Raw genomic sequence first — 144179 nt, forward strand, 5'->3', positions numbered from 1 at the left:
GCCCATTTGGGAAAAAGAGGCAGCGGCCGTTCACCATGCCCTAACTCTGTGGAGGCAATTCTTAGAGGGGTCCAATATCCCCTTCGAGGTTTGGACCGATCACAAGAATCTAGCTGCCCTCACAGGGTCCCATAAACTATCAGCGAAACAACAACGTTGGGCTGAATTCTTTGCTCAGTTTCGTTTCGTCCTGAAGCATGTTCCTGGGAAGCAAAACGTTCTCGCAGATGCCCTCTCCCGGTTGCCACAATACCCAGTAAAACTCGAGAGACCGACTGACTCTCTGTTCACCCCTACGCAAAGGGGAGCCCTTCCTGTACTGGCCGTGCAAACTCGATCTCAGCGACAGCATCCCAGCTCCAGTTCTCCAGCGCCTCCAACCCGAGCGGCTACCCAACCGCCCTCGCATCAGCAACAAACCGACGATCCCGATCCTCCATCCCCACCGGCTGCCCTACCGCCTACGACCTGCGCACCACCGCACGTAAGCTCCACCCCCATCACTACTCCTAAAACTGCTATAGCCGGGGGGGGGGGGTCCCGCCAAGATTCCCATCTCCGAATCCTTTTTAAATACCCTTCGGGACCACTGCCTTTCTGAACGCTCCACTCACACCCTACCCCCTGGGGTAATGGAACAAGGGGGCTCATGGTACAAAGACTCTACATTGTACGTACCCAAGGCACTTCGCAAAGACGTTTTACACTTAGCTCATGGAGTCAAAACAGCTGGACACTTTGGATTCCTAAAAACTCTCCACTTATTGCGCCGACAATTTTGGTGGGGGGGAATGCGTTCCGATGTTGACTCTTTTATTCGTAGCTGCCCTGTTTGCGCTACAATGAAACGCTCACAAGGCAAACCCCCGGGGCTACTGCAACCTCTAGAAACACCCAACAGACCGTGGGAAGTGATTGCTATGGACTTTATGACTGATCTCCCTCTCAGCGGGGGAAAAACTGTATTATGGGTTGTTACCGACTTGTTTTCCAAACAAATCCATTTGGTTCCATGCGCAGGAATCCCCTCTGCTCAAAAACTGGCCCGCCTCTTCGTGACACATATCTTCAAATTACATTCGTTTCCGCGCAAAATAATCTGTGACCGCGGCAGTGGCTTTGTTTCCAAGTTTTGGAAAGCATTTCTCAAGTTGGTGGGGGTAGAACAAGGATTGTCTACTGCATACCATCCCCAAACCGATGGTCAAACCGAACGTGTAAATGCTGTCCTTGAATGTTATTTACGCTGTTATGTTAACTACCACCAAGATAACTGGGTAGAAATGTTGCCTTTTGCAGAATATGCCTACAATAATGCTGTACATCAATCTACAGGTTTTAGCCCATTTTATGCAGTGTATGGGCAAGATTTCGGTCCTGTCACTCCCACAAGCACTGTGGAGGGGGAGGGAGATCCTGACATTGCTTCCTGGGCACACACCCTCCGTACCACTTGGCCTTGGCTCATTAACAATCTCGACCGAGCCAAGCGCAAATACAAAACACAGGCTGATAAACACCGTTCCCCCGGGGGGGAACTGCGAGTAGGTAAACTAGTCTATCTTTCCACCAAAAACCTACGTTCCACCCGTCCGTGCCTTAAACTCAATGCTAAATTCATTGGCCCATTCCCGATCACACGGATCATAAATCCTGTCACGGTGGAATTAGCTCTCCCGAAAACCCTGAGGCGTGTGCATCCCGTTTTCCACATTAGCCTCCTGAAGCACCATACGGCCTCTCCGCGATGGCATCCCGATCCGCCCCCCGAACAGCCCATTATGGTGGGGGGGGGAAGAGCACTTCGAAGTCTCCAAAATTCTTGACTCCCGTATTCACCATGGAAACCTACAGTATTTGGTCCGGTGGAAGCACTTCCCCCCTGCCTATGACGAATGGGTTCGTGCACGAGATGTCTCCGCCCCCAAACTAATTGATGCCTTTCACACTGCCTACCCGGACAGGCCATCCCCCTTACCGACTGGGAGGGGGCCTTAAGGGGAGCAGGATGTCAGGCTGCTATCTCGGTTTCAGTATTGTTTCTGTGTTAGTACTGTACTGTCTAGCCTCAAGGCCGACCACACATACCAAGGCCTGGGAACACTGCTCCTGGGAAAGTGGACTCTATTTGTGTATGCTGATGGTGTATAATCTCCCGCCATTTACTGCCTTATATTATCGTTCGCTTAGTGAAACTCCCATAGCTGCCATAGTTCCCTGTATGCACTGTATTGCCTTTTTGACCAGTAAAAGCCATCTGATTGGATTCTGTACGACTCTGTGGTGATTTCTGGTTCGAAGGGTCAGGAGCTTACAGTTTAGCCCGCTCCAGATTACGTACCAGCCAAGGCCAGGTTGTCTGAATCGTGTTGTCTGAACCCAGTCAGCAATACTTTCTCCCCCCTCCACCCTGGAGACATCGTTATGGCTTATGGGACCAAAGTCCTGCCCATAAACGGCCCGAAAGGGGCTAAATCCAGCTGACTGATGCACAGCATTATTGTACGCATATTCAGCAAAGGGTAACAATTCAACCCAATCATCCTGATGATAGTTAACAGCGCAAGTAGCATTCCAGTACAGCATTCACTCATTCGGTTTGGCCATCGGTTTGGGGTGGAAAGCAATTGAGAGACCTTGTTCCACCCCCACTAATTTTAAGAAACTTTCTAGAATTTAGCCACATAGTTGCTTCCGTGGTCGCTAATCACCTTGCGCGGAAAGGAATGTCGACGGAAGACATGTGACACAAAGAGGCGGGCCAGTTTTGGGGCGGATGGGATACCTGCACAAGGGACGAGATGCACCTGTTTAGAGAACAGGTCCGTGATTACCCAAAGTACAGTTTTTCCCTCGCTGAGGGGGAGCTCAGTCATAAAATCCATAGCAATAACCTCCCAAGGTCGAGTGGGGGTCTCTAACGGCTGCAACAATCCGGGAGGCTTCCCTTGGGCCCTTTTTACCATAGCACAGACTGGGCAACTGCGAATGAAGGAATCTACGTCAGTCCGCATGCCCGCCCACCAAAACTGCCTCCGTAACAAGTGCAAAGTTTTTAGGAATCCAAAGTGTCCCACAGTCTTGGCTCCATGGACCAGCTGTAGGACTTGTTTCCGGAGCTCTTTAGGCACATACAGCTTAGAATCTTTGTACCATAAGCCTCTATGTTCAGTTAGAGCGGAGGGGAGGGTCTGCTTAGAGAGTTCAGCTTGGCATGCGGAACGAAGTGAGGCTAAAAAAGAGTCTGTGAGATCCAACCCATCTGGCGGTGTGGGCTCAGTGGTGGAGGGAGGGGACGTCCCTGAGGGGGGTTGGACGGTTGGATTGTCCACTAATAAGATCAAATATTTGGGAATCTGGATCTCTGCAAAGAATAAAGACTTGATAACCAATAACTATCTTAAACTATGGGACAAAATAAAAATTGATATGATCATTTGGTCAAATAAAAAACTGTCACTTTTGGGACGTATATCAACAGTCCAAATGAACATTTTACCAAGGATCCTTTTCTTATTCCAAAATTTGCCTATAATATCACATATTAAATACTTTGATACCTGGAGGAAAGACGTATTAAATTTCATCTGGCAAGGGAAAAAACCGAGGATTGCTTATAAAACATCTGGTGGACTCTAAAGTTAGAGGAGGTTTAGCACTACCTAACTTTCAACTTTATGCTGAAGCGGCCGCTTTAGTATGGCTAAAGGACTGGATGAACTTATCCAATTCGCGTTTGTTAGATCTTGAAGGATTTAACAATATAAGTGGATGGCATGGCTATTTATGGTATGGTAAAATTAAGATACAAGCATCATTTCGTAACCATATAATCAGGTCCTCCTTATTTCATATATGGATGAGGTATAAACATATTCTTGAACCAGTAACACCGATGTGGATATCACCTCAAGAAATGTTGACATTACGCCCACTTAGATTGGACAAATCTATTACCTACCAAGAGTTAATTAACTGGGAAGGAAAGAAAAGCTCACTAAAAGACTTTCAGTTACTTAAAGAAGATTTACAATGGCTTCAATATCATTAAATTAAATCAGTATTTACACAAGATATGAAGAATGGATTCTCTAAAGAAAAATCGCCTTTTCACAGGATGCTATTAGATAACAATACTCAACTGATTTCTAAAATGTATAATCTTCTTTTAACAATTTATTGTGAGCAGGAAATAATCAAACCAAGAATGATTAATTGGGCTCAAACTGTGGGACATGATATTGCCCTAAACAAATGGGAAAGACTATGGGTGAAAGATCTGAAAGGAATAAATGCGCAGTCAATTCGAGAAAATATCTATAAAATGATGTATAGATGGCATTTAACGCCCAAGAAGATTGCAAAGATCTATAAAGTGACATCCCCTAAATGTTGGAAATGTAATAAAGAAGTTGGTTCTTTTTATCAAATGTGGTGGACTTGTGACAAAGCTAAGGATTTTTGGGATATGATATATAATGAATTAAGACTAACAGTACAAAAAAATATACCCAAAACACCAGAAATGATGCTATTAAGTATGATACCTGATGATTTGTTAAAACAAAGGACTTTTTTGATTTACGCGACTACAGCTGCAAGACTGCTTTATGCAGCAAAATGGAAAGGGGCAGACACTCCTGGGGAAAAAGACTGGACTATGAAAATGTTTGAACTGGTGGAAATGGCAAAACTTACAGCTATTTTAAATCAAAAAGACAATGTTCAATTTATGGGGGAATGGGAGGCTTGGATGAAATATTGTGAATATGAACTAGGACTGGGGAAAATGGAAGAGTACCTTTTAATCTGATCTAGAAGACATTGTTAACATAAAGAAACGCAATCAATAATATTGATAGTATAAAGTGATTGAAACTTAAATGAGATATAATAATAATTAAGATCAGACCATATCACGATGGGATAGAATACTTTATTAAGAGGCGGACGGAGGTGATGGGGAAGTTAATAAATTTTCCTTTATTTTTTATTTTTATTTAGTACTTAAACAATTATAACAACATTACCTATGATTGAGTTTTTAATATTACGTATATTGTTGTTTGTTAACATGGAAAATTTATATTATAAAAACCAATAAAATTTTCAAAAAAAAAAGGACGGTTGGATTGTCCGAGTTACTGGGCGCTGACGGAGCTGCTGAAGGAGGCGAGGGGGGTGGCGCTGTCAGGCTGACCGGTGTGGTTGGACTTGAAGTGCCCCCCCTTGTGGGGGATGCGGTGGGAGCCGGGCTTGCGCTCGGGTTTGGACTGCTAGAGTAGGCAGCAAACCCCTTTGCAGGAGTGAACAGGGACTCCGTGGGGCGTTCAACCTTGGTTGGATATTGGGGAAGTCTGGATAGAGCATCAGCCAGGACATTTTTTGTTTCCCCGGTACATGTTTCAATACGAACTTGTTTCGCGGACAGTTTCCGGGCTCCCGTGAGCGCCTCCAGGTTCTTGTGATTGTTCCACACCTCAAAAGGGACTTTAGACCCCTCCAAAAATTGTCTCCATACCGTAAGGGCATGGTGGACGGCAGCCGCTTCCTTTTCCCAGATTGGCCAGTTGAGCTGAGATTGTGCGAACGTCTTAGAGAAGTAAGCGCATGGATGCAATAGACCATCCCTGCCCCGCTGTAAAAGTGCCCCCCATAGCAACGTCTGAGGTGTCAACCTGAACTATAAACATTTGATCAGGGTCGGGATGCTTCAACACTGGTTCAGAGGTAAATAGACGTTTGAGTGAGAAATTAATGTGATGGTCTGATAGCTGCTGCAATTTGAACTATGAAATCTGGACAAATTCCTGCTTAAGGGGGGTCACTAAATCTGCCTACATCACAACTTTTCTACCTGGAAACTTGCCCTTTTGTTCCATGACTTTGGAACTTCCTCTTTCTCACCTCTGGCCACTTAGTGAACAAACTTTTAGCTCACCTGGTCTCGCCTCACCATTCTCCAAACCTCGGGGCACCTCTTTCAAGTTTCTATGACCTGTGACTGAGGACAGAACTGGTCCTCAAATAGTATTTCTGATTGGATTGTGAGGTACTCTGATCTGCTTTTGTGGTGCCTTGCCATGCTCATTCCTGCCTTGTAAGTTCCTGTGTGCTTTCTCAGTTTCTGCTATGTGTGATATAATAATGAGAGAGAGAGAAAGAGGGGGGGGAGAAGCTGGAGCTATTCGGCATGCTGCATAGTGTGTGGCTGTATTTCCAGACATCTTGCATGGTTGCATATTGTCTCTCTGGCCAAATTCCTATCCATGCAGGGAGACACACATTTGCATCTAGTTTGAGCTAGTGGTTAATGAGGATCTGGGAGACCTAGGGAGGAGGAGGAGGAAGAAGAGTTGGTTTTTATATGCCAACTTTCTCTACCACTTAAGGAAGAATCAAACCAGGTTACAATTACCTACCCTTCCTCTCCCTACAACAGACACCCTGTGAGGTAGGTGGGGCTCAGAGAGCTCTAAGAGAACTGTGACTAGCCCAAGGTCACCCAGCTGGCTTCACGTGGAGGAGTGGGGAAACGAACCCGGTTCACTAGATTATCATCCACTGCTCACATGGAGGAGTGGGGAATCAAACCTGGTTCTCCAGATTAGAGTTCACTACTCCTAACCACTGCCCCATGCTGGCTTGATTCCCCACTCTGCCATGGAAGCTTGCTGGGTGACCTTGAGCCAGCCATACATTCTCACTCTAACCTATCTCACAGGGTTGTTGAGAGGATAAAATGGAGAAAAGGAGAATTTGTAAGCCACTTTGGGTCTCCATTCAGGAGAAAAGTGGAGTATAAATGCAGTAAAATAAATAAATAAATAAACAAGCCCTTGTTGCATCTGTGAATTGTTGCATCTGGGTTCCATAATTTACTGGGTTGTTTTCAACTATTCTATGAAACTAACAGTTGCCACTTCCGTTTTGTAAGAACCCTTCCTGATACTCCTTTTTGCTATGCTTCTAATGTATATGCAGGGGAATTTGGAAGATCAGGCCTCTAGGTTACAGTTCACAACCAATTAAGTGAGAGTAATTGCCCCATTGGAAGTAGTAAAATACTTCCAGTACTTTGGCTTAACTGGGTCCTAGACTAGCCTGGTCTCCAGTCAATGTAATCATTCTGATGAATATTCACTTCATGTACATTTACCATACTAATTGCAGTGGGTAATGGGATTTCTCAAAGGAGTAGCTACAACCTTTACTGAGGCCTTTTTGTACACACTTATTTAGTCCTTTGTGTACTGTCCCAGTTTTTTAATCTTGCAATGAAAGGCTAAACCAGTGACTGGAAGAATTACAGATGTACACAGAAAGGGCTTCTAGCTAAACTAATCAGCTTATTCTCCTTGAACCAACAGAATTATTTTAGTTTATATCTCCCTTTATGGTACCTGTTAATTGATTTTCATTTGGGAGATAATGCTACTCCAGTGTGAAATTGGTTCACTTGCTTCAAGGAACTGCCTTAAAATGATGTCAAAAGCTAAAAAGTGCAGCCCAAGTCCTAAGTTGTTTTTTCAATAAAAGTGTCATATTTCTTGTTGATAAATGCTTAGCAGGAAAAAAAAGTGCTAATGGACTAGAATGGTGTACTATGTCATCAAAGGGTTGTGAAAAAGCACCAGGCTCACCTTCCCCATGAATGGAAAAAAGAGCACTTAACTCCCCCCCCTATGTTATCAGTTAAGTTTTTTGTATGATATTTACCACTAGCAAAGCAATTGTTCAAAGTTTTACATGGACACCAGTAAGAACTGTAGAGTTAAATAGATAGATTTTTCAGATGAACACTGAAAAATAGGTAATGCAATTGAGAATAGGTAATGCAATCAAATCATGGCATGTTATAGATCCAACATCTCATTGTAGGCTTAGGTTTTACCAGTATATTTCCTGGATTTGATGAAGGTTTGATCAGTTGGATGGAGCAAACACACCCACACACACAAACAGCAACAACAACAGAAAATGAAGTTCTAAGTAGAAAGCCGCTAGGAAGAGCCCAGGAAACATTGCCTCACTCCCAAAGTAGCTATCAATGGTGATCAGTCCATTAAACAAGGAGTCTCATTCTCATCAGTGAACTTTAGTCATTAATATATCTACTTGCTTATCAATTTGGCCAGACACACCTGTTGTGAGAAAGACCACCCCACAGGGACTCCCATATTTGCACACTCCAAAAAAATCATGTGACTGAACTGTTAGAGACATGGCTAAAATGATCCAATTTGATAACCCCTGAACATGCAGGAATTTCCTGTGGATTCTGTCATATAGAAGTAGTCCATCTGCTAGAATGCTCTGAAGAGCACACTGATTAAAGATCTTTTGTCCTCAGCTTCCAGAAACTTCCTCACACTTGAGACTGATTTCAAAACTTTGCCAATTTTATAGTGAGATTTTTGAGTTTGGCTCATTGTCATTATTGTTATATGATGCCTGTATCACTGTGATCCCAAAACCTAGCAAAGACCACACTCAGTGTGCAAAGTAGACCAGGGTAGGATTTTTACAAGGTAGGCAAGGTTCTGATAATCTTAGGCTGGTCACTGATCACATTGCTTTAAATAGCAACAGATCTGATCAAGTTGTCATTCTCTCACTTGATGCTGAAAAATATACAAAATATACTAGAAATCTATCCTTACTACATTGACTAAATTTGGTTGTCCTCATTAATTTTTAAAGTGGATTGGAATTTTTTTATATATCTCCCAGATCCAGAATGTTGACTATTGAATGTTGACAGTTTTCCATGTTATTCACTCTTGTGAGGAGTACTAAACAGGATTGTCCTCTTTCTCCTCTTATTTTTGGTCTATGTCTGAAACAACAACAAAAGTAATATGCATGGCTTTTCATGTAACTTTCAAATTTAAAATTATTTTTAATGCAGATGTTTTATTTATTTATTTATTTATTTTAAAACCTCAGTCTTCACATGAACATATGAAGCTGCCTTATACTGAATCAGAACTTGGCCCATCAGTCAGTATTGTCTACTCAGACCAGCAGCAGCTCTCCAGAGTCTCAGGCAGAGGTCTTTCACATCACCTACTTGCCTAGTCCCTTTAACTGGAGATGATGGGGATTGAAACCTGGGACCTTCTGCATGCCAAGCAGATGCTCTACCACTGAGCCATGCCCCCTCCCCTCCTTCCTTCCCTGCATTAATTAATAAGATCAATATCTTTGGAGACTTGTCTGGATATAAAGTTAATTGGACAAAATCTGAGTTGATGCCACTGGGAGACATATCACTGAGTTGATGCCACTGGGAGACATATCACTGAGTGTGTTTGTCTATGGAAATTTTCATTGGTGCCCAGATGTCATTACTTATCTTGGAATACTGATTCCTAGAGATATTATATAGATGGTTATGCTAAATTTTAAGAAGCTAATTGCTGATATATCTTTGGTTTTGATAGATGGGCAACTTTAAACTTGTCTTTATGGGGCAAAGTAAATACACTCAAAATGAATATTATACCTAGATTATTTATATTTTATGTACAATTCCTTTCCATATACCTTGCAGATATATTCATAAAATTAATACTTTATTTCAGAGATTTATGTGGGGTTCCTTACCACCTTGGATTTCTTTAAAGAGAATGCAAATCCCATTCAATGAAGGAGGATTTGGTTTTCTTGATTTTAGTTTATATCTCAGGCATACTTATTGACTTGTACTAATTACTGGGATCTCTCCTTGCAGTTGGACTGTCCATCTTGGGCTATTTTGGAGGCTTCTGGTGCCCTTCTCTAAGTGGAATGCATTAGGGTCTACTTATGCAAGAGTAAATCTCATTCCTCCTACAATTTCTGCAACTAGAGAACAATGGTATATAATGGCATGACAATATCAATTTGATTCATTTTCACATTCTTAATTAACATAAGATCTGGCTAATCCAGATCTAAAAACTGGGAAGAAATCTTTTTTATGGAAGGCTTGGACTGTTAAGGGGATTTTTATATTGGACCAGTTCATAGATTATGATGATGAGTTTTTGTCATTTTCTCAACTGAGGTCTAGATATGACATGTCCCCTTCTGTAGAATGGCAATATTTACAGTTGCAACATTTGTTGGTATCTAAATAAGGCCCTGCAGCATTAAGTGTGTCAGTGTCCCCTTTGCTTCTGTAAACTTTAACTGAATCAAGGGGGGGGGGAAATGAAACCTACAATATTTGTTTATAAATATTTGATGTCAATTATTAAACACAATATGCATAGTCTCAGGGATGAATGGAATGAGAAGCTAGATCAGGCTATTTTGCAAAGCAATGGGATATGGCCTTAAAGTTTATACCTGCTCACTCCATGGATCTTAAATTGGGACTCATATAGCAAAAAATATATTTGGGATACACTGGACAGCAGCTCTTTAGTAAAGGATTTAGAAAAATATCACAGGATGCATCCCTTAAACATATGCTCTGAGGCCTTTTGAGAGAGTTTGATCTTGGCTTTAGCTCCTGCTGCCTGATTCTCCCTCTGCGGTCCTGGATCCTGGTGCCTCATCCTGACCTGCTAAATTACAACCTGCTGCTCAGGTTGGATTCCTTCCTGCCTGCTGCCTGAAGGAGAAGACATCAAAAGGTTTGAGATATCATTGTTTTCCTTTTAAACAAGTTGGCCTTTTGGTTGGTGGTGTTTTTGTTGTTGTTGTTGTTGTTTTGCTAGTTTGAGGGACCTTTTTTAACAACAACAAAAAACATTGGTTTTCTTGGGGGAGGGTTCATTAAAAAATTCAGGGCAGGGACTGATCATACCATAAGAAATGTACCTAGGCCCTTAATTTCCCTGAATTACAGATAGCCAGAGTTTGGCCCAGGGGAACAATGAGTGGCAGGTTTGCAGCTCAGAAGGGCCCTGGGGACAAAGCGAAGAAGACAAGATGGGTGGAAGGGAAGGGAGAGGGAGGGCTGTGGCTCTCCCCTGACCTGTGTGGAGACCAGCTCCAGAGCCACCATCAACTGCCCTAGCCTCAGGCTGGAGTGGTGTGATGAAGAATCCAAGCAGGAGTCTCTTTGTCAAGGGGGCCTCTGGAGCTGCCTCACCCGCACAGGTGATTGCAGGTGTAATTTTTGTTGAAAATTCTTTTTTAAAGCAACAGGAGCAAAATCAGAAAGTCAAGATTTTCCTGTGCAGCAGCATCAAACTTTTGATGAAGCTAATGCAGTCAGCAAAACAAGGATAAGATTTGCAAAGCCTTGTAAACTTGCACTGTTTTGTTGCAACTTGTATAGATTATGTTGTTGTTTTGTTGTAAGGAGAGTTGGTACTTGGATGAGAGACCACCAAGAAAGACTTAACAGATGAAGGCAATGACAAACCACCTCTTCTTCTCACTTGCTTTGAGCTCCTTGATGGAATCCCGATACGTTGGCTGTGACTTGACAGCACTTTACACTCACACGCACAACTAGGGCTGTTGAAAAAAAAATTCGGTAAAATTCAGATTCGGCAAAATTTGGCCCGTTTTTATTCGGGAAATGCCGAAGTCCGAACTCCCCCGCTTCGGGTCCAATTTGGCATGAGGTCCGGAGTTCAGGGGAAAATTCAGCCGAATAAAGCCATTAAAATCACAACCGCACCTTTCTGTGGCTCCGGGGGGGGGCATTTTTGGGGGTAGAGGTCCCAAACTTTCAGCATAGCTTCAAAGGACCCTTCTTGCAATAACCCCCAAGTTTTGTAAAGATCAGCGGGGGCTGAGATATGAGCCCCGAAAGAGGTCCCCCCTCCTTAATGTGCATTTGCAATTAGCAGAGCTTGCCGCCCACTCAAAGCTCCCAGCCCTGACAAACAGCTGAGCTGCGGGGAGCAAGGGCGGGGCAGGTGCAAAGAAGTTTGCAAACCATGAAAAGCAACACAACCATGCAAACCATCACCTTTGCAACCATGCAAAGCAACACCTGACGCCTGGGAGTTTGCAAACCATGAAAAGGGACAGAAGAAGTTTGCAAGCCATGCAAAGCAACACAACCTTGCAAAGCAACACCTTTGCAACCATGCAAAGCAACACCTGACGCCTGGGAGTTTGCAAACCATGGAAAGGGACAGAAGAAGTTTGCAAGCCATGCAAAGCAACACAACCTTGCAAAGCAACACCTTTGCAACCATGCAAAGCAACACCTGACGCCTGGGAGTTTGCAAACCATGGAAAGGGACAGAGGCATGCTAGCTAAGCATCAGGAGCAGGAGGGGTGGAATTTCCCCTTTTGCATCGGACTCGGGACCAGGCAAATGCATTCTTTAAGTCACAATTTGAAAACAATTTTTTTTAATTTTTTATTGAATTTTTAACAAAACATACAGTATTAAAAAAAGAAATAAAAAGAAAAAAATGTATATATATATATATAGATTAAAAAGAAAAAAGAAAAAAAGTGTAAAAGGGTATTCATACAACATATTCAGTACCATTCAGTTTTCAATACAATCATCAATCTAAATATTCAGAGATACCCTTTTTTCCCCCAACCACCAGTAAAAAAAACAAGTGACCCATCACCAAGACTTCCGTAGAGGTGTCTGGTAGTTTTAATCATTAGTTATCCAAAATTTAATTTTACTTAAAATCTATTTTTACTATAACTAAGTATAGTAAAATCCATTTTTGCCAGTTTAACCCAATATGAGATGGCCTTAGACCATGTTTGTTTGAATTCTTCCATGTCATTTCCATGCAGAACTTCCGTTAGTCTGGCCATTCTCATATATAGCCATAATTTTTCTCTCCAGTTTATTGAGGGTTTATTTATTTGTTTCCAAACCTTAGCTATCACAATTCTCGCAGCAGCAAAACTATATTGGCAGATAATCCTATCCCGATCATGAATATTATTTGTAGGTATTCCCAGCAAACAAAATAATGTTTTCCTTTTCACTTAACCATTAATCAAATTGTTTGTTTCTTTCACTATTTTTTTCCAAATTTTTTTAATTTTCTTACAAGTCCACCAGGCATGCATATATGTTCCTCTTTCTTTTCCACATTTCCAGCACAATCCCTTGTCCTGTCTATTCATCTTAGATATCATAACTGGGGTTATATGCCATCTGTAAAACATTTTTTACAAGTTTTCTCTAATTTCATTAGTTATTGTAAATTTAAACTCCCTCTTCCATAGATTTCCCCATTTATCCAAATCTATATTAAATCCTAAATCCTGCATCCATTTAATCATGACTGGTTTAATTCTTTCTTGTTCTAGGTTAGTTGTAATGAATAGTTTATACATCCTCCCAATCAATCCCTTATTCCCTTTATCTAATACCTTTTCTAACTCGGATTTATTTTTGTTAAATCCAAGTTGACTATCTTTATTAAAAATATCTTGTAATTTATAATATGAAAACCAGTCTTTTATATTTAATTCTTCCCTGCTTTTTAGAACCCATTTATTCTCCTTCCACTCAGTAATACCCCTATACATCTCTATATCCAAATTTAACTGTGTTCCCCTCTTCATATAGGCTTCTATTGGGTTAATCCATCCCGGTGTCTTACTTTCTAAAATCCTCTTATATTTTATCCAAATTTGGAATAACCCAGCTCTGATAATATGAGTTTTAAAATCCCTATTTACCTTTTCCTTTTCATACCATAAATATGCATGACAACCAAAACGAAGATTATACCCTTCTAACTCTAATAATCGATAATTTTCTAATTTAATCCAAGTTCTTAACCAGAGAAAACAGGAAGCCTCATAATAATGTTGCAAATCAGGTAAGCCTAATCCTCCTGTTTCTCTTAAGTGAATCAAGTTTTTATACGCTATTCTATGTTTTCCTTTTCCCCATAGAAATTTTAAAATGTCCTTTTTCCAAATTTTAAAAACTTTAAACCCCTTGATAATCGGTAAGTTCTGAAATAAAAAGAGCATCCTGGGTAGTACCATCATTTTGATTACCGATACTCTACCCCATAACGATAAAGGTATTTTTTCCCAATTTATCGAATCCATGTTTATTTGATGCCATGTTTTTTCATAATTATTTTTAAATACATTAAAATTATTAGAAGTTAACCATATTCCCAAATATTTTAATTTATGTTCTATATCAAAACCTGTTATTCTCACTAGTTCTTGCTGCTGCGTGAGTGTGACATTTTTAACCAATATTTTATTTTTATTTTTATTTATTTTAAAACCCGCAAGTTTTCCATAAACCTCAATCATTTTGCTCCATTCAACAATCTGGGTAATAGGATCAGTTAAGAAACATACTAAATCATCTGCATATGCTTTAACTTTATAGTGATTTCTCCCTATTTTATAGCCTACAATCTCTACATTCTTTCTAATTTTACTCATTAACACTTCTAGTATAATAATAAACAACAATGGTGAAAGAGGGCACCCTTGTCTGGTGCCCTTTTGTATTACAATTTGAAAACAATTTTTGAGCAAGCATCAAAATAGACCTAACCGATCTTATGGATGAGGGAAAACCTGAGGACACACAACTGAAGCCCCCCCTCAAACCAGGGAGAGAGAGACTCAAGGGGGCACACACCCCCAGGCAGAACAGACGAAAGCCCCCTTTGGCTCCACCTCACAGAAACTGCTCCCTCCCCACACATACACACAGACTCTGCTTCCCCCCACCCACACACACAGGAGAAAAATTATAGATTAAAGCCCCAAAAGGGGTCTTACTGTGGATGTCTTCTGTTCCATCAGGAGGGACTGGGAGGACTGGATAATCCAATACGATTCCATTTAAGCATGGGAGGTTTTGCCTTGGATTTGCCGCTCTCGAGATGCACACAGGATTGGCTGATCCCATTCATCCCAGTAGGGAAAAGGGGGGACCCCATATCTCGGGACCCCCTGACCCAACGTTTACAAAACTTGGGGGGTCTCGCAAGAAGGGTCCTTTGAAGCTCCGCTGAAAGTTTGGGGTCTCTACCCCCAAAAATGCGCCCCCTGCAGCCACGGAAAGGAGCGAATGTGTGCTTTAAATGGAATTAAAATGCACATTACGGGGAGGACCCCTTTCGGGCCCCATATCTCGGGACCCCCTGACCCAATGTTTACAAAACTTGGGGGGTCTCGCAAGAAGGGTCCTTTGAAGCTACGCTGAAAGTTTGGAGTCTCTACCCCCAAAAATGTGCCCCCTGCAGCCACAAAAAGGAGCAAATGTGCACAAGCACCCCCCATGGGGATTTCTCTCTCTCACACAAACAGATACTCTCTTTCTTTTCCCGGGCCGCGCAGCAGCTGGGCTCATGGACGCAATCGCTCAAACGGATTGGCCAGAAGAAGACCCAGCTTGGCGACCGATTGTCTGCAGGAGAATGCTGCTTACTAAGTGATGGTTATGCTGCTGCGCTGAACCCCGAATTTGCCGAATGTATTCACTGAACATCCCAAATTCACTGAATTTGGCTCCCTGTTTTCCCGCCTTTTTTGAGTTCGGTTCCATCCAAACTAAAACCGCAGAATCAGGGGAAATTCGGCTGTTTTTCGGTTCGGGATGAACCGAATCGACAGCCCTACGCACAACCTCCTTTTTAAATCCCACTTTTCTTCAAACAGGAGTATTCCTAAAATTTGTAGAAACATATCTGCTGGGGATGTAATTTAACTCCATGTCATTAAAAACATCAACTGCCTATTTCATTTATTAAAGGGACAAGACATTTTTCTCCAGACCTGTTGGTAGTAGCTTTTATGAGGAGGATCGCCTTAAGTTGATTTTCCCCCTCCTTAGTAAAACTGTAGGCAGATCCAAAGAAGAAAGAATTAAGAATCTTTCATGGAAGTAAACTCTTAGAGGTTAAAGCAGGTAGCCAAATTTTGCTCAATAGCGAATAAAGTCCGCTCTGAAAGGTTGAATATAATTAAGAATTCCAAATTTTAAAGTGTCACAATTAATGTTTTATTTTAAGATTTTAAATTAAGATTTTAATGTTATATTTTATGATGTTAAGATAGACTCTTTTAATTTTGATATAGTTAAGTGTTTATTGCTTTTATCTTAAATCTATGTACTGTTGTTTTGTTGGAGTATTCATGAACTACTATATCTGTGGCAAAGGTTCTGCGTTCTGCAATGAGATAACATCAAATGTATAATTTACTGAGATTCTAACCTTGAACCTTTTAGACATATTAGGAAAAGTAATGTATACAAAGATTTTATTTAGATAATTATTTTATATTTGTGTTTTTATTGATCTGTTTTACTATGCTTTTGAACGGCTCGTGGGCTGTAATAAAGACTGACTGACTGACCTGTTGGTAACCCTAGTTCCAGGCCACTTTATCAGATACATTAAGTGAACTTCTAGACAGCAGAATCATATACATAGCATGTTTAAAGAATAGTTACCTGAGTAATCCTTTGCCTTTCAAATACATTTGCATGCTACCAAAAATCCACATATGTGGCATAGAAAGAAGTATGAACGAACAGTACAATTTAACACACAAACATTACTCTTCATTCTTAGAAAGAAAAGCTTATTTTTAATATTTTGCATTACGATTTCATAGCAAAATCAAAAGAGTTAACAAAAATCCAAGCACCACTAATTAAAATTTAAAGTCAGTAATAAAAACTAACCTTCACTGAGAACTCAGTTGAAGTGACAGCTAAGTGATCTAGTAGTTAAACCAATTGGTGCAGGTAGCCCTAATTTTTGCCTGAATGTAGTGCTAATGCAAGCAAGGTACAATCTTGTGAAACACCATAGCAGAAAGGCCAAGAGAGTGAAAAACAGACACCAGCACCAATTCTGAAACCTACACGCACGTAGGAATGCAACCACTAAAGTGTGGTGCCCCACCAGTCCAATTCTGCCCAACTGATCCAGAAACATTATGTGACCAATGGTATTGAAAGCCACTGAGAAGTTCAGAAGAACTGGTTTCCAAAATATTGTTCTGGAGTGTCTGTAAGGCATGCCACTGTTTTTTGCAAAACTATTATTTGTTTAATGCCTGTTCCAGGGTGTTCTGGAAGCATTTTGGCCTGGAAAGGGTTAATAAATGCATGCTGTCTCCATGTTTTGATTTCTGAAATATTGTTCTGGAGTGTCTGTAAGGCATGCCACTGTTTTTTTGTGGGACTATATTTTGTTTAATGCCTTTAGCAAAGGATCAATCATTTTACTCCTAGTAAAAAGTACACCTTAAAATCATATGTTTGACTGTTCCCACCTCTTGAAGCAAGCATGGGCACTTTCTTTCTATGAAAGGGATCTTTCTATGAAAGGGGTCTTTCATCCTGATATCACTAGTTCTGTTGCAAGATTTTTGGCGGAGGTGATGTCGCTCAAACGTCAAAACAAAACAAGCACGTAAACTACGAGTTGAATGTTGAAACAGATTTTGTGATTTCAATGAGACTGGTTCAGGGGGAATATATTGTTATGGTATTAGTGATGCTATGTTTAGTAATTGTTTCTACTGTGTTTTAACCTTAAGTATACGTTGGGTGTTGTAAATTGATTATGTGTTGTTGTATTATGTATTATTGTTATGGTTAAGCTCAAGACCTTTGGTCAAAGGAGCTAGTAAATAAATGGAATGGAATGAAAGGGGTCTTCTTAAATTTGCCTTCGTGTACCGCAGAGGGGAGTGCCGCACACCTGTAAAAGTTTAACTTGTTCTTTGATTTAAATATTTTATTGACATCAATGCAAGCTTTCTTGTATATTTGCTGAAAAGTTTACAGGATTTTTTAGTTCTGCAAACGTTGTAATGACTCACATGGAAGGAACTCAACCAGAACATCTTGTAATTAAGATTAATGCAAGGTTGTAAGATCTTCATTGCTTACAGTATTTTTAAAATCTATTAAGTTCTTATTAGTTTCAGTATAATGATTAAACCTTTTAAATGGAAGGCAAAATAAATTGCTGAACCAAACTTTGCAAGAGACCTAGCATGTGCTGTTCATTTAAGCACTTTCAGTGATTTAATTATATTTGATCCTCTAATTCTTTCACTGAGTTGGAAATTCAGAAGTTTCCTTTAGAGTCAAGTAATGGTTAACAAGGGCAGTGAAAGATCTTTTATAATGCACAACTTGTGAATAATGCATACTATAACTCATATCTCTTCAGCAAATCTGCGGGGGATCCCTTCCAGACCCCATAACTCCGGATCCCCTGACCCAATCCTTACCAAACTTGGGGGTTCTTGCCAGGAGGGTCCCCTCAAGCCACCCTGAAGGTTTGGGACCTCTACCTGCAAAATGCCCCCCGAAGCTGTTAAAAAAACCTCCAACATGAAAAAAAAACACCCTCCATGCAACCCAATCTTGGGAAAAAAAGAAGGGAAGTTAATTAGAGTGACCTAGTTCTCAGGCTAGGTGTGAAAAAGGTGTGAAAAGAAAAGGAAGTCAATGTTAGTTTTTTTCCCACTGCGCTGGGGGGGCATTTTGGGGGATAGAGGTCCCAAACTTCCAGGGTAGCTTGGAGGGACCCCCCTTGCAAGAACCCCAAGTTTGGTAAGGATTGGGTCAGGGCCTTGGGTCTGGAAAGGGGCAACCCCCTTCTCCATTAAAATCAATGCAAACTTTTTGCCTTGGTTTTAATGGAGAAGGGGGGTTGCCCCCTTCCAGACCCCATAACTCCAGACCCCCTGACCTAATCCTCACCCAACATGGGGGCTCTTGCAAGGAGGGTCCCTCCAAGCTACCCTGGAAGTTTGGGACCTCTACCCCCAAAAATGCGCCCCCCAGAGCCACAGAAAGCCCAAATTGGCAAAATTTGGCTGAATTTATTCGAGAATGCCAAATTTCAAGCCGAATTCCCCCTATACCAAATAGGGTAAATTTGGAATTCGGTATTTACCAAATAAAAAATGGCTGAATTTTGCCGAATCCGAATTTTACCGATTTTTTTTTAACAGCCCTAGTCCAGACGCTGTTCTACCAACTCATTTTTTAAACTCTTGTCTGAGTTGTCTCTGAGATTCTTTAATAGTCTGGATTTGCTTTGTCTTCTAACTTTTGCTCCATTTTAGTTAGTCCAGTTTGAATTTCCTCTTTAGTTGACTGTATTTGCTTTTTAATACTGTCTTCAGATGGTTGCATTTTTATATTAATTTATTTAATAGAAAATTGTATTGCTTTCAGTTCATCTATAAATGGCTGAAATTAATTGTCATTACCTTTGTCATTCCTATCCATCTTTGAACGTCTTGGTTGTGTTTTTTATTCCATCTCTTACTGCTGGTTGACTTCATATTCCTCTTCTTAAGAGTCAAATTCTTCTCCTGCTTCAGCTGCTGCTACAGCTAATTTTTGCGTCTCATCAACATTTTTGTGTCTCATCAACTCTGGTCTTGATTGTTGTCCCTCTTTTTTTCTGCTTTAATATGCGTTTCCATAAGCCATGGCTTTAGTATTATGCAGAAGATCCAAAGTTACAGCCCATTTGTGAGCCGCGCCGGCGACTGGTACCAAAGTCATGCAGGGCTGGAAGCTGGTCTCTGGCTGCTGGGGCGGCAGCACTGGGCCCAAACGCTGGCGGAGCCTGCTGCCGGCACCCTGTTGCCAGCAAAGGCAGTGACCCGGGAGGCATTCCCAGGCATAACGGTGTTCCTGGGAGGCGTTCCTGGGGCGTAACGGCATCCCAGGAGGCATTCCCGGGGTTTTATGGTGCTGGCTGGGGGGGTTGCCAGTAGGTGGCCTCCTGAGCCGTTTCGGGTTATGAGGGTTGCATGGTTTTTGTGTGCTGGGCAGAGGTTTTGGCTGGGACATTGCCTCCTAAGCCCGGCACAGGCATTCCAGTCAGGAATGCGCTGTAAGTAAGTTATAGTTATTAAGTTAGTTTAAATTAATAGGTTAAAAATATATTAGTCTGTTAATTCAAATTAATATGGTCACTTAAAAAAATAGTTCCAAATAGTTTAGTAATTTAGTTATAAAACTAATTATTAATTTATTTATCAAGGGGTGAAGAGAGGCAAAATAGAAATTGCAAACCGTGATTATTTTAAAAAGGTGGGAATGTTATGTTATCGGATGGCTACAAGACTTTTCCAAGGGGGAAAGGATATAAAAAATATTTTTTAAAAAGCAGTCTTCTTCTTGTCTTCAGCTCTGCAGTATAAAATTCCCCTAGAATATTGTTTTCCCCCTTTCCTTCTTGCCAAGTCAAAGAGAAAAAAGATGGTAAAAATACACAATATCCAATGACCAGTAGATGGCAATAGCAAACCAGGCAAGATCAGATTCAGTACTGTTCGTCTTTATAATCCACTCATTGTCCCCCAAATGGTGAATCTCCATTTTTCCAGAACAAAAAAAAGGAGAGGTGAAAAATACATAAAACGATAAGGAAAACTGCAGAGCTCAATCTCCCTCTTTCTCCGTCTTCTGCTTGATACTAGTGTTATTAAACCTTGTTATTTAACAGTCCTTATTCTTTTCTTCTCCCCTTCGCTTTACTGCCAGATGTCAAGAACCTCTTTTATATATTTCCTTTTGAGCTGACCTTTGCTATTGAGATCTCATTCCTGTTCTCACGGTATCTCAAATCCGATCTCTGGGGTTTTCAAAACAATCCTCACCTCCCCAGTAATAAATGGCAATGAGCCTGCCGGGCTCTTTATTATTTTTTCTCATAAAAGATTGAGCAGCCACACACACACAGCTGGGGACCACCTCAGAATGAACTCACCCCACTCTTCTCCATCAACAAACACCTCTGTGTTCTTCACTGAGGTATATTTCCTTGATCCTACGTTCGATTCGCAGAGTAGTTATGTTTATCCAAGCTCCAGGTAGTTGGTAAAGTCCAAAGAAAGGAAGGGAAAGAAGGGGGAGGGAAGAATGGTGATAGCGGCCGAGCCTAGACGAAACTAGTCCGCTTGTCTTCCTCAGATGTGTCAGATGCCCCAGAGAGGGGGGCTAGCTGGCAAATGGGACCCTCAACAAACAGGGGAGCCCCTCTGCTCGCTTGCGCCAGGCAACCACCTGTAGTCCCTTGGATGGCATGCAATTCCTTGGACCTCTTGGAGGTGATGGCAGCTCGGTTAGTGCCAAAACCGGAAGTCAGCATTTCCCAAATATCCTGCAACTATCCATGTATTGGAATATTGAAACAATGAAGGGTGGTGGGGGTGGATTTACAAAGCCAGCACAAAGAAATTCTGGGTTACCATAACACAAGATAATATACAAGATTACCTTCAGTAATAACATTACACTAAATTATACTATGGAAGTTTCTTAAGAAGATGCAATCCTTGAATACTCGTTTTGTTAATGTGAAATAAAGAGGATCACAGATTTTCTGTCCTGATTTTGGACACCACCTTTCTGATTAAATCTATTGGCAAGTACTCTGTAATTTCTAAGAAGCATATGCTCTTAACAAGAATGAAGGGTACAGTAGGCACAGGATATAAACGAAAATTTCCAAATAGTGCCTATTTCTCAATGTACACTATTTTTCATGAGAAAATATCTCAGTGCATATTAGAAACAATTAGTATTTCTGTGAAGAGGAGAATGCTCCAGTCTCTGCTCAGAATTCTTTCAAATTAAAGTTCATTCAGCTAAAAGGGTTACTTCCTCATGGGCAGAATTAGAAGAAATTTCCCATTAACAAGATATGATAAGCTGCCTTTTGGGCAGCTAGCCAACTTGTAAAAAGACATTACTAGCTTATTTCACAAAATGTGAATTTCCCAGTAATAACTCAGGGAGCTTTTAACATTCCTCATAGATTTAGTTAGCATCCCCACTTCACATTTTCATTGTGTTGATAGAGCTATCCAATTGCCCTGAATGAGCAAGACAAAAGAAATATAGTTTCACATGATAGTTTGCCTCATGAGCATAATTCCCTTTGCACAAATCACTTTTTCTGAAGCTTGAGCCTTGCTGTTTCTTAAGTTGAAAATGCATGGCTATTTTGTCTTGTGATTCTCCTGCAAATGTAGTGAATCTCAGTTGTCATAACGCATGGTCATCTCCCAGTTGTGGGTCCAACCCACTTCCATTGCAAGACTTCCCCTGGTTTTCCAATCCCAGTTTTGCCCCAAAAGTAAATAAAGAATTGTGGCAAGTGTTTTCTAGTGCATGTAGCTCGTGGGTCGACTCTCCTTCCTTCCAATATCTCCCCATTCCCCTTTCTCCTCCCACTACTCCCATTTCCTTCTCAGGAAAATTCTGGACCATGTCTGCCATTGCCTGGAGTGCCCGTACATCTCCTGATTGCTCCTTCGTTCTTAATTTTTTTTAAAGAAATTTTTTATTGACGGTATGTCAGTATACTAACAGATTGGATTGGCAGGTGAGTGCTGCTTCAGTTTTTGAGAAAACACAGCAGTAACAAGAAACACGGAAGTGGAGTGGTGTGGCTGGGAGCTTTGCCATTGCTCCCCTATACACTCTCTCTCTCTCTCTCTCTCTCTCTCTCTCTCTCTCTCATACACACACCTCTGCTGCAGCAGCAGCTGCTGAAAAGGGGCACACAATGCAGGTAGAAATGAGAGTTGGGTTCTCCCCCCCTCCCCACCAAGAATGAAGAGGCAGCCCTCCTCCAAGGTCTGCGGGAAGCCTCCCCCACACCATCAGAGCTCTTTCACTGCCCAGGGGAACCAGCGCCCATCAGCCTCGCTATATTTATTTTGCACAGGCAGAGTGTAAAGACAGATCTGATAGGAGGGGGAGGTCTAAAACCAAGGAAGTTCAATGCTGATACGATGGTATACTGGCATGCCAGTATTAAAAACACACACAAAACCCCTCGCCATTAGCTCATTCCTTAACCAGTATCACCCAATCACAAAGCGCTGACGAAAATAATGACCTCTCCCCTATCCCGCGGAGCTGCTCATGGAAACATTCCTCCCTGATCTTTTGTGGGATTGATGCAGGGCAGAGCTCACCATGCAGTCAATTTTTTTATCTCGGGATAGAAAAGTGTGAGACATGAGAGGGTCAAACCAATGACATCCTAGCCATGCGTTAATGGCCTTAATGGTTTATTGTTATATTACAAGTGGCTTGAATTCATGTTAGCTAAGGCCCTGAACAAAAAAAAACTCCCTTGGAAGAAAAAGGTAAGTAGATTTATCATACAAGTAAGGGACCTGCAAGGACTTGTGGTGGGCATTTCATTTCGCCCTCCTCCAATATTTCCTCCTTCCTTCCCTTACAGCTTCCATAGCCTCTCTTCTTTTCCTGATTCCTTCTCTTCTTCCCACCCATCATCCAACCTACCTTTTCCTCCCTGTATTTTTCTCCCCTGTATTAACTTTCCTTCCTTCCCTACCCATGGCAGCCTCTACCCATGAAAACTATGACCCAATTATGCAGTGCTGGCACCCAGGCTGGTCCTAGGTTCATTGTGCTGGCTGCCAGCCCCAGTTGTGCAGTGGTGAAACTACAAGGACTTAAGAGGAGAACCTCATTTTCCTCTGTAGCCCACTCCCACTCTTTCCTCTTTCTTTCCTCCTGGTAATCCCCATATCCTCACCTTTCCCTGCTTCCTTCCTTTCTTGTCTTTCTTCCGAAGATGGGGGTCCTTTAGCTTGGCCGGGGCAGCTCTGGGGTGGGGTGCCGGCTCTCAGCTCTTGACGATGTGTAACTAACATCTGCACCTGCCGTCAGGAGCCTGGGTGTGATCCTTGATGCCTCCTTATCTATGGAGGCTCAGGTCACAGCCGTGGTCAAGGTGGCTTTTTTCCACCTCCACTGGGCCCGGCAGCTGGCACCTTATTTCTCCTGCCCCGAACTAGCCATAGTGATCCATGTGACGGTCACCTCTAGACTGGATTACTGTAACTTGCTCTATGTAGGGCTGCCCCTGAGACTGACCCAGAGGCTCCAGCTGGTGCAAAAAGCCACGGCGAGGCTCCTTACTGGGGCTTCTCCATGGGATCATATAACACCTGTGCTGGAACAGCTACACTGGCTCCAGTTGGAACACCGGATCAGGTTGAAGGTGCTGGTTTTGACCTTTAAAACCTTACATGGTCTGGGACCATCGTACTTGCAGGACCGCCTCTCCTGGTATGCCCCCCAAAGAGCTTTACGCTCTACTAATAACTATTTGCTGGTGGTCCCTGGCCCAAAGAATGTGCGGCTGTCCTCAACAAGGGCCAGGTGGAATAGTCTTCCTGGTGACATTAGGGCCCTGCGGGACCTTAGGGAGTTCCACAGGGCCTGTAAAATGGAACTAGTCTTCCAGGCCTATAATTCAGGACAGCTGCAAGTTTGATCCATCATTCCTGGCCTCCCCATCCTTCCCCCTTGCTCCTGACATTGGCGGAGGTGACCTGCTGGAATCCTGCTACATGGTGGCATCTGGGAAAATTTTAAGGCCTTCTGTTTAAAGTTATATTATAATATTTTATTGTTGTGTTATGTTTCATTGTTGACTGAAGTTTTAATGTATTTTTAAGGTTGTAACCCGCACTGAGCCTGGCTAGCCGAGAATGAGGGTGGGCTATAAATTTGAAAAAATAAAATAAATAAATAATGAGATCATTCCAAAGGGATAGGGCTGCTATTGAGAAGGTCAGGGAGCAGGTGATGGTGGGCATGCAACTTTTACAGAAAGCAGCCAACACCTTCTGATGGGAAGAATGTCATTGGCTTTGGTGATGTAAGCACATTTGACAACTATTCCTTCTTCTGGAAAATATTAATGTTCACACACTTAAGTATCACTGAAGTAATGATTTCGATTAATGTAGAGTGCCCAAAGGAAATGTCTCTCATCTTGTTTATCTGCACACAGAGAACAAGTAGTTAAATTTCTGTCAAGTTGGTCTCTGCCTGTGCTTAGTATCAATGGTTTATGCAAGTACTGCTGTTAATTAATATTCTCATTTGATCTGGCTCTGAGTTGTTGCCATCACTCTCCCTTAAGGGGTTTTATTCTTTACCAAGTATTTATTTAACCAGTCTTCTCTGAACATAAAGTTGGTGGTTTACAGGTGCAATTATTAAGTTTGAGGAAGCTTGTAATTTTCTACTAAGCTGAAAAGAATGAGGCAAACTAACATTTTTTGTACCAACTGTTACTCAATCTACCTGCTGACAAGCCCTCTTTGGAGAACTGCACAGCATTTTGCATATGAAGTGAAGATGTGGTTTTCTCACTTTTTCACCACATTTTACATTGTTTAATTTTTGGCTAGAAGCTGAAAATATTTTAGCTGATGATTTTTTTTAACCTACCTCCTCCCTAACCTTGCAATTAAGACGTGCATCCAAGTAGACTGAAATCCATCTTACTGAGATATATTTTTGCCCCAGAAAAGGTAGCCACGAGCAGGCTGACTTAGAACCTTCTGCCTGTTTAAATATGTTTGCATATTTAAGTATGAATCAGATCAGTTTAATCAAATAAGCTAGTTAAACCCAAGTAAGGAGTTGTCTCATGTCTTCATTGAATGGTACACAAAATGTCAGTTTGCCTCATTCTTTTCTGCATCATACTTAAATATGCAAACATATTTAAACAGGCAGAAGGTGCTAAGGCAGCATGCTCATGGCTACCTTTTCTGGCAGACCCACCTTGACTCCAAAAACAGTCAGCATCTTCTGCCAGCTTTGTTTATCATCATCTACACACAATGTGTCAAGAGGTGCCCAGTAGGGCTGTTGAATTAAAAAATATTCGGTATAGTTTGGATTCGGCTGAATTCGGCCCGTTTAGATTCGGGATATGCCAAAGTCCGAACTCCCCCACTTTGAGTCCGTGCAATTCAGCGGGAATTCAAAGTTCGGGGGGAAAATTCGGATAAAGCCATTAAAAACACAACCGTGCCTTTCCGCGGCTCTGGGGGGGGCATTTTTGGGGGTAGAGGTCCCAAACTTTCAGCAGAGCTTCAAAGGACGTTTCTTGAAAGACCCCCCAAGTTTTGTAAAGATTGGGTCGGGGGGGCTAAGATATGGGCCCCGAAAGGGGTCCCCCCACCCTTAATGTGCATGTCTGAGCAGAGCTTGCCACCCACACACAAAGCTCCCACCCCCGACAAACAGCTGAGAAGTTTGCAAAGCATTGCAACACAACTGCAAAGCAACACGACTGCAGAGCAACACAACCTTGTAAGCAACACCTTTGCAACTGTGCAAAGCAACACCTGACACCTGGGAGTTTGCAAACCATGGAAAGGGACAGAGGCAGCTAGCTGTGCATAATGAGCAGGAGGGGTGGAATTTCCCCTTTTGCATGGGACTCCAAATGCATTCTTTAAGTCACCATTTGAAAACCAGTTTTGAGCAAGCATCCAAATAGACCTAACCGCTCTTATGAATGAGGGAAAACCTGAAGACACACAACTGAAACCCCCCCTTAAACCAGGGGGAGAGAGACTCGAGGGGGAACACACACCCCAGGCAGAACTGGCAAAAGCCCCCTTTGGCTTCCCCCCCACCCACAGAAACTGCTCCCTCTCCACACACACACAGACTCTGCTTCCCCCCCTCACACACACACAGGAAAAAAATTATAGATTAAAGCCCCCAAAGGGGTCTTACTGTGGCTGTCTTCTGTTCCATCGGGAGGGGCTGGGGAGGCCTGGGTAATCCAAGACGATTCCAATTAGGCATGGGACGTTTTGCTCTGGAGATGCATACAGGATCAGCTGATCCATTCATCCCAATAGGGGAAAGGGGAAAGGGGAAAGCCCATATCTCGGGACCCCCTGACCCAATGTTTACAAAACTAGGGTGGTCTCTTAAGAAGGCTTGTCTGAAGCTCTGCTCAAAGTTTGGGATCTGCACCCCCAAAAATGCGCCCCCTGCAGCCACGGACAGAGAAAAGGGGGGAGCTAATATTTCTGCCCCCACTGAACCCATTTTTACAAAACTTGGGTGTTATCTTAAGAAGGATTGTCTGAAGCTATGCTGAAAGTTTGGGGGCTGTATCCCCAAAAAAGCACCCCCTGCAGCCATGTAAATGGAAAAGGGGGAGGGAAAAGGGGTGGAGCCCATATCTCGAGACCCCCTGACCCAATGTTTACAAAACTTGGGAGGTATCATAAGAAGGCTCATCTGAAGCTCCACTGAAAGTTTGGGGTCTGTACCCCCAAAAATGCACCCCCTGCAGCCACGGAAAGAAAAAAGGGGGGAAGCCCATATCTCAGGACCCCCTGACCCAATGTTTACAAAACTTGGGTGGTCTCTTAAGAAGGCTTGTCTGAATCTCTGCTGAAAGTTTGGGGTCTGTACCCCAAAAAATACACCCCCTGCAGCCACAGAAAGGAGCGAATGTGCACAAGCACCCCCCCCACACACAAGGATTTCCCTCTCTCTCTCTCTCCCCGGCCGGGCCGCACATCAGCTGATTCCTCCAGTACTCAATCCTGACTGATTGGCCAGAAGAAGACCCAGCTTGGCCACTGATTGGCCAGGGAAGGAGAATGCTGCTTACTGACGGTTATGCTGCTTACTGCCGCCCCGAATTGGCCGGATTTATTCGTGAACTCCCGAACTCGCTGAATTCGGCTCCCTGGTTGCCCGCCATTTTTGAGTTTGGTTGGTCCCGAACTAAAAACCACCGAATCGGGCCGAACCGAATCAACAGCCCTAGTGCCCAGTCCCAGCCCCTCACCAGATGTGCCACACAGCCACTACCAGGTTCAGAAAGATGTTGCTCAGCAGGACAGGCTGCTCCTTCCCAGCTGCAGCCTGTTGCACAGCCAGTGATGTACTGTTCCAGACACTCTCTCTACCACTTTGGAAGTCTCAGGATGCTTGCCAATAGGGTTGCCAACCTCCAGGTGGTGGCTGGAGATCTCCTGCTATTACAACTGAGCTCCAGATGGCATAGATCAGTTCACCTGGAGAAAACAGCCACTTTGGAAGATGGACCCCATTGAAGTCCCTCCCCAAACCCCACCCTCCTCAGGCTCCACACCCAAAATCTCTACGTATTTCCCAACCTGGAGCTGGCAACCCTACCAATCATCCCTACTTTTTGTGTTCAGCCCTCCCAATCCCTGGCGAACTAGTTATGGCTTTCACTGGCCATATCCGCACAGAGACTGGCTTATTAGGAGCGGCCTCAGACATTATGGCTGCCATGGCAACATGGGGACTCTCCCAGGTTGTACTGGCTCCCATGCATGAAGCAGATCACATGCTTGATTTGATCTTCTGCAACAGGGCTTGATCTGAATTCTGTGGTTCTACGTGAACTTGTGCCATGGTCAGATCATTTCCTCTTGAAGGTCAGTTTGAGATTAGCTTCTCCCCCCCTCGCCCCCGCAGAGATGTCAGGCTTGTTTATGCTTACCCACAGAGACTTATGGATCTGGTTGGTTTCCAGAATGTACTATGGGATTTGTCTGGCCTGCCAGCAGTTACCTCAATAAGCTGAGGTCTGTAATAAGGGAATTCAGGAAGCTATTGATCAAATTGCTCCCCGATGCCATCTGCACCTTCACACTTTCTTAGCTCTGTGGTTTACCAATGAACTGAGGGAAATGAAAAGGGTGCTCAGATGGCTGGAGGGCTGCTGCTGGTGAACTCATTATATAAGAAGAAGAGTTGGTTTTTATATGCCGACTTTCTCTACCACTTAAGGAAGAATCACCTTCCCTTCCCCTCCCCACAACAGACACCCTGTGAGGTAAGTGGGGTTGAGTGTGACTCGCCCAAGGTCACCCAGCTGGCTTCGTGTGTAGGAATGGGGAATCAAACCTGGTTCTCCAGATCAGTGTCCACTGCTCCAAACCACCACTCTTGACCACTACACCATGCTAGCGATGAGAACACTTTATAGAGACCAGTTGAAGGCCTATGAGGTGGTGGTGAGGGAAGCAAAGCAATTATACTTCTCTGTCTCCATCATACCTACTAAATCATGTCCAGCTCAATTATTTAGAATAATTAGACCATTAATTCCTTTGACTTTTTAAATGATACAAATTCAGCCTTTAGCCATGATTAATTTGTCACTTTCTTTGCTGATAAAATCTCCTTGCTTTGTCAAGGCTTAGCAGCCCATTTTAGGCTCATTAGCACAACGGAGGCTCCTTCTGCCATTTGGGGTCCTTTTTTGGACTCCTTCAGCCCACTCTCAGTTAGGGCTGTTGAAAAAAAAAATTGGTAAAATTCAGATTCGGCAAAATTCGGCCTGTTTTTATTTGGGAAATGCCGAAGTGCGAACTCCCCCACTTTGGGTCCATGCAATTCGGCATGAGAGCCGGAGTTCAGGGAACAATTCAGCCGAATAAAGCCATTAAAAACACAATCGTGCCTTTCCGCGGCTCCGGGGGGCATTTTTGGGGGTAGAGGTCCGAAACTTTCAGCGTAGCTGGAGGGGACCCTTCTTGCAAGAACCCCCAAGTTTTGTAAAGATTGGGTCAGGGGGGCTGAGATATGGGCCCCAAAAGGGGTCCCCCCTCCTTAATGTACATCTCTGACAACGGGGGTTTGCAATTAGCAGAGCTTGCCGCCCACTTCCTAAGCTCCCAGCCCCGACAAACAGCTGAGCTGTGGGGAGCAAGGGCGGGGCAGGTGCGAAGAAGTTTGCAAACCATGCAAAGCAACAGGTTTGCAACCATGCAAAGCAACACGTTTGCAACCATGCAAAGCAACAGGTGACGCCTGGGAGTTTGCAAACCATGGAAAGGGACAGAGGCATGCTAAAGGAGCAGGAGGGGGTGGAATTTCCCCCTTTGCATTGGACTGGGGACCAGACAAATGCATTCTTTAAGTCACAAGTTGAAAACAAGTTTTGAGCAAGCATCAAAATAGACCTAACCGATCTTATGAATGAGGGAAAACCTGAGGACACACAACTGAACCCCCCCCCTCAAACCAGGGAGAGAGAGACTCGAGGGGGCACACACACCCCAGGCAGAATGGGCGAAAGCCCCCTTTGGCTTCCCCCCCACCCACAGAAACTGCTCCTTCCCCCCACACATACAGACTCTGCTCCCCTCCCCACACACACAGGAGAAAAATTATAGAGAAAACCTCCAAACGGATCTTACTGTGGATGTCTTCTGTTCCATCTTCTTTGCACCTGCCCCGCCCTTGCTCCCCACAGCTCAGCTGTTTGTCGGGGCTGGGAGCTTTGGGCTTGGGCGACTAATTGCAAACCCCCATTGTCAGAGATGCACATTAAGGAGGGGGGACCCCGTTCGAGGCCCATATCTCAGCCCCCTTACCCAATCTTCACAAAACTTGGGGCTTCTTTCAAGAAGGGTCCTCTGAAGCTATGCTGAAAGTTTGGGGGCTCTACCCCCAAAAATGCGCCCCCTGCAGCCCCGGAATGGCTCGAATGTGCACACACACACACCCCAAGGGGGATCTCTCTCTCACACAAACAGATACTCTCTCTTTCTCTCTCTGGGCTGCGCAGCAGCTGGGCTCATGCACTCAATCGCGACTGATTGGCCAGAAGAAGACCCAGCTTGGCCACCGATTGGCCGCGGGAAAATGCTGCTTACTAACTGACGGTTATGCTGCTGCCCCAAACCCCGAATTTGCCGAATTTATTCACCGAACACCCTGAACTCGCTGAATTCAGCTCCCCGTTTTCCCTCCTTTTTTGAGTTCAGTTCCATCCGAACTAAAAACTGCCGAATCAGGGGAAATTTGACTGTTTTTTGGTTCGGGACAAACCGAATCGACAGCCCTACTCTCAGTCACTGATGTTGACAGTATCCTGGCAGCTATCAGACCCACCACCTAATCCTAGGATCTCTGCCCCTCCTGGTTGATGAAATCCTCCAGTGAGGTAGTGGGAGGAGCCCTGAGAGATTTCAATAACTTGTCATTCTCTCAAGGTACTTTTCCTAGCTCCCTAAAGGAGGAGGTGGTGACACATGAACACATGAAGCTGCCTTATACTGAATCAGACCCTTGGTCCATCAAAGTCAGTATTGTCTACTCAGACTGGCAGCGGCTCTCCAGGGTCTCACGCAGGGGTCTTTCACATCACCTACCTGCCTAGTCCCTTTAACTGGAGATGCCGGGGATTGAACGTGGGACCTTCTGCATGCCAAGCAGATGCTCTACCACTGAGTCACAGCCCCGACACCTCTCCTGAAGAATTCTTCTCTAGAAAATAGGGACCTAGCCAATTACCACCCAATCGCTAATCTTTCATTTCTGGGAAAGGTAATTGAGCAAGCAGTGGCTGGGCAGCTCCAGGTTTTCCTGGATGAAACATTGGCGCTTGCTCCCTTTCAGTCCAGCTTCTGACTGGGCTTCAGAACTGAGAGTGCTTTGGTTGCTCTGGTAGATGATCTCTGGTTCCATCTTTACAAGGGCAGTTCAGAACTGCTGATCCTTTTGGATTTGTTGGTTGCTTTTGACTCAGTTGACTATTTGGTCCTGTCTGACTGCCTTGCTTCTCTGAGGGTAAGGGACACTGCCTTGTGGTGGGTCTCCTCCTTCCTCCAGGAATGCTCACAGAGAGTGGCCATCAGGGGTGAGAGTTGACACAGCAGCCCCTGAATTGTGAGGTTCCACAAGGTTCTATCCTCTCCCTGATGTGGTTTATAATCTATTTGTGAACTCTTGCAGAGGTCATCAGGAGGTTTAGAGAAGGGTGCCACCACTATGCTGATGACACTCAGCTCTACTTCCTGCTAGAGAAGCAACCAGTGGCTGGGATCTTAGCCTTAGCTTCCTACCTGGATGCCATGGTGGAGTGGTTGGGGACGATTTAACTTCAGCCAAGTTAAATCCATCAAAAAAAGGGGTTCGTGGGGCTAGGGAAGGCTGGGACACAGGGATACATCATAGTGGTTACTATTTTCTTGCACTTCAGTTATTACTACAAAGCAAACAAAAGCACACACTTGCAGTTTAAATCACTTTCCATTAATCTGACCTGAATATATGGTCATTTGAACAACTTCTGGAAATTTGCATGTTCTTTACTTTAGCACTTCATAAGTGGGTATATTTAATTTTAACCCCAGATATAGAGGAATAAGTATAATTCTGAAACGTGTTTTCACCCTTCTCGTAGTCAGTAAAGCAATTTCACACTTTCCTGAATGTCTAAGAACAGTTATATTTGGCAGTGTTAATTAACCAAATCACTAGTAAGGAACAGTAAAAAACAGGATATGAAATACAGTTTCTATTTATCAGTTTGGCTTGGAAGTGTAGGAATAGCCATTATATGATAGATATTTATAGACTACAATGCTTAAGCATCTTTCCATTTTTAGTAGAGGGTTGTCAAAAGTTACACTTAAATTGAGCAACAGAATGTTGTGTGATAGATACATTAAAGAGTAAGTGGGGGAAAGGATGTTAGAATAAAATTTTAGGAATTAAGCTAGATATTTCATAATAACCTAAAGGCTAGCACAAAGATTCAAACATAGATTCCAAGTTAAGATAGCATGCTTTTTATATAAAAAAACACTTGGTGTTTTGTGGCTTGACTCAAGGGTATAGAACATGAAGTTTAATTAAAGATGGTTGTGCCAACTTCCATGAAATTTGGTGGTGTTTTGGTGGTTGTGCCAACTTCCTTTCATTTTTTTTCTTTTTTCCCTTTGAAGTAAGGTCCCAGGTACAAAACTAAGCTTTTGATGAGATTTGGGAGAAGATAAATTGGCCCTGCTTAATAAAGTAAAACACAATGGTCTTTATTCAGTATAAAGTTATAGGACCGGATCTAGAAATTGGAAATGCTGTAAAATTGTGATTAAAAAAAATGGTTAAGCTTCAAAAATTAAGTCCTTACCAGCTCAGTCCTATGTAAAATTCTCCAGTTGATTTCATCAGGCATAGACAGGAACAACTCTGTATAGGATTGCACTGTACATTACTTAGGGACAAGTCTATGTATAGGATTGCACTGTATATTACTTAGGGACCCTAACTAGTCCTCCTTCCATTATACCACCTCATAGGTTCAGTTAAAAATGTAAATGGGAATAAAGGATGACCTAGATGGCCCAGGCTAGCCTAATCTTGTCAGATCTCAGAAGTTAAGTAAGGTTGGCCCTGGTCAGTACTTGGACGGGAGGCCACCAAGGAATAACAGGGTTGTTATGCAAAGGAGGGAATGTCAAACCACCTCTGTTAGTCTCTGTGGATTCCAAGGAAAGGGAAAAATAACATACCATACACAATGCTGGATTTCCTGCTCTTAGACCAATGCAGACAATAGGCAGGTGTAGCCGTTTATGCCTCTATGTGACAATTCTATACCCAGTTTTTGAAAAAAAATATTTGCCTTAATTGCATTCAAAGCTAGAGACAAATTTTATCCAGTGATCATTAGTGCAGCACAAGCTTTCCATTGACTTTGAAAATACATTTTGTTTTTAAGTGACATTTACTTGGATATTTTATTCACATTTTCTTGTTAAAGCTTCAGCTCTAGCAATGGGCAGCTAAAAGCCCCAAGGAAAAAAAATCAATAAATGATCCCAATCCATAGACAGTCATGTATTTTGTGGCCTTGAGTATTATTGCATATTATTATTACAGGTTGAGTATCCCTTATCTGTAAACCAAAATGTTCCAAAACACAAAGGTTTTTGGAGCACCTGGCCCCATTCCAATGGAGAGTTCTCCCAAGAGGATGGTCCCCTGCCCTTACCAAAGGGCTGTTCAGAGACCTCTGGGGGAAGGAAGAAGGCCAGGCTACCAAAGCCCATCCTAAGGATGATGGGCCAGGCAGGAGCCAAGGTGGATGGGACCCAGTGCCTGCTCAGCAAGTGGCGGCAAGGTAACCCTGAGGAGCTGGCAGCCAAGACCCATTGCTTAGGGGAGCAGAGCCCACAGTGAATGCAGCTAAGGTGACATGAACGAGGGAAGCAGCAGTGATGGCCGAGGCGGGACACTGGGGAGAGGTGGGGAGAAGCTGCAGAGCAGGCCACCTCATCCAAGGCAGCAGTAGCAGAGGAAAAGTTCCTCCCAGGTAGTAGAGGAGCAGGGTAAGGTTGCCAGGTCCTCACTCACCTTCAGTGGGAGGTTTCTTTGCAGATTTTGTGTGCGCATGCGCCGACGCAGCACTTCCATTTTTAAACCGGAAGTGTTGCCTTGCGAGGAGCCCTAGACCACTCAAACTCTTAGTTTGCAGTGACCCTTTACCAATCAAACTAAGAGTTTGAGTGGTCTAAGGCTCCTCGCGAGGCGGGACTTCAAGTTGTAAACAGGTGGGACTTCTGGTCATGCACGCGCGCTCTGACACGGCACTTCCAGTTGTACCTTGTCAGCGTGCGAGTGCACGATTGCCTGCCGGCCCTCAGCTGGTCGGCAGGCAGAGGGGCACATTAACAGAGGTTTGCCCGCCACCAGCGGGCACCTGGCAACCCTAGAGCAGGGAGGGCAAGGGAACAAGCTGGTGGGAGATGGGGCTTTCGTCCAGCTGGAGCAAATCAAGGGTGGGGGTGGCCGGGGAAAGAGAGTGTGTGGGAATAATCCAACCCCCTCCCCCCCAAAAAAAACCTTATTGAAACACTTCTGGTCCTAAGCATCTTGGATAAGGGATGCACAACCTGTAATACACAGGAAAAGCAGATAACAGAAACTTACCTACATATACATTAGTTCTTTGTTCAATCCGTCAATAAGATTTTGAGTGTCTTCTGCTCAAAGACCTTTTTTTTCAACCAACACATCTTCCAATAAATTCTAGTGTGCTTGTACATAGAATCTACAGTGGAAAAACACATGAACCAATGTTTCAAGTGACAGTCAAGAATATGGAATTTAATCCATGCTGTGCAGGATTAATGGAATGAACTGCCAAATGCATATCAGAATTATTTTAATTTGTAATATGTGAAGGTTACAATATGAATACAATGGCTTCCACTATCAGCCTAAGTGTATAGAAAGGAACTTTTTGAAGATAAACCGAAGAGTCTGAGCTAGAAAATGCTAAAATTACAAATATATAAATTTTAATAAGGTGCACAGTATAGTTAAAAACATAAGGCCTATAACATAGGCAAGTCTTTCACAGTCAATACATATATACAAACTCATACACATGCAATGTAAAGTCTTACAATGACCAAAGTAGGACCCATGTTGCGGCCTAAAAAAGGCCTTCCTCAGTGTTCAGACATAGAGTTGTAATCTAGTACACGTCCTAATAATATAATAGTGTCATATTGCACAGTAGAAAAATACATAAAAGCCCTTCTAGTGTAATGAAGCTTCCTGTAAAGTTATTTATTCCTTATATACTAGAACATGGCTTCCATGTCTCACCTTCTGTTACATGCCGGGCTTCTAAGAATGTGTATACATCAAGCAGTGTATTGGGTCAAACAATCTGTGATGTGGAAAAACAATATGATGACTGACTCCATAAAGAATATGGTATCAAAAGAGATAAGTTATCATGGAAATGTTTAAAGGCCATATGTAGAACAACTCTTAGTAACAGAGTACTAGATTAGAGTTGCTATAACTATTGGATCCCAACAGTTCCCTTTATCTAAATGAGAAGCCTTGCTCTAGGACAGGGCTTTTTAAACTTTTTCCACTCACGACCCCTTTTCACCTGAGAAATTTTTACGTGACCCCGGGTATATAGGTATATAAAATAGGTATACAAATCAAACATTTACTGATAATACATCATAAAGAAATTTATTTTAAAACAATTCTTTGGTACACATATAATTTTACCATTTACTGTTGCCAATTTTTCCCCACTTTCACTTTCGCTTTCTAAAATTGTACTAATTAAAAAAGAGATACCTAACAAATTAACAAAAGCAGAAAACTTAATGCTAGCATATGCATAATATGTACATCATATTTTGTGAAAATTGTTTGCCTACCTGTTAAAAGGCTTTAAAATGAGCAAGACAGATAAAAATGAAGGAAGGAGAAAAAGGAAAATATGAAATAAAGGTAATGGTAGTCTGATTTCATGTATCCTTTGCTGGTAAAAGAGGTCTTGTTTTATGATCAACAACCCCTCCTTCCTTCATCCAGGCCCACACTAGAACAATGCAAGTTGAAATGATAGTAGGATCTTGTTCATCCAGATATGCAGGTTTGTCTCTCTGTAGTGAAGTGGTAAGAGAAAGAGGATGTCATCTCACAGTTGAATGTTCATTTCTTATCCGTCTTCATCTAATGTCTAGTAGTATCTGGGAATCTGTATGTAACTTATCTTTTCTTGAACAGCAAGAAGGAATGCTAGAGGGTAGGTAACAGGCTAGTACAGATTTGTCCCTTGTGGGTTTATCTCATTAAATGAAGTGGCTTGACACCAGTTATCAGTAAATACAAATCGGCACTGATGGAGGTATCAGCCTTTTTACCAGCCACAAACCATCAGCAGAATCTCCCAAACTACTTATTCAAAATGAATATTGCAAAATAACTTTCAGTAGATATTTTAAAACCTGCTGGGGAAAGCTTAAAGTGAAAAATATAGTGATTTGGGGTTTTGTTTGATCATTAAAGTCACAAGCTATCAAGCTGTCAACTGTCCTCAGAGCAAATTTGTCCAACCTGTGGTCTGCTGCCTCTGGTATTTTTTCTTTACCCTCTTAGGTGTTCTGTAGCAACTCTGTCATTTTGTATTTGGTTTTTGGATGACCTCTAGCAAAGGTGTTATCATTGTTCAGTTTAAAACAGAAAGAAAGACTACTGTGCTGCTGTAAGAATATTACTGTGCCAGATGAATCCAGAATTTGCCCTCTTTTGCTACCTCATCACTGAATGTGTGGTTGTATAGGGCAGCAGAATGCCTTATGCACAAACAAGGAGCATCTGCAGGTTTGAAGTTCTGCATGCCTCAGCGGCCCAAGATATAAATCGGGTTGGCAGCTTGGTGGCACCACCCAGTACAAAGGCTGGAATTAATGTGCCTTAAGAACATCTATATATGTGCTGGATTGTGACTCGTTTCTTTATTACTGACTGGGATCTGTTTCTTGTTTGTTTGTTTTTAAATAGGATATAAAACCAGTTTATAGATTCCAGACTGAGAAAAGGACAAATAATAATTCCAAATGTCACATTATAACCTAAATTCAACCAACTGAGCAGGGGAGTTGTTCCAAAATTGAATAAAAATTACCACTTAGATGTACATTTACAATGCCATCCTAAGCAGGCTTCATCAGAGTCCTACTTAAAGCTACTCAATGGGGCTTACACCCAGAAAAATGTTCTTAGAAATAAACTGTTTATCACTCTCAATTTACCTATCTGTATATGAAAAAAACTCATTTATACATTTCCTTGTCAAATTTTAATAAACTAGTCATGGTGAACTGATGAAGCTTGTATCAATTGCCGTTTAGAAGACAGCTGTATATGCCAGCTGCAGTTAATAAATTCATGATTGCTTCCAAGCCAGCTTTTCTATATTTCTAACAAACTTGGACATAAAAATGATTAAAGGGTAGGTGTTTTGTTTTTGTTATTAAAGCCATTGTACTCTAGACATCCTTTTAAAATTTCAGAGATGTATTAAAAAACTGTCTATAAATATAGCACCTTCCACTATATGGAGGAATGTTGCATGCCCAGTAGCAGGTATGAAACTATCACATTGCTGGGAACTCTGCAGAAGAAGGTTGGAATCCCATCCTGGAAACATATATCCTTTTGCCAGATGGACACGCTTGAAAGAAAACATGGCTGCTCCAACCAGATCACCCAAACACCCCCAAATGGCTTTGTCAGCTTTGATGCATCTAAATGATGTTAAGTTTAATAATTATTACTATTTATTTTCCTCCATCTTCTAGTAGTGGGAAATTGAAACCCAATACACCATAGGTACATTGTGGTGGGAGTAGAGATATGTGGCAGGCAAAACTGGTGGCAAGTGATACTCTTCCATTCCCTGTGTCTTGCATCTTCAGTTGCTGGGGTGAAGACCTCAGATTGATGTTTGTAACCTGAGACGGAGTACATGTAAGGTTTCTAGCAGAGTAGTGAGATAAATGTACAACAGAGTAGTGAGATAAATGTACAAGCCTTGTTGGCTTTTTATGTAAATTACTTCTTTTTGAGCTCAGTGTCTTTTCTCTGGTGGTCCTCTCAACAAACGCTATAAGTGGCCTATGCGAGGCAAAGACTTGAATCCCCATGCTGCATGCCCCGAGGTCCCTGGCGGTTCCCACATGTGGTTCATATGTTGGCAAAGCCATGACTGTGCTGGTTTATAACAGCAAGGCATCAGCAGGTCAATATGCTTCCATATTTCCGGGCATTCTGGCATTTCTCTATGTTATGCTGCTGTGCCTTCCATGTTGTCAATATCTCCATATTAACAACCTTGTCTGTATTAAGAACCTTGTCTGATCTTTAATAATAATGTGATAACAGTTTCAGAAGAGTTAATAAGATGAAAGAGTGGAATAAAACCATCTCTATTTCAGATAAGGGTATTGCTTATACTTTACTCCATAAACCTACACATCCATGGGGGAAAAGGCAGAATGTGAATGTGTAAAGGCATCATTAAGTTTTAAGGTCTCATGGGAGAATGGTATCAATTTTCATTAGAATTTGATATAAAATTGTTTGGTAATATACAATGGGAAATTAATATGGGAGTAAATAGCTTATTGGAAATAATCGGAAATGTAGCCAAAAATTTGATGTCAAAACTGAAAGAAAAAACTATTGGTACTTGACTACTCTGAAATGAAAAGGTCAGCCTTGGATTGCTCTTAAAGAATGATAATTTACCAAACATTGATTTCTCACATTTATTTTGGATATTCACACTTAACAATTTTTGGAAACCTATCTGGAAATGAGATAACAGATTATGATAGTCATTATCACACCCAAATATGGTTTGGAAGATATATAAAATATTCCATTGTAGTTGACAATTGCTAAATTGTAACTTGCTAGTTATACTGGTAAAATATTTATTTTATTGGAAATACATGTCAGCATCAGCTTCCACAGAATGGTGTAAATGGCTGAATTATTACCCAAGTTGTCACAATGGAGGAAAAGAAATATGCAGTTACAGTTAGTAGTAGACATGATATTTCTATTTTTGTAAACAAAGACATTTTAAAAATGTATAGTTCTCTGTTTACATACACAAGTTTAAAATATCAATTTTTGACAAACTCATAACATTTCAAAGTAAGAAAGGTATCTATCCTGTTCCTGTCAACCCAAACATTTTGAGTCCTTGCCCGGAGCACTAAAAAGTCCAGTATGTACATTCAGTGATAGCAGTCAGGTCTAAAGACACACCAGAAAAAAACAGAAAAAATACCTTTTTGGATTGGGGGGGGGGTGTTACCGGTAAAATAAAAATGGCGGCAATAAAAAGCAGTCAAAAAAGCAGATCCCAAATATGCTGAATGTTTACCTGAGGGCTGAGTCCATGGACTTCGGACTGCAAGCAGCGGGGTCTGTGTTCAGAATGGTGGGGATCTGTGTTAAGCCCCCACCCCCTCTGAAGTCCACCCACTTCAGAGATGGGAGGAGGGCAATTTGAGTCAGATCCCCACCACCTGCAATCTCTGAAGTCCATTGTCGTGGATCAGCCTGCTTAGACTTCCTCAGATAAGGAGGAAAATAGCAGCAGAAGGTGATGTGTTAACAGAAGCAGCAGCAGGTAGAAGTTATAAATAAAATAGCATTAATAAAACAGATTTAAACACAAATCAAAAGCCAAGACTTAAAAACAAAATACAGTGCTACTTTATAATTAATGGCTGGATGACTAGAGTATTTCTCCATCTTCCTTACAGCTGATGTGAATGTCTGCTGGCTAGGGCTGTTGATTTTAAAAAATATCAGTATAGTTCGGATTCGGCTGAATTCAGCCCATTTAGATTCGGGATATGCCGAAGTCCGAACTCCCCCACTTCGGGTCTGCGCAATTCGGTGGGAATTCAAAGTTCGGGGAAAAAATTCGGCCGAATAAAGCCATTAAAAACACAACCGCGCGTTTCAGCGGCTCTGTGGGGCATTTTTGGGGGTAGAGGTCCGAAACTTTCAGCGGAGCTTCAAAGGACGCTTCTTGAAAGACCCCCCAAGATTTGTAAAGATTGGGTCGGGGGGGCTGAGATATGGGCCCCGAAAGGGGTCCCCCACCCTTAATGTGCATCTCTGAGCAGAGCTTGCTGCCCACGCACAAAGCTCCCAGCTCCGACAAACAGCTGAGAAGTTTGAAAAGCATTGCAACACAACTGCAAAGCAACACGACTGAAAAGCAACACAACCTTGTAAGCAACACCTTTGCAACTGTGCAAAGCAAAACCTGACACCTGGGAGCTTGCAAACCATGGAAAGGGACAGAGGCAGCTAGCTATGCATAATGAGCAGGAGGGGTGGAATTTCCGCTTTTGCATGGGACTCCAAATGCATTCTTTAAGTCACCATTTGAAAACCAGTTTTGAGCAAGCATCCAAATAGACCTAACCGCTCTTATGAATGAGGGAAAACCTGAAGACACACAACTGAAACCCCCCCTCAAACCAGGGAGAGAGAGACTCGAGGGGGAACACACATCCCAGGCAGAACCGGCAAAAGCCCCCTTTGGCTCCCCCCCCACTCACAGAAACCGCTCCCTCCCCACACACACACAGACTCTGCTCCCCCCCCCACACACACACAGGAGAAAAATTATAGATTAAAGCCTCCAAAGGGGTCTTACTGTGGCTGTCTTCTGTTCCATCAGGAGGGGCTGGGGAGGACTGGGTAATCCAAGACGATTCCATTTAGGCACGGGATGTTTTGCTCTGGAGATGCATACAGGATCCCATTCATCCCAACAGGGGAAAGGGGAAAGGGGAAAGCCCATATCTCAGGACCCCCTGACCCAATGTTTACAAAACTTGGGTGGTCTCTTAAGAAGGCTTGTCTGAAGCTCTGCTCAAAGTTTGGGATCTTCTCCCCCAAAAATGCGCCCCCTGCAGCCACGGAAAGAGAAAAGGGGGGAACCGATATTTCTGCCCCCACTGAACCCATCTTTACAAAACTTGGGTGGTCTCTTAAGAAGGATTGTCTGAAGCTATGCTGAATGTTTGGGGGCTGTATCCCCAAAAAAGCGCCCCCTGCAGCCACAGAAATGAAAAGGGGGGAGGGAAAAGGGGTGGAGCCCATATCTCGAGACCCCCTGACCCAATGTTTACAAAACTTGGGGGGGTATCTTAAGAAGGCTCATCTGAAGCTCCACTGAAAGTTTGGGGTCTGTACCCCCAAAAATGCACCCCCTGCAGCCATGGAAAGAAAAAAGGGGGGAGCCCATATCTCGGGACCCCCTGACTCAATGTTTACAAAACTTGGGAGGTATCTTAAGAAGGCTTGTCTGAATATCTGCTGAAAGTTTGGGATCTGTGCCCCAAAAAATACATCCCCTGCAGCCACAGAAAGGAGCGAATGTGCACAAGCACCCCCCACGCACACACACACGAGGATTTCCCTCTCTCGCTCTCTCCCCGGCCGGGCCGCACATCAGCTGATTCCTCCAGTACTCAATCCTGACTGATTGGCCAGAAGAAGACCCAGCTTGGCCACCGATTGGCCGGGGAAGGAGAATGCTGCTTCCTAACGGTTATGCTGCTTACTGACGCCCCGAATTGGCCGGATTTATTCGTGAACTCCCGAACTCGCTGAATTCGGCTCCCCGGTTGCCCGCCATTTTTGAGTTCGGTTCATCCCGAACTAAAAAACACTGAATCAGGGGAAATTCCGCTGTTTTTCAGTTCGGGCCGAACCGAATCAACAGCACTACTGCTGGCTTAATTTTGGAGGAACTCCCAAGGTGAACTGCTAATGTGCACATCCATTACCCTTCCCAAAATGTTCAAGCTTTCTGAATTTCTCCAGTGGCTCTACCTTTAGAGAAGCCTATTTGTTCTTGGCCAATTCATGGTTTGGCCCAGTCAAGTAATTTAGGAAGTAAATGGTTGGCATATAATTTGCCAACCACAGGGGGGAAACTAATCGGGTGAAAGTTGGCCGGTATGGCAGGAAGATGAACTGCTAATGTGCACATCCATTATATTTCCCAAAATGTTCAAGCTTTCTGAATTTCTCCAATTTTTTTCATTGAGCTAGATTCTGTATGGACAGTTGGTGAAAGATAACATCCTATATAGGGGTGTGCAAAAAAAAAAAATCAGTAAATTTTGGATTCAGCTTTAGTGAACCCAATTTTTTTGGTAAACCTGGAATAAGCCAAATACTCATACCGGTAAATAGGTATTTGGCTTTATTTCTGGGTTTACCAAAAAAAAATTGGTCCATTATAGTCTATGGAATTTATTTTCAAGGCTTGGGGGGCATGTTTCGAGATAGATTCACCAAATTTGCAGCATAGCTGCAAGAGACTCTCCTTAGATGGACACCAAAGTTTGGTGAAGTTTGCGAGACAGGGGCCCCCATCCTCCAGGCATTTGTGAGAGACTAGAGCCAAACTGTCAATCAGTTTTCAGGTTCAGAAGGTCAGCGTTGCTGAGGACTGGAGGAAAGGGCCAATTGGCAGGCTGGCATAGCATGATGTCTGGGGGCATAGCATGATGTCCATGCAAAGTAGCTTCCAAACTGAGGAAAATGGCTTAAATGCAAGAAAAACAAGGCAAGGAAATATTTATTTTGGTGGAAAATGTGATCAGTCCTTTATTATAGTCCTTAAAAATCTGACTTCAAGAAATGGTCACCGTGCAGGGAAACTAAGCCTCTACTCGGGGTGACCTTCACTTTTACAGCAGGTTTTCAGGGGGGTGATATCAGAGCCAGCCAAAGTATCGACCACAGGGACTGTTCTGAAGGAGACTGCTCATCCGTGCAGGTGAGGAAGTTTCCTTCGGAAGCCCGGTGGTGTGAGCAGCTGTTGAAGTCAGTTCTTTTTAGTTGGAGGGTATATCCTTCCAGATGGGACTGAGTGACCCTTGTCTTATGCTTGATCCAGATTAATCCACTGAAAGGTGATGGTTGGTCAGACCAAGTTGGTTCCGATTACACAACCCCTACCTCAAAAGGGTCCCAACTATGGGGCCCTAATAAACCCGGTCAAAGATAGAAACATGGAAGAAGGCACAGAGCCGTGCATCTGAACAAAGGTAAATAGCCAAAAGCCAAAAAGTTGAATATCTATTCGGCTTTTCAGGAATCACCTATTTGGCTTTCGGCAGATTCCTAGGTTTTGGTATTCAGTCAAAAATAAATCCAAATATTGCAGAAACGGCTAATTTAGAGATAATTTTTGGTTTGAGTTTACCGATATGCACAGCCCTAATCCTATATCTTGGTCCATGGAGAGACACAAAAAGGATCATAAAGTAGGCCAAACTAAAAATAATAGGCCAGTTACTCAGAAATAGTATATTACACAGCAAACCTAAGCAGGTCTACTCAGAAAAAAAAGTCCCTTTTTATTCATTGGAACTTATTCCTGAGAGAATGTTCTTAAGATTGCAGCCACAGTGGCAAAGCTACTCAGATGCCATTGTTAGTTTGGTTACAGGATAACTAATCAAATTTTCCGGTGTCCCTTGGAGTGCTTCTAGCTGAGTTTCATTAATGAGGATTAGTAAATAAGAAGGTAGATGTTCAGCTACTCTGGAAGAGTTGACTTTTTTATTGCTTTGCACACTGTTTCCATGGAAACATTTTCTCATCTGGCTGAAAATGCTAAAGAAACATGAAAGTATGAGCCAGACATAAAAAGATGCTGAGAGTGAAACAAGAAAATACTTAACATTTGTTTGCTATAGGGATAAAAGGGTCATGAAGGCCAGTGTCTGGTTGGAACTCATAGACATCTACAAGGAATTGGACATAACAGGATTTTTTTTTGTTTAGAATACCAAACCTTTATTCCATAACACAAGCATCTTATAAGATTCTGGCCTGAGTTAGTTTGTGTGTTTATGCAGTAACCAGGGATGTTCTGTCACCCTTCTGTTCTCAAACTGTGAACAGCATCCTAGAATTTCTCCCACCACCATCCATTATTTTTGTGTTTTACAATAATAAAATAAAAAAGCATATTTCAGTCCTGCTCTGTGTGTGGAAAGGAAGCTGCATGGCTTGTCTCTGTATGCTAGTGTTGCTTATTTAGCTCATCTGAATCACTGTTTGTGTCCAGATTGAAAATATTGTACACATATACATTCTAGTATTGCCTCAAAATGTCTGTCTCCTTTCCCATCCATTTATCTAACATACTTGGCAGGGGAAAAATTAACTTGCAAGAGAAGAGTCTTGTTTTGTATTGGTGATCGTGCTGAGGTGTGAGAGGGGACGTTACATGGCTTGTTTAGTGTTGTACACATGTCCATTTTGTTTCCTTGCCTGACTTCCAAAGGAGAATGTGTCTACTCATTTATATTGATTGGTATGATGTGTTCTTGCAGTGCCACTTTGGAAATGTTCAATTCAATAAAATCTAAACACTCACCCACAATAATTAATGCTGCTGCCTGTGCCGGTTCAAAAGCAGCACATACATGCTAAAGTAGCTGATTTGAAACAATGCATGGCCTTTCTGTGATGATCTTGCAATATAAGCTAACTGGTAAATCTGCCTTGCTGCCATGCTGAATGCTACCACTACATCAGCGTAAACTACTTCAGTTAAGGATGCTTGGGCATGTTCTGCTCAGATTTTAATTTGGCTGCAATCTGCAATGACCACCCTTCAACATTTGATAAGCTTTCTACAGCCAAGAGCCTTTCCCTTTGGAGGGTTTCTTATTTCCTGAAAGTTTGGGTTTCCATGGCTCCATGGTCAACTTCAGTTCAGCTTACTTGTGAAAATGATTGATTCCACCTTTTGTACACTGTATGAGTATTCTTAGAGGAACATCCCAAGCACAGCTACACCCTTCTAAGAATTGAAGTCAATGAGATTATAAGGGTGTAACTCTGTTTAGGATTGCACTCTTTGTAGGAGCACAGTTCCAAGCCTAGGGACATGAAATTAAATTGACTAAGATTTTTGTAGATGAGGAAGTATGCACCTTTAGGAAGCAGAACTCCCTGAAAAGGAAAGGGAAGGAGAGATTCTTGACTGCTAGGCAGTAGGAGTGCCACAAAGTGATAAATACTGCCAACTGTGCAGGTGCAAATATAACACATACAACTCTACTTAGCTGGTTGTAAGAGACATTCCATGATGACCAGAGGCATAGTAATCAAGGATATATGAACAGCAGTAGCAAGCTAGCTCTTATGCCACATGCTGCTACTGCACAAATGCAAAATTGCTCTTAATACTTCTCCCTTGTGAGCAAATAATCAAGAGAGGTTTGACTCAGAAAAAGAACAAAAGACAAGCAAAACAAAAACACTTGCATGTTGACCAAGGTAAGTTCAAACATTAGTCATATTTTTGTGAAGTTCTCACATCCTTACTTGAAACACTGTTTGCAAGCATATTGTCAAAACAATCAAACAGGAGTGCTCAACTTTGCAGAAAACAGGCACAGCAAACAAGATAAATTCCATTTTCAAACACCTCTGTAAATATAGAATCCACCCTGGTGGTAGCTATTCATTTAGCTACTTCAAGAGACCTTCGGCAAATTCTTGCCTGTACATTCCTAGCTAGCTGATTTTTCTCTGCCCCTTGTTGGTTACCTGTTTGTCAATCCCTGAAGTTGTCTGCTCCTGTCTTGTCTGGATCGTATACCTTTCCAGCCTTCAAGAGACAAATTCAACAGCGTCTTCTGTACTAATATTATGCTAAATGAAGATTTAATAATCTGTTTGGATTTTCTTTCAAGGACTGTAGGTTAAAGTCAACTATTGTTGCAGGACCTTTACTTTGTTAGACTGCTAGGCAGCAAAATGTACATCCTTTTTAAAAAAAATATATTTTTATTATTTTTTCAATAAAAACCAACGTTTACATTTAGACATACACCCTTTATATCCATAAAATAACCATTAAAAATTCATAGAATTATTAGATGTATGTCTTCAAAATACAATCAATAATAATTGACTTCCCCACTGTCTTCCTCCCTCTCTAAAATATCTAAAATCTCCTTTGCATCCATGCATTCTAATTCATTTATAAGTCACCCTATTTCATATTGTACTTTCCCCTTTTCCAATATATTCAATATTAATAATACCAAGGAGAGAAAAAGAGAAGAAAAAAAAGAAAAAGAAAAGAAAGAATAAAAGAGAAATAAGAGAAATCTCACTTCCCTCCATATATTCATCTCAAAATACATGTTTTAATCTAAAAAGAAAAGCAAAAAAAGAGGATTAAATATACATATATAATCTAGTACAAAGATAATGATTATAGTGTTTTCCCTCTACCCCCCACCTTTCCCATGCTGAGAATCAAATTAGTGTTCTTCCTGCTTTCTCAGCCCTTCTTCTTATTCTTTTTCTTCCGTCGGGAGTTTCTGTCGCCCATCACTTTTTTGCTCGAAGTAGTCTCCTTTCTGGAACAGTCAGTGCCCTGTGTTTCGTGAGCTAAAAAATCTTGTTCTTGTTTTCCAACAACATGAGTTGATAGCTCACTGTTTCTTGTCAAAAAAATTTCCACGTCTGCCAATGAGTTGATAGCATGCTTAGTTTGTTTATAGGTAAAGGTAAGACCTTGTGGTAGCAACCAGGTATATTTTATTCCTTTGTTTCTGAGTAATTCAGTAAAATCTTTGTATACAGCTCTCTTTTCCATCAGGTGACGTGGAATATCTTTGAGAATTATCTGTGGTATATTATCAAATCTCAGTTGATTCTCCAGTTGAAATTTTATGATAATATTTTTCATCCTGATGTCAAAGAAAGAGATCAAAATTTCTCTGGCTTTTGCTTGTACCCGTGTTGATAAAGGAATTCTATATATCTTATTTATTGCTGCATTCAATTCTTGTACATTTAGATGGAATATTTCAGCCAGTGATTTGATGATGTCATCTCTGGTAACCCCCAGTCGTTCCGGATAATTGCATATGTGTAGATTATATTCTCTTTGCTGTAGATCCAAAATAGCAAGTTGGTCTTTAATTTGCTGTTCCTGAAGTTGTATAGCATCAATTAGTTGTGCCTGGGAATTCATGTCTTTCTTAAGCCTGTTGACATCGTCTGTGTTGTTGTTAATTGAAAGCTGCATCTTATTCATACTCTCATTCATTTGTGAAACTCGGGTTTTTATTTCCTTGATCTCATTTATAACATCAGCAAACTGTTGAGTAATGATTAAAGTCATTTGTGTAGCTGATTGCTCTTGTTGCTTGGAGACCTGTTCAAACTTTTTCTTAACCAGTCCATTTATCGATTCATTTTGCTCATCCAGCATTTCCTGTATCTTCTGATAATTTATTTCCATGATTGTCTGTGGCTTTCTCCTTTTCCCCGACCAGAGATAAATGTAAGCAGGCAGACCGGTTCAGTAAAGTTGTGGAAAGAATCTGTTAACTTTAGTGCTGTTACTAGGCAAAACTGGAAGATGCAAGGATGTAAGCCTTCCGTGGCTCTCACTCTGATACAGGGAGTAGGATGTATTTTGATGTTACACAGAGCGAGGCACACCGGCACGACCCTCCTCTTTGGTTTCCAAGTCCTAGAGAAGTCTCTTCCTGGAGGACTCTTCCAGACGAGGAAAACGAAAGCTAAGAATATTCCTCCTCCCCTTCACACTGCAGCTGTCGATTGGAAGCTATCGATGCCACTCAAATCTTCCAGGTTGTTTTTGTTTGCCTGCTAATTCAACTTATGTTGTTTTAAACAGACCTTTTAGCAGGATGTTCATTTAAAAGTCTGGGTGGTGGGGTGTAAAGTCTTAGTTGGATTTTAAACAGTTCCAGTTGTTCAAATCCTTGGTAGTAAGCAAAAGGAATTCAAGTAACTTACATGGAGCTTGAAAGACGGGGTTTCGCTTTCATTTGCTTGGAGAATTTATTAGTGTAATGTGAAAGGGACCACAGCTTCTATTCTTCGAGGCATTTTACGGCGATGAAATCCTCCTCAGCCAGCGGGACTCAAACCATCTCTCCCCCTCTGCAGGAGGGGGGAGGTTGGGAGTCAAAACCGCTCTTCTTCGGCAGCAGGAAGTTACCTGCATTCCAATCCCCTGTTTAGGATCGGAGACGGGGCTTTTGAAGGGAGCCCCGATTCAAAACGCCTCTCGGTTCTTCCGAGCGAACTCAGAAGGTATGGCGCTGGGTCGGCAGGAAGTCGCAAAATGTACATCCTAAGGTCCAGTCCAGCGTGCGTGCGTTCTTTCTTTCTTTCTTTCTTTCTTTCTTTCTTTCTTTCTTTCTTTCTTTCTTTCTTTCTTTCTTAAATAAATTTTTATTATTGTTTTAATAACATAAAACAAAACATACAAATAAAAAGAAAAAGAAAATACAAAAGAGCACTTACATACTAAGTAATGCTACTTATTATAGTAAAAAAATCACAAAATTCATAGCGCCCTGAAAAACCACCACCCACTCTGAGATCGTGTCCCATCACTACATTGGACTTCTGGAGAAGTGTTATGACAGTTTTAAAGAATAAGTATAATAAAATCATTATAAAAACCATTAATCAATTATCTACAACTCATTAACTAAATTAGTAAAATTCATTTTCGCCAGTTTGTCCCAATATGTGACGGCCTTTGGCCATGTTTTTTTTTTAAATCTTCCATATCCTTCCCATTTAAGGACTCTGTTAATTTGGCCATTCACATATACATCCATAATTTCTCTCTCCAAGCATTAATTGAAGGTTTACTTACTTCCAGGTTTTAGCTATTGTGATTCTTGCCGCTGCAAAACTATATTGACATATGACTCTATCACATTTGTCTAATTTATCTTTAGGTATACCCAATAAACAAAAGGGAGGGTCCACTTTCACTTTGGAGTTAGTCAAATAATTGGTTTCATTTAATACTTTTGTCCAAAAAATTTTATTTTTTTTACAAAACCACCATGCATGCATAAATGTTTCTTTATCTTTTCTGCATTTCCAACATAAATCTGAATCGCCTTTTTTCATTTTACTTATTATAACAGGGGTAATATACCATCTATAAAACATTTTGTATACGTTTTCTCTTATTTCATTGGAAATTGTGAATTTATATTCTTTTTCCCACAAATTTTTCCATATTTCCAGGTCAATATTATATCCTAACTCCTTCATCCATTTCACCATCACTGGTTTAATTCTTTCATGTTCTAGGTTCATTTCAATTAATAATTTATAAATTTGTCCTATCAATCCTTTATTTCCCTTGTTTAATATAATTTCAAATCTGGATTTATTGTCATTAAATCCCTTCAACTTATCCTTATTAAATATATCTTTTAATTTATAATACATAAACCAGTCTTTTATTATAAACTCTGCTCTTTAACAACCAAATCCCTTCCTTACACTCTATAATCTCTCTGTAAATATCCATATCTAAATTTAAATGCATACCCCTCTTCATAAAAGCTTCTACTGGGTTAATCCAACCCAGAGTTTTATTTTCAAAAAATCCTTTATATTTTCTCCAAATTTGAAGTAAACCATATCTAATAATATGAGAATTAAATTCTTTATTTACTTTCTCTTTCTCATACCACAAATATGCATGCCATCCAAAACGTAAATTGAATCCTTACGATTCTAAAAGTTTTATATGTTCTAATAATATCCAATTCTTTAACCAATTAAAGCAAGCTGCTTTGTAATACATTCTTAAATCGGGTAATCCCAAACCTCCTGTTTCCTTTAGTTGAATTAAACTATTATAAGCTATTCTATGTCTTTCTTTTCCCCATAGAAAATTTAAAATATCTTTCTTCCAACTTTTGAATATATATACTCCTTTTAAGATTGGTAAATTTTGAAACAAAAAAAGCATCTTGGGTAATACCATCATTTTAATCACAGCAATTCTACCCCATAGTGATAATGGTATTTTTTCCCAATTTTTAAGATCTGTTACAATCTGTTGCCATTGTTTAGTATAGTTATTTTGAAATAAATTAAGATTATTTTGAGATAATCATATACCCAAGTATTTTATTTTATGTTCAATAGTAATACCTGATTTTTTTTTAATTAAATCTGGTTGTTGTGAAAGAGTCATATTTTAACCAATATTTTGGTTTTATTCTTATTTATTTTAAAACCTGCAAGTTTTCCATAAACCTCCACTGTTTTATTCCAATTTTCAACTTGATCGATAGGGTTTGTCAAAAAACATACAAGGTCATCTGCATATGCTTTAATCTTAAAATGATTTCTCCCAATTTGAAATCCATTTAAATCTTCTGTTTGTCTAATCTTTTTCAATAAGACTTCCAATACTAATATAAACAATAAAGGAGAAAGAGGACAACCTTGTCTAGTGCCTTTTTGTATTTCAAATTGTGATGATAATATACCATTTATCAGCATCTTAGCTGTCTGATAACTATATATATTTTCAATAGCTGTTTTAAAATTTATTCCCACATCTATAACGTCTAGTATTTTCTTCATAAAATTCCAATTCACATTATCAAATGTTTTTTCTGCATCCAAAAATATCATAGCTACCGAAGTTGGAACATGTTCTGCATATTCTAAAAGATCTATTACCACTCTAACATTTTGACTAATTAATCTACCTGGTAAAAACCCCGCTTGATCTTCATGTATTGTCTGGTTTAAAACAATTTTTAATCTGGATGCTAAAATCTCAGCAAACAATTTGTAGTCATTATTCAATAATGAAATAGGTCTATAATTCCTTACATCTAATAAATCTGAATTTGGTTTTGGTATTAATACTATATTTGCTTGTTTCCAGGTTTGGGAAATAGATCCATTCTGCAAGCAAGCATTCATCACTCTTAATAAGTGTGGAGATAGTTGCTCTTGAAAAGTTTTATAATATAGTGATGTAAATCCATCCACCCCTGGAGATTTATTTAATTTACTCTTACCTATACCATTTTTTAATTCTTCCATAGTTATTTTAGATACTAATAATTCCCTGTTTTCTTGTGATATTTCCCCCAGTCAAATTGATTAAGATAAACATCCATTTCTTTTTCTGATGGTGTTTTTGCTATACAGATTTGTATAATATTCTACAAATGTTTCCATAAGTTTTTGTTTGTCTGTTAATACTTTACCATCTTTCTTAATTTTCAAAATTGGTAATTTTTGGTAATTTTTTCCCTTTGAGCTGCCATGCTAATAATTTACCTGGTTTATTCAATTTCAGTGGTTGTGGAAGGAATGATTATAACAGCCTACCGGATTAATTCTGCTTTTGCAGCTAAAAACAATGTGCCAAGAGACTGTTTGGTTTAATTGTTTTCCAGAAGCCACCGGGATCTCATCTTAAACAAACACTACAAAACCCCTCTCACAATAGAGGGCACTCCTATGAGAATGATGAAAGAGATTCCTGGAAGACTACTCAGAAAGAGGAAATAATTTTCTGAGATTGTAGAAAGATTGAAGTTCAATGGGATCCAATTCAGATGGGAGTATCCACAAGGCATCTCCTTCCTGTTCAAAGCCAAAAGATTCAAGATTATAGACATGGCCAAAGCTGAGCAATTCTTGAAAAGATATGAGAAGGATCTTTCCAAACCACCAAAGCAACCATCTCCAAAAGATCTTACTGAAGAAGAAAAGAAGTCAGAAGCAAGTGGAGGTATCAACCCAATAGATGTAACAGAGGAGGACTCCCTGTCAGAAGAGTATGCTGGCTGAATGGATTTGGAACTTGATGGGAAGGTGGGGGAGGGGGGATATGGGGAAAAGTAGAAAAATAACTTTGGGAATGAATAAAAATTTAGAAATGGGAATAACTGAATCTTAATATGTTACAGGTACTGTCTTGGAACATTAATGGTTTAAATTCTCCCAACAAAAGGAGGAAGGTATTTTTTCATTTACAGAAAGCTAAAGCCAACATTATCTGTTTACAGGAAACGCACATGCTACCAAAAGATATATTCAGGCTGGAACAACCAAAACTAGGCAAACGTTTTTATGTCATGTAATATGAAACAAACAAAAAAATTAATGGAATAGCAATGTATGTCCCTTTGGTATTGGAACCTAAGATTATATTTAATGATAAAGAAGGAAGGATTTTGCTGATAGAAATTACCTGTGGTTTTCAAAAGGTACTGTTGGTAGCAATTTATGCTCCCAATATAAACCAAAAATCATTTATAACAACTTGATAACAATCCTAGCTGAATATGCTACAGAAAAAAAATATTTGGATGGGAGACTTTAATGGGGTAATAGAACCTAGGATGGATAGATTGCAAAAAAAGGGGGGGGGAACTGTGAGGGTAAATTACCTGGTATTTTTAATAATCTTATAGATCAATGGGAAATGTTTGATGTAGGGAGATTGTTACATGGGAGGAAAAAGGGATATACTTTTTCCCCTCTAGACATCTTACTTATTCAAGAATAGATATGATTTGGCTTTCTAAAGGTTTGATAAACATCTCAGAAGATGCGGAGATTTTACCTAGGGTGTTATCAGATCATAATGCAGTTTCAGTAAAGGTTAAGATAGGTGATAGAAGGAATAAGCCGTGGGTAATAAATGAATTTTTATTTTAAAAAAACCCAAAAAAATAGTAGACAAATGAAAGATAGATATACAAAACTATTTTTCTGACAATGTAGATAAGGGTATAAAGGAAGAGGTAATATGGGATGCTGGTAAAGCAGTAATCAGAGGACTTTTAATACAACAAAATACAAGATGGTTTAAAGAGAAGGAGGCACAAAAGAAAAATATATTAGAAAACATTAGACAAGGAGAAAGACAGCTTAGAAACTTACATGACAAATCAGCAAAACAGGAACAGTTAAATAATTTGAAAAAATTACAACATCAATATGAATTTCTATTAACCACAGTCCAGCATTCTTTCTTTCTGCTCCGCATGGTGGATAACATAGCATTAATATTCATTTATTTGATCCTGCTCAGGTTTTGTGCATTACTGCTTTGAATCCCCTTGCAGAAAACTGCTTTGAGAACTACTTATTCAAAAGTAGGGAGGAAATTGTTTTCCCTTGGATTTTCAACTCCATGCCAGAATTTAGCAGGCTTCTATATCTCTAGTGCATTTTTTAAAATCCCACCCTGCCTCCAACTTAGCCTGCCACAGGTAGGCTGAGAGGAATGACTGGACCAAAGTCACCCAGTTAGCTTCATGGCTGAGTGGGGATTTGAACATGGGTCCTGATTCTAGCCCAAAACATTAACCACTACATCACACTGGCTTTCATGCTCATGGGTCCTATTCTCCATGGCAGCACAAGTGGAGTAAGCCACAGAGAATGATTCTTCTTCTGATTCAGAATGAAGCAGGAATGAACACGATTACAAGCGCAAACATGGAAACATAAGTTCCATGAAAATCAATAGGGTGAAATATTGGAAGCTGGTTTGGCATGAAATAATTAAGGCATCTCAGATTTGCAATGGTTTGGTCACATGCTTCGTATACCGCAAGATTCCAGAAACGGTGAAAACAGAAAATTGTTCTGTAGCTAGATGTCATGGATTAATCTGGCCAGGACTGATTCAGATAAAACAGTGCACTTAAGAAACCCAAGGGGTTTAGTTATCTTTCCTAAACTAGATGATTAACTCCTAGCTAGAGGTACATCTCAGTAATGGTATAGGTTTATTCTGGGTACAGTACACAAGTAAATACTATAAGAGCATCTCTGCTTCCATTCTAAGCTTTTTATTAAAGAATAATGTCTGGGTGTGAGTCCTAAGTGTAAGCCCTTGGCCTGAGGAATCCCCAAAAGCAACAACCCAGACAGGTAGTCCTAAGGCAAGTTGACTTTATTGGAAAAATCAAACGGGTTAACAGTGCTTGCAAACTAACTAAGCCGAGAATGACTGGCTGGCGCAAATCAGTAATATATAATAACATAGCTGATACAGCAGGTTGGCATAGTAACTCAGTTTCCCATGGGAGAGGAATGCACGAGATAAAGTGTCTGTTAGAACAACAAAGCGAGGCAGCTGCGAGAAGCCGCGAGAAAGTCATAACACCTCAGAGGAGCCGAAGAGCCGAACAGGCCCGCTCCTGACACTAAGAACATAAGAAAATCCATGCTGGATCAGACCAAGGCCCATCAAGTCCAGCATTCTATTTACACAGTGACCAACGGGTGACCACAAGCAAGACGACTGCAGCAGCACCCTGACTGTGTTCCACAGCACCAAATATAATAGGCATGCTCCTCTGATACTGGAGAGAATAGGTATGTATCATGACTAGTATTCATTTCGACAAGTAGCCATGGATAGCCTTATCCTCCATGAACATATCCAGTCCCCTCTTAAAGACTTCCAAGTTGGTGGCCATCACCACATCCTGGGGAAGGGAGTTCCACAATTTAAGTATGTGTTATGTGAAGGAATACTTCATATTATCTGTTTTGAATCTTTCACCCTCCAGCTTCAGCAGAAGTCCCCACATTTTGGTATTATGAGAGAGGGAGAAAAGTTTCTCCCTGTTCACTCTCTCTATACCATGCATAATTGTATAGACCTCTATCACATTTCCCCTTAACTGCCTTCTTTCTAAGCTAAGCAGCCCTAAGTGTTTCAGCCACTCTTCATAGGGCAGTTGCTCTAGCTCCCTGATCATTTTGGTCCTCTTTGCTGCACCTTTTCAAGCTCTGCAATATCCTTTTTTAGGTGTGGTGACCAGAAGTGTACACAGTATTCCAAGTGTGGTCTCACCATAGATTTGTACAAAGGCAGTAACACCTTTATTCCCTAATCCTCATCTAATTATACCCAGCATGGAATTTGCCTTTTTCACAGCAGCTGCACACTGGGTTCACATCTTCATCAAGCTGTTCTCTACCACCCCAAGATCCCTTTCTTGGTCTGTCATTGCCAGTACAGATCCCATCAGTGTATATGTGAAGTTGGGATTTTTGCCCCAATATACATCACTTCACACTTGCTCATTTTAATGTCCACTCTTCCAGTGTGAAGCTGTTTTTGGAGCTCTTGAAAGTCCGTTTTTGTTTTAACCACCATAAATAACTTGGTGTCATCAGCAAACTTGGCCATCTCGCTATTTACCCCCAGCTCCAGATCACTGATGAACAGGTTGAAAAACACCAGTCCCAACTAGGGTCATGCAAAAAATAAATTTTTAAAAATCGGTAATTTTCGAAGCTCCTGTTTTTGGTGGTATATTTCCCAAATTTTCAGGGTTGCTTCAAGGGACTCTCATTGCATGAACCCCGACGTTTGGTGAAGATTAGGTCAGGGGGTCCAATTTTATGGGGACATGAAGGAGTCGCCCCCCTCCTCCAAAGAAATGCATGGTAAAGTTCACAATGTTTTTCTAAGGGGAATGGGGGCTACCCCTTTGGAAACCCATTGTCAGACTCAGGTGTCCATCCCTAGCGTCCCATAAACAGACACACTCAGGCAGGTGATCCTAAGCAATGCTAATTTATTACAAGCAAAAAGACAGATTAAAAGAAGCTGACTGCCTCTCACGCAGGAGAGGTTGCTAATGGGGTCTATGCAGGTAGGTTACAGTATAAAAGCATTCTAAGCATGAAAGTAAAACAAAGTGAAACCACAGTGCAGTAACTACGAGATAACGGTTCCCAGAGAATCGCAGACATAAAACGGGCACATCTGTGACAAACAGTACACAGGATTTGCAGCATGAAAACAAAACCTTGACTAGCAGCCAGAACCTGGCCTTGACAGGAAGCCAGCCTCTGGCCTGCAATTACCAAACTCCTACTCCAAAGGTATCAAAGACCTGACACCCATAAAATTGGACCCCCTGACCCAATCTTCACCAAACTTTGGGGTTCATACGACGAGAGTTCCTTCAAGCAACCCTGAAAATTTGGGGACTCTACCACCAAAAATGCCCCCACAGGAGCATTGAAAATAATTTTCAATAGACTACACTGCCTAATTTCACATGTGCTGGGAACTGCCAAGCCAACATTCTGATCATTTGTTTCAATGGGCCCATACAAAACAATGGGAGGACAGGTCTAAGTTCCAGTGGAAAAGCAGAGAGGTATGTGAGTAAGCACAGGCCAATGCCTCCCTCCGCAAAAACTCACACAAGCCCTACACAACCGGACACCAACCAAATCCAGCAGCAGAACAAACCACATAGAGAAGTCTAATGGACTCTTTACAAAAGCTCTGCAACTCACCACACCACTAGGGATGTGCAAAAAAAAAAAAAAAAATCAGTACATTTCAGGTTCGGGTTTATTGGTTCAATTTTTTTTTGGGGGGGGAGGGGGAAAACCCAAAATAAGCCAAATTCCCATACCAGTAAATATGGGAATTCAGCTTATTTTCGGGTTTCCCCCAAAAATTTGGCCATTAGAGTCCATAGGGACTTTTCACAGCTCCTGGGGGGCATTTTTGCAGGTAGAGCCCCCAATTTTGCAGCATGGCTGCAAGGGACTCTCCTTGCAAGAACCCCCATGTTTGGTGAAGATTGGGCCAGGGGGTCCGATTTTATGGAGTCTGGAAGAGGTCACCCCCTCCTCCATACAGAAGCATTGCAAAGTCTCATTTTGCAGTGTTTCTCTATGGAGGAGGGGGGCGACCTCTTCCAGACCCCATAAAATCAGACCCCCTGACCCAATTTTCACCAATCTTGGGGGTTCTTGTAAGGAGAGTCCCTTTGAGCTACCCTGAAAATTTAGGACTTCTATCTCCAAAAATACCCCACAGGAGCTTCACAAAAAAAGTCCCATTGTCTGTATTGGGTGGGACTGGGAAAATTTCCCAGCCCATTTTCTCATCATTGCTTTCAATGGGCCCATTGAAAGCAATGGGAGGACAGGTCTAAGTTTCAGTAATGTTAAAACTGGATACAAGCACAGGCCAATGCCTCCTTCCCAAACAACTCATACAAGCCCTACAAAACCACAAGACAGCCTAGCAGCGAAACCTAGCAGCACATCAACTTAGCAGCATGACAAACCACATGGCGAAGTCTAATGGAGCGGAGACTCTTTACAAAACCCCAAAACACAACACACCACAACAAAATCAAAAGTGGGGACCCTTTTGCCATCCCATACCAAACCGAGGAGGAGCCTAACAAAATTAAAGACTCACCCAGCAGAAAGCAGGGCCAGCAGTCAGCCTTAGGCAAAGCAGACCCTCCCCAATCAACAACATTCAGCTGCAGTCACCTTCTTCAATTAGGTATACTCAGCTACAACCCAGGCAAAAAAGATACACAGATGCAACACTTATTCAAATAGGCACCACTTTATAGTAGTCTATACACACCCTCAAACAATGTCCTTCTGCACAGTAGCCTAACCCAGTGCCCCCCAGCAGTCAAGGAAAGGAAGAAAAAGAACTCTCATCTCTCCAGCAGCTCTTTCCCCTGCTCCTAGCTGACTGTGGAGGAGCCCCGTGGCGCAGAGTGTTAAGCTGCAGTACTGCAGTCAAAAGCTCTGCTCACGACCTGAGTTCGATTCCGACGGAAGTCGGTTTCAGGCAGCCGACTCGAGGTTGACTCAGCCTTCCATCCTTCCGAGGTCGGTAAAATAAGTACCCAGCTTGCTGGAGGTAAAGGGAAGATGACTGGGGAAGGCACTGGCAAACCACCACGCAAAAAACAAAGTCTGCCTTGGAAACGTTCGGGATGTGATGTCACGCCATGGGTCAGGAATGACCCAATGCTTGCACAGGGGAACCTTTACCTAGCTGACTGTGGTCTGCCTCTGGTGAGGAGGAGCCTAACACAATTAAAGGCTCACCCAGCAGAAGGTGGGGCCAGCAGTCAGCCCCAGACCCAGGTGTAGGGCCTACTGGGTGAATAGGGAGGAGTGGGTAATTGGTTCCTCAAGGATGGAGGAGATGGGAGGAAGACCAGAGAAGGAAATATAAGGCAGGCTTCACAGACAGGCCAGTGAGGAAGGAAGTAGCACAGTGTCAGAGAGGGAGGCAGAGTGCTGTTCTGGAGAGAAAAGGAGGGACCTGCAGTGCTCAGCAGGCAGTTCTAAGACCTAAGGAGCTCCAATGTGGAAGGCATGACAGCAGAGAAAGGGGAGAGAGACCTCATGGAATGTGGCATTCACATGTAATTACTTTGTTCTTAACATAGACCATCAGTGCATTCTTGAGCCTCTGGCGGCTGGGGATGGCATGGTGCCACCGTGCTGCCTCCAAACCAATTTCCCAGCTTCCCAAAACCTTTAAAAAGCCTTTTTCAGGCTTTTTAAAGTTTAAATGTGGCTTTTCACCCCAAAGAGAACAGCCTTCTAAAAAGCAGGCACAGCAACACTGTTCTCAGCACACACACACCCCAGAATGCCCTGAGGATGCCCTCCACACCAGCATTGGGGCCACTTATGGTGGTGTATGTAGCCCGGATGCTGGTGTGGAGAGCCCCAATGCCATCACAGCCCCTTCCTGGCCTCCTGAGGACTTTTTTCCTCACTAGTCAGGAATGTGCTGCATATCCACAAAACACTATACCATCCATCCATCATTGTTACATAGCTAATTAAAGGAGAGCAATTACATGAGTCCATTAAAGTTTCTTACTCCAGGCATAGGCAGAGAGCCCCTTCAGAGAAGAAGCTCTCAATCAATACAATTTTCCCTATTTATAAGATTTTAAAATCATCTTCTAACAATAGCTATCTGTCCTACTTGATTAGGGTGCACATTCTTGGCTAACTCAGTATCTTATATCTTAAAACACCATACATCTAAAACATCTATACTTAAAAATACCTTCTTAGAAAATATTACAAAATTAGTTCACTCTTGTTACTTTTATCTTAAAATCTATTCAAAAATAGTGATTGCAAGGTTCTCATGCATATGAATATCTTTTGGCCCTCAACCAATAGGGAAGGAAGGAAGGAAGGAAGGAAGGAAGGAAGGAAGGAAGGAAGGAAGGAAGGAAGGAAGGAAGAAAGGAAGAAAGGAAGAAAGGAAGAAAGAAAGAAAGAAAGAAAGAAAAGGAGAGAGGGAGAGAGGGATCGAGGGAGAGAAAGGGAGAGAAAGAAAAGGAGAGAAAGACAGAAAAAAGGAGAAAGAGGAGGGATAGAGGGAGAGAAAGAAAGGGAGAGAAAGAAAGAAAAATAAGTGCCTCCTATGATTTGTAGAGGTTCAGTTTTCTGGAAGTAATGTGTTAATGGCAATTGGAATTCTAGAGATAAACAAGATTTTTCATCTTCTATTTTAAGATCTCTGATCACTTTCATTACTTTTTAGATACCCTTTTGCAAGCAAAAAAAAGACCAGATTTGCAATGCCTTAGCAAGCCTTTTAAGCCTATTGAAATCAGTGGGCTTAGAAGGATGTAACTCAGTTTATATGACACTGTTAAGATTACAGTCTAACATTAGTTAAGAACAGTACTGTTGTGCTAGAGAGAGAGAGTGACATAAAAAAGGGAGAAAAGAGAGAAAGAAAGAGTGATAGAGAGAAAGAGAGAGAGACAGAAAGTGAGAAGCAAGAAAGAAATAGAGAATGAAAGAGGAGAGAAAGACAGAGAGGGAGGGGGGAAGGCTTCATGCTGGTGTGTGGAGCCGCAGTGGCCCATGCGTGCCTGGGGAGGGAAGGGGGAAGGCTTCAGGCTGGAGCGCAGGGCTGCAGCAGCCCCTGCAAGCCCAGGGAGGGAAGTTCTGGCTAGGCGCACGGGGCTGAAGTCCCCCAGGAAGCCCAGAAAAGGTCAGGGGAGGGGGAAAAGGGGAACTAGCTGCCTCGTCTCCACGGGCCGGAGAAAAGCCCTCTGTGGGCTGGGTCCACGGTCTTCAGGCTGGCACGTGGAGGCCGCAGCAGCCCGTGCGCACCCGGGGAGGAGGGGAAGGCTTCAGGGTAGTGAGCGGTGGTCGCAGCAGCCTGTGCGCACCCGGTGAGAGAGGGGGAAGGTGTCACACTGGTGCGTGGGGCCTACTGTATTCATCTAATAATCCATTTAATCCTGGGATCCAGGAGTTGAGCGTTACCTATATTATATAAAATATAGTCTACGTTATTTTATCCCTATGGGAAACTGCTTCCGCACCAGCTCTAAAGTCTAGTGCACCACATTGTTTCATTGCACTGAAACTGCCTGCCCAACACCTGATGTTCCTTGAAGTCTTTCTCTTTGCAGGAAAACCATGCAGTGTTGAAAATCAATGTAAGTCCATTTTTAGTACAGTCCACATAACCAGCTCCACCTGCTGGATTAGGCAAAGGAATGTTGAAACATGTCCCTAGCTAACTAAGAAATAGAACTATATCACATAACCTTAGGTTATTCTCCATTTAGTACTTCCGGGCAGGGACACATGAGATAGCCCCTAGCTGGCTAGAATATGATTTTTTTTAAAGCCTCCAGGTTCTGTTGTAATGTTTTCTTGTAGAAATGGCATAGTGGTTATAGTGTTGAATTAGGTTTTGGGAAAACTGGTTATAATTTCCACTCTGCCATGAAAGCTCTCTGGGTGACCTTGGGCCCACCCTAATCTCTCAACCAAATCACCCACACAGGATTGGTGAGAGGATAAGGTGGAGGAGAGGAGGAAAGCATGGTACATTTTTTTTTTAAATCCTCCTAACCTACAGAAAAAAAACTAGTCCCTAAACTGATTGGCTTTGATTCTCATAAAAACTTATTTTGGTTTCTAGTGCAGACTGTAGAGAGTTAGGTTATGGACTTAGTGTCATTTCAGGGGGGAAAGTTACATGAGAACACAATTTAGAAAGGCAGTGGATGGCACTGTTGAACTGTAATTATGAGACACTAGGGAATTCAAATCTTATATAACCCAACAAAATGCACAGGATATATCTCAAGATGCACCAGTAGAACACAATCCTTAAAAATTGGCTTTAGGGAAGAGCATCAGTTTGTCTTTTATCACATGTAGTTTATTGCATAATGGCAAAAACTGGATTTAACACTAATACTGATTCCAGTGTTTTGAACATGCTAGAGGGATAAAGATTAAATTGTCACTTGTGCCATTCAAGTTATGGCTGTGAAGACACTGAGGCTGTAGGAAAACAGAATTCTACTGATGCAATGTGTATTCAGGATGGCTAGGATCATAAAGGGCATTTATATGAGAACAAGTTGTATGTTTTAATAAAACAGTGTACATACAAAAAGCACTATTTTCTACTCACCATTTCCTAACATATTCAGCTCATTCAGTGTTGCAGACAAGCTGTTTGCCTCTAAATTGTGAAAACTAGCCACAGTCCGTATTCTTACTTCTAGTCATTTCCTGTAGACACATGGGAGTGAAAATGGAACAAAAAATGTTAGCATTAATCCTACAAGGGAGCATGAATCAAAGCCTTGGGAGATGGCAGGCAGAGGCTCAGCTCTAGCTGAAGAAGAGAGATTCAAGAAAAATAGCCTCATAATCGCAATAAGCCAGAATCAATCCTGTGGAACATTCCCGTCCTTTTAAAAACTCACTGATGGCATGTGTTTGAGGGTTTCAGCAACAAGAAGACTCTGCTGCTGTGTTGCCTATAACAGACTACCATTGTGTTTTTGCCACGCTATTGCTTCATGTTATTCTTTTTGCCCCACAACTTGACAGAACCTAGAGATGACAAAAAGAAAAACCAGACACTATGTATATAAGCTGCACAATGAATTCAACTTTACAGTTGTGTTTGTGTGTTAAGTGTCATCAAGTCACTTCAGACTTATGGTGACCCTATATGAATTAATGTCCTCCAAAATGTCCTAGTGCCTTGCTCAGGTCTTGCAGACTGATGGCCTTGGCTTCCTTGATTGAATCAATCCATCTCATATTGGGTCTTCCTCTTTTTCTACTGCCTTCAACTTTTCCTAGCGTTATTGTCTTTTCCAGTGACTTTTTTCTTCTCACATGACCAAAGTATAATGACCTCAGTTTGGTCATTTGAGCTTTTAGGGAGAGTGCAGGTTTGTTTTGATCTAGAGCCCACTTATTTATCTTTTTGGAGGTCCATGGTATCTGTAAAACTGTTCTCCAACACCCTATTTCAAAGGAATTAACTTTCTTCCTGACAGCTTTCTTCGCTGTCCAACTTTCACACCCAATCTCCCAGGAATGCCCCTTTGATGCCCACGTGAGCCTTTGCACCATGAAAATGATGTAAGCGAGGCTGTGCCAGCACCTGTGGCTTGCACTGCTGCGCTGCTCCCCGGAGCATTATTTGCCTTGTGCCAGGGTTAGTGCCAGTTTAGCTGGTGCAAGTGGCAGTAACACTAGTGCGGGGGGCATGCTGGCTCCTATCCTTTTTCACACTCACACACACACACACACATTATTGCTCTGTTTGTCATTGTCCAGCTGAAAAGTGAAGGGTAAGGAGCAAGGGGAACATTCTGGCATGAATATTGCTAATTGTTTTGCAGATTGTGGGAATGGCGGGGCAAGCCCAGCTGCAGAGGTGAGGGCTCTATATCATCTAGATCTATAGAAAGTGCCCATTTCTGAGTATCGTGGCCTATCCAAGCATTAAAATATCCTAAAAGGAAAGTCGGGATCGTTGGAAAATCTTGAGAGATTTTCGAGACGAAATTGGTAAGGAGTGACCAGTTTGAATCTAGTAAATTGTCATTATCGGTAGAGGGAAGATAAATATTTATTAAAATAAAGCAAGGAACAATATCAGAAATTAAAACAGCTTGAGCAATACATTTACAGGAGCCCAGTGTCACAACCCTAGGGAAAACATTTTGTTTAATTACAATGGCTAGGCGGGCTTTACCCCGACCCTTTGGGTTGTCTTTATATGCTGGTAGAAGAAAAGAATGATATCTGTTAACAGTAAAATTTTCTGTCATCCAGGTTTCCTGGAAGCAGATGCAGTCGAAGTTCCTAATATAATTGATAAAATCAAAATCAAGCTTTTTGTTGTTCCAGCCAGAAATATTCCAGGACATCATTTGGACATCTCTAATCTTGAAGTTTAGTAAAAACCGTCTGCGCCTCAGAAGTTGTTCAGGAATGAAGTGCTTTTTAAAAGTCAAAATTAGTCTTTTCCCCATTGGAGAATGGGGGAGATTAGCCACAGCAACCAAATCAATATATGCTTTAAAGGACTCAATCACCTCTTTAACCTTGAGGCAAGACAAAGTGGAAACTAAATTGCAGAAATGTATCCAAGACAACAAGGATGTTAAGAAGAAGGTGGATACTCTGGAACTTTCAGTGGAGTCTATCCAAGAGAGAGAAGAAAAAAGAGAGGACCACATTGCTATGCTGGAAATTAAAGTTAAAGAAAACTATGTTCGTATACGGGGGCTTAAAGAGTCATCTGAAGGAGTGGATCTAAAAGGTTTTTTTTAAGTACATTTGGCAGAATTTCTTCAAGAAGACCAAGATGTTATTGAGGGCATGATTGTAACTGCCTTCAGAGTCAACTCAGCTTATTCCAGAAACCACAAGGTTCCAAGAGACTGTCTGATTCAGCTTTTCTCCAGAAGCCATCGGGATCTTATTTTGAATCAACATTACAAAAACTTACAATAGATGGCATTTTACTGAGAATTATGAAGGAGATTCCTACCAGACTACTTAGACAAAGAAAAGATTTTGCGGAGATTGTGGAAAGGCTGAAGCTCAATGGTATCCAACATAGATGGGAGTATCCTCAAGGCATCTCTTTTTTTTCAAGGCAAGAAGATACAAGATCACAGACACTCTTAAGGCTGAACAATTCTTGAGAAGATATGATAAAGATCTTTCAAAACCTTCAAAGCAGCCTGTTCCAAGGGACATACCAGAAGAGGCCAAATCTGAACAAGCATCTGGAGGTGTCCTCCCAGGAGTCTCTCCCTCGCTAAATAAAAAGCAAATGCAGCTGCAATAGAATTAGGGCAGGAAAAGGACATCATTGCCCTTCAAAATCAACAACTCTTGCTCCAACTAAGGTCCACTCAGGAGAAACTGGCCAAAGCCACCCAGGGGGCCAACTACCTGTCTGAACAGAATAAAGCCAAGCATGAAGCCGCTTCCCATGAAGCGTGCTACAAAGAAATTGCCTCCCTAAGAGAGCAATTGGGTCTCAAAGAAGCACTGATTTGTACTGTGCAGCCCGAGACGCTGGAAAGTATTCCCTTGTACCCTGTTATAACCAACAAAATAAATCCGGAAAATGATCCTTGCCCCCCTATTAACCCGGTCCTGGCCAAGACAGTCCAGGTTACCACCGGAGAGGAGTAGCCGATAAACAAGTCCATTCTAGAAACCAGGCGATGGACGGTGAAGGAATTAAAAGCAATTTCCTCCCACATGGGCCCATTCACCCATGAAACAGCCATCTCATGGCTCGCCTCCATCTCCTCCTTGTACCCTACGGCAGATGGCACTGATCTCACTGCCCTTGCACTCCAGTGCGCCCCCCTCCAAGAACAAGCTAGGCTTAACTCGTTCGTTTCCACACGGAAACTTCGCAGTAAAACCGTCATCGAGTGGATGATGGAAATACTTGAATTCATGAAGTCTGGACAGTCCATACAAACTCTCTTTTGGAATGAGCGTCAAACTCCCGGGGAAGACCCCGAAGCCTACGTGGCCAGAAAGCAACTGCTGGCCCGGCTAGCAGAAATAGTAACGGAAGACAATAATGGAGAGCTGGATTATAACATAATCCCGTTCACTCAGCCACTGGTAAAAGGGCTAGACCCCGACACCAAAGTCACAGTAGGCTTGCTGTCCATAGGAGACCCTGGCATAGAATTGAGGATAAATTAAGGGATGCCTCATACATCGCCTGGGAAAGACAAACCCTTGCAGGGGAAGGAACGAAACCCGCCAAGAAAGTAGACTCCCCCGGAGCCTATCCAGGCGGTCACCTATTCAAACAATGGCCCCCACTCCAAGTATAACCCAACCACGCCCCACCGGGTGCCGGGCAAAAGGGAATGGGGACCCGAGAGCAAAGCAGAGAACAGTACTGAGGGTACGACCGGGGAAGGGAAGGACGGCCCAAACAGCCGTCCTACCAACCCAAGCTGCGCCCCCAGGACAACAGGTGTCAAGGTTACAGACAACCTAGCACCCCCCCATGCCGGCAGAGGACAGGCAGAAAGCGGAATCCTGGAACACTCGCAGGAATTCCCTATCAGACCCCTCCTCTGCTAGTAGGGACCCCGTTAGGATGGCCGCATGGCACAAACTGAGGGAAAAAGGGCTTGACATGGAGGAATTCCACCTCAAACCCACCTCAGTCTTGCTCCGTGCTCTGGCTGAAGTGCAAGACCTCGAGGTCCCACTGCCACCACAGATGCCTACCTACACCATCTGCAAAGTCCAACAGCCAGCGCCAGCAGCACCAACGCAGGCAGCCCCCTCCGGTGGTGAGCCTGCATCACAATAGGGGTGCCCGGAGTCCCTAAACCCCCCATAGGGATCGTGGTGGCCCGCACACACGACCCCTGGGGGAGGCCCACTATTAAAGCGGAGATTGGGACTCCCGGGAAAACAGAATCTGCAACCCTTCTTATTGATACTGGGGCAGCCCTCAACGTGCTGCACCCCAATCTAGCATAAAAAGGAAATCCCACCTCAAACACAATGCGCTTCTCCGGATTTGGAGGAGGCAGCCACAGAGCCAAAGAGTGGACAAACATCCCCATAGAGGTAGGATACATCAGAACCGCCCTACAGGCATGTGAAAACAAGGGAGAAGATGATGGTATCCTAGGGTGCCCTTTCTTAAGAGGCTACAGCTCACCATTGACCTTGCAAACGGACTCCTGTGGCGTATCCCAGGAGGACCAGATTTCTTTTTCCTTTTACTTTCCTTTTATCCCTTAGAAGTTCCTTGTTCAATTGATCTTGAGCAGCATATATCTAGTGTTGGAGGGATATAAAGACTGAAACAAATCTTGCCACTGACAATGTAGCCTTGGGGTCCCTATCGCTTAGTAAAAAAGGCATTATGTCAGTCACAGAGGCATTGGATTTGTATATTAAAAGGGGGAAATATAGTGCGATTGAAGTTCCTCGTAAAAGCGGCATTCCAAAAGGGCATGGGCTAATGAGTCAATAGAGCCAGAAGAGCAAGGGCAGATCCTGTCTGAGTATGGTATATTCAGAATTCTGCCCTGCATAGAAGGGTTACCATAGAAGGGTTAGCATTCAATCTAGCCAAGCAAAAAGCTCTACAGAGACGAGGAGTTGTCAAATAATATGTATAGGCAGGCAGACCACGTGGAGGGGGTATTCCGAAGAACTGGGATGAACAGATGCAACAAGCACGAAAAGTAGTGGGACCAGATTTCATAAACACGGTTCACTGCTGTTCCACCCTAAAAGCTCCCTTTCCTTTGGCTCCACTGGTGGAGGACTCTTGGACACAGGAGTTCCCAGAAGTGTGGGTCAAGGACAAGGCAGAATGCGGACTGGTTCATGGTGCCTGTGTGCTTATTGAGGGAAAGGACCCCCGTCCCCAATGCCAATACAAGTACCCTGCAGGCGCAGAGGAAGGAATAGGGAAGACCATTCAGGGACTCTTGGAATGGAGTGTCATCCTCCCGATGCAATCCATCTGCAATGCCCCACTGTGGCCAGTCTTGAAAGCAGATGGAGTCATGTGGAGGATGACAGTCAACTTCCGTGCCCTCAATGCCGTAACCCCTCCTATAGCCCCTGTAGTAGCCAAGTATAACGAGATCCTTGCTGCCGTCGCAGCTGGATCAAAATTCTACTCCGTTATTGATCTAGCCAATGCCTTCCACAGCATTGAGCTTCACCCATCCTGTTGGTACAAGTTTGCTTTTACCTTCAGAGGCCACAGTACGCATATAAGAGAACCCCCAGGGATTCCATTCATCCCCAAGCATCTGCCACTCGCATGTGGTACAGATGTGAAACACGCTACAGCCTGACTCCCATCCCCACGTTCTAAGCTACGTGGATGACATTCTAGTCCATTCAGAATCAGCTGAAAAGACTGCTGACATTACCAGAGAAGTTCTGAGGCTTATCGGAGAAACGGGCTTCAAGGCGAGCTGCGAGAAAGCGCAGTTGGTCAAGACTAGCGTCAAATACCTAGGACTAGCACTAGGATCTGACGGAAGGACGCCAGATGTGTAGTGGGTCGAAGTAATTTCCAAGCTCCCCGCTCCCACTGATGTCCCTTCACTCAGAGCTTTGCTAGGAACCTTTAATTTCTCGCGCAACTTTATTGATTCGTTCTCCGATAAGGCCAGACCCCTTTATGCCCTGCTCAAAAAGAATGCCCCAAGGAAGTGGGAAGCAGAGCAACAAGAAGCCTTCACTGCTCTCAAATCTAGCCTTATGCAGGCCCCTGCGCTTGCCCACCCCGATCCAGCAAAACCTTTCCATATCCAACTGGCCATGTCAGAGCGCAGCTTGGGGGCTACTCTGACTCAAGAGCATGCAGGAGCCCCCCGAGTGGTGGCTTACGCCTCCAGAAAACTAAGCCCTGTGGAGGTGTGATTCAGCCCTTGCGAGAAGATGTGTCTTGCTTTAGTCTGGAGCCTGACACACTGGGAGTTCATAATCGGCGGCTCCCGTGTAGTGGTCCACACCACTCACACCCCTCTCAAATATATTTTGTCAGGAAAAATACAAGATGGCCAAGTGTCTAATGCCAGGATCACGCAATGGACTCTAGCTTTGGTAAACAAGGGAGTAGAGTTCCAGCGAGCCCCAAGTGAACCACCTTCTTCTTACGGCCTCATAGTAACAGGGGAACAGCACGAGTGCCCCCTCCCCACAATAGTGAACGATCCCTGGCTGGCAAAGGAAGGAGTCCCTTTAGCAGAAGCAGAAGCGCTTAGCTTCGAATGCTGGTTCTGTGATGGGTCCTCCTTCTACATTGACGGCTCCCCTCGTACCGGCTTTGCAGCCGTCAGAGTAAGGGATTGGCATGTAATAAAAGGCATCACTCGCACCCACTCCAGCCAAGTGGCTGAAATAGCGGTCTTAGCGGTCTTAGATTTTGAAGTTCCCAGAACTCCCATCACCATATATTCAGACTCTGACTGGACAGTCAGAGCAGCCACCATCTGGCTCCCAGTGTGGCAAAAGAATGCATGGAAGACTCAGGATGGAAAGGCTGTCACCTACCAGCAATGCTGGATGGATGCAGTGCCCTAATACAGAGGCGCGTGGCCATAACCCAGATCATGCACGTTAAAGGGCATCAAAAAGATGACTCTGCAACGGCATTCTGGAACAACCAGGCAGACCAGGAAGCAAAAGCCGCTGCCGCTTACGACAAGCCCTCCCCACCCCACTACATTAATGTGCTTAGACCAGTAGTCACTAGGAAAGCTGCCTCCCATATGCAGCCCCCAGATCTTCTGGACTTAGCCACATTGCAGGAGAAGGATCCTGAAATCCAAAAACTCGCCCAAGCAGGCAAAGACGCCACGGACAGATATTCAATCCAGGAAAAAGACTCTATAGTCTGGGCGGTAGACTCAAATGGCGAGTTCCATTGGGTTGTACCCACAGACACTATAGGAGATTTCATCCAATTCGTTCATGAACAAGGGCATCGGGGAAAAGAGCACACGCTCACCCGAGTCCAGGAAGTAGGATGTTGGCCGCACATGCGCCACGAAGTGGCACAGTGGGTAGACAACTGCCTCTCCTGTGCCATGGTGAATGCGGACCCATCCAGCCCCAAAGCTCCCCTTCAGCATCAGAGAATCAAGGGACATTGGTCTCAAATCCAAATTGATTTTATCGGTCCGTTGCCGCCACCGCAAGAGGAAATAAGCATTGCCTGATGGTTATCGACCCTTTCAGTAAATGGATTGAAGCCTTTCCTTGCCGTTGCAATGATGCCGCCACAACAGCCCGCCTCCTCTTTAATAACATTTGGAGTCGCTAGGGTGTTTGTGATGTAGACAGCAACCTGGGGGTCCACTTCACTGGACAGGTCACTCAGGAGCTGTGCAAGGCACTGGGCATTAAGCAGCGCTTCCACATCGCTGGCCACCCTCAATCCTCTGGCACCATAGAAAGGGCAAACCGCACCCTAAAAGAAGCTCTGAGAAAAACGGTAAAGTCCTCAGGGAAGGACTGGGATGAAAAACTCCCTGTCATCTTAATGGCCATCCGGGGCACAGTAGCCACCCACGGCTACACCCCTAACATTGTCATGACAGGCAGGAAGATGCGCCTCCCTGAATCCTTTTGGATTGACGCACAGCTACCCAACGATCTGGATGCTGTAGTCATCAATGAGGAATGGGTCTGCAGCCTGGTCAAAACCATTTCAGAAGTACATTTGAAAGTGGCACAGAGCCTAGGAGTCACCCAACAAAAAGTAGATAAAAAGCTGGGGTGGGTCAGAAACCCCCAGCAATGGGAAGAGGGACAGTTGGTCCTATACAAAAAATTTTCTCAAGACGGACACCCTTTGTCTGCAAAATGGCAGGGACCGATGCCAATCACTAAAAGAGTAAGTCCGGCAGTGTATCAGGTGGCCATCACCCGGAACAGGGGAGACACCTGCTACAAGTACTTCCACTGCTCGCAACTAGAGGAGTGGAAGGCAAGCCGCCAGAACTCCAGCCACAGGCTCAACCCACAGCGAAGCCTCCCTCGCTGCCCCCAATCTCAGAAGTCTCCATTAGGCAGATCTCATTAGGAAGCATCACCCACCTTCCAACCATCTCTCTGGAAGGAACCTTCATGGAGCTCTAAAAAGAAATTTTTTCCCAGTTATGCTTCTTCTGGGTTGGAAACCACAGAATAAGCAAGGGGGGAGTGTAGTAGAAACACCCGTCCCCTCGCAGAATCTCTTCACAGAATTTTAATAGAAAAGAACCCCCCCCACCACTTTTTTTTAATTTTGCATCTGGGCAAAACTCCCCCTTAAACCATGCCATCTCTGTATTGCAGGGTGGACTCAGAACGCACCCAGGCAATGCAGGAATGTGGCAGATCCTAGCCCTATACATCCTAGCAACCCTGGCAACAGGAAAAGCCCAGGTAATCAATGGCACAACAGTCCTAACCAACCCCCAATGGAGATGCAGGACTGCATCTAATAACTATGAAATTATGTTGTGCAATGCTATAAAACCAAATTATAAGGACGGCATAGTGCATCCCATCCCCAGCAGACTCTTTAGAAGTTGCGATGAAACATGGTGTCAGGCCTGCTTTCCACAGCTCTGAGCAGCCTGTCAGACTCTGACCCTTTTAGTTTCAATTCTACCAGGTGTCTCCCAAGGCCAAACTACTAACTGCTGAATTCCTGTTCCAGTGCTATCTCCCGTGGGAACGACTCCTCAGTAGAAGGGGGGCAAGTGGATACAGAAAAGGTTTCCAAGAATAAAATGGTTAACAGCCACCAGAACAGCGACGTCCCCTGTTGCCACCCCAATCCCCCCTGTAGTTACAGAGGACTAGGCTCCATTATGAGCTGCTTCCATGGTGTTGACCGCAGTCTGGAAAGGAGGGGACCCACTCAAAATCGTGATCCTAATTGGCACCAGGACGCAAATAGACGCGACTGTCACCCTGACTAATCCAACAGGGGAAGTCGTGTCTTCCCAAGTGGGCAATTGGACTCAAACCCCTTGGACCGTAAGCAAAGAGGATCTGGCAAAGCAGGGACCTCCCGACTGGCTCATAAAGTCAGCTGATCCTAAATGTCCTAGTCACCCACACTCCATGTCCTAGTCCGGTGCCACAACCTAGGAGTGGTAGTAATTAACACCACTCACACTGTGGGTCAGTACCACTTAGAGGTGTCAGCTGGAGACTCTCTAAACTTAACATTCAATCCCCTCATTAATGACCCACAGACCCTCATGAAAATCTACCCCAAAGTCGCTGGCTCACACGTAATGAAAACAGATATAAAAGAAAAGGTCTTGATTCAGCCCCAAATGTCCTTAAAGGAGATCCGTGTCAACCTCTTGGGTCTCAACACCGCCCAGAAACTTCCCCAATGCGCCCCATATTTAAAAGCTGGCCAGAAAGGTTGGGAAGCTTGGCTCAAACTATGGATGGTCAGTTCCTCCTCCACCAAACGGAGCAAAAGGGATCTGACTGACGTCATAGCCCCCACAGCCGGAGGTATGGCATTGCTAGATGCAGCAGATATAGAAGTTCTAGCAAACAAATTTGCATATGCTACCTCCACAGTAGCAGACTTAGGCAAGCCCGTTGCCAACTCCTTCCAGGAAATGTCCGGAGTGCAGCACTCCATAAGTTCGATACTGGTCAACTGGGAAAGCCAGATCAAAAGGGACTTTGCTCTCCTTTTAAAAGGGACTCAGTCCCTCCAAACTAATTTATCAATAGCCATAGCTTGCAGCCAAGCTCAAAGTTTAAACACCACCAGGGCCATGGGAATAATTCAGCAAGTAACGGGAGGGTACCTCCCCCTAGAAATCAGACAGCTCATTGCGCCCAAACTGTCTGACATTGAACTCCAATTAGAACCCTGGTGGACGTTAGTAAACTCCACCTTCAACCCCCGCTCACAGGAGCTCCTTCTCTTTTTGCTCACGGCTAGCAGCTGGGAGTCTTTTGATATTTTTCCCATAGTTCCCCTGGGCTTCCAAGCAGGAGACTCAGATGTTTTGTATGCTAGAAACCCCTCCCACTGGGAAAGACTGTCTCCCAGTGCCATTTTTGTAAACACAAAAGGTTGCGTGCACAGAGACCGGCTGGGTTTCATCTGTGAAGACCATGCATTGGAGCCACACCATCCATGCTTAGCTCCTCCCTTGGACTCTATCAGCCTCTGCCAATATGATTTAGTCCAAGAAAACGGGTCTGCTCCTGTGTACCTTGGAAAAGGATGGGCATGCATCAGAACCCCTTCCAATTTTTTGATCATAAACTCCTTTTTATTGCAACCCATGATAACCTTTTTAAACAGATGTTTTTGTAACCTCACTTCAGTGAAGGGTTGTGATTTCCAGTACACAATCCCGGTCTGGACTCATAAGGAAATGATTTTGTCCCCACAGTTTTTTGAAACTTTGGAACCTATTTTTCTTGGCATGGGTTTAGAATCCATCAGCCAGCTCCTCATACACCCCACCCTTTACCTAGCTCTCCAGGAAATAAAACGCGCTGAAGACGCTAGCTCTTTAATAGTCAAAAGCAACAACGAGGAAATTTTGGACATTGCTACCACCGTTAAGGAAACTGGTAAATCACATTCTTGGTGGGAGTCACTTTTGGGGTGGAGCCCCTCTGCCACCGGATTTCTAAATTTAGCCTTACATCCCATAGTTGTGATCCCAGCAGCACAAGTTGGTCTGACCATTTTAATAATTGTCCGCGGGTGCTGGGTGCGCAGACAGCTAAAAAAGCTGGAAGTCATCCACCGCACCACCCAACTCTCTCACAAGAAGCTATAGGAGGGGGGGGGGAGAACAGCAGTCCCCTTCTCCTGTCCTTAGTGCTTCATGAATTCTATCTTTGACTTTCCAAGGTGGGGTTACCATCTGGCATCCCCTAGGAAAAAATTAGTGGGAGGAAAGGAAGCTGGTTCACGGGCAGCGGGAGCATGCAACCACCACGAAGGTGGACTCCTACCCCGAGTGAACCCAGCAGCTGGAGTCTCCAAGGAAGCTCGGTTTGGATGACCTTTAACGGCCTGAACCGTAGCTGCGGAGCCTCCGGTGTGGAAATGGGGAAGGATGCGTGTAGCAAGCATGCCGGTCCGGTTTTGGACCACCTTCCCACTCCCCCGGGTCCATGCCTCACGGCATGGTCCCATTACCAATGGTGCCTGGAAATAGACAGGGGCCTCTCAGACACCCCCTTTCAGGATCAAGGGACCTCCATTCCCCCTAAAACAACATTGCCCTTGGAAAGCCTTTAGAGAAAGAGAGAGTATCTGTTTGTGTGTGAGAGAAATCCCCGTGGGGGGGTGCTTGTGCACATTCGCTCCTTTCCGTGGCTGCAGGGGGCGCATTTTGGGGGTACAGCTGCCAAACTTTCAGTGTAGCTTTAGAGGAGCCTTCTTGCAAGAATCCCCAAGTTTTGAAAAGATTGGATCAGCGGGGGCTGAGATATGGGCCCCGAAAGGGGTCCCCCCTTAATGTGCATTTTTATTCCATTTACAGCACAAATTTGCTCCTTTCCGTGGCTGCAGGGGGCACATTTTTGGGGGTACAGCCCCCAAACATTCAGTGTAGCTTCAGAGGAGCCTTCTTGAAAGAATCCCCAAGTTTTGTAAAAATTGGATCAGCGGGGGCTGAGATATGCCCCCCTTTTCCCTATTGGGATGAATGGGATCAGCTGTGCTGGCCCACTAGGGCGGGGTGCTCCTGTAGCAGCACGGTGCTCTGAAGAGGCCTGCAGCAGGCGGGGCAACAGGCTGGGGTTTCTGAAGCCGAGGCTTCTACAGCTGGCAGCTGTATTAATTGGGAATGGGAGTAATCACGCAGTCCAGTAACAGTCCAAGGTCGGTCAGGGTGAAAGGCAATCTGTCAGAACGAAAGGCAGAGTCAAGGTCGGGCCGGTCCAAGGTCAGGCAGGGAGTCCCGAAGAATTCAGGGTCAAGAAAGCAGTCCGAGTCGATACAGCGTCAGCCAGAGTGGATTGCCGCAGGTTCACCATGCGTTGCTTCCACAGATTCTGCTGGCTCAGCCTTCCTAAATACTTGCAGCTGTCTGGGGGAGGCAGCTTCTGTAAAGACTCACTCACTATCTTCATGGCTGTCTCGGTTCCTTCTTTGTTGTTCCAACCTGGCTGAACGCCGGCGTTGTTCTGCCAGGACCCGGCCCATTTTCCGTCGACGAGTCCCAGGAGACACCTGTTCCTCATGGTCTCCCGACTCCCTGGGCAGCTTCCTTGATGTTCCTGGGTCGGCCGGCATCTGGTCTTCTTTAGGCTGCTCTGTAGCTGGTGACTTTAAGGTATGTCTTGGCAATACATCGTCATCAGCTGTTTTCTCTGTCAGCGTGGGTGGGGAAGGAGGACTCTGTCCCTGGATCTGGTCTCCATCAGAGTCTGAATCTGTTGTCAGGCAGCCTCTGACACTATCCCCCCCCTCAAAGGCCTCCCCCCCTCCCAGGGCCTGTGGGCCTGGCTTCTGGGGATACTGGTGATGGAACTGCCGTAGAAGCTCAGGGGCGTGGATCTGATCGGCCGGTTCCCAGGAACGGTCGTCGGCTCCATACCCTTTCCAGTCCACCAGGTACTGTAATACTCCCCGTCTGCGGCGGGAATCCAGAATTTGTGCCACCTCAAACTCTTCTTGCCCATCTACGAGTACGGGCGGAGGAGGCGGAGGTCGGGGCATTCGTTGTGAGTCTTGAGCGGGCACCAATAGTGATCTATGGAATACGGGATGCACTCGGAGCCCCCGGGGCAGGTCCAATTGATAGGCCACAGGGTTAATCTGACGGACGACACGATACGGCCCCGCATACCGATCATCCAGCTTGCGTGATGGCCGTAGACTGGGGAGATGCTTGGTCGAGAGCCAGACTCGGTCTCCTGGGGATAAAGGAGTCCCTGGTTGTCGGTGGAGATCGGCATGGGCTTTATAGGCGGCCTTGGCACAGTCAAGATGCTCCTGCAAGAGAGTATGCTGGGCCTGGAGTTCTTGAACGAACTCATTTGCCGCAGGTACGGTCTCGGTCATGGGTGCTGCCTGCCAGAATCGGGGATGGTATCCATAGTTTGCGAGGAATGGGGATTGTCCTGTGGATGAATGATTGGCGTTGTTATATGCAAACTCTGCAAGCGGAAGTAACTTCACCCAGTTGTCCTGCTGGTAGCTGATGAAGCACCGGAGATACTGCTCCAGGATGGCATTAACTCTCTCCGTTTGCCCATCAGACTGCGGATGGTGGGCCGATGAGAAGTGTAGCTGGGTTCCCAGGGTTTTGTGCAGGGCTTTCCAGAAGTGGGAGGTGAACTGCACCCCCCCTATCCGAAATCAGGTGCTCAGGAACTCCATGCAAGCGGAAGATGTTTTGGATGTACAGGGTAGCCGTCTCCCGAGCTGTGGGCAGGCCGATGCATGGAATGAAATGTCCCATCTTGGTGAAGGAGTCCACCACCACCAGGATGGTGGTGTAGGTCTGGTCTTCCGGGAGATCTGTAATAAAGTCCAGGGTGACGGTGTGCCATGGCCGGGGTGGTGTCGGGAGGGGTAGCAGCAACCTTGCCGGCTTTCCTGGCACGTACTTGGCTCGGCGGCACGTGGAACACTGCTGGATGTACCGGAACACCTCATCCCGCAGCCGGGGCCAATTGAACACTCGTGTAATCAGCTGGGTGGTCTTGAACCGACCGAAGTGTCCTGCCGGTGGGGTATTGTGGTGCAACTGAATGATTTCAGCCCGTAATGGGCCAGGAGGCACGTACAACTGTCCCCGGAACCACAATTCCTCATCTTGGATGGAGTAGTTCATTGTTCCACGGACCCTCCCTGTGCTGATCTCCTGGATCTTGGCTTGTGTATCTGGATCCGTCCGTTGCTGTTCTCAGACCCGGGTGACCAATGTGTGTGCCTCAATAGCTGCAGTAAAGACCTCGGGGTTGAGGACGGGTGGAGCTGGAGGTTCCTGGGCTGTTAGGCAGTTGGTCTCGGAAATCCGGGAGAGGGCATCTGCCCGTTTATTCTGGGACTTTGGGATGTATTGGATTTTGAAGTCGAAGCGAGAAAAGAACAAAGACCAACGAATCAGCCGCTGACTCAAGCAACGGGCGGTTTGCAGGTGCTCCAAGTTCTTGTGGTCCGTCCGTACCACCACTGGGTGTCGAGCCCCCTCCAAGTGGTGGCGCCAGACTTCGAATGCCACTTTAATTGCCAATAACTCTTTTTCCCAGATAGTATAGTTCTTTTCAGCGACCGAGAGTTGCCTGGAATAGAAGGCACATGGTCTCAGGACCTCGGTACCTGCTGTAGCCTGCAATAAGATGGCACCTAGCGCTCGGTTAGAGGCATCCGTCTCTACCACAAAGGGGATCGAGGGGTCAGGATGAGCCAGGACAGGTTCCTGCGCAAAGGCATGTTTCAGGGACTGGAAGGCTTCGTCTGTGGCAGGAGTCCACCGGTAGGGAGTCCTGGGTCGAAGCAACTGGGTGAGGGGTTGAGCCCGGTCGGCGAAGCGATGGATAAAGGTTCTGTAGTAGTTCATGAATCCCAGGAATCGCTGCAGCTCTTTCCGATTCTTGGGGGCTGGCCATTCTAGAATGGATCGGACTTTGTCAGGGTCCATCTGGATGCCCGCTGGCGAGATCCGATGACCCAGAAAATCTATAGTAGAGACATGGAACTCGCACTTCTCCAGTTTTGCGTACAATCGGTGCTCCCGCAGCCGACGGAGCACCTCCTGAACATGTTGCCGATGTTGTTGTGGGTCCCGGGAATAGATTAAGAAGTCATCAAGGTAGATGATCAGATACTGGTCAAGCAAGTCCCTGAAAATCGAATGCATGAAGCGCTGGAACACGGCAGGGGCGTTACACAGGCCGAACGGCATGACCAGATATTCGTATTGGCCATACCGCGTTCCAAACGCAGTCTTCCATTCGTCTCCCTCTCTGATTCGGACCAGATTGTAAGCCCCACGTAAATCCAGTTTTGTGAAGATGGTAGCTCCCTTAATCCATTCCAATAAGTCGGAGATCAGGGGAAGTGGGTACCGATCCTGAATGGTGATCTTATTCAAGGCCCGGTAATCATTGCAGAGCCGGAGTTCTCCACACTTCTTCTTGACGAAGAGGACCGGTGCGGATGTAGGCGAGGTGGAGGGTCGGACAAACCCCCGTTGCAGGTTCTTTTCCAGAAAGTCTTGGAGTGCCAGTCGTTCGGGTTCAGAGAGGGAATACAACCGGCTGACGGGAAGTGGTGCCCCTGGCTGCAAAGTGATCCCACAATCAAAAGGTCGATGGGGGGGTAGCTGGTCTGCTCCAGTCTCCTCAAAGACATCTTGGAATGTCTGGTATTCTGGAGGCAGAGCCTTCCCTGAGGTTGGAGCACAGGAGCTCAACATGGTAGGAAAGGAGATCTGCTGGGTACGCCAATCGATGGTGGGGTTATGCCGCAGTAGCCAGTCCATGCCCAGGATCAGTGGAAAGCGGGGCATATGAGTGACGTCCAGGGAGGTCCTCTCAGAATGTTGCTGCACATATAACCAGAGAGGCACAGTCTCCTGATCCACTGAACCTGACTGGAGCAGTCGGCCATCGATGGCTTCCACCTTCATGGCATTCTTCTTGGCTCGTAGGGGCACCTGGTGTTGCTGGGCGAAAGCACTGTCCATGTAGGATCGGGAAGCTCCCGAGTCGATCATGGCATGGGTCAGGAGCCATCGGTTGTCAGGCAGCAAAAGACGAACTGAAACTAGGAGGTGCTGGATTCCACAGGGGCCCAATCCTCCCCAGGCGAAGAGGCTCGCATTCACCTGGGGCCGGGAGTTTAACGGGCAGCGTCGCTTCTCTGGGCAGCTGCGGGCGAAGTGCCCTGCCCCACCACAGTACAGACACAAGTTGGCAGTGCGACGCCGCTCCTTTTCTTCAGGGGTCAGCCGGCTCTGGACAGCCCCCAATTGCATGGGCTCTCCCTGATCTCTGGGTGGGATTTGGGCGGGCTGAGGTAGCGCAGTAGCCGAACGGTCCCATCCTCTGGGCTTTGCCCCACTGCGCACTCGCCGGCGGTCTTCCAGGCAACCATCAATGCGAAGGCAGAGGCTAATCAGGTCTGCGAGGGTTGCAGGTCGGTCTATCCGAGCTACTTCATCCAAGACCTCATCATTCAGCCCTTCTAAATACTGGTCTCTGAGAGCGGCATCGTTCCATTGCAGGTCCTGGGCAAGCAGCTGGAACTCAGTGGTATAGTCTGCCACGGGGCGTTTCCCTTGTTGCAGCCTGCGAATCAGCCTGTTAGCATGCCCCTCCTTGTGAGCCTCTGTGAAGGCAGTCTTCAAGTTTTCCTCAAATTGCCTGTAATTCCGGAGCAATGGAGAGTCCTGGAGCAATAGGGGAGTAGCCCACCGGGCAGCTCGGTCCTTTAACAGGCTGATGACAAAGCTCACCTTCAGCTGGTCAGTTGGGAAGTCCTGGGCCCGGGCACTCATGTACAGGCGACACTGAGCCAAGAATGTGGGAAAATCCGCCCGTCGCCCATCAAACTTGTCTGGCACACTGAGCGGGCACTTGGTGGGTTGTGGGGCTGGGGCAGATGCAGCTGCTACCTGGTTCTGGAGCTGGCTCACCACTCCAGTGAGCTGCTGCAGTTGGTTTTGCAGGGCCTGGTTCTGGGAAACCAGGTCTGCCAGGGTTTGCTCCATGCTTAGGTTCTCTGCAGCGCCCTCCTCTGATGTAGCACCGCGATGGTGGAAGCAATCTGTGCTGGCCCACTAGGGCGGGGTGCTCCTGTAGCAGCACGGTGCTCTGAAGAGGCCTGCAGCAGGCGGGGCAACAGGCTGGGGTTTCTGAAGCCGAGGCTTCTACAGCTGGCAGCTGTATTAATTGGGAATGGGAGTAATCACGCAGTCCAGTAACAGTCCAAGGTCGGTCAGGGTGAAAGGCAATCCGTCAGAACGAAAGGCAGAGTCAAGGTCGGGCCGGTCCAAGGTCAGGCAGGGAGTCCAGAAGAATTCAGGGTCAAGAAAGCAGTCCGAGTCGATACAGCGTCAGCCAGAGTGGATTGCCGCAGGTTCACCATGCGTTGCTTCCACAGATTCTGCTGGCTCAGCCTTCCTAAGACAGACTTGCAGCTGTCTGGGGGAGGCAGCTTCTGTAAAGACTCACTCACTATCTTCATGGCTGTCTCGGTTCCTTCTTTGTTGTTCCAACCTGGCTGAACGCCGGCGTTGTTCTGCCAGGACCCGGCCCATTTTCCGTCGACGAGTCCCAGGAGACACCTGTTCCTCATGGTCTCCCGACTCCCTGGGCAGCTTCCTTGATGTTCCTGGGTCGGCCGGCATCTGGTCTTCTTTAGGCTGCTCTGTAGCTGGTGACTTTAAGGTATGTCTTGGCAATACATCGTCATCAGCTGTTTTCTCTGTCAGCGTGGGTGGGGAAGGAGGACTCTGTCCCTGGATCTGGTCTCCATCAGAGTCTGAATCTGTTGTCAGGCAGCCTCTGACATCAGCCAATCCGGTGTGCATCTCGACAGCGGCAAATCCAAGGCAAAACCTCCCGTGCTTAAATGGAACCGTATTGGATTACCCATTCCTCCAAGTCCCTCCTGATGGAACAGAAGACATCCACAGTAAGACCCCTTTTGGGGCTTTAATCTATAATTTTTCTCCTGTGTGTGTGTGTGTGTGGGGGGGAAAGCAGAGTCTGTGTGTGTGTGGGGAGGGAGCAGTTTCTGTGGGTGGGGGGGAAGCCAAAGGGGGCTTTTGCCCATTCTGTCTGGGGTGTGTGCCCCCTCGAGTCTCTCTCTCCCTAGTTTGAGGGGGGGGCTTCAGTTATGTGTCCTCAGGTTTTCCTTCATTCATAAGATCGGTTGGGTCTATTTTGATGCTTGCTCAAAAATTGTTTTCAAATTGTGACTTAAAGAATGCATTTGCCTGGTCCCGAGTCCTGTGCAAAAGGGGAAATTCCACCCCCTCCTGCTCCTGATGCTTAGCTAGCATGCCTCTGTCCCTTTCCATGGTTTTCAAACTCCCAGGCGTCAGGTGTTGCTTTGCATGGTTGCAAGGTGTTGCTTTGCAAGATTGTGTTGCTTTGCATGGTTTGCAAACTTCTTCTGTCCCTTTCCATGGTTTGCAAACTCCCAGGCGTCAGGTGTTGCTTTGCATGGTTGCAAATGTGATGGTTTGCATGGTTGTGTTGCTTTGCATGGTTTGCAAACTTCTTTGCACCTGACCTGCCCTTGCTTCCCGCAGCTCAGCTGTTTGTCGGGGCTGGGAGCTTCGAGTGGGCGGCAAGCTCTGCTAATTGCAAATGCACATTAAGGAGGGGGGACCCCTTTCGGGGCCCATATCTAAGCCCCCACTGATCCAATCTTTACAAAACTTGGGGGTTATTACAAGAAGGGTCCTTTGAATCTACGCTGAAAGTTTGGGACCTCTACCCCCAAAAATGCCCCCCCCGGAGCCACGAAAAGGTGCGGTTGTGATTTTAATGGCTTTATTCGGCCGAATTTTCCCCGAACTCCAGACCTCATGCCAAATTGCACGGACCTGAAGCGGGAAAGTTTGGACTTCGACATTTCCCGAATAAAAACAGGCTGAATTTTGCCAAATCCGAATTTTACCAATTTTTTTTCAACAGCCCTATATTCTACTACCTTTTGAATTCTTAGATTATGTGTATGTTTGTGTTGCACCACTGAATGCTTGAAACAACATAAACTTTCTTAATTCGGAAATCCCTTGTCTGTCTTTATTCTTAAGGTCACAGTTAATGGGCTCTGGTATAGTTGGTTGATCTCGCTATAGAAATATTAAAGTTACCGATCTGCTTAGCTAATTCCCCATTCAAAGAGCATTTCGGGTAACAATATTCATGTTGGATGTTTCTATTTGAAATTTACTATCAGCATCAGCGCAGGCAGAACTGAAATTATTATGCAACCCCACCAATAGTAGTTCTGTATCTCACTGGTAACAGACACCACTTTTATGAGGCATTGACCAGCACTTGCCATTTCAGAAGACCTTAAATAAGTGAGCAAGTCTGTAGAGCTGTCTGATTGAGGAAGAAAACTTTGGGTTAGGTCCAAGAGCTTAATTTCTGCTTTCTCAAGTGAACTGTCCACAAGGAAATTTGCACTGATAATAATACAGATGTTATAATAGTGGTTTCTAGGTAGATCCTAGGTTATAGCATGGGAATAGGAACTGGGAGACATAGGATTGAATGCCTATTCTGCCATAGAAGCTCACTGGGTGTCCTTGGGCTAGTAAGACTCTCTTACCTAAACTACCTCATAGGGTTGTTGTTGTAAAGATAAATGGAGGAGGGGATAACAGTGTTGTTAGATGCTTTGGATCCCTATTGGAGAGAAAAGTGAGGGAAAGGAAAGGCATTGCATTGCTAGTTTTGCGCCTAAGTGTAGTACAGCTTGCTTTCACTGCTGCTCTTGGGATCTAGGGGGTGTACAATGGAAGGAGTTGAAGTAAGTGGAAGGGGTGCATTCTATGATCCCTAGGTTCAATGAGTTCCAAGGACAGAGTAACTTTAGTCTGGGAAGCCAGATCAATGATATCCTATGGTTGTCAGTGGGCTCCTTTTTCTCATCTGAGGGAAAGGTTCCTTCCTTCTCGGCCTTATGAAGTTGGAAGTTCCTGACAGGTTCTTCCTGACGCACCTCACTTCTGAATTTGCAATTATTATCATTGGTGAAGGGGACACATGAAAAGGTATTAATTCACATCTTTCCATAGGACATTCATAGCTAACTTTTACTGAGTAGTATTCATTGTTTTTACTGTGAAAAATTTCATATTCTAGCATCTCACCTTGTTTTCACAGTTTCCTCTCCAAAATATAGTAAATTAAAAAAAGCACTTTCAAACTGCATTTCTGGCTTGCTATGAGTCCTGGAGTTAGAATTGTCTCCAAGCTTTTAGTTTCTTCAAGATTATTTCCACATAAATCTGCAGGAAACTGTATTGGTGCCAACAGTGTGATGTTATTACAGTAAATTATCACTTAAGAGTGAGTGAAACTTTTTTTGGGGGGGAGTTGTTTCCTATGGGAAAAAATAAAATGCCTTAAAATATTTCAAATATGAATTAGAATTAAGCATCCTGTTAATTTTGAATGAATTATGAGCTATAAAAGTGCCCTCAAACCTATTTCACAAACAGCTACATAGTTTGGCTTTTTACAGACAGCCACAGAGCACTTAGAAGGTCCTTGTGAGCTCTTGACCCATCGAACCAGAAATCACCACAGAGACAATCAGATTCCAAGCAGATGGCTTTACTGGTCAAATAGGCAATACAGTGCATTGAAGGCAAGATGACAGCTATGGTTTGTCTTGCCCGTTATTTGGAAATATAAGGCAGAGAAACGGCGGGAGATTACAAAGCATAAACAGAGCATTATTTCCCAGGAGTAGCGTTCCCAGGCTTTGGTATGTGTAGCCGTCCTTGAAGTCTGGACGGTTCAGCAGAGAAACGAAAGGAAACATCTAAACCGAGATAACAGCCTGACATCCTGCCCCCTTAAGGCCCCCTCCCATCCGGCAAGGGGGCTGGTCTGTCCGGGTAGGTATTGTGAAAGGCGTTGACAAGTTTGGGGGCGGAGACATCCCGTGCGCGAACCCATTCGTCATAGGCAGGGGGGAAGTGTTTCCAGCGGATCAGGTATTGCAAGGCCCCGTGGTGTATGCGGGAATCCAGGATTTTGGAGACTTCGAAATGTTCTTCCTTCCCCCCCACCATTATGGGTTGTTCAGGAGGCGGCTCCGGGTGCCATTGTGGGGAAGCAACATGGGGCTTTAGAAGGCTGATATGGAAAACGGGGTGCACACGCCTCAGAGTTTTGGGGAGAGACAGTTCCACCGTGACAGGATTTATGAGGCGGGTGATGGGAAATGGGCCAATGTATTTAGCACTGAGCTTATGGCACGGACGGGTGGAGCGCAGGTTCTTGGTGGAAAGGTATACCAAGTTACCCACTTGCAGGTCCCTACCGGGAGAACGATGCTTGTCAGCCTGCGCCTTGTATTTGCGCTTGGCTCGGTCTAGGTTGCTAACCAGCCAGGGCCATGTTGTACGGAGGGTGTGTGCCCAAGAGGCAATGTCGGCATCCCCCTCCCCCTCTGATCCTTCTATTGGGGTGATAGGACTGAAGTCCTGTCCATACACCGCATAAAACGGGCTGAAACCTGTGGACTGATGTACAGCATTATTGTAGGCATATTCTGCAAAAGGCAACAGTTCCACCCAGTCATCTTGGTGGTAATTGACATAACAGCGCAAATAGCATTCAAGTACAGCATTGACACGTTCGGTTTGACCATCCGTTTGGGGATGGTATGCACTAGACAACCCCTGCTCCACCCCCACCAATTTGAGAAAAGCTTTCCAAAATTTAGCAACGAAACTACTTCAGCGGTCACAGATTATCTTGCGCGGAAACGAATGTAGTCTAAAGACATGTGACACGAAGAGGCGGGCCAACTTCTGAGCGGAGGGGATCCCCGCACATGGAACCAAATGTATTTGCTTAGAAAATAAGTCAGTGATAACCCATAACACAGTTTTTCCCCTGCTGAGAGGGAGATCCGTCATAAAATCCATAGCAATCACTTCCCAGGGTTTGCTGGGTATTTCAAGTGGTTGCAGTAGTCCTGGGGGCTTGCCTTGAGATCGTTTGACTGTGGCGCAAACAGGACAGCTGCGAATAAGAGTCAATGTCAGAACGCCTTTGTAGCCCTCAAACGCCTTTTCACGTCGGAACCTGTGCTACGGCACCCAGACCCAAATCGAATGTTCATTGTACAAGTCGATGCCTCGACGTAGCTATGGGAGGGGCCCTGCTCCAAAGAGGACCAGATGGTCTCCTTCACCCCTGCGCTTACTTCTCAAAGAAATTTGCGCACTCCCAATTGAACTGGCCCATTTGGGAGAAAGAAGCCTCAGCCGTTCACCATGCACTTACTCTATGGCGACAATTCCTGGAAGGGTCTAAAGTCCCCTTCGAAGTTTGGACCGATCACAAAAATCTAGCTGCCCTCACAGGAACCCATAAGTTATCCGCAAAACAACAGCGTTGGGCGGAATTCTTTGCTCAGTTTCGTTTTGTCCTGAGGCATGTCCCTGGAAAACAAAACGTTCTTGCAGATGCTCTCTCCCGGTTGCCTCAATACCCGACGAAACTCGATCGGCCAACAGACTCTTTATTTACGCCCACGCAAAGAGAAGCCCTGCCAGTACTGGCTGTACAAACCCGATCCCAAACGCTGCCCCAGCGGAAACACACGACAGCGGGCGCGCAAGCTCCTCCAGCCCTACCGGCCGCCCAGCTGCCCCCACAACAGAAGCACACGATAGCCGGTGCTCCAGCTCCTCCAACCCAACCGGCCGCCCAGCCGCCTGCAGTCTGCACATCGCCGCATGTAAGCGCTCCCCCCTCGTCAACCCCCATAACTACTCCTACTACCACCGTATTTAAGGGGGGGGTTCCCGTCTCCGAGTCTTTCTTAAATTCCCTTCGGGAACAATGCCTTATGGAACGCTCTGCTCAAACCCTGCCTCCTGGTGTAATCGAACAAGGAGGCTCTTGGTACAAAGACTCGAAATTATATGTGCCCAAAGCGCTCCGAAAAGACGTCTTACACTTGGCTCATGGAGTAAAAACAGCTGGACACTTTGGGTTCCTAAAGACCCTTCACCTGTTGCGCAGACAATTTTGGTGGGGGGGAATTATCTCGGTTTAGATGTTTCCTTTCGTTTCTCTGCTGAACCGTCCAGACTTCAAGGACGGCTACACATACCAAAGCCTGGGAACGCTACTCCTGGGAAATAATGCTCTGTTTATGCTTTGTAATCCGGGACCCGGCGGGGTCATTCGATGTCCTTGTTCTCGCATATAGCTGTCTACCTGATGCAAGAAACAGGGCAGGGTTTCGAGAGATCCCTCGTGAGTAGTTTTCAACTTGAGTTGTTTCCAAGGACCGGGCATGGGTTGGCCCGGTTGCACGGGTGCCCTGGGTGCAGGTAAAACGGGACCTCCAGGAACCGGGGGTTGAACAGGCACATTAGCGGGTGGCTGGACTGGCACTCCCTGAACCGGTACTGCGGCCCCCTGTGGAACGGGTTGTGCCGGGGTTGTCAGGGCCTGCTGTAACTGCCTGTTGTCCTGAAGCAAGCGTTCCATTAGCTCCTGGAGTTGATCTACACGGCCAGATAGCTCTCGATTCTGAGCTCGTAACCGGTGAACGTCCCCACCCGGGCCACCTGTACGATGAGGTTTGCTTGTCCGAAAACTTGCGGCCCATTGAGAACTGTCCCCATACAAGTCCTCTTCCTCAGACTCCTCGGAGTCTTGGTGTCGTTCCGCGAGGCGGCGTGTGCATTGGGTCGTGCGCGACGGGGCAAATACCGGGGAAAACGACAGACCCAATGGAGGACCGCTCCTTCCGGAGTCTTTGGGGCGGCCGCCTGTCCGCGCCCGATCCGCAGCCAACTGCTGTTCTTTATCCCTTGCGGCTTGAGCCTCGGCTTCCGCCTTAGCCGCTTCAGCAGCTTCCCTATCCGCGAGAGCTTGTGCGCTTTCAAGTCTCAGAGCGGCAGCTGCAGTAATGTGCGGTAAAAGTTCTGTTTCCAGGAGCGTGAGTAGGGGGTCGGGCTCCCCACCTAGCAATGGTTGCACTCGGACCGCAACCGCGGGTGCATCGGCCCCGAACGTCGAGGTCAAACGTTGAGCCAAGGTGGCTATCGTGGTATCCTTTGTACAATCCGCAAAGAGGAGGGCCGTCTGGATAGTGACCCTCTTGGCTTCAGCTTGACAGTCAGCTGCATTGGGTACCAAAGAAAAACCTGCCGGTGCGGCTCCCGCCATGGTACCTTCCCCCAAGGCGACAGGACGCATTAGAGCCGTGGATGAGAGAGTCTCACGGGCAATAAGCTTATCCAATAAACTGGTTAGTATTTGTAAGCCCTCAGTTGCCAGCCGGGCATCATCCAGCAACTGATCAAAATCCTGGAGGTCTAAACGAGCATTAGTATCCTCCGACGTTAACATCCAGAGAACCCTCACTAGAGATTGCCACTGTGTCTGGACCAGTCCACACAAGCGGCAAACCTCTGAATTAGTCCTAAAGAGTTCAGCTACTATGTCCCGTAGAAGGGTAGGATCCTCTGATGAGGACTCCAGGGTTCCAAGAAGCAGTAGTCACGGTTCACTCAGAGAGCGCCCTCCTAGCTCCCATCCGAGTGGCAGGCGAACCCTCCAGGGCTCCAGCCTGACTAAAGAATCGATGAAGAAGAGTGGGGGATAGCTGTCATTATGTGAGCTCTTGACCCATCGAACCAGAAATCACCACAGAGACAATCAGATTCCAAGCAGATGGCTTTACTGGTCAAATAGGCAATACAGTGCATTGAAGGCAAGATGACAGCTATGGTTTGTCTTGCCCGTTATTTGGAAATATAAGGCAGAGAAACGGCAGGAGATTACAAAGCATAAACAGAGCATTATTTCTCAGGAGTAGCGTTCCCAGGCTTTGGTATGTGTAGCCGTCCTTGAAGTCTGGACGGTTCAGCAGAGAAACGAAAGGAAACATCTAAACCGAGATAACAGCCTGACAGTCCTTTAGAGATTCAAGCTTGGAGATGAGCAGCTGTCTGGCAAATGTGTATGGTGTTAATTATCATTTGATGAATATTGTTCTATTGAGAAATGCTCCATAGAACTATTTCTAGTTTCCACTTCTCTTTTTAGAAGCTGATCCTTTCATGGTCTAAGACCTGATTGTCCTGTTCTATCAAGGGTGATTCAGAAGCAGATTTCCAGACTGTTTTGGGTCAGGCCCACAGGCTCGTAAAGATAATGGTTAGTGAAAATTCCTGCATATGAATGGTACACAGAAGAAACAGGTGTACTGTGCATGTGCAGCTGAATGGTCACAGGCCTCAGCTCCTTCCAGCTGTGTTGATTACTGGCTTGGAGATGCTGACGCCAGAGATCTCTTCCCCCCACAATTAAAATAGCAGTGTCAAAGCTGAGTGACTCTTGCATATATATCATCATTAGGGTTGCCACCTGCCAGGTAGTACCAGGAGATCTCCTGCTAATTCAACTGATCTCCAGCCGATAGAGATCAGATCACCTGGAGAAAAATGGCCGCTTTGGCAATTGAACTCTATGGCATTGAGGTCCCTCCCCTCCCCAAACCCCACCCTCCTCAGGCTCCGCCCCCAAAATCTCCTGCCGGTGGCATAGAGGGACCTGGTAACCCTAATCATCGTGCTTATAGCCCACTACTTTATGACTTTCTCTAACTCAAATTCAGTAGTTCAAATATCCCCAACTGACTAAAGAGCTGCTATTGTCAGCCCTTGGCCCACAGAACCAGAAATCACCACAAAGTCATATAGAGTCCAAACAGATGGCTTTTACTGGTCAAATAGGCATACAGTGCAAACGAATAAAATGACAGCTATGAGAGACTCACTAGCTGGGAGATATTATAAGGCAGGAAAGGCGGGAGATTACACGCATAGGCTGAATACAGTTTCCCAGGAGCTGAGTTCCCAGGCCTAGGTATGCGACCTTGGGGGGCAGACAATACAGCGCAGAGACAGAGGCAATAACGAAACCGAGATAGCAGCCTGACATTCTGCTCCCCTTAAGGCCCCCTCCCAGTTCGCAAGGGGGCTGGCCTATCCGGGTAAGCAATGTGAAAGGCGTCGACGAGGTCGGGGGCGGAGACATTCCGTGCGCGCACCCATTCGTCATAGGCAGGGGGGAAATGTTTCCAACGGACTAAATATTGCAGGTTGCCATGGTGAACACGGGAGTCAAGGATCTTGGAGACTTCGAAGTGTTCCTCCCCCCCCACCATGATGGGTTGCGCAGGAGGTGGGTCCGGATGCCACTGTGGAGAAGCAACATGGGGTTTGAGGAGGCTAATGTGGAAGACAGGATGCACACGCCTCAAGGATTTGGGGAGAGCTAGTTCCACCGTGACAGGGTTTATGACCCGGGTGATGGGGAAAGGGCCAATGAATTTAGCACTGAGCTTATGGCACGGTTGGGTGGAACGGAGATTTTTGGTGGAAAGGTAAACCAAAGCACCCACTTGCAGATCACCCCCGGGGGAGCGATGTTTGTCAGCTTGCGCTTTGTATTTACGTTTGGCCCGGTCGAGGTTGCTAACGAGCCAGGGCCAAGTGGTACGGAGGGCGTGTGCCCAGGAGGCAATGTCGGGGTTCCTGTCAGGCTGCTATCTCGGTTTCGTTATTGCCTCTGTCTCTGTGCTGTATTGTCTGCCCCCCAAGGTCGCATGCCTAAGCCTGGGAACTCAGCTCCTGGGAAACTGTATTCCTGCGTGTAATCTCCCGCCTTTACTGCCTTATAATATCTCCCAGCTAGTGAGCCTTTCATAGCTGTCATTTTATTCGTTTGCACTGTATGCCTATTTGATCAGTAAAAACCATCTGTTTGGACTCTATACGACTTTGTGGTGATTTCTGGTTCTGTGGGCCAAGGGCTGACATTATGACAGCTATCACACATCTTCACCGTTCTCCTAGCCAGGCTGGAGCCCAGGGGGGTTCGCCTGCCACTTGGATGGGAGCTGTGCAGCTCTCCAGGTGATCTACTACCCTGGAGCCCTTCTCAGAGGACCCTACTCTGTTACAGGACTTAATCGCTGAACTTTTCCGGACGAACCGAGAGGTTTGCCGCTTGAGGGGACTGGTACACGCGCAGTGGCAATCTCTTACAGGACGTCTCTGGATGTTAACATCGGAGGATACTGATGCTCGTTTAGATCTTCAGGACTTGGATCAATTACTGGACGATGCCCGATTGGCGACTGAGGATTTACAAATATTAACTGGACTTTTGGATAATCTTATTTCTCGACAAACTCTTTCTACCATGGCGGGAGCCCCGCCGGAGGGTTTTTCCCTGATCCCGGATGCGGCCAGCTGCCAGGCTGAGGCCAAGCGAGTCGCTATTAGCACCGCTCTTCTCCTTGTGGAATGTACAAAGGACACCCCGGTAGCCACCTTGGCTCAAGTTTTGACCCCGACGTTTGGAGCCGAGGCATCCGCACTGGCGGTTCGAGTACAACCTCTGCTGGGCGGGGAACCTGACCCCATACTCTTGCTCCTCGAGACAGAACTTTTGCCGCGCATTACGGCAGAGGCTGCCCTAAGACTTGAGAACGCCAAAGTTCTTGCGGATCAGCAAGCCGCCGAAGCGGCTAGGGTCGCAAGAGAGAGAGAGGCGGCGGAAGCAGCCAGGGCGGCTGCAGCAAGGAATCAGGCGAACGTGGACACGCGCCCCAAGGACTATGTACTGGGACTATCAGGTCTAACTTTTTCCCCGGCGTTTGTCCCGTCGCGTGCGACCCAACGCGCACGCCGTTTGGCTGACCGACGTCGAGACTCAGATGAGTCTGAAGACGAGGATTTATATGGGGATAGCTCTCAATGGGCCACGAGCTTCCGAACCAGTAAGCCTCATCTTACTGGGGGCCCAAGTGAGGAGGTTCATCTTTTACGAGCCCAGAATCGGGAGCTCTCCGACCGTGTTGATCAACTCCAAGAAGTAATGGAACTTATGCTTCACGAGAACAGGCAATTACAACAAACCCTGATAGCTCAGAGACAGCCCGTTCCGATACCGGGTCAGGGGGTACCCGTACAACCACCCGCTAATGTGCCTGCTCCACCCTTACCTCCTGGAGCTCCTGTTGCTCCTCCGCCCGGACCACCCGTGCAACCACCTGCTAATGTGCCTGCTCCACCCTTGCCTCCTAGAGCTCCTGTTGCTCCTCCGCCCGGACCACCCGTGCAACCGGATCAGCCCGCGCCCGGCCCTTGGAAGCAACTCAAATTGAGGACTACGTATGACGGATCTCTTGAGACTTTGCCTTGTTTCTTGCATCAAGTGGACAGTTATATGCGAGAACAAGGTCAACTTTTCCCCACGGAAGATAGCCGGGTGCGGTACGTAGCTTCCCTCCTGACAGGCAAAGCGGCTGACTGGATGGTCCTCCAGTTTGACACCCGCTCTCGTGCGATTCGTTCCCTCAACAACTTCATGACTGCCCTGAGAAGGAGATTTGAGGACCCCTTCCTGGGAGAAAGAGCCAAAACGGAACTCTTACAATTAAAACAAGGCTCTGCTACAGTTCGGGAATTTGCCGATGAATTTCAGCGACTGGCAAGTAAAATTGTAGGTTGGCCCGAGACCACCCTAATCCATCATTTCAGGGAAGCCTTGCATCCTGACATTCTGAACTGGTCTTACATGCGGGGCGATCCCGATACCCTCGAAGGCTGGATCCTATTAGCCGAGGAAGTGGAAAGCCGCCGCCGCTTTATTTCTCTCGTCCGTCAAAAGCACAAGGAGAAGGGCACCCAAAAGCCTCAACCCAAGGCACCACTGCTCGTCCCACGAAATCCCCCACGTCCGCTCCCGGAACGTGAAGCCCGATTTCAGAGGGGTGCCTGTCTTACATGCGGAGAAATGGGCCACTTTGCAGCCGTTTGCCCACGCCGCCAGGAATTATTTCGTCCCAGCACGACAACCCGCGCCCAAGGTCGTCCACCACGCAGAGGCACCGCGGCCACCCGCAGCGCAGCTCCGGGAAGGCCCACACCCTCTGCACTCCATGCCGGGGACCCAGCCTCCCTGCCTGCTTCCAACGACCCCGCCGGGTCTCGGATTACAAGTGCCCCATTGGGGGACAGCTTTCCCTCTTCGGATGAGGAAAACCCTTGGGTTTCTCCAGCCTTAAACCTGGAATCTCCCCTCGACTTGTCAAAAAATGGCTCCGGTCTGTGGTGAATGGAGCATCTCCACAGACCTCTCAGGATCTCCCTATCAAACCGAATGCTCCTACCAAAATCAAAGAAGTGGACTCCACCGTCTACGTAGATGCAGTTTTACAACAACTTAACGGAGGTCCACAAATCCCCGTCAAAGCACTAATTGACTCCGGTTGCTGTCGCACTCTCATAAGCGAAGCCACGTTTGCTGCCCTCAGAGCCGACTCAGAGGCTTTACCCGCCCCCGTCCAATTTGCTCAAATGGACGGGAGCCAATTCCAGGGGGGTCCAGTTGATCACCGCACCATAGGGGTGGCAATGGGAATTGGTTCCCACTGGGAACAAATAGACTTCACTATAGCCCCTATCCGATTTGAAGTGGTCTTGGGAATTAACTGGATTAAAGGACATAGTCCCAGTATTGATTGGGAAACAAACACTATTTCTTTCGCTAGTCCCACCTGCGACCAGCATCGGCAAAACTTTGCTCTGCCATTTCCGCCCGTTCCAGCATTAACCTCTACTGCCCCAGTACCGCCGGCACTACCCGCTGTATACCGGGACTTTGAAGATGTCTTCGACCTTAAGGAATGTGATGCCTTACCCCCCCACCGGGCCTCAGACTGTGCGATTGAAGTAGTGAAGGACTGCACATTAACCAAAAGTAAGATTTACCCTATGAGCGCTTCCGAGCGCACTGTCCTCCGGGACTTTTTGGACAAAAACCTCGCCAGAGGGTTCATTCGCCCTTCGAATGCCCCAAACTCGGCCCCCGCGTTTTTCGTCCGGAAAAAAGAGGGCGACCTTCGCCTGTGCATTGACTTCAGAAAGCTCAATGCGGTTACCCAGACCAACGCCTATCCTATCCCATTAATATCGGATATTTTGGGACAATTACAGGAAGGCCGTGTGTTCTCTAAATTAGACTTGGTAGAAGCCTACTACCGAGTCCGTATCCGCGAAGGAGATGAACACCTCACTGCCTTCTCTAGCTGTTTCGGAATGTATGAATTCCTTGTAATGCCGTTCGGATTAAAAGGGGCCCCGGGGGTCTTCATGCAACTCATCAATGAAATCCTACATGACCTTCTATATCGTGGGGTGGTGGTCTACTTAGATGACATTCTCATTTATTCGAAAACTATGGACAAGCATGTGACTCTGGTCAGAGAAGTTCTACAACGCCTGCGTAACCATCAACTGTTCGCTAAACTAGCTAAGTGTGAATTTCACCAAAGCAAACTCACGTTTTTGGGATACATCATCTCCCACCAAGGTCTTCGCATGGACCCCGCCAAAGTCCAAGCCGTCCTCGATTGGACTCCCCCCACCAACCGTAAGCAAGTACAGCAATTTCTGGGGTTTGCAAACTTCTATCGGGGATTCATCCCTAACTTCGCCCAAGTGGCTCTACCCATTACGGACCTGCTGAAAACGAAAGGAAAAGTAAGCTCGGCTGCCTTGCCCTCCGCAAAAATCCTATGGACTGAGCAATGCCAAGCCGCCTTTCTGGCCCTCAAACGCCTCTTCACTTCGGAGCCGGTGCTACGGCACCCAGACCCAAATCAAATGTTCATTGTGCAAGTCGATGCTTCCGATGTAGCCATGGGAGGGGCTCTCCTCCAGCAAGGACCGGACGGTCTTCTTCACCCTTGCGCTTACTTTTCAAAAAAATTTGCGCACGCTCAATTGAACTGGCCCATCTGGGAGAAAGAGGCCTCTGCAGTTCATCATGCACTGACTTTATGGCGGCAATTCTTAGAAGGGTCTAAAGTACCCTTTGAAGTTTGGACCGATCACAAAAATCTAGCTGCCCTCACGGGGTCCCATAAGCTATCGGCGAAACAACAACGGTGGGCGGAGTTCTTTGCTCAGTTCCGTTTCACCCTGAAGCACGTCCCTGGGAAGCAGAACGTTCTCGCGGATGCTCTCTCCCGTTTACCACAATATCCGGTAAAACTCGAAAGACCCACCAACTCTCTGTTCACCCCTATGCAACGTGGGGCCCTACCTATGCTGGCTGTGCAAACCCGATCCCAGCATCAACACACCTTCCCTAACTTGCAAGCTCCGCCAGCCCAACCGGCTGCCCAGCCGCCACCGCAACAGACCGGAGTTCCCGCCCCTCCTACCCCTCCGACCGCTCAGCCGCCTGCAGTCTGCGCGCCGCCACACGTAAGCACTAACCCTATAACTATTTCTCAGATCTCCAGGACCGACGGGGGGGCTCCCTCCAAACTCCCCATCTCCGAATCCTTTTTAACTGTCCTTCGGGACCAGTGCCTTTTAGAACGTTCCGCTCATACCCTACCTCCTGGTGTTTTGGAACAAGGGGGGTCCTGGTACAAAGACTCAAAATTGTATGTACCCAAAGCTCTCCGGAAGGACGTTTTACATTTAGCTCATGGAGCCAAAACAGCTGGGCACTTTGGGTTTCTGAAGACCCTTCACTTATTGCGCAGACTGTTCTGGTGGGGGGGAATGCGTTCCGACATTGACTCCTTCATCCGCAGTTGTCCCGTTTGTGCCGCTGCGAAACGTTCGCAGGGCAAACCCCCGGGACTGCTACAACCTCTTGAAACGCCCAGCAGACCTTGGGAAGTGATTGCTATGGACTTCATGACTGATCTCCCTCTCAGTGGGGGTAAAACTGTGTTGTGGGTTGTTACTGATTTGTTTTCTAAGCAAATACATTTGATTCCATGTGCAGGGATCCCCTCTGCTCAGAAACTGGCCCGCCTCTTCGTGACGCATATATTTCGTTTACATTCGTTTCCGCGTAAAATAATTTGTGACCGCGGAAGTGGTTTCGTTTCTAAGTTTTGGAAAGCTTTCCTCAAGTTGGTGGGGGTGGAACAGGGATTGTCTAGTGCATACCATCCTCAAACTGATGGTCAAACTGAACGTGTCAATGCTGTACTCGAATGTTATTTGCGTTGTTATGTTAACTACCACCAGGATAACTGGGTGGAACTGTTACCTTTAGCAGAATATGCCTACAATAATGCCATGCATCAGTCCACAGGTTTTAGCCCGTTTTTTGCTGTGTATGGACAAGATTTCAGTCCCATCGTTCCTACAGATGATGTAGAGGGGGAGGGGAACCCCGACATTGCCTCCTGGGCACACGCCCTCCGTACCACTTGGCCCTGGCTCGTTAGCAACCTCGACCGGGCCAAACGTAAATACAAAGCGCAAGCTGATAAACATCGCTCCCCCGGGGGTGATCTGCAAGTGGGTGCTTTGGTTTACCTTTCCACCAAAAACCTCCGTTCCACCCAACCGTGCCATAAACTCAGCGCCAAATTCATTGGCCCTTTCCCCATTACTCGGGTCATAAACCCTGTCACAGTGGAACTAGCTCTCCCCAAATCCTTGAGGCGTGTGCATCCTGTTTTCCACATAAGCCTCCTCAAACCCCATGTTGCTTCTCCACGGTGGCATCCGGACCCACCGCCTGCGCAACCCATCATGGTGGGGGGGGAAGAACACTTCGAAGTCACCAAGATCCTTGACTCCCGTATTCAACATGGCACTCTCCAATATCTAGTTCGTTGGAAACATTTCCCCCCTGCCTATGACGAATGGGTGCGCGCACGGGATGTCTCCGCCCCCGACCTCGTCGACGCCTTTGACATTGCTTACCCGACCAGACCAGCCCCCTTGCGAACTGGGAGGGGGCCTTGAGGGGAGCAGAATGTCAGGCTGCTATCTCGGTTTCGTTATTGCCTCTGTCTCTGTGCTGTATTGTCTGCCCCCCAAGGTCGCATGCCTAAGCCTGGGAACTCAGCTCCTGGGAAACTGTATTCCTGCGTGTAATCTCCCGCCTTTACTGCCTTATAATATCTCCCAGCTAGTGAGCCTTTCATAGCTGTCATTTTATTCGTTTGCACTGTATGCCTATTTGATCAGTAAAAACCATCTGTTTGGACTCTATACGACTTTGTGGTGATTTCTGGTTCTGTGGGCCAAGGGCTGACAGTTCCCCTCCCCCTCCACATCATCTGCAGGAGCGATGGGACTGAAATCTTGCCCATACACAGCAAAAAATGGGCTAAAACCTGTGGATTGATGCATGGCATTATTGTAGGCATATTCTGCTAAAGGTAACAGTTCCACCCAGTTATCCTGGTGGTAGTTAACATAACAGCGTAAATAACATTCAAGTACAGCATTGACACGTTCAGTTTGACCATCAGTTTGAGGATGGTATGCACTAGACAACCCTTGTTCCACTCCCACCAACTGAGGAAAGCTTTCCAAAACTTAGAAACGAAACCACTTCCGCGGTCACAAATTATCTTACGCGGAAACGAATGTAAACGAAAGATATGCGTCACGAAGAGGCGGGCCAGTTTCTGAGCAGAGGGGATCCCTGCGCATGGAATCAAATGTATTTGCTTAGAAAACAAATCAGTAACAACCCACAACACAGTTTTACCCCCACTGAGAGGGAGATCAGTCATGAAGTCCATAGCAATCACTTCCCAAGGTTTGCTGGGCGTTTCAAGAGGTTGTAGCAGTCCCGGGGGTTTGCCCTGCGATCGTTTCGCAGCGGCACAAACGGGACAGCTGCGGATGAAGGAGTCAATGTCGGAACGCATCCCCCCCCACCAGAACTGTCTGCGCAATAAGTGAAGGGTTTTCAGAAACCCAAAGTGCCCAGCTGTTTTGGCTCCATGGGCTAAATGTAAAACGTCCTTCCGGAGAGCCTTGGGGACATACAATTTCGAGTCCTTGTACCAGGATCCTCCTTGTTCCAAAACACCAGGAGGTAGGGTATGAGCGGAACGTTCTAAAAGGCACTGGTCACGAAGGACAGTTAAAAAGGACTCGGAGATGGGGATTTTGGAGGGGGCCCCCCCGTCGGCCGTGGAGATCTTAGAAACAGTTATGGGGCTAGTGCTTACGTGCGGCGGCGCGCAGACTGCAGGCGGCTGGGCGGTCGGAGGGGTAGGAAGGGCGGGAACTCCGGTTTGTTGCGGTGGCGGCTGGGCAGCCGGTTGGGCTGGCGGAGCTTGTAAGTTGGGTAAGGTGTGCTGATGCTGGGATCGGGTTTGCACAGCCAGCATAGGTAGGGCCCCACGTTGCATAGGGGTGAACAGAGAGTTGGTGGGTCTCTCGAGTTTTACCGGATATTGTGGTAAACGGGAGAGGGCATCCGCGAGAACGTTCTGCTTCCCAGGGACGTGCTTCAGGGTGAAACGGAACTGAGCAAAGAACTCCGCCCACCGTTGTTGTTTCGCCGATAGCTTATGGGACCCCGTGAGGGCAGCTAGATTTTTGTGATCGGTCCAAACCTCAAAGGGGACTTTAGACCCTTCCAAGAATTGTCTCCATAGAGTCAGTGCATGATGAACTGCTGAGGCCTCTTTCTCCCAGATGGGCCAGTTTAATTGAGCGTGCGCAAATTTTTTCGAAAAGTAAGCGCAAGGGTGAAGAAGACCATCCGGTCCTTGCTGGAGGAGAGCCCCTCCCATGGCTACATCGGAGGCATCAACTTGCACAATGAACATTTGATTTGGGTCTGGGTGCTGTAGCACCGGCTCCGAAGTGAAGAGGCGTTTGAGGGCCAGAAAGGCGGCTTGGCATTGCTCAGTCCATAGGATTTTTGCGGAGGGCAAGGCAGCCGAGCTTACTTTTCCCTTAGTTTTCAGTAGGTCCGTAATGGGTAGAGCCACCTGGGCGAAGTTAGGGATGAATCCTCGATAGAAGTTTGCAAATCCCAGAAATTGCTGTACTTGCTTACGGTTGGTGGGGGGAGTCCAATCGAGGACGGCTTGGACTTTGGCGGGGTCCATGCGAAGACCTTGGTGGGAGATGATGTATCCCAAAAACGTGAGTTTGCTTTGGTGAAATTCGCACTTAGCTAGTTTTGCGAAAAGTTGATGGTTACGCAGGCGTTGCAGAACTTCCCTGACCAGAGCCACATGCTCGTCCATAGTTTTCGAATAAATGAGAATGTCATCTAAGTAGACCACCACCCCACGATATAGAAGGTCATGTAGGATTTCATTGATGAGTTGCATGAAGACCCCCGGGGCCCCTTTTAATCCGAACGGCATCACAAGGAATTCATACATTCCGAAACAGCTAGAGAAGGCAGTGAGGTGCTCATCCCCTTCACGGATACGGACTCGGTAGTAAGCTTCCACCAAGTCTAATTTAGAGAACACACGGCCTTCCTGTAATTGTCCCAAAATATCTGATATTAATGGGATAGGATAGGCGTTGGTCTGGGTAACCGCATTGAGCTTTCTGAAGTCAATGCACAGGCGAAGGTCGCCCTCTTTTTTCCGGACGAAAAACGCGGGGGCCGAGTTTGGGGCATTCGAAGGGCGAATGAACCCTCTGGCGAGGTTTTTGTCCAAAAAGTCCCGGAGGACAGTGCGCTCGGAAGCGCTCATAGGGTAAATCTTACTCTTGGTCAATGTGCAGTCCTTTATCACTTCAATCGCACAGTCTGAGGCCCGGTGGGGGGGTAAGGCATCACATTCCCTTAGGTCGAAGACATCTTCAAAGTCCCGGTATACAGCGGGTAGAGCCGGTGGTGTTGGGGCGGTAGAGGTTAATGCTGGAACGGGCGGATATAGCAGAGCAAAGTTTTGCCGATGCTGGTCGCAGGTGGGACTAGCGAAGGAGATAGTGTTTGTTTCCCAATCAATACTGGGACTATGTCCTTTAATCCAGTTAATTCCCAAGACCACTTCAAATCGGATAGGGGCTATAGTGAAGTCTATTTGTTCCCAGTGGGAACCAATTCCCATTGCCACCCCTATGGTGCGGTGATCAACTGGACCCCCCTGGAAATGGCTTCCGTCCATTTGGGCAAATTGGACGGGGGCGGGTAAAGCCTCAGAGTCGGCTCTGAGTGCAGCAAAAGTGGCTTCGCTTATGAGAGTGCGACAGCAACCGGAGTCAATTAGTGCTTTGACGGGGATTTGTGGGCCACCGTTAAGTTGTTGTAAAACTGCATCCACGTAGACGGTGGAGTCCACTTCTTTGATTTTGGTAGGAGCATTCGGTTTGATAGGAAGATCCTGAGAGGTCTGTGGAGACGCTCCATTCACCACAGACCGGAGCCGTTTTTTGACAAGTCGAGGGGAGATTCCAGGTTTAAGGCTGGAGAAATCCAAGGATTTTCCTCATCCGAAGAGGGAAAGTTGTCCCCCAATGGGGCACTTGTAATCCGAGACCCGGCGGGGTCGTTGGTAGTAGGCAGGGAGGCTGGGTCCCCGGCATGGAGTGCAGAGGGTGTGGGTCTTCCCGGAGCTGCGCTGCGGGTGGCCGCGGAGCCTCTGCGTGGTGGACGACCTCGGGCACGGGTTGTCGTGCTGGGACGAAATAATTCCTGGCGGATGCGGGCAAACGGCTGCAAAGTGGCCCATTTCTCCGCAAGTAAGACAGGCACCCCTCTGAAATCGGGCTTCACGTTCCTGGGGCGGACGTGGGGGATTTCGTGGGATGAGCAGTGGTGCCTTGGGTTGAGGCTTTTGGGTGCCTTTTTCCTTGTGCTTTTGACGGACGAGAGAAATAAAGCGTCGGCGGCTTTCCACTTCCTCGGCTAATAGGATCCAGTCTTCGAGGGTATCGGGATCGCCCCGCATGTAAGACCAGTTCAGAATGTCAGGATGCAAGGCTTCCCTGAAATGATGGATCAGGGTGGTCTCGGGCCACCCTACAATTTTACTTGCCAGTCGTTGAAATTCATCGGCAAATTCTCGTACTGTAGCAGAGCCTTGTTTTAATTGTAAGAGTTCCGTTTTGGCTCTTTCCCCCAGGAAGGGGTCCTCAAACCTTCTTCTCAGGGCAGTCATGAAGTTGTTGAGGGAACGAATAGCACGAGAGCGGGTGTCAAACTGGAGGACCATCCAGTCAGCCGCTTTACCTGTCAGAAGGGAAGCTACGTAACGCACCCGGCTATCTTCCGTGGGGAAAAGTTGTCCTTGTTCTCGCATATAACTGTCCACTTGATGCAAGAAACAAGGCAAAGTCTCGAGAGATCCGTCATACGTAGTCCTCAATTTGAGTTGCTTCCAAGGGCCGGGCGCAGGTTGACCCGGTTGCACGGGTGGTCCGGGCGGAGGGACAACAGGAGCTCCAGGAGGCAAGGGTGGAGCAGGCACATTAGCGGGTGGTTGCACGGGTGGTCCGGGCGGAGGAGCAACAGGAGCTCCAGGAGGCAGGGGTGGAGCAGGCACATTAGCGGGTGGCTGTACGGGTACCCCCTGACCCGGTATCGGAACGGGCTGTCTCTGAGCTATCAGGGTTTGTTGTAATTGCCTGTTCTCCTGAAGCATACGTTCCATTACTTCCTGGAGTTGATCAACACGGTCGGAGAGCTCCCGATTCTGGGCTCGTAAGAGATGAACCTCCTCACTTGGGCCACCAGTAAGATGAGGCTTACTGGTCCGGAAGCTTGTGGCCCATTGAGAGCTATCCCCATATAAATCCTCATCTTCAGACTCTCCTGAGTCTCGACGTCGGTCAGCCAAACGGCGTGCGCGTTGGGTCGCGCGCGACGGGACAAACGCCGGGGAAAAGGACAGACCTGATAGCCCTAGTACATTGCCCTTAGGGCGTGTGTCCACGTTCGCCTGATTCCTAATCCTTGCTGCAGCCGCCCTGGCTGCTTCCGCAGCCTCTCTCTCTCTTGCGACCTTAGCCGCTTCGGCGGCTTGCTGATCCGCAAGAACTTTGGCGTTCTCAAGTCTCAGGGCAGTCTCTGCCGTAATGCGCGGCAAAAGTTCTGTCTCCAGGAGTGAGAGTATGGGGTCGGGTTCCCCGCCCAGCAGAGGTTGTACTCGAACCGCCAGTGCGGGTGCCTCGGCTCCAAAGGTCGGGGTCAAAACTTGAGCCAAGGTGGCTACCGGGGTGTCCTTTGTACATTCCACAAGGAGAAGAGCGGTGCTAATAGCGACTCGCTTGGCCTCAGCCTGACAGCTGGCTGCATCCGGGATCAGGGAAAAACCCTCCGTTGGGGCTCCCGCCATGGTAGAAAGGGTTTCTCGAGAAATAAGATTATCCAAAAGTCCAGTTAATATTTGTAAATCCTCAGTCGCCAATCGGGCATCGTCCAGTAATCGATCCAAGTCCTGAAGATCTAAACGAGCATCAGTATCCTCCGACGTTAACATCCAGAGACGTCCTGTAAGAGATTGCCACTGTTCCTGTACCAGTCCCCTCAAGCGGCAAACCTCTCGGGTCGTCCGGAAAAGTTCAGCAATTACGTCTTGTAACAGAGTAGGATCCTCAGAGAAGGGCTCCAGGGTAGTAGATCACCTGGAGAGCTGCACAGCTCCCATCCAAGTGGCAGGCGAACCCCCCTGGGCTCCAGCCTGGCTAGTAGAATGGTGAAGAGGGATAGCTGTCATAATGTCAGCCCTTGGCCCACAGAACCAGAAATCACCACAAAGTCATATAGAGTCCAAACAGATGGCTTTTACTGGTCAAATAGGCATACAGTGCAAACGAATAAAATGACAGCTATGAGAGACTCACTAGCTGGGAGATATTATAAGGCAGGAAAGGCGGGAGATTACACGCATAGGCTGAATACAGTTTCCCAGGAGCTGAGTTCCCAGGCCTAGGTATGCGACCTTGGGGGGCAGACAATACAGCGCAGAGACAGAGGCAATAACGAAACCGAGATAGCAGCCTGACAGCTATACCATATACTAGTCTAATCGTGTCAGCTCTCCAAAGCTAAGCAGGGTTGGCCCTGATCAGTATTTGGATGGGAGACCACCAAGGAATACCAGGGTTGCTATGTAGAGGCAGGCAATGGCAAACCACCTTTGAACATCTCTTGCCTTGAAAACCCCATTGGGTCACTATAAGTCAACAGCAACCTGAAAGCAAAAAAACAAAACAAAACCAAAAATACAATACAACAGGATTATTATATCTGTGGCCAATATTGACACCTATCTGGTTCTTTCTCTAGAACTTCTCAATAGTCAAATAATGTTACTATCAATATATCTAATTCTCAACATGGCCAAGCCTATGGATAATTAAATCTGGAGATTAGAGCCATGAACAGACAAGACAGATTTCTTGACAAACCGAAAAACACCCAGGTTTGCAGAAAAATGTGAAATATTTTTTTTAAAAAAAAAGATTTAAGCAGTTCATGGTAGTTTTAAGAAATGAATGCCCTCAGCAGCCATTACTAGACAACTACAAAGCCTTCAAGCTTTAGCTTCTGTCATAAAAGGTGGGGGGAATGTCAGGGCCCTTTGATAGAAGACTCATTGGGCCAAGGCCTGGTAGAAACCACTGGGCACTTTGTTGCCCTGTGCATTGCATGACTCATCCAGGCCCAGCTGCTTGCTACTGTTCAACAGCAGTAACCCCATGAAAGCCAGTGTTGTGTAGTGATTAGAGTTCCTGACTAGATCTAGGAGACCCAGGTTAGAAGCACTACTTTGGTGTGGAAGCTCACTGGGTGACCTTGGTGCAATTACATATTCTTAGCCTAACATATCTCACAGGGTTGTTGTGAGAATAAAGTGGAGGAGATGAGAATGATGTGAACTGCTTGAGGTCCCCATTGTGGAGAAAGGTGGGTATAAATGAAATAATAAATATAGGTGAAGATGGAGGGAGATAAAGGGAAGATTGACTGGGAAGGAGAGAAAGACATAGGGAAAGGTGAGGATATGGGAGCTGCCTGGAGGAGGGAAAGAGGAAATAATATTAGGAGGGGATACAGGGGAAAGTAATATACTCCCTGCAAGTCCTTGCAGGTTCCCCATCATGCAACTAGCTCCACTGCCATTGCACAACTTGGCCAGAGTTTTCATGGGGACAGGCTGTTGGGGGGGGGGGGAGAGCTGAAGATGGGAAGGCAGATAAAGGTAGTTTGGCTGTTGGGTGGGAGAGAAGGAAGCAGGAAAAGGGGCAAGGCTATGAGGGTTTTCAGGGAAGGGAAATAGGAAATAGTGGGGGAGAGGAAAGTGAGATGCCTCTCACAAGTCCTTGAGGGTTCCCCACTTAATTTCTTTGTCATCTAGTCTGGTGAATAACTTTGGATGGTAGAAAGCAACTTATCCAAGACCATTAAGGCTCCAATCCTAAGAAGGTTTTCCTGGAGTCAGCACTACAGAATAAAATAAGACCTTCTTCATTATAGACCTGTTTAGGATTGCTCTGTAGGCGAAGTTGCATAACTGGAGAAATTAGAATTTAGATCTCCTGTATACAAAACCAATGATCTGTCCTGTGTATCATTGTTTCCTGTCTTATATAGTGATGAGTTCTAGTGTGTGTGTGTAAATTGCCATCAAGTTGCAGTCGGCTTATGGCAACCTCATAGGGTTTCCAAGGTAAGTAATTAAGGAGAGGTGGTTTGCCAATCCCTTCCTCTGCAAAGTCTTCCTTGGTGGTATCCCATCCAAGGAAGACTTTGCAGTGATTGGGCTATACTATAACATTCCACATCCTCTGGGTTCTAGTAGCTGTGTCAAAAATTAGACTGCTCAAAGTATGAATATTTTGTTGTTACAGCTAGTAAGTATAGTTGTTGTTTTTTTCTGACTTTCAACATGAGGTTCTCTAACATCCTGGATTTCTGAAAGGTGGTTTTATCCTTAAACCTCTTAGCATCCCCTTAGGTCTATACCCTTGCTACTGTAAGCAAGTCCATAACACTTTAAAGGTTACGGGAATATACACCTGGATCTCAGGAAGACTATCAAAATACTTGGATATTGAATATCATGTGAATGATTTTAATGTTTATATGTTTAATGTTATTCTTAAACACCTTTTCACTGTGCTAGTAATGAAAATTATGTGCAATGAAAGAAAAACTATTTAATGAAGCATTACAATAGATTTAGCCAAAAATATATTCTAACAATATGTTCCAGATGACACTGCCCATCTTGTGAGCTTTCCTATACCAGATCATTCATCTTTTGGCAAAAGATGATGCTTTTGGTTTGTTTGAGTCATAGCATAAAAGTAAAAACATTACTAGAGCATCTTGCTTCCATTTTACTTTTTTATTAAAACTTATTTACATTTTTAATATTGAAAATAATACAATCCCATCCATTGATTTTACAAGTAAAGGAGAGTGATTATTTGAATCCATTAATTATTTCTTACCGAAAGTAAACAGATCACAAGCAAGGAGCATCTTCAAAGAAGGCATTCCAGATCAGTTCAGACTCCCTTACATATGGGTCATTTCCTAACAGTAGCTACCTCTCACATCTGGTAGTACTCACATACTTGGCTAACTTGGCTCTTATAACTTGAGTGACCATACAAAATTATCTATACTCAAATGTATTCCTAAAATATATAAAATCTTTGTTTGCTCTATTTGGCATGTTTGGGTGAAAGAACACCCAGAACACATCTATGACCTTTTTAGTTGAGACCAGCAACCATACCCTATATTCCTGGCAATATCTATAACAAATAAAAAAGACAAAAGCTGTATGCTGACATGTCAAGGGAACAAAATAGAAAAACAAATGTAAAATGTAGATCAGAAAACAGGAAAAAATATTTGCTTTCTATAACAAGACTATTGAGAAAGCACAAATCTGATTACTCATTTGTATCTTCAAGTATCTCTGTAAACAGCTAATATGAAATTCACTGATGTCAAGCAGAGGAGTGCAGTGGACCTAACTCTCCTCACTCAGGTGGAGCTAATGGAATAAAAATTATCCAATAGCCACTGGCTGTCCCACACTATGGTAATTTAAAATTCTGAACATTTTCATATAGGTTAAACATTAATCGAAATAAGGTTTAAGGAGAAACAAACACATGCTGAAATTATTCTGGATGAGATGTATTATTTAGACTAACTGCTATTCTAATCAGTTACGCCTTTTTCAATCCATTGAAATCAATAGATATAACTCTGTTTAGGATGCCACAAAAAGACATCAGTATTGTTGGAAAGTGGTAAAAATTGCCTTTGGATAAATTGCAAGATCAGTTAACACAGGACACAGCGCTCATTTATTCCCGTTCTTTTAAAGTCCCCTTTTACATGGCATTACATTTTCTTACATTGTTTCTGCATAGATTATTCTCTTCTCCTTTGTATCTTGTCCCCCCCCGTGTTGCCTCTAAGCTAGTAACTATGCTTTCTAATACCTCTTTCTCAGTCTCATTGTCCAGCTCCCCTCTAGGCATGAGAACTTCCAGTCTATTGGCATCTCTTTGCTTTTCTTTCCCTTCTTTCTGTTCCATATAGATTATTCTGCTAATTCATGACACATCTATCTCCAAAGCCCTTCCAAATCAAATTCCTTGCATTCTGTGCTGCACATAAAAGTGTAAAGCGGTACAGTTCTGGCACATGGTCAAGATGTATTTGCCACCTGACAGTGCCTTTTGTTGTGCACAGATGCATGCATTTGAAGAACTGCTAACTGATGGGAGAATTGATTTCATCTATGGATGAGAGAAAATAACGAAGAGTGAGTTATTTTGTGAAATAATATAATATATTGTGAATATATATATTGTGAAAAGAAACAGGAGATTAACAGGTAATTTCATCCTTTCAATTGACCATGATTTTCTAGGTAAACTAATTGCCTGAAATCTTGACTTAGAACCAAGATTTTATTGTGTGTGAGTGTGTTATGTCCTGTCAAGTCACTTCCCAGTTAACAGTGACACTATGAGTTAATGACTTCCAAAACGTCCTAGCACCAACAGTCTTGCTCAGGTCTTGCAAACTTAAGGCCGGGGCTTCGTTCATTGAGTCAATTCATCTCATGTTGGCTCTTCCTTTTTCCTGCTGCCTTCAACTTTTCCAAACATTATTGTCTTTTCCAGTGACTCTTGTTTTCTCATAATGTAACCAAAGTACAATAATCTCAGTTTAATCATTTTAGTTTTTAGGGGAGTTCAGGCTTGATTTGATCTAGAACCAATGCATTTGTCTTTTTTGGAGATCCATGGTATCTGTAAAACTCTCCTCCAACACCATATTTCAAAAAAATCTTTTTTCATTGCCCAACTTTCACAGCTATACATAGTAATGGGGTATGTTATGGTATGTATTATTTTTATCTTGGTCACCAGTGGTACATCTTCATACTTAAGGATCTTTTCTAGCTCCCTTCCCAATCTCAGTCTCCTTCTGATTTTCTTTCAATTGATGATGGATCCAAGGAATAGAAAATCTTGAACCATTTCTATTTCTTCACTGTTAACCTTAAACTTGTGTAATTCCCCATTTCACATTACTTTTGTCTTTTTGATGTTCTGCTGTAATCCTGCTTTGGCCCTTTCTGCTTTAACCTTCATCAGGAGTTGTTTCAAGTCTTCACTATTTTTTTGCCAGTAATGTGGTGTCATCTGCATATCTCAAATTGTTACTGTTCCTTCCACCAGTTTTCATTGTGCCTTCACCTAAATCTAACCCAGCTTTCCTTATGATATGTACTGCACACAGATTGAAGAGATAGGGAGATAAAATACATCTATATCTGATACCTTTGCCCACTGGAAATCATTCTGTTTCTTCATATTCTGTCCTAACAGTAGCCTCCTCTCCAGAGTATAAATTGTGCATCAAAACAATGTTGTAGCACACCCATTCCTTTAAAATAATCTATAACTTTTCAATATCCACACCATCAAAAGCTTTGCTGCAATTTATGAAACACAAGTTGATTTTCTTCTGAGATTCTCTCACATACTCCAATAACCAACATAGATTCCCAATATGATCTCTAGTGCCTCTTCCTTTTCTGAAACCAGCCTGAATATCGGGCATTTCTCTTTCCATATATGGTAACAGTCTTTGTTGTAAGATTTTTTGCATAACTTTACTTACTAGTGGGATTTGTAAATGGCTAACTGAAAACGTTTCCCAGTAGAAGATCTTTCCTCCTCTTCTTCAAATCATCCTTCCAGAATAAACTTTTATTATTTTTATTAATTGTTTTATTAATTAATTTTATTAACTTTTTATTAATTGTTGCGCCAGGGTGTTAATATAGAAGTTAAAAAGTAAAGGGGCCAAGATACAGGTCTATTATGTATCAAAGAAGTTAATTTGGCCATGGTGGCATATTCGTTTAACTTATTCTTCCATTCAGTTAAATCTGGGTAATGCGCTCCCTTCCATTTTGCCACATATATTACTCTTGCCACTGTCACCATATACTTGAATAATTTATTATGTATTTTTTTAAATAATGCTTGGCAAAATATTTAATAGCATGCTTTTTGGATCTAATGCAAACCTAAGTTTTAATATGTTTTTTTTTCATCATGTATTGTTATCCAAACGTTTCTTGCTTTTTTACATGTCCACCACATGTGGTAAAATGTTGCATCTGTACTCTGACATTTCCAGCACTTCCCGGTATAAACTTTGTTGGCTCTTGCTATTTCTTTAGGGGTAATATATCCTCTAAAAACATTTTATACCAGTTGTCTCTTAATGGTCTTTGGGGCAAACCACCACCATGCATAGGATTTTGAGAATTCAAGTGTGAGTCAAGAGAGCATCGAGCTCCAGGTTAAATTCCCATGCATGAAAGACCAATATCTGACATTCTGACATTCTGTGAATGTTATTTCCAACATTCCAACATTCTGTGAATGTTATTTCCAAAGACTCTTCTACTGATTCATGTGTATATGCATTCATCTCAGAGCTTTATTACGGTCAATTGACCACTTCCAAGAGAATTCAAAGTACAACAATTGCCATGCTTCCGGTAGCCAGAGAATACAAGACGGAAGACAAATACATATCATTAAAATTCAATAGTATGCATTAATAAACAGATACAATTATTGGTCTCTAATATAATAATTAGTAAAATCATGTTTACCCATTAAGACCTAAAACAAAAGTATATATCACTTTGGCCTTCCGTATATTACATACCAGTCTACAGAAACTGGCCACCTGATTTGTTATGTCTGGGGATTCATTGCTAAGAAGTAAATTTGCTGTATCTTTCTCAAGAAGAGGGCCCAAAATCAATCCATGCACCCCATTATAAAAGCTACACCTGAAAAGGCCATATTCCACTGTCTCCACTTCGCCAGAGCCACATGGACAGAGCCTGTGTAAATAGGGGATCTTTAGGAACTTCCCCTCCAAGAGAGCCGAGGCAGGGCCGAACAGCGTGCTAGAGGGAAGGCTCTCCTGATGTTGATTGCTTCTAGTCTCGACAGATATTTTGCGGGGCAGGCTTGATATTTGGTGTTAACCGGAGCTTTAAATAGAGGCACTCGACCTATATACATGTATATATGAATGTTGTATCCATTTTATCATTCAGTCTTCTACTTGCTCTGTTTCAGTATCTTTTTACAATACCAATTTATAATTTATTTTTGAATAAATGTCTTCCGTCTACAATGATTAGCTGTGTAAGCCCTTGGCCCGAAGAATCCCCAAAAGCAACAACCCAGACAGGTGGTCCTAAGGCAAGTTGACTTTATTGGAAATCAAACGGGTTAACAGTGCTTGCAAATTAACTAAGCCAAGAATGGCTGGCTGGTGCAAATCAGTAATATATATTAGCATAGCTGATATGGCAGGTTGGCATAGTAACTCAGTTTCCCACGGGAGAGGAATGCACAAGATAAAGTGTCCGTTAGAACAAACAAAGCGAGGCAGCTGCGAGAAGCCGCGAGAAAATCATAACACCTCAGCCGTGGAGCCAAACAGGCCCGCTCCTGACATCCTGCTCCCCTTAGGGCCCCCTCCTGACCCGAAAGGGGGCTGGCTTCTGGGGTAGGTGGAGTGGAAGGTTCGCACTAGCCGAGGGGCGGCGACGTCGCAGGCGCATACTAGGGCTGTCAAAAAAATTTTTTCGGTACAGTTCGGATTCGGCCGAATTTGGCCCTTGTGGGTTCGGTACGTGCCGAAGTCCGAACTCCCCCACTTCGGATCCGTTCAATTCGGTGGGAATTCAAAGTTCGGAAACAAATTCGGCCGAATAAAGCCATTAAAAACACAACCGTGCCTTTCTGCGGCTCTGGGGGGGCATTTTTGGGCTTAGAGGTCCCAAACTTTTGGCAGAGCTTCAAAGGACGTTTATTGAAAGACTCCCCAAGTTTTGTAAAAATTGGGTCAGGGGGGGCTGAGATATGGGCCCTGAAAGGGGTCCCCCCCACCCTTAATGTTGTGCATCTCTCAGCAGAGCTTGCCGCTCACGCACAAAGCTCCCAGCCCGACAACAGCGGAGAAATTAGCAAAACAACTGCAAACACAACCTTGTTAAACAACACCTTTGCAACACACAACTGAAACCTCCCCCCTCAAACCAGGGAGCGAGAGACTCGAGGGGGAACACACACCCCAGGCAGAACCGACGAAAGCCCCCTTTGGCTTCCCACCCACCCACAGAAACTGCTCCCTCCCCCCACACACAGAGACTCTGCTTTCCCCCCACACACACACATACACAGGAGAAAAATTATAGATTAAAGCCCCCAAAGGGGTCTTACTGTGGCTGTCTTCTGTTCCATCAGGACGGGCTGTAATCCAAGATGATTCCAATTAGGCACGGAACGTTTTGCTCTGGAGAGATGCACACAGGATCGGATCGGCTGCCCCATTCATCCCAATAGGGGAAAGCCCATATCTCGGGCCCCCCTGACCCAATGTTCACAAAACTTGGGGGGTTCCTTAAGAAGCTTAATCTAAAGTTCCAGTGAAAGTTTTGTGTCTGCACCCCCAAAAATGTGCCCCCTGCAGCCATGGAAAGAGAAAAGGGGGGGAGGCGATATTTCTGCCCCCACTGAACCCATCTTTACAAAACTTGGGTAGTATCTTAAGAATAATTCACTGAAGCTATGCTAAACGTTTGGGGGCTATATCCCCAAAAAAGCGCCCCCTGCAGCCACATAAATGGAAAAGGGGGGGAGGGAAAAGGGGGAGAGCCCATATCTCGAGACCCCCTGACCCAATGTTTACAAAACTTGGGGGGTATCTTAAGAACACTGGTCTGAAACTCCGCTCAAAGTTTGGGATTTGTACCCCCAAAAATGCGCCCCCTGCAGCCATGGAAAGAAAAAGGGGGGGAGCCCATATCTCGGGACCCCCTGACCCAATGTTTACAAAACTTGGGGGGTACCTTAAGAAGCTTCATCTGAAGTTCCAGTGAAAGTTTTGTGTGTGCACCCCAAAAAATGCGCCCCCTGCAGCCACAGAAAGGAGCGAATGTGCACAAGCACCCCCCCCACACACGAGGATTTCACTCTCTCTCTCTCTCTCTCCCTGGCCGGGCCGCACATCAGCTGATTCCTCCAGTACTCAATCCTGACTGATTGGCCAGAAGAAGACCCAGCTTGCCCACCGATTGGCCGGGGGAGGAGAATGCTGCTTACTGACGGTTATGCTGCTTACTGACGGCCGAATTGGCCGAATTTATTCGCGAACTCCCGAACTCGCTGAATTCGCCCCCCCCCGGTTGCCCGCCAGTTTTGAGTTCGGATCCGTCCGAACAGAAAAGCAATGAATCAGGGGAAATTCAGTTGATTTTCAGTTCGGACCGAACTGAATTGACAGCCCTAGCACATACCCATTCGTCATAGGCAGGGGGGAAGTGCTTCCAATGAACAAGATACTGGAGGGAGCCGTGGCGAATGCGAGAGTCCAGGATTTTAGCAACCTCGAAATGCTCCCCCCCCCACCATCACCAGTTGCTCAGGAAGCGGGTCGGGATGCCATTCCGGGGAGGGAGTGTGTGGTTTCAAAAGGCACAAACATCCTATAAGATTTTCTTGTAGTTTCGTCACAAGTTCTCTGCCAAACCCGCTCTAGTCATCTAAGCTCCCCCTTTTTTCTCCATATCTCTGTGTTATACCACAAGGCTAGGTTGAGGCAGGGGGCAAAGAGGATGTTGGAGAATGATCTCATTGATGGCATTGGAAAGATGGCTATGCCAGTCATCTACCAGCTCATCTAAGGAACCACCGGGGGGTACCAGATCCCAGAGCATTCTAAAAACCAATTAAGGCTCAGCCTGACATTGCCTCCAATAGACCTGACAGGGTATATGCTGGCACACTCGGTGGCCAGTACACCAATCAGATAGCCAAACTCTCCTCAGCATCCCACACCAGACCAACACAATCTACTTTATTGTATGTATATCTTTTTTCCTCCCCCCTCCTTTAAAAAAATGTTAGTTGCTGGATTTTAAGTCCGCCCCTTGTTCTTTCACCCTTCAAAAATAAATAAATAAATAAATAAATTGTTGCTGAAGTTTCTGATATACATTTATGGCTTTAATTTTTTTAAGTAGAGGAACAATACTTCTAATTCTCGTTTTCTGACCAGTTCTTCAATGAAATGTATAATTCATAAAACATGAGGCGTGCATCTTTTTAATAAGGGAGAAGTAAGTTACCTATCACATCAACGGGTGGGGAGAGGTGCCTCAGCTAATTCCCCTTCCTCCTGCAAAAGCAGCTGCTTGGTTCTAGGGACAAGAAAGGGAGAAATTTCTCTTCATATGACATCTCCACTCTTAAAGCCCCTCTCTGTCACATTGTCAGAGTTAAGTGACTTAACTATAGAGCTGTGAAATGGGAAGTGATGAGAGGGATAAGAATGGCAGCTCTAAGTCTGACCCCATTTCTAGGTCACATTTGTGTTTTCACAAAATGGCATTCAAACTCCAGAAATGTAATGTTGCCACAAGATAAAATATGCTCTCTCTCTCATGCTCTCCTTTCCCTTCCAAAACATATGTGCTTGCACACACACTATCAAAACACTTGTCTTTTATAACCACCAGGGCACATGTAGAGGGAAGGAAGAGTACAAAAGAGAGTGTTTAGGTAGATTCCATTCTCACCCATAGGTCAGTTGTCTGAAGAAGTTAGATGGCCTTCTGTCTTACTGCAACCCTGCCCCAAATGTTGGATTTATCATCCCCACTTAAGTGGATGGCAACCAGTCCTACAACTTATTCCCACACATGTACACCTAGAATATACCAATCTCTCTCCCATCCATTTACAGATAGCAGTTGACTACTGCTTTAGAGCAACACTTTATATTCCTAGAATTTGCTGATTTGTGTCTTAGGTTATGGTTGCAGGGCACATGATAGAACAACCTTGCTGAGGCTAAGCAAGTCTAAGTATGGGCAGTATTTCTGAGAGAGACCTCCAAAGTGTTATGTGTGTGGTGCTGTGAATCCCATGATGGAAGAATGAAGAAATATATATATATATATATGATAAATATCACACAAGCTTTAAGCAACAGCTACGCTAACGGAGGGTTTTCCTTGACCTCTAAGATTATCTGATAGGACAATACTTCAGTCAATAAATACAGATGCTTCTAGGGGCACAGCTTGTATTTTTCTGGGTTTTTGAGTTTGTCCTTTTTTTTTGCAAGTGTACCAAAGTGCTTTAATTGGATTTCTAAACCCAACCATTTTGACCCACAACTCATGTAAAGCCTAGTACTAACTCCACTAATACAGCATAAACAAATTGGGGGCCTATGATGAATTGTTGCCTCAGCCAACCATAACTTTGCATGATGGACGAATGGATCCACAAATTCTGTAATTTATTTAACTCATTTTCAAGATGAAGTGGGGATGATGTTGAAGACTGATTTCTCATTGGTATGGGGACTTTTAAAACCAACCTGCAGTCATCTTACTGTTATTGCTTCAATTAAAACTGCCTTGTCAGTCCTTCCTGATGACAGAGCTAGACAGCAACAATTTCCACGTATAATAACCACTGTATAGGAGAGTCTGGGTTTAGATTCTACAGGAAGGCCTGCTCACCATGAGACGAAGAAATCTAAATGTCCTGGGCCCGCAGGAGCGAAGCAGGCAGGAAGTTCAATGAAGAAGAAGTTCCAGAGGAGAACTCTACCCATTGAGAAAAGAGAAGTATCTGGACCAGAAAGAGGAACTTATGCACCAGAGCAAGCCGGTCGGAAATAGTTTCCTAAACAACAATCTTATACCACTTCTCCTAAAGCTTCTTCCAGCAAAGGATGAAAGACTACTTCAGGCAGTGATGGAGGTCCACCTGAAGAAAGGCAAGGTTATAGTCTGAGACCCTCTGTGATACATCCTGATAGGTATGGGCATCAAGATAAGGGGACTCTGACACTTTATAAACAAGTACCTGATGTTATTGATGAAAAGCCTGATGTGGGACCAAAGTAGCAAGAGCTTAAGGTACCACATATTCAACATGGACATTTTCATTAAGAATACTAATCAGATAAAAGTGATTCCAGTGATCAGGAGTTTACTCCACAATTGGAGGAATCAGAATAAAAGTTTCCACAGGAGAGGGTATGTTGATATTTTGCTATAACTCCTGTTGCTTTTTTAAGTTTTAAAATGACTGATGTTGGTAAAGATTTTTTCCTACAGAAATGTTTTACTTCAGCGCAGAAAGCACAAGAACTAGTTATACGTTTATGCGTTCACCTCAAAGATTGCAAGAAAGTACTTCTTCACAAATAGATGAATTGCCTAATGTGAAAAACAAGGTATACACAAATATTTTCATTCAAAGATGTTTTAACTACTGTTGCATGTAAAGAATTTTAATTCCAAAGACAAGTGATTTGTTGGTATGAGAATACAAAAAAGGCCTGTTCTTATAATGATTGACAGTAATTTTTAACCAATGGCTATGAAGCTTTGGAGACACGGATTTCCAATTATTTTTATGAATAATAAAAAATGATTGCTCAAATTGCTCACATTGTTGAAAATTGCCCTGAAATTCACGTAATTTCTGAGCCAAGGACAAAACCATGGAATTTTTACCTATATCTACACACAGGTGTAAGATGACTAAGCACAGTTGGCTAGTCACACAATGCATACCTGAGTCATGTCATGTTTATTTTTGATATAGATCTGGTACAGTGTCTTAATACATCCAGGTTACATTTACCTGGTTACCCTGTGGATTTTTTTTTTAAAGAAATGAGCAGGAGGAAGTTGGAGTAATTAAGCAAGCTTGATGAAAAAAAATGCCTATGAAGAAATATGTGTTTTAAACTAATCCAGAAAACTCATTCTGGGTTAGGTGAAGTACACGGGGAATATAATGTCATCACACTTTAAAAATGTCTTAATGGCCTAATTGGGATGCATGGGATCTACTGATTTTCTACCTACTCGAACCCAGACAACAAATGCTGAAATCAGACACTCACTTACTTTGTAAGCATGGCTATTCAAAGAATTTTGCACATGGACAGAGCTCCTTCATTCACTGCAGGTCAGTTTCATGATTGGGCAAAATCTTTGGGCATAAAACTGAATACAGTGCCGTTCACAATCCACTAAAGTCTTAGCTGGATGGAATGTTAAAATTACAAGGAGGAACGTGTTTTGACTAAGCTCCTGTTTGGGGAACTGAAGCGAGAAATCAGATCAATTCCATGTCATGCTCAACTTGAATTCTTATCAAAAATCAAGAAAGAATTTTTGGCAACCCAACTGGCGGCACTCACAACTCAAATAGCTGGAACAGAAGAAAGGCTAAACACAAAGGTAGATCAAGTCAGTAAAAAAATGGATAAAGTGAACAAAGAACTTGAATTGTTGACAAAGGAATGTGTTTCAGTGAGAACAGATGTTCAAAAGGTGCAAACTGAAATGAAGACCGTCAAACAAGAACTAACTACAGGGTTTCTGGACATAAAACAAAAGCTAGAGGAAAATACTAAAGAGATCTTATCTAACAGAGAAGACATTAAGAAACTTAAAAAAGGCAAACTAGAGTGGAGAAATTACACACAGAACAAAGAGCTTGGAAAGAAGACACGGAATATAGATTGGCATCCACTGAAATGCAATCAAAAGAAACGAATCTTCGTTTTCAGGGGATTACTGAAGATACAAAACCTGAACTCTTGGAAGAGACAATGACTCAGACTGTGGCAGACTATCTGGAAATACATGAAGAACTTGGGGATATAAGAGACATATATAAAGTAAACTCAGCGTATGCAACCTAGAAAAAACTGCCAAGAGAAATTTTGATAAAATTCTCTGACAAAAAAAATAAAAGATGAAATTATGTCCAAACAAAGAAAGGATCCTTTAATTTTTAAAGGCAAAGAGATCACAATCTTCCCAGATGTTCCACTGGCGGTGAGGAAGAAAAGACGAGAGTTTGACTCACTTCGGAAGTTACTGCGTGAGTTGGAAATATGGTATAAGTGGATCAGCCCATATTATTTGAGTGCACAAGAGCTAGAAGAAGAATTACGAGCAGAAAGAAAAAGCAAAGGAGAAAGGTCGGGCAGAACAAGCCCGCCACGAAATAACGGTAAAAGTCAGCCATCTGAACACGATAAAGGCCTCCTAGGTGAGGCAGCAGCCTATTAATAAAGATACAAAATGGAAGGCCTGGAGATAATTTCAATTAATGTCAACGGACTGAATACACCACAGAAGAGGAAGAAAACTTTCCATGCTCTAGGGAAACACAAAGCAAACATATTATGTCTTCAGGAAACACATATGAAAAGAAAATATAATCATCTACTTAATTATAAGAGACTTGGTCAAGTCTATACATCCTCGGCGATGGAAAAGAAAAGAGGTGTTGCCATTTATATTAGAGATCCCACCATCAAAGTTTTGGAAAAAATAAAAGATAATGAGGGCAGACAACTAATACTTAAGCTTCAATTGCCTACAGGGGAAGTAAAAATATTGGCGTCAATATATGCGCCTTTAACATCAAAAAAAGAATTCTTCGCTAAGCTCTTCGCAACGTTGGCAGAATTGCAGGAATATGACTTAATAATTATGGGAGATATGAATGGTGTCCTTGAAGGCAGTCTGGATCGCTCCAGGAATAAAAAAAGTGGTACATTTCCACAAATTGTAAAACAACATATGCAAAGTCTCAATCTACAGGATATCTGGCGTTCCAAAAATCCAAGAGTTAAAGATTACACATTTTACTCGGATAGACATCAAACTTATTTGAGGATTGATATGTGTTGGGCTTCGCCATCACTCCTAAGAAATCTTGATTATGTGGAAATATTACCAAGTGTTCTCTCTGATCATAACCCTATTGCAGTAAAATGGCATAAGAAATGTTGTGGAACATTCAGATGGAGATTGAATGATACATTATTGCTTAGAAAGACAGATCTTGATAAAAGCCGTACAGAACTTAAAGACTTTTTTCTGAGAAATGAAACACCAGGAATGAGCCAGGCCACAATTTGGGACTGCTCAAAGGCGTATATGAGGGAAATATTCATCGCGATCAACTCTAAGAATAAAAAGGAGAGAGAAAAACAACTAGTAGAGCTACAAACGAAAATCAGACAACTTGAGAGGTCCCATCAATCAACGGGCAATAAAAAGATTCTAAAAGAAATTACAGAACTTAGACATCAAATTGAGCTCCTCCACACAGAGGAAATGGCAAAAAAACCTCAAGTTTTTGAGGCAAAAACACTTCGCACACGCAAATAAGCCGGGTAAATACCTAGCATCCTTGCTTAATAAAGAAAAGCAGAAAAGAGCAACACTATCTGCTAAAGTAGATGGACTAATAACACACAAAGAAGAAGAAATACTTCAATGCTTTACGAATTACTGTAAAGAACTCTACAAGGAAAACACACAAAACTCAAAAACAGAAGAAATTAAGGAATATATTGCACAAAATCACCTGAACAAACTATCTAATGAAGAAAAAGATGTATTAAACCAAGAAATTTCAACGGAAGAAATACAACAGGCAATCGATAATTTAAAAACGGGAAAGACACCAGGACCAGACGGATTGACTGCTAAATATTATAAGTGCTTTAAGGAAGCTCCTAAATTGTTAAATGTAATGAACGAGATACATAAAACCTGTAGGGTACCCAATTCCTGGAAGGACGCTTATATAACCCTTATTTTAAAAGAAAATACGGATCCCTCACTACCAGCTTCTTATAGGCCGATTTCTCTGCTTAATACTGACTACAAGCTGTTTACCTCAATAATTGCACAGAGGATTCTTGCGAACACTGATACACTGATTAATGAAGACCAAACAGGATTTATTCCAAAACGACATATGAACGAGAATATAAGATTTCTGATTAATGCAAGAGAACTGGTCAAAGGTAGAAAAGAAAAATGCGCCTTTATATTCCTAGATGCAGAAAAAGCCTTCGACAATGTTTCCTGGGAGTTTATATTACGAGTGATACGTAGTATAACCGACAAAGGAAACTTTTCCAAATGGATTACCAGCATTTACTCGGAACAGGGAGCTAAGCTACTTATAAATGGAAATTTGATGCAGAATATCAACATCGGAAAAGGTACCAGACAAGGTTGCCCCTTATCCCCAATACTATTTAATCTAACACTGGAAATACTAGCCAACAGAATTAGATCAAATCAAAAAATTACAGGATTGCGAATAAAAGAAGAAGAGTTCAAAATAAGAGGATATGCAGATGATGTTCTGTTAACAATTGCTCAACCACAATTAAGTATATTAGAATTAATGGATGATATTCAAAAGTATGGTGAAATGGCAGGTTACAAGCTTAATAAATCAAAAACAAAAATTTTCCTAGAAAATATGACGCAAGAAGAAGAGGCAAATATCGTGGCACACACCAACTGTATCATTTCTAAAAAACCAATAAAATACTTGGGAGTATTTATACCAAAAAATAATCAAGAATTATTTAAATATAATTATGAGGTGGTCTGGATTAAAATAAAAAAATATATTTGTACGTGGTCAAAGCGAAGAGTCTCTTGGATGGGTAAAATAGCGATTGTAAAAATGAATGTGTTACCTAGATTAAATTTTCTATTTCAAATGATTCCAATAAAACTTACTGATACAGTATTATCCGTATGGCAACGAAAAATCAACAAATTTATATAGGACAAAAAACGTCCTAGAATCAAGTTCAAAATTATGACGGATATCAAGAGAAGAGGAGGACTTGCCCTTCCAAATTTAAAACTATATCATCAGGCAGCAACTTTGGTTTGGATAAAGGACTGGATAATACATCCAAACAATAAGAGTACTAAATTAGAATTTGCTGACCGGCAAATGGGACCACATCAAATTTTATGGGGGAAAAACCCCAAAAAGCACTTGGAAGAAAAAAGAGATCACCCGATTGTGGACAATATGATCACTGTGTGGAAGAAATTAAAATCAAGACTAAGTCCCAATCCCTCATTAATGATGGCACCGTTTAGTGTTTATGGTTCTACAATGGATAGGAAAAAGTATGAATCTATAAGATATAGGGATGTAATAAAAAAAGGTGAGACACTGAAAACATTAACGGAAATTCAGGAAGATTACCCATAGATATCTTGGATGACATATCATCAATTAATATCGAGATTCAAGGAGGACTGTACACTTAGAGAAAAGAGATGGAATTTGAACAACTAATGAGTAAGCCACTACAACATCTTTTAGGAAAGATCTATAAACTTTTATTATTGTTTGATACAGAGGAAGAACAAGTTAAAGCATGCCAAATCAAATGGATGGAAAACCTAAATGAAACGATAGTGATAGAAGAATGGGAACAGATTTTTCGGAAAAACTCCAAGTTCACTTTATCCCAAAGTATTCAGGAAAATTGCCTTAAAATGCTGCACAGATGGTATATAACACCCAGCGATATTCAGAATATGAATAGTAAAGCTTCGGGACTCTGTTGGAAGTGTCATAAAATTAGAGGCACCTTTTTCCACAGCTGGTGGACATGTGAAGTTGTACAGAAATATTGGAAAAAAATCCACAAGAACCTCAAAGGCATTGTAAAACAGAGCATAAAATATGATCCCAAACTTTTTCTTCCGACTAAAACACCACATACCATGAATCAGGACCAACAGATTGTAATAAGATATCTTGCAACTGCGGCAAGAGTAGTACTGGCATCACTTTGGAAAACAAATAAGAGCCCAACACTTCAAGCATGGTTAGACAAGTCCCTAGAATACAGTACTATGGCACAATTAACAGAGCACATGAAGGATCATACACAAGAACAGAATCACGAGAGATGGAGACCTTTTTATGAATTTGTTAAAAACACCAAACAAAAGATTTAATCAAATCAAACTTTTTTTTTTGGTTAAAAATATATGGAAAATGGTATTATGAAAAACAGTATTATTAAGAGGGGTAGAGATTGTTAGATATCAACAAAATGATATGTAAATTAATATTATTTTCCCTTTCCCAATTGTTTTTCTCCCTGTATATTTATTTATTACTGAAAAAAATAAAAAAGAATAATAAAACAAATCAAGAAAGAATTTTGTGAGTGACTTGTGACTAAGGCAAAAGACAGCTCAAAAGCAACGAACAACAGGAAACACTAAAAAGTGAATATGCATTTCAACTATGTATTTTTCTTTCCAATATTTGAAGTAAGGTCATCCAAAATGCAACAGAGATGCAGCAATGGATTAGCCTGGACTTCTCAGATTACCAGGTAAAATTCAAGTTCATCTTCTAGAGCACAGGAATCACATTATGCTGGAAAGACAGTTGGTGTGACATGAAGAATTCTAAGATTTTATCTTCGCTCTTAAAGGGGTGGAGCTAGAATTCTTAGACGTTCAAGACCTCATGCCAACATATACCCATCAGACTGCTTCAAGCTCAAGAAGCTCTAGGAGACATTTAAACATCTCTGACTACTGAATGATATCTGAATGATTATAGATGATCATATATTTTCATATGTAATGTTCAACAAATGTACTCTGACATGTTAATGAAAAACATTCATGTTAATATTTTAATTTCAACTGTCTTTTGGAGGAAAACCTAAAATTTTCTTACAGAAGAAAAGAAAGTAACTACGGTACTAATTCCTGAAAGTGAAAGGATGCCTAGCGAAAGGATGCTTAGCTATGATGTTGTAACTTTTTGTCAACATTACAGCATGGAACACTGTTATCTGCAGACCTGTTCAGCAAAAACCTGTTCAGCGAACTCAGGGATGGATTGTCAGATGTTTATGTAAATATTTTCATTCATCACAGTTTTTCTCAGACATAATGTAATGAGAATTGCTTGAAGTGAAGTGTTAAAAAGACAATCACAATCTCCATTGAAGCTCACACCGATTCTTGCTGTGGACAAGACAGAATTTCATCTGCAAAACGGTATATTGGCTTGCAGTTCTTTTAAGACAATCTTGAAGAAATCGTAAGTACTGTGGCCATTGCCAATACATTTTTGAAACTATCAGTTCTCAACTATACGATTTCATGAATATTATATTAAGACTCTTATTCTTCATTAGACAGATTATCCTGACATGGCAGAAATATTTCAAGAAATAATGGAGGAAAATTTCTTTAGAACCCTGGGATTCATCATGAATACTGCAGACAGAGATGCCTTGCTCACCCATTTCTACAGCAACAGTTTTCTTATCAAATCAGAATATTTGAACTGGACTAGGCTTGCTGATATTATATTCAAGTACCGTATTTTTTGCTCCTCAAAAGTGAGGGGAAATGCCTGTGCGTCTTAGGGAGTGAATGCCAGCTGGGCACGTGCGCGTCGGGACGGCGCGAGCCGGCGTCCCCCGCCCCGATGACCAGATGGGAGGTGGGCGGGGCCACACAGAGCCGTCTGGGAGCGTGCACGTCGGGACAGCGCGAGCTGGCGTTCCCCGCCCCGACGGCCAGCTGGGAGTCGGCTGGGGCCGCACAGAGCCGGCTGGGCATGTGCGCCGGCTCGCACCGTCCCGACGCGCACGCGCCTAGCCGGCTCTGTGCAGACCCGCCCGCCTCCCAGCTGGCCGTCGGGGCGGGGAACGCCGGCTCACGCTGTCCCAACGCGCACGCGCCCAGCTGGCATTCACTCCATAAGACAAGTTTTTAGAGGAGGAAAACAAGTTTTCTTGTTTTCCTCCTCTAAAAACTAGGTGCGTCTTATGGTCAGGTGCGTCCTATGGAGCGAAAAATACGGTATTTGATGATTACCTTTTTATGAAGATTTATTTTCTTATGAACTGGACAGAACTGTTTATCTCAACTAGAAAGAATTCACTACATATATTTCTACTTTCTTCTACTGATGAAGAAATTCTACTGATGAAGAAACTACATTACCTGAAGACATCATTCTGCCTAATAAAATATTCAACACTCACTAAGCTGAATAAAGATATTATTTAGCTACTAATATGATTAGCTTATGAAATGTCAATATTACATGCAATATATTGATCTTATCTATATCATTATAATCACATTTCATTTATCATATATATTCTATATCATATACTCATTTAATCTTCATTTATTATGTTGGTAATTACTATCTATGCTTTGTTTGTCAAAGGGGAGGGCCTGTTGTGGTTTTCAATACATTTATGGTTAAAATCCAAGTTAAAATTTAAGGTTTCAAATGTGAGTCTGCAGAAAGGCAGACACCTGTGAAAAACAAGTTATTTATGAGACAGGATGTTGGACCACAAAAACCACAGAACAAGGTCAGATATAGAGGTCCCAGATAGTCATTTGAAGTCTGGGAAAAGCCAAAACAAAGCCAAAACAAAGCCAAGGTTTTTTGATAATGCCAAGTAGTGAAAAACAAGTTTATCTGTTTTCGTGTTTTCTTAAGTATTTTCCCGAGCTTTCAAGTCTATTATGATAGTGATTTATTTTGTCTTCGTGGTTTCAAGTCAAATGTGAATAACAATTTTATTTGTCTTTTGTGGTTAATAAGCCTTGAAGATGAAAGTGTGAAAATTGCAAATTTATTTTGAGAAAGGAAATATGTTTTGAGTGTTATTCCTATGCCACCTGTTTGTCTGACATGGGATCAAAGTTTGGGAAAGATATTTGATTAGGGAAGTTTTGTCTTATTGATACAAGTGATGTCTTTTGATGTCTGGGAATTTGGCAAGAATTTCATAGCAATTTCTTGCTGATTCTCAAAGCTATTCTCATTGGTTCTCATAACAGATGACCTCTGAAAAGGAATATAAAGGGACTCAAAATTGTAAGAGGCATGCTTGTATGCTGTTAGGCTGCTTGGGTAAGGCTCCCCAACACGACTCTTTGATGGTATGTAACTTTCAATATTTTTACTTTGTACCTGTAAGCTCCTGACCCTTCGAACCAGAAATCACCACAGAGTCGTACAGAATCCAATCAGATGGCTTTTACTGGTCAAAAAGGCAATACAGTGCATACAGGGAACTATGGCAGCTATGGGAGTCTCACTAAGCGAACGATAATATAAGGCAGTAAATGGCGGGAGATTATACACCATCAGCATACACAAATAGAGTCCACTTTCCCAGGAGCAGTGTTCCCAGGCCTTGGTATGTGTGGTCGGCCTTGAGGCTAGACAGTACAGTACTAACACAGAAACAATACTGAAACCGAGATAGCAGCCTGACATCCTGCTCCCCTTAAGGCCCCCTCCCAGTCGGTAAGGGGGATGGCCTGTCCGGGTAGGCAGTGTGAAAGGCATCGATTAGTTTGGGGGCGGAGACATCTCGTGCACGAACCCATTCGTCATAGGCAGGGGGGAAGTGCTTCCACCGGACCAAATACTGTAGGTTTCCATGGTGAACACGGGAGTCAAGAATTTTGGAGACTTCGAAGTGCTCTTCCCCCCCCCCCACCATAATGGGCTGTTCGGGGGGCGGATCGGGATGCCATCGCGGAGAGGCCGTATGGGGCTTCAGGAGGCTAATGTGGAAAACGGGATGCACATGCCTCAGGGTTTTCGGGAGAGCTAATTCCACCGTGACAGGATTTATGATCCGTGTGATCGGGAATGGGCCAATGAATTTAGCATTGAGTTTAAGGCACGGACGGGTGGAACGTAGGTTTTTGGTGGAAAGATAGACTAGTTTACCTACTCGCAGTTCCCCCCCGGGGGAACGGTGTTTATCAGCCTGTGCTTTGTATTTGCGCTTGGCTCGGTCGAGATTGTTAATGAGCCAAGGCCAAGTGGTACGGAGGGTGTGTGCCCAGGAAGCAATGTCAGGATCTCCCTCCCCCTCCACAGTGCTTGTGGGAGTAACAGGACCGAAATCTTGCCCATACACTGCATAAAATGGGCTAAAACCTGTAGATTGATGTACAGCATTATTGTAGGCATATTCTGCAAAAGGCAACATTTCTACCCAGTTATCTTGGTGGTAGTTAACATAACAGCGTAAATAACATTCAAGGACAGCATTTACACGTTCAGTTTGACCATCGGTTTGGGGATGGTATGCAGTAGACAATCCTTGTTCTACCCCCACCAACTTGAGAAATGCTTTCCAAAACTTGGAAACAAAGCCACTGCCGGGGTCACAGATTATTTTGCGCGGAAACGAATGTAATTTGAAGATATGTGTCACGAAGAGGCGGGCCAGTTTTTGAGCAGAGGGGATTCCTGCGCATGGAACCAAATGGATTTGTTTGGAAAACAAGTCGGTAACAACCCATAATACAGTTTTTCCCCCGCTGAGAGGGAGATCAGTCATAAAGTCCATAGCAATCACTTCCCACGGTCTGTTGGGTGTTTCTAGAGGTTGCAGTAGCCCCGGGGGTTTGCCTTGTGAGCGTTTCATTGTAGCGCAAACAGGGCAGCTGCGAATAAAAGAGTCAACATCGGAACGTATTCCCCCCCACCAAAATTGTCGGCGCAATAAGTGGAGAGTTTTTAGGAATCCAAAGTGTCCAGCTGTTTTGACTCCATGAGCTAAGTGTAAAACGTCTTTGCGAAGTGCCTTGGGTACGTACAATTTAGAGTCTTTGTACCATGAGCCCCCTTGTTCCATTACCCCAGGGGGTAGGGTGTGAGTGGAGCGTTCAGAAAGGCAGTGGTCCCGAAGAGTATTTAAAAAGGATTCGGAGATGGGAATCTTGGCGGGACCCCCCCCCCCGGCTATAGCAGTTTTAGGAGTAGTGATGGGGGTGGAGCTTACGTGCGGTGGTGCGCAGGTCGTAGGCGGTAGGGCAGCCGGTGGGGATGGAGGATCGGGATCGTCGGTTCGTTGCTGATGCGAGGGCGGTTGGGTAGCCGCTCGGGTTGGAGGCGCTGGAGAACTGGAGCTGGGATGCTGTCGCTGAGATCGAGTTTGCACGGCCAGTACAGGAAGGGCTCCCCTTTGCGTAGGGGTGAACAGAGAGTCAGTCGGTCTCTCGAGTTTTACTGGGTATTGTGGCAACCGGGAGAGGGCATCTGCGAGAACGTTTTGCTTCCCAGGAACATGCTTTAGGACGAAACGAAACTGAGCAAAGAATTCAGCCCAACGTTGTTGTTTCGCTGATAGTTTATGGGACCCTGTGAGGGCAGCTAGATTCTTGTGATCGGTCCAAACCTCGAAGGGGATATTGGACCCCTCTAAGAATTGCCTCCACAGAGTTAGGGCATGGTGAACGGCCGCTGCCTCTTTTTCCCAAATGGGCCAGTTCAATTGTGCGTGCGCAAACTTCTTCGAAAAGTAAGCGCAGGGGTGAAGAAGGCCATCCGGACCTTTCTGGAGAAGGGCCCCTCCCATAGCTACATCGGAGGCATCGACTTGTACAACGAACATTTGGTTAGGGTCCGGGTGCTGTAATACGGGTTCGGATGTGAAGAGGCGTTTGAGAGCTACAAACGCAGCTTGGCATTGATCAGTCCACAGGATTTTTGCGGAAGGTAAGGTAGCCGTGTTTGCTTTCCCTTTGGTTTTTAGTAAATCAGTAATGGGTAGGGCCACTTGTGCGAAGTTAGGAATGAACCCTCGATAGAAGTTTGCAAACCCCAAAAACTGTTGCACTTGCTTGCGGTTGGTGGGGGGAGTCCAATCGAGAACGGCTTGGACTTTGACAGGGTCCATGCGAAGACCTTGGTGGGAGATTATGTATCCTAAGAATGTGAGCTGGCTTTGATGAAACTCGCATTTAGCCAGTTTGGCAAAGAGTTGGTGGTCGCGCAGGCGCTGCAGAACTTCTCGGACTAGAGTTACATGCTCTTCCATGGTTTTTGAATAAATAAGAATGTCGTCTAAATAAACCACCACCCCGCGATATAGCAAGTCATGAAGGATTTCGTTGATGAGTTGCATAAAGACCCCTGGGGCCCCTTTTAATCCGAACGGCATCACGAGGAATTCATACATACCGAAACAGCTAGAGAAGGCAGTGAGGTGCTCATCTCCTTCACGGATGCGAACTCGGTAGTAGGCTTCCACCAAGTCTAGTTTGGAGAATACCCTGCCCTCCTGTAATTGTCCCAAAATATCAGAAATTAATGGGATAGGATAGGCGTTGGTTTGGGTAACCGCATTGAGTTTTCGGAAGTCAATGCACAAACGAAGGTCGCCCTCCTTTTTTCGGACAAAAAACGCGGGGGCCGAGTACGGGGCATTCGATGGGCGAATGAACCCTCTGGCGAGGTTTTTGTCAAGGAAGTCCCGGAGAACAGTGCGCTCGGAAGCGCTCATAGGGTAAATTTTGCTTTTGGTTAATGTGCAGTCCTTGACCACCTCAATTGTACAGTCCGAGGCTCGGTGGGGGGGTAAGGTGTCACATTCTTTAAGGTCGAAGACATCCAGGAAGTCTCGATAGACGTTAGGTAGGATTGGAAGCGCTGGGACATCGGAGGCCAATGCTGGGACGGGTGGATATAACAGTGCAAAGTTCTGCCGGTGCTGATCGCACATAGGACTGGCGAAGGAGATAGTGTTTGATTCCCAGTTAATGCTGGGACTGTGTCCTTTAATCCAGTTAATACCTAAGACCACTTCAAAACGGATAGGGGCTATAGTGAAGTCTATTTGCTCCCAGTGGGAGCCAATTCCCATTGCCACTCCTATGGTGCGGTGATCAACTGGACCCCCCTGGAAATGGCTTCCGTCCATTTGGGCAAATTGGACAGGGGCGGGTAAAGCCTCAGAGTCGGCTCTGAGTGCGGCAAACGTGGCTTCGCTTATGAGAGTGTGACAGCAACCGGAGTCAATTAGTGCTTTGACGGGTAGTTGTGGGCCACCGTTAAGGTGTTGTAAAACTGCATCCACGTAGACGGTGGAGTCTACTTCTTTGATTTTGGTAGGAGCATTCGGTTTGATAGGAGGATCCTGAGAGGTCTGTGGAGACGCTCCATTCACCACAGACCGGAGCCGTTTTTTGACAAGTCGAGGGGAGATTCCAGGTTTAAGGCTGGAGAATTCCAAGGATTTTCCTCATCCGAAGAGGGAAAGTTGTCCCCCAATGGGGCACTTGTAATCCGAGACCCGGCGGGGTCGTTGGTAGTAGGCAGGGAGGCTGGGTCCCCGGCATGGAGTGCAGAGGGTGTGGGTCTTCCCGGAGCTGCGCTGCGGGTGGCCGCGGTGCCTCTGCGTGGTGGACGACCTCGGGCGCGGGTTGTCGTGCTGGGACGAAATAATTCCTGGCGGCGCGGGCAAACGGCTGCAAAGTGGCCCATTTCTCCGCAAGTAAGACAGGCACCCCTCTGAAATCGGGCTTCACGTTCCTGGGGCGGACGTGGAGGATTTCGTGGGATGAGCAGTGGTGCCTTGGGTTGAGGCTTTTGGGTGCCTTTTTCCTTGTGCTTTTGACGGACGAGAGAAATAAAGCGTCGGCGGCTTTCCACTTCCTCGGCCAGTAGGATCCAGTCTTCGAGGGTATTGGGATCGCCCCGCATGTAAGACCAGTTCAGAATGTCAGGATGCAGGGCTTCCCTGAAATGATGGATCAGGGTGGTCTCGGGCCAACCTACAATTTTACTTGCCAGTCGTTGAAATTCATCGGCAAATTCTCGAACTGTAGCAGAGCCTTGTTTTAATTGTAAGAGTTCCGTTTTGGCTCTCTCCCCCAGGAAGGGGTCCTCAAACCTCCTTCTCAGGGCAGTCATGAAGTTGTTGAGGGAACGAATAGCACGAGAGCGGGTGTCAAACTGGAGGACCATCCAGTCAGCCGCTTTACCTGTCAGAAGGGAAGCTACATAACGCACCCGGCTATCTTCCGTGGGGAAAAGTTGTCCTTGTTCTCGCATATAACTGTCCACTTGATGCAAGAAACAAGGCAAAGTCTCGAGAGATCCGTCGTACGTAGTCCTCAATTTGAGTTGCTTCCAAGGGCCGGGCGCAGGTTGGCCCAGTTGCACGGGTGGTCCGGGCGGAGGAACAACAGGAGCTCCAGGAGGCAAGGGTGGAGCAGGCACATTAGCGGGTGGTTGGGGTGGCTGTACGGGTACCCCCTGACCCGGTATCGGAACGGGCTGTCTCTGAGCTATCAGGGTTTGTTGTAATGATTCTGGGCTCGTAAGAGATGAACCTCCTCACTTGGGCCACCAGTAAGATGAGGTTTACTGGTCCGGAAGCTTGAGGCCCAATGAGAGCTATCCCCATATAGATCCTCGTCTTCAGATTCTCCTGAGTCTCGACGTCGGTCAGCCAAATGGCGCTCGTTGGGTCGCGCGCGACGGGACAAACGCCGGGGAAAAAGACAGACCTGACAGCCCCTGTACATTGTCCTTGGGGCGCGTGTCTACGTTCACCCGATCCTTAATCCTTGCTGCAGCCGCCCTGGCTGCTTCCGCAGCTTCTCTCTCTCTTGCGACCTTAGCCGCTTCGGCGGCTTGCTGATCCGCAAGAACTTTGGCGTTCTCAAGTCTTAGGGCAGCCTCTGCCGTAATGCGCAGCAAAAGTTCTGTCTCCAGAAGTGAGAGTATAGGGTCGGGTTCCCCGCCCAGCAGAGGTTGTACTCGAACCGCCAGTGCGGGTGCCTCGGCTCCAAAAGTCGAGGTCAAAACTTGAGCCAAGGTGGCTACCGGGGTGTCCTTTGTACATTCCACAAGGAGAAGAGCGGTGCTAATAGCGACTCGCTTGGCCTCAGCCTGACAACTGGCTGCATCCGGGACCAGGGAAAAACCCTGCGGCGGGGCTCCCGCCATGGTGGAAAGAGTTTCTCGAGAAATAAGATTATCCAAAAGTCCAGTTAATATTTGTAAATCCTCAGTTGCCAACCGGGCATCGTCCAGTAATTGATCCAAGTCTTGAAGATCTAAACGAGTATCAGTATCCTCCGACGTCAACATCCAGAGAGTCCCTTTAAGAGATTGCCACTGTTCCTGTACCAGTCCCCTCAAGCGGCAAACCTCTAGGGTAGTCCTGGAGAGTTCAGCGACTATGTCCTGTAACAGGGTGGGATCCTTCCGAGAGGAATCCAGGATAATAGGTCACTCGGAGAGCTTCTCAGCTCCCATCCAAGCGGCAGGCGAACCCTCCTGGGCTCCAGCCTGACTAGTAGTACAATAAAGAAGGAGAGATAGCTGCCATAATGTAAGCTCCTGACCCTTCGAACCAGAAATCACCACAGAGTCGTACAGAATCCAATCAGATGGCTTTTACTGGTCAAAAAGGCAATACAGTGCATACAGGGAACTATGGCAGCTATGGGAGTCTCACTAAGCGAACGATAATATAAGGCAGTAAATGGCGGGAGATTATACACCATCAGCATACACAAATAGAGTCCACTTTCCCAGGAGCAGTGTTCCCAGGCCTTGGTATGTGTGGTCGGCCTTGAGGCTAGACAGTACAGTACTAACACAGAAACAATACTGAAACCGAGATAGCAGCCTGACAGTACCTGTATCCAGATCCATACTATTTTGCTAGAATATGTTAGATTTTTTCATTGAACCAATTCTCATATATTTTTGTGTTTTTATATTTTACTTTTTCATTTTATTACTGAAGTTTTACAATAAAAAAGATTTTTTAAATTCAAAGTTTGTATCGTTGCTTGGGGTGATTAGTTAAATAAGATAACATATTTTCCAATGAAATACAAGATCTACAATTTTTAGTCACCTATCACAACAAATGACCACTTCACCATGTTATCTTTACAACTACCAAGTGAGGCAGGTTTGGCTGGCCCAAGGTCACCCAGCAAGCTTCCATGGCAGAGTGGGGATCTGAACTGGGTCTCCCATAGCTTAGTCCAACACTCTAATCACCACAACACTCTGGCTGATCTTGTCTACATGTGGACACCCCTCACTACCATTATGTTAGCCACTTAACCATGCCATTTGCCAACAGAAGGAACAAGATGGTGCACATGAAAAAGCAGGGGAGATGAATGATTTGAGATATCCTACATGCCCAAATTTCTTCCTCTAGGATTTAAAAAGTTCTCAGGCTTTAACAATCACTTTTAATGATTATTTTCCATTGGTTGTTTTATAATTCTTTTATAATACATAGGGCCAACTGATGGCTTACAATTTAAAACTATCATCGATATACCAATAGCAAAGTCAGCTTAAATCCATTGATTTGTATGGGTAAGACAGATCTTTCTACAAACCTTAAAAAAAAAGGTCCCCCCTTTTCCCTATTGGGATGAATGGGATCAGCCAATCCTGTGTGCATCTCAAGAGCGGCAAATCCAAGGCAAAACCTCCTGTGCTTAAATTGAATCGTATTGGATTATCCAGTCCTCCCAGTCCTTCCTGATGGAACAGAAGACATCCACAGTAAGACCCCTTTTGGGGATTTAATCTATATTTTTTCTCCTTTGTGTGTGTGTGTGTGGGGAAAGCAGAGTCTCTGTGTGTGTGGGGAGGGAGCAGTTTCTGTGGGTGGGGGGGAAAGCCAAAGGGGGCTTTCACCTGTTCTGTCTGGGTGTGTGTGTGCCCCCTCGAGTCTCTCTCTCCCTGGTTTGAGGGGGGATTCAGTTGTGTGTCCTCAGGTTTTCCCTCATTCATTCGTATTGGATTATCCAGTCCTCCCAGTCCCTCCTGATGGAACAGAAGACATCCACAGTAAGACCCCTTTTGGGGATTTAATCTATATTTTTTCTCCTGTGTGTGTGTGTGTGTGTGGGAAAGCAGAGTCTGTGTGTGTGTGGGGAGGGAGCAGTTTCTGTGGGTGGGGGGGAAGCGAAAGGGGGCTTTCGCCTGTTCTATCTGTGTGTGTGTGTGCCCCCTCGAGTCTCTCTCTCCCTGGTTTGAGGGGGGGGTTCAGTTGTGTGTCCTCAGGTTTTCCCTCATTCATAAGATCGGTTGGGTCTATTTTGATGCTTGCTTAAAACTGGTTTTCAGATTGTGACTTAAAGAATGCATTTTCCTGGTCCCGAGTCTGATGCAAAAGGGGAAATTCCACCCCCTCCTGCTCCTGAAGCTTAGCTAGCATGCCTCTGTCCCTTTCCATGGTTTGCAAACTCCCAGGCATCAGGTGTTGCTTTGCATGGTTGCAAAGGTGTTGCTTTGCAAGGTTGTGTTGCTTTGCATGGTTTGCAAACTTCTTCTGTCCCTTTCCATGGTTTGCAAACTCCCAGGCGTCAGGTGTTGCTTTGCATGGTTGCAAACATGATGGTTTGCATGGTTGTGTTGCTTTGCATGGTTTGCAAACTTCTTTGCACCTGCCCCGCCCTTGCTCCTTGCAGCTCAGCTGTTTGTCGGGGCTGGGAGCTTTGAGTGGGTGGCAAGCTCTGCTAATTGCAAATGCACATTAAGGAGGGGGGACCTCTTTCGGGGCCCATATCTCAGCCCCCGCTGATCCAATCTTTACAAAACTTGGGGGTTATTGCAAGAAGGGTCCTTTGAAGCTACACTGAATGTTTGGGACCTTTACCCCCCAAAATGCCCCCCGGAGCCGCAGAAAGGTGCGGTTGTGATTTTAATGGCTTTATTCGGCCGAATTTTTCCCCGAACTCCGGACCTCATGCCGAATTGCACGGACCCGAAGCGGGGGAGTTCGGACTTCGGCATTTCCTGAATAAAAACAGGCCAAATTTTGCCAAATCCGAATTTTACCAATTTTTTTTCAACAGCCCTACAATACAACACTTATTGGGGGAGGTCTTCGAGTTCTGAGGATCCGCAAATACATAAGCGAGAGGCCTTCGGGATTTGGGCATAGCATCCGGCTAACATGGCTGTTGGCATGGTCTGAAATCTTATTGACATAAAAGCAGCTCTGAGCTTGAATGCAGAAATGTTGGTTAGGTAGGGGATTCTTTCATGGTTCCTATTAAACAATTTAAACCAGGGCGAAAATTTAGACTGGGAGATCATCTGGCTGTCAGATGCGGCATCACACCTGAATACCCAGTCCCGCATGGTAAAACCTAAGATAGGAACACCCTGTGAGTCATTCATGATGGAATAGCAAATGAGAATGTTGTTATAAAATGTTGACCAAGCCCCATCATTTGAGAGCATCGCCTCAAAGCTAAGATGGCCAAGTATGTTGGTGGAAATTTTACGATGCTGTCTTCGGAATTTTAGTAGGGCAACATGCACGTGGGCTTGTATAGAGGGTAAGCCAAGTTCTGCCCACATCACATCTGCAGGGGTTCCTTTAGGTAAAGCAAGGATTCGCCGCATAAAATAATTTTGGCTGGTAATCAGGCGATCACTCCAACCTCAGACTTCAATGCCATATCATAGTTGTAATAATTTCATTTTCAATTTTTCCCATTATCTAAACTGCTCTGGACATTTTGTATACTTCTGCAGCATGTACTGACCTTTTTCATTTTAGTTAATTCACAAAATCCTATTTTTTCGCAAGCCTGAGAAGTTGCTGAGTATAGGGGTGATCTGGATTTTTTGTCTCGCCCTATTATTATACATTGTAAGCTGGGGCCTGCATAGAACCACAGAGATCAGTAATAAATGATTGAATAATTCCTCAACCTGACCCAAATCCCTCCTTTGAGATGCTATAAACTTTTATGGGTTCAATCAAGCTATTTTTCCCCTTTAACCAATTTCCAACATCTCTTAAAATTCCCTTGGAACATGTTCAGTTCTCATCACAGCTTTCCCCACTTTCCTTTTGGTTAATTTATAAAACAATATTTTTTTCTTATTTGTCTGTTATGACCCGGTTTTGTGCTTTTGTGATTGGCATGAGCTACCGACCTCACTGTGAAATAATAGTAAAATAATGAATAATGGTGATTTTGTGTGTCTGGAACTAGAATGTAATTTTATTGCAGCATAGTGCTCTCTCTCCCTCTTTGGTGCTCCCTGCTAGAAAATATAGTATACTGAAATGTGTTTAAAAGGGTTCTTCTCTCAGCCCTACAGAAGTAACAACATTATTCTGATGATAGTCAATGATGTACATTGAGTTATGTACCAATATGTTTTTGGAAAGACACAATGTTTTTAAAGAAGACACAGCATTGTGCTGTCAGTGAAAACTAGATGTCTACAGCTAGAAAGTCAATGAGCAATTGGAAATGTTATCACTGTATAAGTGCTTTTCAAACTGTTCACCAATGACCTGGAGTTGGGGGTGAACAGCGAGGTGGCCAAGTTTGCAGATGATACCACATTATTTTGGGGGGGGTTTAAAACAAAATTCACAGACTGGAAACGATCCATTTACATTCCAATTCCCAAGAAAGGAGACATCAAAGATTGCAGCAACTATTGGACCATCACATTAATTTCTCATGCAAGTAAAGTGATGCCCAAAATCTTACAGCAAAGGCTGTTACCATATATGGAATGAGAAATGCCTGATGTTCAAGCTGGTTTCAGAAAAGGAAGAGGCACTAGAGATCATATTGCAAATATACGCTGGTTATTGGAGCATACGAGAGAATTTCAGAAGAAAATCTTCTTGTGTTTCATAGATTACAGCAAAACTTTTGACTGTGTGGATCATGAAAAGCTATGGCTGGTTTTAAAGGAAATGGGTGTGCCACTACATCTGATCGTTTTGATGCTCAATCTGTAATCTGGACAAGAGGCCACAGTTAGAACAGAATATGGAGAAACGGAATGGTTTCCAATTGGCAAAGGTGTCAGACAAGGATGTATTTTATCTCCCTATCTCTTCAATCTATATGCAGAACATATAATTAGGAAAGCTGGATTAGACTTAAATGAAGGTGCAGTGAAAATTGGAGGGAGGAACATTAATAATTTGAGATATGCTGATGACACTACATTATTGGCAGAAAATAGTGATTTGAAACGACTACTGCTGAAAGTTAAAAGAGAAAGTGCCAAAGCAGGACTATAGCTGAACATCAAGAAAACAAAAGTAATGACTACAGGAGAATTACACAACTTTAAGTTTGACAATGAGGAAATTGAAATTGTTCAAGACTTTCTATTCCTTGGCTCCACTATCAACCAAAAGGGAGACTGCAGCCAAGAAATCAGAAGGAGATTGAGACTGGGACGGGGCAGCCATGAAGGAGCTAGAAAAGATTTTGAAGTGTAAGGATGTGTCACTGGCCACCAAGACTAGATTAATTCATGCCATCGTATTCCCTATTACTATGTATGGGTGTGAAAGCTGGACAGTGAAGAAAGCTGATAGGAAGAAAATAGATTCCTTTGAAATGTGGTGTTGGAGGAGAGTGTTACGGATTCCGTGGACTGCCAAAAAAAAAAAAAAAACCAATCAGTGGGTTATTGATCAAATCAAACCTGAACTGACCCTAGAAGCTAAAATGACTAAACTGAGGCTGTCGTATTTTGGTCACGTCATGAGATGACAAGAGTCACTGGAAAAGACAGTCATGCTAGGAAAAGTTGAGGGCAGCAGGAAAAGAGGAAGACCCAACAAGAGATGGATTGACTCAATAAAGGAAGCCACAGCCTTCAATTTGCAAGATCTGAGCGAGGCTGTCAAAGATAGGACATTTTGGAGGACTTTCATTCATAGGGTCACCATGAGTCGGAAGAAACTTGACGGCACTTAACACACACACACAAAACAAAATTGGACTGTGAAGAGCTTCAAAAGGATCTTGACAAATTGGAAGAATGGGCATTAAAATGGCAAATGAGATTCAATATGAGCAAGTGTAAAGTGATGCATATTGGGGCAAAATATCCCAGTTTCACATATACACTGATGGGATCTATTCTGGCAGCGACAGACCAAGAAAGGGATCTTGGGGTGGTAGTGGATCACTTGATGAAGATGTCAACCCAGTGTGTGGCTGCTGTGAAAAAGGCAAATTCCATACTGGTTATAATTAGCAAATCTATGGTGAGACCACACTTGGAATATTGTGTACAGTTATGGTCACCACACCTAAAAAAGGATATTGCAGAACTTGAGAAGGTGCAGAAAAGAGCAACCAAAATTATCAGGGGACTAGAGCAACTACCCTTTGAGGAGTGGTTGAAACACTTAGGGCTGTTTAACTCGGAAAGAAGGCGGTCAAGGGGAGACATGATAGAGGTCTATAAAATTATGAATAGTATGGCGGGATTGGACGGGGAGAAGTTGCTCTATCTCTCATTATACTAGAATGTGGGGTCATCTGCTGAAGCTGGAGGGTGAGAGATTAAATAGAGATAAAAGGAAGTATTTCTTCACACAACAGATAGTTAAATTGTTCCCTGCCCCAGGATGTGGTGATGGCTGCAACTTGGAAGGCTTTAAGAGGGCTTTAAGAGGGGAGTGGACATGTTCATGGAGGAGGCTATTCATGGCTACTAGTAAAAATGGCTACTAGTCATGATGCATACCTATTCTCTCCAGGATCAGAGGAGCATGCCTATTATATTAGGTGCTTTGGAACACAGGCAGGATAATGCTGCTGCAGTTGTCATGTTTGTGGGCTTCCTAGAGGCACCTGGTTGGCCACTTTGTGAACAGACTGCTAGACTTGATGGACCTTGGTTTGATCCGGGATTGCCTTTCTCATGTTCTTACCGTATATACTCGCGTATAAGCCGAGTTTTTCAGCCCAAAAATGGGCTGAAAAAGCCGGCCTCGGCTTATACGCGGGTCAATACGGGGGGAGGGAGGGAGGAGGGAAACTTACCGCCGCCGCCGCCGCCGGGCAGGAGCCGCTACCTGCCGCCAGGAGTGGCCTAGGGCAGCCTCCTGCAGCCGCAGGAAGGCTGCCCCGGGTCCCCCAGGCCCGCGCCGCCATTTTTCCCGGCTGGGAGGGGTGTTGTGCAGCCTCCTGCAGCCGCAGGAAGGCTGCCCCGGGTCCCCCAGGCCCGCGCCGCCATTTTTCCCGGCCAGGAGGGGCCTTGGGCAGCCTCCTGCAGCCGCAGGAAGGCTGCCCAGGCCCTTCCCGGCCCCCGCCGCCATTTTTCCCGGCTGGGAGGGGCCATGGGAAGCCTCCTGCAGCCGCAGGAAGGGTGCCCCGCCCCCCCGGCCCAGCCGCCATTTTTCCCGGCCGGGAGGGGCCTTGGGCAGCCTCCTGCAGCCGCAGGAAGGCTGCCCCGGCCCTCCCCGGCCCCCGACTGCATTTTTCCCGGCCAGGAGGGGCCTTGGGCAGCCTCCTGCAGCCGCAGGAAGGCTGCCCCGGCCCTCCCCGGCCCCCGCCACCATTTTTCCCGGCCCGGAGGGGCCTTGGGCAGCCTCCTGCAGCCGCAGGAAGGCTGCCCCGGCCCTTCCCGGCCCCCGCCGCCATTTTTCCCGGCCGGGAGGGGCCATGGGAAGTCTCCTGCAGCCGCAGGAAGGCTGCCCAGGCCCCCCCAGGCTGCGCCCCCGCGGCTGGAGAGCCCTGTCAGGTAAGCCTGCGGGGGGGGAGGGGTTATAAGCCAACCCTCGGCTTATATGCGGGTGCCTAATTTTTCCCCATTTTTGGGGAGAAATTAGGCACCTCGGCTTATACGCAGGTCAGCTTATACATGGGTATATACGGTATGTTCTTATCTCACAGAGACCAAAGCAATATCCTATCTGGAGATGTGGCAATATATTTCCTCGATATTTTGTGCTGTGGTCAGAATATACAAACCCATCCTCTGTCTACAAATGTGTACAATGAAAAGCTCTGTGGGTTTTAGAAGATATATGGGGTTTGTATAGCTATTTATACCTGGGCAAAGCTTGTGTAAAATCCTGCCATGTCACAAATCATCAGTTGCTCGAGCTGTAACATTTTATACCCACTTTATGCAGAGATAAATAACTGTGTATGGCACAGAAAAAGAAGAACCAAGACCAAAATGCAAAGAAAAAGAAGAATGACTGAATACAGCATTTTTGCTGATATATAGCAATTAGCTGAAACAGATAATTTTCCAGCTAAAGTGCTTTGAAAGCTATAAAATACAGGCTCATTAATCTTCTGTTGTTCCAGAGAGCACATATGTCTAGATCTCGCCAGTACACACTTACATTCTGTCATGTAGCCTGAAACTTCAACAGCCTAAACCAAAGAAAATATTAATAACCAAAGCTAGGAAAAAAATAACTGGGAATGGGGAAGAGATGGGAACAAAGCCACACATGGGATGGGCGGGGGGAGGCAATCTATACTGAAATTCAGATGTCTTTTGTTAGAAATGGCACCATTACAGGGCAGAAAAGAAGTTTATTAAGATTATGTATGGAAATCATACACCTATTATTAATTTATATAAATATCTAACTATCGAAATTTATAGTAACAACTTACACAAACATATATACATGCTAATCCATAGCAGAGAGTTTTAGAAAGTAACTACAAATGACTGCCTTATTTAAAAAATTGCCAATATTTCTGAAAGGCCTTTATACTTACAATTTTTTTCTTTTGCTTCATGAATGCTTAAATGATTATCACTGATACATATAAGACCATCAAGTATTTGTGAAACCTTTCTTCCAAGGAGATATTGAAGAATTGAAGCATGGGAATTCTCTATGGCTGCGCCACGGTTCTAATAAGCATTTTAGAATTTTTGGAATGACTCAAGTCCTTTGTGTTAACATCCTAATTTAGTGATACAAGCAACTGGCAGGAGAAAAAAAACATTGCCAGGTCAATTTTCTAAGCCTCAGCAGTGGATTTCAATAGACAATGCATATTCAAACTTTGGGCTCCACCATTTGGACTGTAATTTCTTTAGCATTGTTCCCTTCTACTAAAGAACTATATATGTACAAGGGGGGGATCTGCAAGGAACTCATGGAGAAAGGGTGTCCCATTTCTCCTGCCTTTCCTTCCTACCTTCTCCCCCATCCCTTCTCTGTAACTCATGCCTCCTGTCTTCCTATCTCCCCCCATCTTCTCCGTCAGTCTTTCTCTTTCTCCTCTCCTTCCCAGCCTCTGTGGCCACCCAACTGCATGACCCCTCCCTGCAGCTCTACCCTCTACTCACTAGGGCTGTCAATTCGGTTCGGTCCGAACAGAAAATCAACTGAATTCTCCTCGATTCGGCGCTTTTCTGTTCGGACGGATCCGAACTCAAAACTGGCGGGCAACCGGGGGGGGGGGGCGAATTCAGCGAGTTCGGGAGTTCGCGAATAAATCCGGCAAATTCGGCCGTCAGTAAGCAGGCGCGGGGTGCCTTTTAAACTGATCTGCGCCTCCCAGGGAGGCGCAGGTCAGTTTAAAGGGCAGCCCGCCCCCCTTCAGGGGAGCCGGCTGAAGAGGCGCGGGGTGCCCTTTAAACTGATCTGCGCCTCCCGCCTCTCCAGGGGAGCCCGCTGAAAGGTGCGGGCTGCCCTTTAAACTGACCTGCGCCTCCCAGCTGGGAGGCTCAGATCAGTTTAAAGGGCCCCCGCGCGCCTTCAGGGAATCCCTCTGAAGGCGCGCGGGGGCTGAATTTTCCCCCGAACTCCGGATCGCCCCGAATTTCTGGGGATCCGAAGCGGGGGAGTTCGGACTTCGGCACGGCCCGAATAAAAACGGGCCGAATTTTGCCGAATCCGAACTGTACCGAATTTTTTTTTTGACAGCCCTACTACTCACTCCTTCTCACTGGCTGGCCGACACACCTCCATCACCATCAGCTCAGCTGCCCTCCCCAAACTTTCCCCTTGGTGCTGATTGCGGAGACTGAGGTGTCGGCACTGGAGGCAGACGAGTGGGTGAGGAGGTTGCTTCTCACGGTCACCCACCCAGAGCAACCATTGCCTAACTCTCAGCAGTCAGCAGCCCAGGAGTAAGTTTGGGGAGGGTGGCTGAGGTGGTGGCACTGGAGGCAAGTGTGTGTGCAAGGAGGATCCAGCACTGCTGCCCACAGTAGACATCTCTTTGGGATTTTTGAACCAACCTTTTATTAAGGTTTCAGAGTTTTCTGAAAACCTGGGGAGGGGGCTTCTCACCAGGTTGGAGAAAAATATTTCTGTTAATGATCCACAGATTGAAGTAACCACAGATTTCCAGCGACCACCTGGAGATTGGCAATCCTACTTCTCACCCACCAACTAACCCAATCTTATCTGCTGCCCAATCTTCAGCTATAGTTATTATTTGTTTACTTCACTTATAACTCACTGTGTGGAGGTTTGGGGACTAAAAGCAGCTTACATTGTTCTCTTTTCCTTCATTTTGTCCTCCTGTTAGGCCCCGTTCCCTCCTCCTGCTGTGACTCTTCAAATCTGGTCCACGATCTCCTCCTATTTGTTTTGAAGGGCGCCTAATTAAAACCCTAAGCACTGTGGGGATCCCAAGAATGAGTCTAAAGAGCACACCAGGTCTGCCATGACCAAGGTAGATTCTATCACAGTGGCAGAGTGTCACTGGAATGCATAAAGCATTTACATTCCTTCAGCTCCAAACATATACCTTGTTCCAAGAGATACTTCATCAAGGCAATATGAACCATTTCCATTTATAGGCATTTGGGCAACCCTTAAGTATTGCTAATCCAACCCACCCATTGATAAAGACAGCCTAACATCTGATCCACCCAGGATGATCCATCAAACCCATTATTGACACCCAGCCCTTTATCAATATGCTAAAACTGTCCAACAATCTCCACACCTTGAAATATTAGGTATTTCCTTCCTAATCTTCCTGCCAGATTTTGACAGCAGTTAACTTCAAACTTCCCAATCAAATTCAAACTTCGTCTCTTGGACCAATCTTAACCCTGAGAAAGTGGGGTCTCATGTCTAGCCGTGGGACCCTTCCCCCTAAAAGACTATCCTAAATGTGTGGAAAGTGTGTCAGGTCTTCCAACAACCTTGATACCCCGGCAACCACTTTGCAGGCCCCTCTTCTCTCCTTGGCTCTCTGTTACCTTGGATTGCATGGACTCCCCACAATCTTACGTTCCTTATCCCCTTTGGATCAGTAGAAAATAGCAAGAGTCCAGTAGCACCTTAAAGACTAACAAAATTTCTGGCAGGGTATGAGCTTTCATGAGTCACAGCACACTTCTTCAGATACCCTTGGATCAGTTAGTACTGGTCATTCGAATGTCCTCCCTTTTCTCTCCTAATTTCTTCTCTCTTCCTTACTCTATGCTTATAGTGTGTGTGTGTGTGTGTGTGTGTGTGTGTGTATTAGGAGAGAGAAAGTAGTTTATTCATGATCTCAAGGGCTTGTTGTTTTGGTTTGCTCCTAGTGGTGTCTGATAGTTAGTAAATAAATCTTTAATTTAATTGGTTGGTCTCTGTTTCCCCTTTGAATTATTGCTCTGGAATAAAACCTCTGTATACATAGACCAAAGATCCCTTGTTTACTCTTCTGGACATCCTTTAACAGCTAATACTTCCTGTTCTGGGTCCAGAACAACTTCCTGTTCTGGGTAACACTCCCAACAACTCTGTGAGGCCAGTTAGGCTGAGAATGTGTTACTGGTCCAAGGTCACCCAGTGAGCTTTCATAGCAGTGATGATTTGAACCTGAGCCCCCAATCCTAATCTGAAACTCTGACCACTATGCTGGCTTTCACAGGGTGGTTGCTGTTAATAGCAAGCAGACAGGCCTGGGAAAGTCATGCAAGTTATGTTGTAGCCTCCCTTAAACACCACAAAACCACTGGAAAGGGTCGGTTTCCTTCCTGACTTTTACTGACAGAAACCAGGGCTGGAAGGCGGGCAATACTGTTGTGGTTGTCTAGTAATGGCCACTGAGAGTATCTGTTTCTTAAAGCTACATGTGCTCCTTTTATCATTTAGGTTTAAAAAACCCAAAAAAACTCCCCCCAGATTTTTCTGTAAACCTGGGGTTTTTCTTAGGTTTATAGAAAGCTCAGTCTTTTCTGTTCAAGAATCATACACACACACACACACACACACACACGGGGGGGGGGCAGTTTATAGATCCTCTATATAGCAATAGGACTGGGATCTGGTGAGACTCAGAAATTTAAGTAGGCCAATCTGATCACCTCAAGCACAAACATCAAGCACAAACATACAGTGCATATTATTCAGTATATAGTACCACTGGAAGCACTATGTCAGAGATGCCTATATAATAAGTTTGGTAAAACACACCAACAATGTTCAAGCCTATCGTTCTGGCAGTTAGCTTTTTTTCCTTTCTGAGGAATTTCATGAAGTATCTTGAGCATTCTACTGCTTTAGGCAATAAAATTTGATTCCCCCTATCTTCTGCTTAAGCTGCCACAGTGATCTTCATTCAACTATGAAATATTCCAAGCCTCTGTTTCAATCCCCTTCAGGGTATTAAAATATGTTTTCTTTGCATCTAGTTTTCAGTGACATTAATATACTTCCTATACTGCTAAACCAATAGAAACTAAAAATGGTTTCCAATTAAAAGGATGAAGTTCATGTAGCTGTTTCAAGGCTGCTGTCAATGCATATTTTCACAGCTGTGGATCTTAAGGTGTTTGTCTTTAGATGACTGAAAATGTCACTGCATCTATCTTTACTGATGTGATACTTACCCATCAGAAAGCCAGCATGATGTAGTGGTTAAGAGCGGTGGACTCTAATCTGGAGAATTGGGTTTGATTATTATTCCATTCTGGGTAGAATAAAACTGTTCAACAGCATCTTAACCCCCAGTTTTAAACTGGCGTCCCTTCCCTTCCTTACGCTATCCACACTGTTCATTCTGTTTAAAAATATCATTTCCCCTCCCCTCATGTCTTAGGACTCTATCTTTCCTTTCAAGACCTTCCACTAAGTGAGTCAAAAAGAAAACAATTTACTCTTCTTAGGAAAGGAGATTTTAAAGACTGAGTCAGGGCTTTTGGAATTCAGGTATCATGGGAACTGAAAAAAGCAGCAAATTCAAAAATGGTCACACATACTCATGCATACACCTCTGATTAACAACTAGTTTATAAGAGGGTTGCATGGAGGAGATGACCAACCTGTCAAGATAGCAAGTCATTGCATATCAGGAACTGTGAGGTTGGGAACACATTGCACTGTGGAAACTGGGTTCAGCTGGAGAGAGCATGTGTTGCTCATGAGCTGATGCAAGAAGATGCAATGACTAAGCTAAATGAGTCAGCTGGGTGCTGATTGGTTCCTGTAAACCTGAAAAGTATAAATGTAATGTGAAATGTATGAACAGCGAGGGAGATAGTTGTTGGAGTGTAGAGAGTGTGTGAGTTGGATTTTATGCACTGTAAATAAACAATCACTGGCTTTTTGTAGCTTGGCTATTTCTGGATTCTATACTAAAGACTATAATTAATCCGCCAAGCTCCTCACGAGAGGGTTATGGGCCCAGCCCACTACGCTACACGAGTGTAGGTAGTGGTGGCACTGAGTCAGAGAATCCAGAAGGCTATAGAGCAGTGAGGGAGTCTGAGTGAAGACACGGCTCAGACTGGAATTCCGGTGGAAAAGCTGACTCCTGAGAACTACCACATCTGGTCAGTTCGTATGGAGCAGTACTTAAAGCTTGAGTCCCTGTGGGGTGCTGTGGAGTCGGCCCCAGCTAATCAAGTAGAAAGGGACCGAGACTGGAAGGTGCTGGCAAATATCATTCTGACAGTAGATGATAGCCAGCTAATATATGTGGCTGGGAAAGATAACGCCAAAGATGCGTGGGTGGCTTTGCGAGCCATGCACCTACGCACTTCGGCCGGGACTGTCCTTGCGTTAACAAGGAGGCTTTACAAGTGCCATAAATCATGCCTGACCCAGCTGGAGAATACCTCAGGACTCTAACAGAGTTGTTCAGGTAGTTAGAGCTGAGGGGGGAAAATTACTCTCCTGAAGACCGCGTGTATGTTATGCTCGGGTCTTTAGACGAGAGCTTCCATGTGCTGATTACATCACTGGAGTGCATGGACGAAGCACAACTCACACCTGAGTATGTGACTGGGAGGATACTCGAGGATGAAGCAAGACGTGAGGAATGCCAGGGGCAGATGACCTCAGCCGTGCAGCAAACACAACCGGTGATCAGAGCAGCACATCAAACATCGCGGATGACAACAGCCAAGGCAGGAGTTTACCCGGGAGGATTCCAGGAAACTACACAGATGAATACAGCCCTGGAGAATTGGCAACCCAGAGAAGCAAGGTTCTTCCCTTCGCAGAAAGCGCCGAAGCAAGCGCGTGGAGCTGGGGGCCGTGGGCGTGAAGATTACAAGCAGGAGCCAGAGGAGCACATCTGCTTTGTGAAGAAATGTTACAGCTGTGGCTCAACGGGCATCTACAAAGAGACTGTCCGCAGAGGAAGAGAAAGCAAAATAAACAGGACAGCTCAAGGCCGTTTTCAATGTCTACTACTGTTGTTCTGGCAGAAGCCGGTAAGGACTCTGATTTATGGCTGCTCGACAGCGGAACTAGTGAGGTGTTCACTAATGAGGCTATTAACTTGAGCAATAAAACAGAGTCAGCCAGAACACATGTGAGCCTAGCTGATGGGAAGAGGTTGGCAGTAAAGTGTCAGGGGGGTTTGTTTTTTCCTACCTTGAATTACACTTTTAAAAACGTATTGTGTGTACCTTCCCTGGAAAAGAATCTGCTCAGCGTGTCAGCCCTGACAAAAGCAGGCTTCACTGTGATGTTTAAAGATAAAGCATGCAGTTTAAGTCGAGAAGGAGCTTTGCTGTTAACAGGGAACCTGAAGCAGAATGTGTATGTAGTTAGCAGAGAGACCTTGCAAGCTGAGAATGTACAGGTGGGGAATGTAAATCCTCATAATGAAAGCGTCCATTTGCTACATCGCCGGTTCGGTCATGCTAACTTCCACATCATACAAAAGACCCTAGAGTTATTGGGTGATGGTGTAAAAGTAAATAAGTGCAGCAAGTTTTTAGACTGCACAGTTTGCAAGTTTGCAAAGAGTAAAAGGTGCCCCATTGCCAAAGCAAGTCAGAGAGTGACCCAAAGACCTTTACAATTAATCCATGTAGATATCTGTGGCCCTTTCACTGCAAGTGTGTCAGGAAACCGTTAAGTTTTGGTGATCACAGATGATTTCCATGATGATTCAACGCAGTCCGCTAATGTAAATACTTTAATAATTATACATGTATGTATCTATTATATCCATAACCATGCAGTGCCAACTTGTTTTAACTTTGTCTCCGCTATTTTTAAGGGCAACAAAATAATTAGATTAGCAGCGGGACTACTCCAGCAATTAATGCAATGCATTTGGTCCAGAGACAGGAATTCAACACAGTATTGGAGTTAGCTTAGTTTCCTATTTTGTTGCTCCCTGAGTGTAAATGTAGTACAATGGAATCCTTTCCATACACATACAATAAATTAATCTTTCTCTGTCTCCAACTTGAATTACTTGGGTAAGACCCAATATTACAATTTGCAGACAATTCAGTTATGTCTTCTTTTCCTTCTACTATTGCTTATATGGATCTCTCTTTTTGCTATTGTTGTTGGGGTCATGTTTTGCAAGAAGAGTTCCAAGACTGCATCTGATTTATTGGCTTACTAAATAGTCTGCTGACAGCCAACTTAATGAGATAGTCTGTTCTTCTGCATAGTATGGTTTAATTGCCCCCTTGCTTTTACCAAGCGAGATAATATTTCAGCATTACTTGCAGCAAGATCTGCAAACCAATCAGTTCTTTTACTAATTTCTAATTCTTCTTCATATATAACTAAATGGATCTCCTACCTCATAGCTTCTGAAAGTAGTCTTTGAAATACAATTTCCAGCTTTCCCTTTCAATTAATACATTTTCATTTTCCCTGCAGTTTTATTATAGAAAGCACATTGAGTTATATAAAGGAAACCATTCACAACCAAACCCCATAATTATACAAACATACCACAGATAAAGGCAGCAAGCATCTTAGACAAGCTCATACAATATATGGGAGCAAATTGCATCCAACTTGGCATGAGCTTGCAGTCCATGCGGGACTGCCCTCACCATACTACCAGCAGTGTGAACAATCATGAGTACATCTTGGGCTTCCAGTAACATATAAGAGAGGCAATGGGATGTGCCTCTTAGTACATGTACTGTTCCAGTATAATTTCACGTCATGAAACCACAAACTAGCGATAGAAAAAATGTATAGGATTGCCAGCCAAGTGCAAACAAGCAGTATGTGTTTTTTGACTTGGCGAACACTGAAACTAGTTACCATATAATTTTGGTGGAACCCTAGAGTGTCATTTTGACTCTGCAAGTGATATTGCAGCATTGCAATGACATCATTTCCCCCGTGCTGCTGTACCAGGCAACGGTAAGAGGTCAGTGCTAGAAGGACTGTAGCCGGAGGCCTGGCTTCCTTAGATATAATCCTCAAGTTAAGGTCTAAAGGCCAAGAGCCCTTTAGGTTGTACCTCTAGGCATGCTTGGTACCTGTTGTCAGAGGAAAAACAAACTTAGCCAGATATTAACTGCTGGTAGCAAGCCACCAGCATATTTACCACTTCCTCCCTTGCTAACTAATAATAGGGGTGTGCATAATGAAATTGCCAAACTGAAAATATACATGGAAATGGCTGATTTGAGTTGGTATAGTGATTTCCCACAAAAGTAATACAAATCCAGGGTTGTTGGTATAATGCAGGGGTTGGCAAACTCATTAGTCAAAAGAGCCAAATATCAACAGTACAACGATTGAGATTTCTTTTGGGAGCCAAATTTCTTAAACTTAAACTATATAGGTAGGTACACTGTTTATTAACTTAATAAACTTTAATTAAAGTTTTAAGTCTTAATTAAACTACAGGTACACTGAATAAAACTTGATATCATACTTAATAATGATCTTATTTATCGATAAAAATTAAATTGTAAGTCCCTGCCATTTCCCCCTCCCCGTCCGAAGTCCTCGTCTGGAGGCCTGATCTACTGCCATAAAAGCCTATTGGTACACCTGGCCTCTGGCTGAGTCCCATTGGGAGGCCAGGTATACCCATTGGCTTTCTTGGCAGTAGACCTGGCCTCCGGAGGCCCATAGAAGCCAATTGGTGGACCTGGCCTCTGAAGGGGGACTTTTTCCCCTCCTAGGAGTCCAGGTCTACCGCTAAGAAAGCCAGTGGGTAGACATGGCCTCTGAGGATGGAAAAAAGTAAGTAAGGTATCCATAAAATTAAATCATGACAATGACTGACAAACACTTAATGTGAACAATGTGAGCAAACTTCTAGATTCACAGACGCAGTAAACACATGAGAACATAAGAAAGGCCGTGCTGGATCAGACCAAGGCCCTTCAAGTCCAGCAGTCTGTTCCCCCAGTGGCCAACCAGGTGCCTCCAGGAAGCCCACCAGCAAGACCAGTGCAGCATCATTGTCCTGCCTGCGTTCCATAGCACCTGATATATTAGGCCTGCTCCTCTGATCCTGGAGAGAATAGGCATGCATCATGACTAGTAATCATTTTGATTAGTAGCCATGGATAGCCCTCTCCTCCATGAACAGGTCCACTCCCCTCTTAAAGCCCTCCAAGTTGGCAGCCATCACCACCTCCTGGGGCAGGGAGTCCCACCATTTAACCACACGTTGTGTGAAGAAATACTTCCTTGTATCAGTTTTGAATCTCCCACCCTCCAGCTTCAGCAGAAGACCCCGAGTTGTAGCATTACGTGTGTCCCGGGTCGGAGCCCCCACCCCGCGCCCCGGGGCTTTCCCGCCACCCTCCACTTACCAAACAAGCCCCTGCTCTGGCTCCAAAGTGTGCCTCTTCCCAGCTTACAGGGACCTGCAATCACAGATGACGGGGGAACTGAGTCGGCGCCGCAGAAGATGGGGCGCCACGGCCCAGCGCCACTGCCGGGGACGTGCCACCAAAGGAAGCCTGCCCCACCCAACAGCTGATAGGTGGGTGGGCCCTGGCCAGGAACCACCCAGCCACCTGCCCAGCAATCACGTGGCTAGAGGGGAGGGGAGGCTTTAACCTCTCAACCATTGAGGGCAAGGGA

The sequence above is a fragment of the Euleptes europaea genome, chromosome 16, assembly GCF_029931775.1.
Source record: "Euleptes europaea isolate rEulEur1 chromosome 16, rEulEur1.hap1, whole genome shotgun sequence".
NCBI lineage: Eukaryota > Metazoa > Chordata > Lepidosauria > Squamata > Sphaerodactylidae > Euleptes > Euleptes europaea.